Source organism: Quercus robur, chromosome 6, assembly GCF_932294415.1.
Source record: "Quercus robur chromosome 6, dhQueRobu3.1, whole genome shotgun sequence".
Classification (NCBI taxonomy): Eukaryota; Viridiplantae; Streptophyta; class Magnoliopsida; order Fagales; family Fagaceae; genus Quercus; species Quercus robur.
In genome coordinates this window covers 34,345,710-34,489,888 of record NC_065539.1, presented here as the reverse complement: position 1 = coordinate 34,489,888, position 144,179 = coordinate 34,345,710, and the positions used below count along the sequence as shown (strand labels likewise).

General features: G+C 35.5%; 9 protein-coding genes and 1 pseudogene across 25 annotated transcripts; 4 read left to right on the top strand and 6 right to left on the bottom strand.

The window, feature by feature from the left end:
• The first annotated feature begins 1,671 nt into the window (after positions 1 to 1,671).
• On the top strand, positions 1,672 to 5,371 carry LOC126688548 (28 kDa ribonucleoprotein, chloroplastic). The gene is made up of 4 exons (XM_050383277.1): positions 1,672 to 2,329; positions 4,179 to 4,280; positions 4,454 to 4,726; positions 4,845 to 5,371. The coding sequence occupies exons 1-4, from the start codon at positions 1,856 to 1,858 to the stop codon at positions 4,896 to 4,898; spliced, it is 903 nt and encodes a 300-aa protein (XP_050239234.1). The 5' UTR covers positions 1,672 to 1,855; the 3' UTR covers positions 4,899 to 5,371.
• Positions 5,372 to 11,746: 6,375 nt separating this feature from the next.
• On the top strand, positions 11,747 to 22,587 carry LOC126688547 (nuclear transport factor 2-like). 2 transcript variants are annotated; one of them, XM_050383275.1, is made up of 10 exons: positions 11,747 to 11,924; positions 12,128 to 12,293; positions 12,399 to 12,533; positions 14,809 to 15,115; positions 16,958 to 17,229; positions 17,317 to 17,506; positions 17,723 to 17,844; positions 17,929 to 17,994; positions 18,349 to 18,430; positions 22,135 to 22,587. In XM_050383275.1, the coding sequence occupies exons 2-10, from the start codon at positions 12,255 to 12,257 to the stop codon at positions 22,350 to 22,352; spliced, it is 1,431 nt and encodes a 476-aa protein (XP_050239232.1). In that variant the 5' UTR covers positions 11,747 to 11,924; positions 12,128 to 12,254; the 3' UTR covers positions 22,353 to 22,587. The 2 variants fall into 2 exon arrangements, with proteins under 2 accessions (XP_050239232.1, XP_050239233.1); XM_050383276.1 differs by having other exon boundaries at positions 11,749 to 11,924; positions 16,967 to 17,229.
• A 6,130-nt stretch (positions 22,588 to 28,717) lies between these two features.
• On the bottom strand, positions 28,718 to 29,949 carry LOC126690129 (uncharacterized). Its single transcript, XM_050385262.1, has 2 exons — positions 29,866 to 29,949; positions 28,718 to 29,590 (listed from the first exon to the last, which is right to left on the bottom strand). Exons 1-2 carry the CDS (start codon positions 29,947 to 29,949, stop codon positions 28,718 to 28,720), a joined length of 957 nt encoding a protein of 318 aa, XP_050241219.1.
• Positions 29,950 to 32,177: 2,228 nt separating this feature from the next.
• Positions 32,178 to 35,553, top strand: LOC126689703 (metalloendoproteinase 2-MMP-like; annotated as a pseudogene).
• Positions 35,554 to 36,270: 717 nt separating this feature from the next.
• Positions 36,271 to 74,230, bottom strand: LOC126688545 (uncharacterized). The gene is made up of 6 exons (XM_050383272.1): positions 73,597 to 74,230; positions 72,260 to 72,432; positions 71,956 to 72,040; positions 71,640 to 71,870; positions 69,602 to 69,774; positions 36,271 to 36,424 (listed from the first exon to the last, which is right to left on the bottom strand). The coding sequence occupies exons 1-6, from the start codon at positions 74,056 to 74,058 to the stop codon at positions 36,298 to 36,300; spliced, it is 1,251 nt and encodes a 416-aa protein (XP_050239229.1). The 5' UTR covers positions 74,059 to 74,230; the 3' UTR covers positions 36,271 to 36,297.
• Positions 50,849 to 53,955, bottom strand: LOC126688546 (transcription factor MYB46-like). The gene is made up of 2 exons (XM_050383274.1): positions 53,573 to 53,955; positions 50,849 to 52,100 (listed from the first exon to the last, which is right to left on the bottom strand). Exons 1-2 carry the CDS (start codon positions 53,857 to 53,859, stop codon positions 51,446 to 51,448), a joined length of 942 nt encoding a protein of 313 aa, XP_050239231.1. The 5' UTR covers positions 53,860 to 53,955; the 3' UTR covers positions 50,849 to 51,445.
• LOC126688543 (nucleolar GTP-binding protein 1-like) lies at positions 60,338 to 65,200 on the bottom strand. Of its 16 annotated transcripts, none has more exons than XR_007644291.1 (6): positions 65,042 to 65,200; positions 62,536 to 64,585; positions 61,655 to 61,873; positions 61,483 to 61,534; positions 61,333 to 61,393; positions 60,338 to 60,656 (listed from the first exon to the last, which is right to left on the bottom strand). XR_007644291.1 is itself a non-coding variant. In XM_050383271.1 (3 exons), exon 2 carries the CDS (start codon positions 64,559 to 64,561, stop codon positions 62,546 to 62,548), a length of 2,016 nt encoding a protein of 671 aa, XP_050239228.1. In that variant the 5' UTR covers positions 64,562 to 64,585; positions 65,042 to 65,200; the 3' UTR covers positions 60,338 to 60,656; positions 62,536 to 62,545. The 16 variants fall into 16 exon arrangements, 1 of the variants encoding a protein (XP_050239228.1); XR_007644292.1 differs by having other exon boundaries at positions 61,483 to 61,525; XR_007644284.1 differs by having other exon boundaries at positions 61,333 to 61,534.
• A 29,914-nt stretch (positions 74,231 to 104,144) lies between the features above and the next one.
• LOC126690128 (uncharacterized) lies at positions 104,145 to 105,992 on the top strand. Its single transcript, XM_050385261.1, has one exon. The coding sequence runs from the start codon at positions 104,145 to 104,147 to the stop codon at positions 105,990 to 105,992; it is 1,848 nt and encodes a 615-aa protein (XP_050241218.1).
• Positions 105,993 to 126,184: 20,192 nt separating this feature from the next.
• On the bottom strand, positions 126,185 to 126,718 carry LOC126690127 (uncharacterized). The gene has a single exon (XM_050385259.1). It carries the CDS (start codon positions 126,716 to 126,718, stop codon positions 126,185 to 126,187), a length of 534 nt encoding a protein of 177 aa, XP_050241216.1.
• A 132-nt stretch (positions 126,719 to 126,850) lies between these two features.
• On the bottom strand, positions 126,851 to 127,318 carry LOC126690126 (uncharacterized). Its single transcript, XM_050385258.1, has one exon. It carries the CDS (start codon positions 127,316 to 127,318, stop codon positions 126,851 to 126,853), a length of 468 nt encoding a protein of 155 aa, XP_050241215.1.
• Between the last annotated feature and the right edge of the window lie 16,861 nt (positions 127,319 to 144,179).

Here is a 144,179-nt window from a genome sequence, read left to right as displayed (position 1 = left end):
TGATCAAGATCCGAAGAAAGTGAACGGCAATAAGGGCTTGACATCATCAAAATCCACCTGTCCTACCATGATGTTGGACAGCAGGATTTTGAGGGGCTAATGTGGGGTCCAATAATTTATGGGTCCGGCCCACACGCTTATGGGAAGCCCACCGGTCTTAAACTGAAGGAGGCCAGGGCCCAAGCTCGAAACTAGGAAACATAAAAATAGCCCGAAGACATAGCCGAGGACGGTTTTGTCCTCGGCAGGTCCAAAACCTCATGGATAGAAATGGAATACGAGTAAGTTGGAAAGATCAGAAAATATCCTGGGGAAGTTGTCTTTAATACCCTTCCCTGACATGACACTGCCCCTAACAGAGCCGGGATCTTAGGCTTTATGGATCATCTCCAGCAATTTTTGGGATTAGACTGATGGGACAGATATCTGTCCTAGAAAGATCGACCCTACACGTGGACGAAGGACAACAAACGTAGGCTAGTATAAAAGAGAATGTTATGTGACCAAAGGGGGGGGGGGCTCCCATCTAGCTTCTGGAGAAAGACTTGATGAAAGAGAATGCCTGGATAATATATGCCGGACACCACATAAAAACCCTCCGACGGGTAACCGGGGACAGCACCATCGTTCCTCGGACATGATCCGAGGAGCCAAATCCTCCTAGATACAAGATTGAAGGGCCTGAATATCCAGCCCAAAGCTCTTTCTCATATTGGTTCATCTATAGTCCGGCCCGAAATGTCACCCTGTGATCCAACGCTGGCCTTTCAAGCCCACTCTCTACAAATATTATTGTGAGGGACTTTCCGTGTGCGAGCCCAACATCGATGTTGGGCCGTTAAAGATTTTGTGTCCTTACAAAAACCATATACAAGACAATTGTAAACTTTATGTCTTTACGTGTTTTTTAATTGTTGTTGTTGTCAATGTACAAATTTTTCTTTTTATTAGATCATGTAATTTATTTTTGTTGAGGAACACCCTGAAAAAAATTTCTGGAGCTGCCACTGGTTATATGTTAGAAGTATGTGGTTAAATGATTAAATTTACCATATTTCAATAGTTTAAACTTTTGGAACAATCAGTAATTCAATATGGTATCTGAGTATGAGATCCCGAATTCGATCATTGTCTCCTCCACTTTACCTCCCATTTAAATTCCCATATGTTGGGTTTCAACTTTCATCTATTAAAATGTAGTTTCGGCCTACACATGAGGAGGAATGTTAGAAGTATGTGGTTAAATGATTAAATTTACCATGTCCTAATAGTTGTATTTATTATGTACATTTTTTCACAATTTCACAATTATAATTGAAATTGAAAACACAACTTAGGATTAGTTTGGGATGAGCTTATTTCCTTCCGCTTATTTAGTTTTTAGCTTTTTTTTATACTATTCATAGGTTTCGTTACACTTTTTGATACTATTCATGAGACTTATTATATTATTTAGCTAATTTTGACCTTTTTTTTTTTTTTTTTATTCTACACTTTCAAAAAAAAATATTTTAATTTCAGCTAGATGAGTGGTTCCAAACGGAAGCTTAGTGCTATGTAGCAATAACTGATTATTAAGACCAAGGTACAGACCTACCAATGAGCAAGGTGTCTGATCTACTTTGGACTTACCTTATCCCCCAAATATCTCTTCCAACAATTCTCACTGGACACAATCTGCCCACATCAGCTTAGATAGCATACGTAGCTGACACACCCCCATCCCTCACTATTTCCTCACATCAAAAAAAACTTTATTCTACCCCTCAACTTCATAACAGAAAAAACCACCACCACCACCACCATCGCCACCACAACCACCACCACCACCATTAGAAGAACTAACTTCCAAACCATGGCGGCCACTGCAGCTGCGGCTGTAGGCTCATCTTTCTCTTCGTCCATCCACACCCTCAAGTGTAATATCCGCCCTAATAAGCAATGCCTGTCTGACCCTTTTCTTAGACTTTCCTCCTCAACTCGCATGTTAGCATCAATATCTCATTCTTACAGGATTGAACAGCTTTCACTCAATGCCACCTCAAGCAAGTGGAGGCTACTCAGGATATCAGCTGCAGTTGCTCAAGAAGAGGTAGCAGTAACAGCTGAAGAAGTTGCTCAAGAAGATCAGGTGATAGTAACAGCTGATCAAGTAGACACAGGGTTGGTTGAGGAGGAAGATAATAAGAGAGGAGAGGAAGTGTTGGATGTTGAAGAAGGTGAGGATCTTGTGAGCACTAAGCTTTACTTTGGAAATTTGCCTTACAGTGTTGACAGTGCCCAGCTTGCTGGCATCATTCAGGATTTTGGAAGTCCAGAGCTGATTGAGGTATCTACCATCTAAATTTAATGCAATATTTTCCTCCTAGCTAAGATTCTATTTTTCTATGTCTTTTGTGTTAGTTTTAATGATGGGTACGTAAGTTGATGAGGAGTCTGTATTGGACTACATGGTGAGATCAGGAAGCATATTTTCATGCTATGTCTTATTGGTAGTTGGGTTTTTTTACTGACTTGCAATAAGTTAGTGTTTTTTCTTTTTTAATTATAAAAACCTCCATTGATTAGAACCATGAAAAATATTAGATGAAGTCCAGTGACACTACAAAATATTACAGCATTCTTGTTTTTAGTTGGGGTGGATCTCCATATAATATTTTATTTTATTTTATTTTAATCTATAATGGGATTTCACCTCAATTTTTGTAAAAATGTTGTAGTAGTAGAACAACTCAAAATCTTATCCAAAACCCAAGCATGTTCTAAATGCTCTAGAATCAATTGAAAGTTCTATTTTGACCTCATACTAACTTAACTTGCAGAGTTTTTTTTGAATGGTAAGTTAAAGACTTACCTAGTAGGTCTTTAATCTATGACCTCACTCTTGATCTCATTATTATAGGAGGAAGTGTCAGTTGAGCTATAACTCGTCCGTAACAATTTATGATTTATTTCAATGGATAGCCTAAACAAGTATTAATTTCATCCCCAGTTATAAACACTAAAACAATGAAGATGTAAAATAGAAAAAAGACACAAATTTGATGACGAATTGGAAAACTAGTCCAGATTCTTTTCAAGGGAAAAATCATTTCGGGGATTTTATCTTATAAAAAAAATTTACTTGAATAAAAAGTTACAACATCCTACTTACAAAACTTTTGCACAACTAAACTCTCTATTGTAATTTGTAACATTAGCAAATGCCTTGCTTGCCTTCCAACTACTATGACCTCAAAAAACTTTCAATCATTTTACGAGAACATCTCCTAAATTGCTTATGATGTTCTCTTTATTCACTTGACAATTAATAAAGTATTCAGCCCACTTTCTTTTTTAGCAAGCAAAAGAAAAATGACAAGTACATTTTTTCCCCTTTTTTGCAAGTAAAAATATTTATTCTTGGAAGTGACTTGCCAATTAATGGTGGAAGTGAGTAGTTTGTGATTGCTAGGGATTCCCTCTTACATTAGTATTGTAGAAGTGAGAAATTCTGAAGTTTTGGTCACTGCTGGGGAAAAGGGTCCCCTCCCATTGCTGGACATCGCTAATTGACAATTTTATTAAGAGTTGTGAACAAACTCAAGGTGATTATTACTGACCAGTAACTCTTGGAAAGGACCATTTTAACTAATTGACTTGGATGCATAGCTGGAACAGCTTGATACTCATCTCACTTAGGGGCCCTTCTTTTTTGGGGTTCATTTCTTAAGGGTGGAGTGGGGCTAATTGTTTAGCTCCTTTGTGGTTCTCCTTTTTTATATTCTATTAATTCCTTCATCTCATTGCTTGGTGATGTCCTCCTGACTGTGTTATATAGAACAGGATTCACTAGGAGCTTTACTTTGTAATGGGTTTGTATTTTATAATTTCAAAATAGAATATAATCAATTAAACTTGATAACGTAAAAATTATTTAAATAAAGAGTGATGATTTTGTGTTATGTTTATTCAAGTGTTCTTCCCTAAGCCCCAACATTTACAATTTTGAGGTTGCAAAGTGGAACAAGTGGAATTTTCTTGAATATGCGATCAGGATTGGAGAAATATAGCCAGCAATTTACCAATTCATTGATTGCATATTACTTACTTTAGCATAAAATTTATAATGATAACATCATCATTGCGATTTTTATTTGCATCACTATGTCCATACTGATTGATGCAAATGGTTATAGGTTCTCTATGATAGGGTTTCTGGGAGAAGTAGAGGATTTGCATTTGTGACAATGAGTAGTCTTGAAGATTGCAAGGCAGTTATTGAAAATCTGGGTGGAAAAGTAAGAGACTCACTCTCTTTCACTCTCTATAAGTGTTTGTGGGTTATGCAAGTGTTGTGTATCTGTATTATTGACTCTAAGATGACTGAATAATAGACAGAAAATTTGATTATCTGGGTTCTTTCTTTCTTTCTTTCCCTTTCCTCAATACTAGAATAATTTGGATATTTCAGGAATATTTGGGCAGAACCTTGAGGGTGAATTTCTCGGACAAACCTAAACCGAAAGAACCTCTATATCCAGAAACCGAGTACAAGCTTTTTGTTGGGAATTTATCCTGGTCAGTCACGTCTGAGAGTTTGACACAAGCATTTCAAGAGTATGGAAATGTGGTTGGAGCAAGGGTTCTGTATGATGGGGAGACAGGAAGATCACGTGGTTATGGTTTTGTATGCTTCTCCACAAAATCAGAGATGGACACTGCCCTTGAATCTCTTAATGGAGTGGTATTAGTCTCCCCCCCACCCTCCTTTTTCTTTTTCTTTTTTCCTTTTTGTTTGAATCTCTTAGACATATTTATAGTTTGAGATACTAACTGGTAGTTGTTGTTTATTTGCCTTTTAGGAACTAGAAGGACGAGGAATGCGTGTAAGCCTGGCTCAAGGAAAACGATCGTAAGAGATGAATAGTCAGGGTCCGGTTAGGAATCAAACTTCCAATTCAATGGCTCTTAAGGAAACGAAAAGGATATGCTATTTGGCTATCACTAAGCAAGGACTTCAGTCACTGAAAAATCCTTTTCTATGTTTTTGTCCATAATTCGTTGTCCACCTTTTTATCTTCTAAGTGAATCTGTCATTGTGAAAATTGTATGATTGTCTTTGCTATATGTAATAGCAAGCGATGTTATTTTGCTTGGCTAAAAAGTATGAAAGAAATCTCATTAACATTGAGTCGTGTATGAGGCTGTGTAGAAAGTAGTAACATCTGCTATAAGCATTCAAGGCCTAAAGCAGGGGTAAGTTCCTCATCCTAGCAAAACAAATATAGTCTATGTCTGTGTATTAAATAGGTACCTATTTTCACTTAATACTATTACGCTGGCTGTAACCATGAAGTATTGCTAAAAATATCTGCCCAATTTTACTTGAGTGGCAAATGTTTTATGCCAATGTACTACTTTTGGTCACAGCAAGCACCAACTTGTTACAATCTTGAGTTCTGAACACAGGCGAAGATTCACTTACACATGATATTTGGCATCGAGTTCCTAGCAACTGAAACTTCTAAGACAAAATTATTAGAAAGAACTCAACATGTGAGAGAACATGGTTTTCATTCATAAGGGAAATCAAAGATTTGTATATGAGCCAATGCTGGCTTAAACAGAAGCAAAGAAGAGCTCTTTCCCTAAACAAATAGAGCTGCTGCCTAACATTGCCTTTTCTCATGACTATAGTGATTTTCCTTCTTGTGTCCACTTCTTAATGGGCTCTTTCCATAAACAAATAGAGCTGCTGCCTAACATTGCCTTTTCTCATGACTAAAGTGATTTTCCTTCTTGTGTCCACTTCTTAATGTTGTTGACTTCTTGTGAAACATGCTTGGAAAGTTGTACCATCACTAACTAAGATTTAGATCCTTGGAGATTATGTTTGCATTACAGTAGCAGGATTGCATTGCAGGAATATGTACATTTTGATTCTCTCGACTCCTAACACCATACATCATATAGGTTCAATGAACCAAGCCAAGCTGTTGCACCAGTAAACCTTCAGTTCTTGTTTCTAACAGGCAATAATACTATTTTGTAGTCAAAGTATGCAATGTTGGGTTGGGAGACTGGGGTCAGCTTTTTTTGTTAGTAAATAAATTTAGCTCTCTCTTCAAAGTAGTTATCCAAGGAGGGAAGAATACTATTTATGAGTGATTATTGTGGATGTTTAATGCTGTTATGCATGAAGCAGACACAAAAAATGTTACATGATCACGCAAGTTTGTAAATGTCGTGTAAAGTCATATACTAATCTAAAATGATATGATGCAGAATTTTTCGAAAACATCCTGGCTCAAAATCTTCCAGAAAACAATGATAATGATTTTCATTCTATTATATTTAAGATATCATCTGTAATATAAAATAGAGGTTGGGTCTTGGTGCGATAGCAAGTGCCTTCCGCCAAAAAGTGACAAAAAATGCTAGGATTACAACAAAGTTCACAACTCATCACGTGGTGAGTTGTGGAGGTGTGAACTCACTACTTTTTTTTCCACCACTCACAACTCTTTACCTGTAGAGTTGCTACAAAAGTTGTGAACTTTGTTGTGGTCCTAACATTGTTCAAAAGTGGTAAGTTTGGAATCAACTTCTCTAATAAATTAGAGGTAAAAGTAAGACTGCTTACTATGATTGACCTATCTTAGATCATGCAAAAGTGAGAGTTTTGTGTATTAGGTAGGTGGATATGACTTTTTTTTTTTTTTTAATGCATTATACAAGACCTCAAATAATTGTTATTTATCTTGGCGAATACCTAACCATGTATTATGACTCTATACAATATAGTCTTAATCATAGCGTCAGCACCATCAACTACTTAATGCTCTTAACCAATGAATTGCCGGGTGTAGCTAATGAAATAATCATTTACTTTTAAATGTCATAATTCACCAGTCATAGTCTGGCCCCTTTGTTTTGTATTTATGTATGAGTCATATTATATAGACTACTAAAGTGGTCTAATGTTAATAGGTTTTAATTAGCTCAATTGATAAAGTATTTGATAGTTGAATAAGAACTACTAGATTTTTGTTAAATAATAAATCTCAGCTCAAGGAATAGAATATTTGAGATTGTCAATTTATCAATAATTTTAAAACCACCTAGTTTGTAAAACACTAGCTACTGAATTAAGTAGGTCAATTTTGGGTTAGGCCACTATTAGACTATTTGTGCTTTTAAATACTAATTATGGCTAATGTGAGCCTCTCTTTAAGTTAACAAGGAATTAAAATAGAGAAAAAAACAAATTATTAGTGACGTGTGTTAATGTCTAATATTGCTATGGGTAAAGCAGACACGTTAGAAACATAATTGTAGATGATGTTTAATGTTTACAAATGTCGTGCAAAGGTATAATAGACTAATATTATATGACATCAGTGCACCATTGCTGGAAAACATTGGAGCGCAACTGCTTATAAATCTAAAATCTTCAACACAAACAATGATTGAGCTTTTTAAATTTTAGTATTATTGAGAAATAGCTCACATCATTCAAACCCAATAGGCTGCTCTATATAAATATATAATAATATAATATATAAACTGCCTTATGAACCTCAATATATTATACAAAATTAATTAGCTAATCATAATATAGGGACCCTTTTTTCCCCCTTTTTATTGGGTAAGTTCATAATGTTATGACTTATTACCATCTAATAAAGTATACAATAAGTTTTGCCCATAGATCTCAATTGGAGGAATGAAATATCTGAGATTGTCACTAATTCTACAGAAAAATTAGAAGGAAATTTGCCAAAAGACCACCTAATTTGTAAAACACTAACTACAATTAAAGAAAACTTCATATGTTGGTTTATTTGGATGAATTATTTAAATACAAAGATTTGGTGAAGTACAATCCCCCCTTAATTACCTTCCTTCTCCCGCACTCCTTCATATATTATATTATATTATTGTATTATTTTCTCTCTCAAATACTCACTAAAACTCAAATTTTTCTCAGTGAGTTTTCTTTAGTTGAAATCGTTTTGGATGGTGATGTTTCGTTTCTTGGGCATAGAGTGGACCTTCATGTTGTTGTTCATTTTTGGTGGTGTTGTTGAGTTTGATTTTCTAAGGATTTGGTGGTTGTGGAGGTGGGCTCATCTAATTACTATTTGCTTCCTAAGAAAATCGAAGGAAAATATATATGAAGTTCCATTCTTTTTGTCCATGGTAGTGTGGCTTAAATTTTTTTTTTCTTTGATTTGAGTATCATTGATTGGGTTTTTTTTTTTTTTTTTGGAATTTCTTTTTGCTAAATGGATTAGATGAGGATTTGGTTAGCAAATTTTTGTTTCCTTAAATTAGGGTATGTTCTTCTTCTTCTTCTTTTTATTTTTTATATATATATTTTTTACCTATTTGAAAGTTTTAATTTAATAACATTTTTTCCTTTTTTGTTTTCAAAAGATTGTGTTATGAAGGGGTTAATGAACAATTTAATGTGATGAAGGCATGGAACCCAAAAAATTAATACCCCCTTTAAGAAAGTTTAAATTTAACCATCCTTTTCAGTGGTACTATTTGCTTATTTCTTACAGTTCAAGGAGACATTAGTTAATTTTATAGTTTAGGGATGATTGCACTTAATCTAATAATTAATGGGAAAAAAGTGTAATTAACCCATTTTTATATTAACTTATTTGAATTTCATATAAACTTTTTCATATTGAATTCACGATGAATTCAGGTTTGATTAATATGCATGTACAACAAGTCAATAACCCGTGCAACGCATAATAAGTAATTTTTTTTTTTTTTTTTAATTCAATAGGGGAATCTGAAGTTTTGAATCATGGATGTCTCAATTATAATTTATCTTCTTTTTTTGTCTAAATATGAAATTTGATCATTATAGCCATTATTAATAAGTATTTATTATTTTTGTATTTGTGTATGGAACTATATATTTTATCATTAGATATTATGATTGTGTTTGTATATGGAACTATATATTCTATTTGGTGGTTCAAATATGGGAAAATAACACTGATCTCCCCTAATGTTGTCCATTGTTACTCTCACATCCCCTTTAATTTAGAATAAGACATTGACCTCCTCTAAAATACAAACTATTTACATTGATCTCACTTGGATGATTGAAAAAAAAATTAAAAATCTTGAATTTTATGTTTTACCCTTTACTAAATCTGTCATCCAAATCCCCTCAAATAGGAAATTTTTTATTAAAAGCTTTTTGTTTGGGGATTTTTAATTTTTCTTTTCAAGGGAATTTATAATTTAAATAGTTTTGCATTTTAGGGGAGGTGGACATATTATTCTGAACTAAGGGGAAGTGAGTGTAATAACATAAAACCTTAAAGGATGTTAGTGTAATTTTTCCATTTAAATATGGAATGAAATTTAAATTCAATTAAGATATATATTAAAATGACGTCATGTAAAATTTTGAAGACTCAAAAACTTATATGGAGTCAACTAAAAGTCAAATATTTTCGATTTTATATATAAAACTAGTTAATGATCTGTGCGATACATGGAAATTTTTAATCAAATATGATTTAAATGATTTTATCTCTCTTTAATTCTTTAAATAATTAGAGCTTGTTTGGTACTCTAAATAAAAATTACAAATGGAATTGTCATCTTTATTACTATAAATAAAATGAGTTTTAATGGAATAATTAAACATATTTATACATTCGGTCATAACTTTAAAATAAAACTCAAAATTTGTATTTATGAAATACCTTATTTATACAATTATATTTTCTAAAAAATAATATTTTTTAAATTTAATAGAGAAATTATTTTTGATGATTTATTTATTTTTTTATAATTGTTATGTGCATAATTGTGTGTGTGTGTGTTTTTTTTTATTATATTAATTTTAGAACCTATTACACTTGCTAAGGAATATGCATTACAATCATTGTTAGAAATGAATAGTTATTTTCCAATTTAAAGAATAACTGGGGGGTAGCAATATTTAACACGATTTGCGAACATGACACAAAGTTAGTAGGGTAGGGTTTAAGCTCAATGAGCTTGTGTTAAATTTGGGTGATACAAATTGACTTGTTTATTAAACAAGTCAATTTGAGTTTAATACACAAAGCCTATTTGAACCCATCTAACTCGTTTAATTGATGACTATTTTTAACAATACCCTTTAAATTTATTGTTGTAAAATATATGTTATTTGTTGGCAGATCTTTTGGAATCTTGTTGTACACTTATACATTTTATAAAATATGAGAATTGTTGTCAGGTTATTAATATTGAGTAAATGTATTAACTTGTGTACATGACCAATTTACCAAATGGGTTGTGTCAAGTTGTATCAACCTTAATACAACTCATTTACTAAATGGTTTATGCAAGTTGTACCATGTCAACTTGCTTAATAAATTGGTCATGGTAAGATTGAGGAATTCTAACACAATTAATAAATGTATTAAGTTCATGTCAACTAGATTAATAAATAGGTCATGTTAGAATCGAGGGATACTAGCATGGTTAGTGAATGTGTCGTGTTCATGTTGAACTCTATAATTGAATGATCATGAGTTGACACGGCACAGACACAACACTTAAACAAGAATTGCCACCCTTATGGCCTTATCTATCCATAGGGAATGATTATTACTTGTAATAATGATGCAATCAAATAATTGAATAGCGATTCCACATGAATGACTATTTCATTATATGATTTATTATAGCATACCAAACATGCCCTTGATATGGAATATTTAAATATGAAAACTGATAATAATGGTAGTTATTAATAGGTATTTACTTTGATTGTGTTTATATATGAAACTATCATATATATATATATATATATAATTATGGTAATAATTAATAGGTATTTACTATGATTTTGTTTATATATGGAATTATCTATTCTATCATCTAAAGGAATATATAATGTTGCCATATTCTAAAGTTGTGAATAGAATTTAAATTCAATTAAAAAATATATATTACAAAAGACTCATGTCAAAATATTATGAAGTCAACTAGTCAAATGCATTTGATTATATATATATATATATATATATAATATAAAATACTTATATTAGTATAAAATCCTCAAATTCAAACTTAACATAATGTTGTTTAGATTTATGTTAACAATGGTTTATTAACACTTTGTTTGGAAGTTCATAAAGAAATGTAATAAAATGAGATGAGTAAATCATAAAGGAATGAAAATGAATAAACTAAATTTAGCAATGGAAAAGAATAAAAAAGAAAAAATGGAATAAAATTAAATAAAAGGCTATGTGTTTAAGAGTATTTTGAGAATTTTAGTGAAATTTTCATTAAATTTAATATCATTCCATCCGATACAAGAGAATGAAAAATTGAAATTTTGAGAGAAAATAAAAGAATATCCGATATGAGGAAATGAAAAAAAAAAGAATAAGCATTTCCTCTTGTCTATTCTATCCCTTCTACTGCTTAAACTCCTAAAAAAGAAAATAAAAAGAATATTCTAAAGTAATTCTTTTTATTTTCTTCCATAAACCAATATTAGAAAATTATACCGAAAGGTAATAAAGGAATCTCATGAAAAAGTTGTTATCAGCAGCAGCAACAATGAAATTTGAAAAGTGAAAAAAACCCCCTTGTAGCCGTACATTTGTGGTGACGGCTTAAAGAAAAAAAAAAAAAAAATCCCCCAAAAAAAAGAAAAAAAGAAAACCCAAAAACAAAAAGGGAGAAAAAAGAGAAAAAGCGAAATAGAGAGAAAAAAAAGGAAAAGAGATTTTAGAAAAACAGAAACAACAAAATCAAACCCAGTGCCAGCCAGAGGAACACAACACCCTCAACCTGTGGTGTGGTGTGGTGTGTTGTGGTGTGTGTGGGGGTGTTGTGTTGTGTTGTGTTTTTAGTGGAGAATCCTAAATCTCTTTCTCTCTCTACAACCCCCCAAAAAAAAGGTCATCCCTTCTCTCTCTCTCTCTCTCTCTCTCTCTAAAACCCCAACAACACTTTCTATCTTCTTTCTTCTTCTCATAACTTTTTATTATCGTTTCTCAGATCTCTCTCTCTATGTTTATTTCTCAATATTCCATATGGGTTTTTGTTATTTCATAATGATGTATTTATGATAGTAATACTGTGTGTTATTGTGTTATTTCAGATCTTAAGAGAGAGAGAGAGAGAGAGGGAGAGAGTTAGATAGAGAGGCATTGTGGATCTTTCTTCTTCTCCTCCTTCTTTTCTAAGGGTTTTGTGATTTTTAGGGTTTTAGGGTGTTTCAGACAACAATGGCCACGCCCTTTCCTATTCCTGTCACTGCTGCTCAGGTCTTTTTCTTAATCTATTTAGCTAAAAAGCTTTTACTTAAGCTAAGGTACTGATTAATTATAATCTGTATTTGTTTGTTTAATGTTTAATGTAAAATGGGTCAGGTGGGGACGTACTTTGTGGGACAGTACTACCAGGTTTTACAGAATCAACCGGACTTCGTGCACCAGTTCTACTCCGAAGCCAGTACCATGATTCGTATCGATGGCAACAACCGCGACACTGCCTCTGCTATGCTTGTATACTTCTCTTTCTCTCTCTGTCTATCTTTTTATTCTTCTATTAACAATGTTGGATTTGGATTTTGTATTCATGAATTGGGTTATAACCAAAATATGATATAAAGGAACAATTAAGTGTGTTGCTGCTTTACTGGGTTTTTATTTTATTTTATTTAAATTTTGGTCAATTTTTGTTTGTATGCCTGGATTTATTACTGCATTGTGATACATTTTAGTAGCAGTGGCAGCTTTAGATGGTATTTTTGGTTTGTTAAAATTTTGAGGTGGAAGGGTATGAACCATTGGGTCTATGAAGGAAACAAAGGAAGTGAATTGATGAGGTACAGATTAGTGCCATAGGGTGAATTATTTGTTTGGAAATATCACATGTTTTTGGTCATTCAGTAATTGGTCCATTATTAGTGTACAAGACATGACTACATGCTTAGTAGAGCATGCCAAAGTGCTGGAAGTGAGATAGTTTTTGAGCTGGTGAGGGTGGGGGTGGGTTTGAGGGGTTGTAACTTATTGGGGAGCACAATGATAATATGATTAAGGCACGTGCTTGATGCTTTTCGACTAATTTCATGCACTCTTTTGCCTGTGCACTCATTGGTATAATGAATTGGTGGCTTTGTAAGATAAAAATAATAGTGTAATATGGTGGAAGCCACTGATAACTACAAATTCCATGCAAATTTTCAATGTATAAGAATGTGAAGTTTAATATTATGGTAGCCTTTCCATTGTTATGTGCAATTAGTGTTTGTTTTTTTGTTGTTGTTGCTTAAATGAAGTGGTGGGAAAGATTCAAACCCAGGTTCTCCTTCATGGGAGAACTGAGCAATGCAACTAAGCTACAAGGCTCTTGATTATATGGAATTAGGTAATAACGTGAAGAGGTGTATACACTACTAACATGGTAGAAGAATGTTGTGCTTCCTATTCCACTATTTTTTATTTGACAAAAATCAATAATATAAAGTTAACATTATTATCATTTTGTGAAACATGGTTCTGTAGTTGAGTGTACAACTTATTGTTTGTTATAAAAACAGTTATATAATCTGTGTGCTTATTTATTCGTGGATAAATTTGAAAAATAGAATATCCAAACCATTCATCTTAGGATCCTACTTAGGTGAGACCGGAACCCAGTAATGATCCTATAAGGCACCTCCCTCCACCCCCCTTTTTCTCTTTCATGTTTAGTTATGAACATACTTAGGTGCTAATGATTGTTCCAACTCAGTTATGTTTTATTTTTGATAAGTAATAGAATTTTTATTGAAAATGAGTAGGGCTACTCTATGCTCACGTTGATGTGCATAAAGCACCTTTAAAAAAATACAAGCAAATCAATCAGAAGATCTAAGAGAAATTTGGAAATAAAAAATTGAAGTACAAAATCTATAAGGTGGAGGAAGTGTCATTTGAGCCAAAACCAATTAGCCAATCAGCTACAAAATTATGTTAAACATACAACAGAAGCTTAGATCAGAAAATTATGCTCCTACTCAGTTATGTGCTGCTTTTATTTTAAACAATCCTCATTTAGTCTTTTTAAGCATCTGGATTTGGCAGAATAGAGATGAATGAAAATTTTAAAAACTTGACTAAAGTCTATAAGATTTATATTACTTAAAGTGCATGTATTGATTATATTCTACTTATCAAAAAAAAAAAAAAATTGTATTGATTAATGATTATATGCTAACAAGAAAATTATGTAGTTAAGGCAGCAGTAAGCATTTATGCAATGAAAAATGGAATAGTATGCAAGTACACCTGTTTTCATTAGGTCCAGGCATCCAGCTAACATCTGTCTGTCTTCACCCATAGTGTTCACAATCATGTTGGCACATTTGTTGCTGATGTCATGGTTCCATTATTATGATTAATTAGTATTGACGTATTCTGGAACTTGGTGTATTAAATGATACCAGTTATCTTGTAAATGATTTTGCTTTGAACCAGGTTTTATATATCAGAATGTAGCTATACTGATCTAAGTTTTCGTTGTATGTTTAACATAATTTGTAGCTGATTGGCTAATTGGCTTTGGCTCAAATAACACTTCCTCCGCCTTTGAGAATGGGTTGGAGGGTAAGTTATTAGTTTAAAAAACTCACACCAGGTGCATGTGTAACTTACCAATAAAAAATATATACAGTTGTGCTCATTTCATAGTGGTTCCATCCTAAGGAGCTATTCTTTGTTCTGATTTGATAATATGTGAGCAGTAAATAGACCTTCTTATACACTTTGTCCAATTTTATTTTTCTTTGGCCAGCAAATCCATGCACTTGTTATGTCACTCAGCTATACGGGAATTGAAATCAAGACAGCGCATTCCCTGGAATCTTGGAATGGAGGTGTTCTTGTGATGGTTTCAGGCTCAGTGCAAGTTAAGGATTTCAGTGGAAAGAGGAAATTTGTGGAGACATTTTTTCTTGCGCCTCAGGAGAAAGGTTATTTTGTGCTTAATGATATTTTTCACTTCATTGACGATGAACCGGTTCTCCACCATCCTGCAGTCATATTAGCCCAGAGCAATCTTGAGTCCAAATTAAATGCACCTACTACTATTCCAGATCCAGGTATTGGTCATTCAACCTAAAGTGTGGGGATGAATAGTTCTCATTAATGCAGGGGCAATAATCACAATTTTTTTTTATCCACTGATATAAGAAGCTTTTGATTTTTTTAGTAAAATAATCTTGGAATCTGTGTAATTATATTTATTGCTCATTTACAATAATTTTAATCATTAAACAGAATTAATTCTGTAATTACTGATATGGTCAGATGATGTTGGATCTTTAGAAATTCAGCCCTAAATTAGGAATCCTGATGAGATCTTGAAGGGTTCTTGAATAGAGTTTGATGTTTAAGGGTTTAATAATAAAAAGATTGATTGAGGAAAAAGAAGTAATTAAAAGATTAGATATTGAATGAATTTGCTGGCGATTTGGTGTCAAAACAGTGAATAGAACCAGAAACAAAGAAAGATAAACTCTAGTTAATCACACCTAAGTTTCCTAAGCAATAGTACTCTGGAAGGAGAAGACAGCCACACCCTCAAAGCTTAAAGTAAGCTGCTGGAATTTTATTAAATTCAATCTATCTCTATCTCGATCTCTATTATTGATTACATAAAAGCCTTTATACAGGCTATTCCCAAACCCTTTCCAAGGAATTATTAGGGCTCTTAAATAACATTTTCCAAGAAAGAATAGTGCTTTTAATAACAACGAATAGTAATTAAGAACTTCTAAACCAAATTAAAAAATGATTCAAAACAATAAATAAGACTCATGGTAAAATTTAATTACAATTCCAGAATATCTGAAAAATTACCAGATTACCCTTATTCTAGTAATACTTAATTAAAACAGATCTGGGAAATTTTTATTTTATTTTTTATACAATATAGAAATTTTACTTTATTCTAATCTAAGTGTATATGTGTTCTAAGTTCCCCTCTTGGAGACTTGAACCCCGGCCCTTACCCTCATACCCACAAGCACTTATACTTGTAGAGTGACCATCGCGCCAAGGGTGCGCGGTGGTAGATCTGGTAAATTTTTAACCTAAATAAACTTAATATTAAGACTCAATATTGACTAAAGTAACTTATTAAGGATGCCAAGAAGGCTCTGCATTAAAACTAGACCACAATTCTAGAATATATTTGAATTGGGTAAAACTTAGATACAATACCTTAGGTACAGTACATTAGGTTCTCCAATTAAATTTAAATATTTGGTTGCATTGACCAATAAAATAAAACAATGTTATTTATTTAGGATAGCTAAATTTTATCCACCCAAGTGTTTGAATTTAACTGGGGAACCTAAAACCCCTTTGAATTTGATTTAGTCTTTTCTTGACTCTTTGCTGGCTGCATCATTAGATCTTTTATTACCAATGAGAAGTATACTGTTGGATGTAGCCAATGAACTCTAGCTCAAATGACATCTCCTTGAAATAGGTGCATGTGCACATCACCAATAAAAAAAGTATACTGTTGGGTTTGGTTATTACTTTTTGGTCAGAAAATTTAAAATTGTGGCTGGAGTTCAATATAAAATTATGTTTATGCATACTCGTTAGGTTGCAGTCTAGTGGTTGGAGGCTTGGGATGAACTGAAGACCCAGACATCTTGGGTTCAATCCCAAGTAGGAGTTCCCTTGGATTACGTGATACATGGTTTTTGTGGGTGGGGTTGCATCCGTGGTTTACTCCCCAGGGCCATGCCTTGGTGATGTTCCACGTCATAAAAACAAAAAAGTTTCAAAGCATGAGTTAAATCTGAAACACCTTCCATAAAATTTTTTTCTCAAAAAAATCTATGTGACAGTGACAGATTTTGTAACTGTCCCTATGACAGATACTGGAAAATTTTCCTGTACCCAATAATTTATTAATGAAATGACAGCTTTTGCAGTATCCAATTATTTGCTTGGTGGAGAAGTCCAGTCAAGAGAATTCATGTCTCCTACTGAGGTAAATGAAAATGGCCCTGTTGACAATTATAGTTACTCTGAGCAACGGTTGCAGCATGTCCCCGAGTCTGAACACATTCTGGAGAACGATGCTGCAGAGTCAAATGGTTTACTTCAGAATGCAGTGAGTGCTGTACAAGACCACCTGCCTCCCAATGCTGAGGAACCTATTGGAGAGCCTCAAAAGCACACTTATGCTTCAATTGTATGTACTAAATATAGCAATTAGCCATATTTATGAGGAATCCTTTAAAACATGAGGCTGATTTTGTCTGTTCGATTATTTTGGAAGTTACGGGTAGCTAAAGGACAACCCACACAAGCAGTAGCTTCACAGCCTTCTGCTAACAAAAACATGCCTCTTACCTCAGAGTGGGATCATGCTTCACAGCCCACTACTCAGCAATCAAATTTTTCATCAAATACATATGAAAGGTCTGTGGCAGAGATGGCAGAGGAGGTTCCCATAATGGAAGATGAAGGTATTCTTTCTAGGTCTCCTAATATTTGTTTCCACTATGGTATTAAGACAATAGATTTTCTTAAGATTGCATAGGATTTTTTTTTTTTTTTTGGGGGGGGGAGGGGGGAACTTATATGTTTTTTCTCTTAGGGAAGATTTCATTAATTCACAATTACTTTTAAAAGTGTCGTTTATGTTTCAGCATGTGTTTGATTTTATGTATGGATACCCGTAGGTGAAATTAGGTCTGTTTATGTGAGAAATTTGCCACCTACTGTGTCTGCTTCTGAAATTGAGGAGGAATTCAAGAATTTTGGTACACTCAGTGATGAGGGCGTCGTCGTTAGAAGTCGCAAGGTTCATACCCTTGATATCTCTATTAACTATATTAATGCATTTTAGCTTCAAATTTTATGAAGCAAAATATTTCTTATTGTGCAGGATGTTGGTGTTTGCTATGCATTTGTTGAATTTGAAGATATGACTGGGGTTCAGAATGCAATCAAGGTGAATATGCTTTGTGAATCCTTGATATAAAAGATCTATTAGTTGCCTTAATCAACCCAAGTATTTTATTCAAGATGGAAAAAAAAGGCTCTTAACGTATTTTCTGACATAAGCCTTCTCGCTAATACTTTCTCAACTCGGTTGACCTCATTCCAAATTTCAAGTTTATGTGTCCCTTTTCTGGTGGCATTAAGCTATTTTTCAGCTTTCTTAAATTTTATAAATTTGATATGGTTAACCTTAGATTAAAATTTCTATTTGGGGGAAATTTCTGTGATTTTTTAATGCATCCTATTACTTATTGAGAGGAAAAGGGTTTTTATATTAAAAATTTCTTTGATTATATTTCTGTAGGCGGGTTCTCTTCAGATTGCTGGACGACAAGTATACATTGAAGAGCGGAGACCAAACAGCAACATTCCATCTCGGGGAGCAAGTATGTATTTTTTCTCTTTCAATTTTATTGAATTTCATGAAATGCCATAAAATTCCTTACATTTGAAGAATTAGTGCATCGATCTATATTACATTCTTCTTCAATGGTGAACTATATTTATAATAGGACCTGAGGTGGCCTATTAGTGTCATTGGAAGGGGCTCTAAGAATCCCATATATATATATTGCCGTGTTCATTTCCCCTTTTGACTAGTTGATTATTTGAACTTTAAATTGTAATTTTTTTGAGCAATTCTGTGTGCCGCTGCTTGTGTGTATAGATTTCTTTTTATTTTTATAAATTTGTCACTACTTAGAAAAAAGATGTAAATAAACTGTTTCAGCTTATGTACTGATGGTCTTTGTGTGTGACATATAGCCACTAGACAAGGATTTTTGGTTTGGCTTTTCCCACTCCATTATGCAATTGTGTTATCCATAGCTTGAATTTCTTGATGATGATATTTTGTTATTAAGCTTGTGATATGGTGAGAACTTAGGTAACTTAGGTCTAGGGTAGAAGAAGGGTTTAAGAAGAAATAAGCTTGTGATGCAGTGAGAACTCAGATCTAGTGTAGAAGAAGGGTCTAAAAGAAATTCTAATGACAGACAATATTAATGCTAGGAAAAAGATAATAGGATTGAAGTTGGAACAATCAAATATCAATTTCTAGATTTAAAGAGTTCAAGAAATATTCAAATATGAGATTTCATGATGTAGATAAGAAAAAGATGTCTACGACTCAAAAGAGCCTTTTTATAATATCCTTTAGTAATTTTAGAATCCTAGCCCTTCATGTTACAGTAAAAATTAAATCATAACCCACCAACTTCTTTAAATGTCATGAACTAGTCACATGACCTTTTAAAATATTAGAGACGTAATGATAAATTAAACATAACAGAGAGAAATAAAACATATTGGAAATATGGGTTTCTTTCTGGGTTGGTGAAAATCATTCTTGAGTCTGGCTTCAAATTTCCATTATCTATTGGAGTTTTCGAATAATGTTTTTCATCCTTTCTTTCTTTGTCATCTTAAGTACGTCAAGAAATAGCCTTAATGTGCCAATAAAAATTTATGCATGACAAGTTGAAGAACCTTTCTTCAATTGTAACATGAACAAGTCATGTGGAATAAATTACCATCATCGAGCGCGATGTGACTTTTTTCTAAAACTCAGCTCAACCTCATCTTTGCATTTCTTGAATCTTGTCGAATTAAGTCTTGCTTCATAAAATCTTCCCAAACACAATCAAATCCGGTATCTTTATCTTCCTAAATTGCTTAGCCTGTTAGGGGTGAAAAGCCCCCGGATTACCCGGTAACTGATTCTGGCGGGTGGGTCAGTTGCCCGTAGGGGTTTGATTAATAGTGAGGATTGTTGTACAGTATGCTTTGCGACGTGCAACTAATCTGAGTGAAGTTCTCCTATGTCATCAAAAAAAAAAAAAAACTCATAATTCAATATTGTGTTGATAGAAGAATTATTAAAAAGGGCAAAACTTAGGTACAGTATCTTAGGTTCTCTATTTCAAATTTTGACACCTTTCCAATTTAACAAACCAAGTAAACGGCATTAAAACAAAAATATCTTTTTTTTTTCTTCCTTCCTTCTTTTTCCTGTACCTGCAAACGTCTTCTCTTCCAAACCCAAAACCTTTCTCTTCCAAACCACCCATGACCCTTCTCTTCCAAACCCAAAACCCAAAAAAGAAAAAAAAAAAAAAAAACTCATCTCTCTCTCTTGGTGTGTGTATGTATGTGTATCTGTTTCCTTTCTTTTTTTCTGATCTATGATTCTTTCTTTTGTGATCTATGACTCTTTCTTCTTTTCTGATCTATGATTCTTTCTTTCTCTCTCTCGGTGTGTGTGTATGTATGTGTATCTGTTTCCTTTCTTCTTTTCTGATCTATGATTCTTTCTTTTCTGATCTATGATTTTTTCTTCTTTTCTGATCTATGATACTGTGGAATCTGAACGGATCGGATTGGATCTGATTGTAGCTTCAAGTTCAGGTGCCGTTTTTTGGTTTGAAACCCAGTAGATCTGGCTTTTATTTTTTGATCATTCCTGTTTGGTTACTGGGAAAATGAGGAAGAAGGGTCCTTTTTTTGGTTTGAAACCCAGTAGAAAATGAGCCAACTGGAGATTTGAAGCTGTGGGTTCTTGCAGTACAGGAAAAAAAGGAAGAAGGAAAAAAGAAAAAATTTTAAGCCATGGGTTAACGCCGTTTGTTTGGGATGTCAAATTGTACAGATGTCAAAATTTTAAATAGGGAACCTAAGGTACTGTACCTAAGTTTTGTCCTATCAAAAATTACATATTTCTAAGGAAAAAAATCCCATCTTCACAAAGATTTTTCTTTTTGGAATTTCATTGAACACTAGTTCATCATTCAAATCAGCATGTGTATGTATGCAAACTTTATGTGTCCAAAAGAACACTCGTAGGACTTGCATTGAACACTTGATGTGCATCACTCCCTTGAATAGTTTCTTTAATATGTATTGAAGTACCCACATTAAAATCACCCCCCATCAAGGTAGACTTTATAGATCGGTGGAAAATCCGTGTATGGCACACGTGCCTTTTGAATTTTTATCCTTCAATTCAACTACGCACACCAACTGATCCTCCAATCTGCCTCGTCCTACAATATGAAAGGAGTTTTCTTCTTCTATAGCATCGTTCCCATCTTGGATCACCTTCCAGTATGTCCATGGGGTTGTGCTTGGCGTTTGAAATATCCAAACAGGCTTCTGTTGGTCCCCATCATTGAAGAGCTTTTATAGCTTGCGACAAAATTTCAATCATATGCCTCATCTTAGCCATCTCTATCTACTGGCATTGATTTCCTCTACTCCCACAATCTCTACCTTAACCAGCAATAGTTTAAAGTCGCATATTCAACTCAAATATGAATTTTGTGACCTAGATATAGATATTTTGCTTTGATATCACATGATGCAGTGAGGATTTAGCTCTTTTCTTTTGATAAGTTACCCATGCCCCTAGTTGGTCTTGAACCCTCGATCTCACCCTCTAACCAATTATTATGGGAGATGAAGTGTCAGTTGAGCTATAGTTCATTGGCAAGAACTTTGGTCTAATTTAGAAGAAGGATTTTAGAAGGAATTCCAGTTACAACTTACAAACAGGATTAAAGAAAAAAAAGAAAGAGAAAAGATAATAGTATTAAAGTAGGAACAATCAAATATCAATTTCTAGACTCAGAGAGTTAAAGAAATATTCAAGTATGAAATTTTATAAAATAGATAAGAAAAGGCTGCCTACAATGACTCAAGAAAGGGCTATTTATAATTGACTCTAGTAATTCTACATAATACATATAACAATTAAATCCTAGCATTCAACTTCTTTAAAAGTCACATGCTAGTTATGTGACCTTTTAAATATTAAAGACTTAATAATAAATTAAACAGAAAAAGAAATAAAAGACAATAAGGACTAGTGGCTTTCTTTATGGTTCCTTTCTTTTGGGCATAGATTCTTCTGCATCAGCTTGCTAAGCAGAATGATTGATAGTTGATGCCTGCAAAGAGGGGACATCAGAAATAATTTAGTTCTGTTTTGGTAAATCTATCATAGCATGGGAAACAACCAACTTTCTGCATGTTGCTCTCCGCACATCACTATTTTAAATGATGTGTTCAATTAATTGTAAACTGTTATGGACAGGAAGGGGCAGAGGCAGGGGCATCTACCAATCAGATGCACCAAGGGGGCGTTTTGGCTCTCGGAGTTATGGCAGGGGAAGTGGCTATGATGTGGGTGATCGAGATTACAACAGACCGAGGGGAAATGGTTTCTATCGGCCAGGTCCCCGGCCAGACAGAGGATTCTCAGGTCACCAAGTATCAAGAAGTGGACACAATCCATCAGAGCCTTTTAATTAGTATTTTTTAACGATGGGAAGTGACGTTTTGAGCCAAAGCCATGCAGCTCAGCACATTCACGTTTGTTACTTCGAAGACTATAATATGGATATTTTCAGAAGTAAGCTTTATTTAGACGTTTTGGAATATGAATCACATATCATGTCTTTTTTTTTTAATTACCTGAAAGGGTTCCTTGATACTTATTTTTTTTCCTAGAAGGAAATTATTAAATATAAAAGCAATGTGTTTGCAATTTTGAGTTCTTAACCTGGTGAAATATGCATTGTCTTTTCTATTGATAAAGCTTTTTGAATTCTATTTTATTTATTTGTAATGTCTTAAAACATTTTGATTTTGTTATCCCTGAGTCTTTGCTCAGTTCTTTTTTGCTAAGGTTACAAATCAGCAAATGGTCCTGTAAAGGTGGCATCTAATATGTTTTTCCTTAAATGATGTGCTCCTAGAGTCCTAGTTAGTAGAATTGAAAAGAAATGGAAAGCGTTGCTTTTCTTAATCCTTGTTTTGGAATTAGAATGGCTCCTAAACCTGCATGTTGGGATTGATGGTCTGTTCTTTCAGTTATTGCTTAATTATACTCAATAATTTAGCTCACCTTAAACCGTTCATCTTCTACTTACAAATTCCATGGCGCTTGCTCTTTGCATCATTTTGTCTTGGAGAGTTTAATTTCATTCCAATTCACTGAACATTTAAAAGTAATTCCATAAGGGCAATTCCATTCTTTCGTGTATTACAAATCATATACCACAAATAATAGTCTTTATAAAAACCGTGTTGGTTTGTACACTGACCTATCATAATAAGCCACCCCCAAGTCCAAACAGTAGTAATGGGCAAATTCTTATTTGTTGGACAAGGGAGATCTTCAGATCAGTGAATGCTTCCATCAGTCTTGCACCCTTTTGTGTGTTTACGAGTACCTTGTTAGTCTGGTCTAATGCTGTAGGTATGGGGCATCACTGTTGTTTTGTTGTCACGGTCTGTGTACGGACCCAACCATTCCCAAACACAATTTTATAACCTGTGCAATTGAGTGGATAACGTAAAGTAATGAGCCGTCCAAAGCAGAAAATATCTATCATTCATAATTTTATAAGTCAATAAATTGTGAAATTGGATGTGATTGGTTGTCTCTAGAATTCTTTGTCTCAGAAGCGGCTTTGGATACTTTTATTTTAAAATTAAACGGCAATCCTTGAGCCATCTCAGTGTAATAATGCGTTTGGCCAGATAAGAAAGTAGCCATCTTTTATATTATATGCTCGAAATCATGACTTTCTATGTTGTTTTGCGTATCGATTCCCATGTTTGAAATGAATCAATGATGACTTCTTTACGTTTGCGTATCAGTTCCAATGGATTTTTTTACATCACAACAACGTGTGCATGACTTCAGCTTTTCACTTTCTAAGTTTTTCCAATCGAATCTTCCCAAACACATTCAGATACAATGGCAACGCAACTTTAAAGACTTCCCTCCATCACAGGCTCAAAACTAACAGATTATATATCATCATAAAACACACAAGAATGTTTAACTTCCTCACTACGCTTATCACATCATATATTCAATCAGATTTAAACTGAAATAAAAGTCTCAAACGTCACTGCTTGTCTTATTGCATATGTTCCATGTCTTATTCAACATATCTGAAACACCTTTCATTTACTTATAAAAAAACGAAAAGAAAAAGAAACAGCTTTCATTTATCTTGTGGGCCAACTATTGACGATGGATGTGAAAGTTTGGGAAAAATATAACTCAGCATTGGGACAGTTCAGAAGATTTTTATTTTTTATTTTATAAATTTTCTTATTTATGCAACAGAGAGGATAATGTCAAAAAAAAAAAAAAAAACAAAAAATTTTAACTTCAAGTCTCAGTTTTAGTTGATTTTTTAATGTGTATAAGTGTGTAATAGCTTTTATCCTTAGACCGTTACTGAAAACCATGGAATGTATGGGACCAAGGTCAGTCCAAGAGGATTTTGCATTCCACTTTTGCATTCCAGTTGAAAGGTATACGTTAAGGGATTCAGATCACTCGATGCAATTGTAATCCGTGGCTAAGATTGAAAGTTGAAAAAACAACTTTCAATCTCAACCATTAAATAAAATATATTAAAGGAAAGTTAAAAAGTTAAAAATGTAAAAAAATTTCTGAGAAAAAGTGGGTGAATTGCATCAGATGCAATACCCACTTGATCTCAATCCTACATTAAGACCCAGTAGTAGAGAACTGGTCTCCTTCTAGTATTCTAAGGCTAATTAACTTGGATTCAGGTCCTCTAGATTTCCTAGGGTATTTCACCAATAGATTTTTTTTTTAAATCCTAACCACTCTTTTATGATTTAAGGGTCTAGATTCTGCCATGTTAACATTCTTCTAACAATACTTTTAAAATAATAAAATAGTGTTGCAAACAAAACAATTAAGAGTATTGTTAGTGGAATGTTAACATGGCAGAATCTAGATCCTTAAATCATAAAAGAGTGATTAGGATTTAAAGAAATCTACTGGTGGAGTACCTTAGGAAATCTAGAGGATTTGAATCCCATTAACTTATACTAGCGTGAAGAATGGGTCTATAAGTTAATGTTGATTTGGAATTGGTCTATGGTCTTACTTCTAGTAAGTCTTTCAATCTTAAATGTTCATAGAGAAAAAGTCATGTACCTTATTTACCAAAAAAGAAAAATTCATGTACATACGACCATGGTTGTCAAAATCCCGATCTGAATCTTACAATCCTACAATTTTACGATCCCACCTACCCAAAACGATCTGGATCTTTCAAGGATTTTTGCGATCATTCAGGATCGTATGATTTTGATGATCACAAACGATCTTTGTTTCTTGTAATCTTCTTTAACTTGATGGAAGGCTGTTGGACCTAAATGAAAAATAACGTCTTAATAGACCAAGTTTTACTATTCTAAGGTAGAGAGATAGAATGTCAGTTGAACCTAAATGAAAAATAACATCCAGAGAGTGTCACGTTTTGAGATTTTTGGTCTCTTTAAATGATGCTTACAAATAGATGTAATAATGTATGGTAATTACATCAAATGGGTGCACATTTTTTGTTTCTTATGAATGTTTAATTTATGTGATTATTTAACATACCAATTTTTTTCCTCTTAAATAATGTAGGATCTTACGATTCACGATTCGATCCTATGATTCACGATCCCACCTACCTCCCACGATCTTACGATCTTATGTAGGATCCCGATTTTGACAACCTTACATACGACCGACTTGGCAAAAGAATTTTCATTCTGCTTTTACTTGATCATATGCTACATTATAGGCTCCACCCCATAATCTATAAATAGTGACCAAACTATAATGCTTATGCAGCATTATTAAGTTCTAGAGTATAACTTCAAACTTTCTCTCCCTTGAAAGCTCCGAGTCCGGATGGCATGCCTCTTATTTTCTATCAACATTATTGGGACTCCATTGGTGATGATGTGTCTTGTGTAGTGCTCTCATGTTTGAATTCAGGTACTATCCCCGCCAGTTTAAACCAACTTTTATCACCCTTATTCCAAAATTAAAAAGCCCGGAAAGGGTTTTTGAATTTAGACCCATTGCCCAGTGTAACATTCTTTATAAGTTAATATCTAAAGTGTTAGCTAATCGTATGCAAATTATTTTGCTTATGTTGTATCATAATCCCAGAGTGCTTTTCAATTTGACAAAGTTATCTCGGATAACATTTTGGTCGCTTTCGAAACACTTCACCACATGAAGACAAAAAAAAGGGGCAATGAGGGGTATATGGCAATGAAATTGGATATGAGAAAGACTTACAATAGAGTGGAATGAATTTTTCTTAAGAACTTAATGTTGAAGATGGGCTTTCATGTCAGATGGGCAGGGTTGGTGATGGAAACGGTCAAATCAGTCTCATACGCCATACTAATCAATGGGGTACCCCGAGGATGTATCAAACCTACGAGGGGGATTCGTCCTCTGTCTCCCTATCTATTTTTGCTGTGCTCGGAAGGTTTAAATGGTTTGATTAAAAAAGCTGTTGTAGTAGGTGATCTTAGGGGTTTCTCTTTATGTAGGAGGGTTCACGAATTTCTCATCTTTTTTTCGCCGATGATAGTTTGATATTTTGCCGAGCAAAGATGGGCGATGTGCAAGCAACCCAATTCGCATTATCTCAATATGAAAAAGCTTCCGGAAAAAAAAAAAAATAATGGTTCTAAGACTAATCTTTTCTTTGGGAAATCGGTCCTTGAAAGCACCAAAATTGAATTGAAAAACTTTCTAGGTGTTCTAGAAATTAAGGAGTACGAGAAATATCTAGGGCTTCCAGCGGTGGTGGGGAGAAAGAAGAAGGAGAGTTTAATTTAAATTAAAGAAAGGATTTGGGGTAAGCTCCAAGGTTGGAAGGAGAAACTATTGTCACAAGCCAGAAGAGAGGTTCTATTGAAAGCTATTGTTTAAGCCATTCCCACTTTCACTATGAGTTGTTTCAAACTTCTCATGAGTCTATGCCATGAGATTGAGGTTATGATAAAAAATTTCTTTTGGGGTCAACGTGGTGAAAGGAGGAAGATTCATTGGAAAAAGTGGGAGACTTTGTGTTTACCAAAGAATGAAGGGGGTATGGGTTTTAAAGAGCTAAGATAATTCAATGATGCCATGTTAGCAAAACAAGTATGGAGGTTGATCCATGACAAGGAATCTCTATTCTATTGGGTTTTCAAGGCAAAGTTCTTCCCGTTAGGTGATATTTTCTTGGCATAAGTCAAATCGTGGTCCTATGCCTGGCGGAGTATCCTCAGTGCTCGGAAATTAATTGCTGAAGGTGCTAGGTACAAAATTGGCAATGACCTGGCAACCCATATCTACCATGATTGCTGGTTGCTAGGTGAAGGTTCAGGCAATGTCATTTCACCTATCTCTGTGTTACCTACTGATGTAGAGGTGGCACATCTCATAGATGTTAACTCGGAGTGGTGGAATGTGTATTTATTGGAAAGGTGCTTTTTGCCTTTTGAAGCACAAAAAATAAAGTCTATCCCACTCTGTCTTACACCCCAAGAAGACACCTTAATATGGCCAAAGTCTAGGGATGGTCAGTACTCCGTTAAGGCAGGTTACCATCTCCTGTGTGATATGGAAACTAGTGGGTTAGCTTCGGTGTCAGATAATGAGGAGATCGAAAAATTCTAGGCAGGCCTATGGAGATTGAACGTGCCAAATAAAATAAAGACTTTTGTGTGGCGGGCTTGTACTGATTTGCTCCCTACATTGGAAAATTTGGCGAAGCGAAAGGTGGTGCTTTTAGACAACTGCTCAAGCTATAACAGGGAGCCCGAGACAGTTGTTCATGCCTTATGGGTAGGGACGGACTCAGGATTTTAAGTTGGGGGGGTGGGGTCGGAGATAAGCGAAAAAAAAAAATTTCAAATATGCATCCATATAGTATTAATAAACTATCAACCAAGACAAATACCCAAAAATCATTGTTTCTTAATATATTAATATACAATCATCTACTAACAAAAACAAAAGACACGAAACACTATTGTTTCTTTATACAATCATCTATGAAAAGGGATCTCGATGCTCTTTCAAATTTTCAAAATCATCTACAATTGAATCTAAACTAAATGTCAAAGTTATATCCTTTTCAATGTATAACATCAAAGAGTCCATCAAAAAATCATTTTCCATTTTGTTTCGAAGGTTAGTTTTGACAACTTTCATAGCTGAAAATGTTCGCTCTATAGTAGCAGTAAAAACTAGAAGAGTAAGCACAAGTCTCACTATTCTATAAACAAGTTTGTAGTGTTCTGAATTTCCAGTTCTCACTAACCATTGAGACAACTCAAATAAACTTTTCAATTTTTTGAACTTTGGATCCTAGACTACATTATGCTCAAAATGATAAAGCTCCTTCTCCAACACTTGTTTGTCATAATCTATGAAATCTTGTGGATAGAAATTCTTTACCAACAAACAAAGATCACTACTTCTGAAAGATTTTAATGCCTCTTGAGGTTCTAAAGCTGAGCTAAGCCTAAGTAACTCCATTGCATCTTCATTAAACCGATAATTTAGTTCTTGTAGTTGAGAATTTATTGTAGCATAAAAAAATATTTACTCGATAATGATGCTAAATTGTAACGTTATTTTGCTGATAACAAGCTCGACCTCGCCTTGCAACATAACAAGCATTCATATCTAGGACATCAATGCAATGCTTCTCACAAAATGATATCACAGTGGTGAGTAAGCCATCCCACCCATCATCTCTAAATTTTTGGATAAGTGTTTTAGTAGATGAAACTAAATGCATGGCATTTAAAATGTCTTGAGATTGGCTTTGCAAAGCTTAACAAAGTTTATCAGTGATCTCCATAGTTTCCTTCTCAAGATGCAAGATGAAGACAAATTCAAATGAAGTTAAACCCTCATAAGCTGATTCTACTTTTGCCCGATGTTCTCCATCAATTGCATCATCAATTATATTTTGTAAAACTTCAACAGTTGAAGTAAACATCCTTAATAAGCTAGAAACTAATCTAAAATGTGAACTCCAACGTGTTTCTACAGTTCGTTGTAAAGTGCCAATTTGATTAAGTCCACTTCTAGTCTTAAGCTCTTTAAGATCAATCAAACGTGCTATTTCATTAGCATTGGCAAATTTCAATTGCTCATTGCGCTTGCATGAAGCATTAACAATTTTGATCAGAAAAAGCAACATAAGAAAAAAATGACTAATGGGAACAACTTGTTTTGATGCTTTTACTAATGCCAATTGTAAACGATGTGCAAAACAATGGATGTAGTAAGCATATGGGCAATCATTCAAAATCAAAGCTTGTAATACATTCCACATACCTCGCATGTTGCTTGCTCCATCATATCCTTGCCCTTGAATATTTTGTATATCTAAGCAATATTGAGATAACAAAGAATATATCCCCTTCTTTAGAGTCAAAGCCGTAGTGTCAACAACATGAATAAGCCCAAAAAAACGTTCTTTCACAAAGCCTTCTGCATCAACATATCTAAAAACCACAGCCATTTGCTCTTTTATGGACTCATCACGAGCTTCATTAACCATTATGCAAAACTTTGCATCACCAATTTCTTCCTGAATAGCCTTTTTCACTTTGACTGAGAAAACATGTAGAATTTCCTTTTGAATTCTAGGTGATGTGTAGGTTGCATTTTTGGGAGCTTTTTCTATTATTTCAGCAACCTTCTCATTCCAAAAAGTCACAATACCCAATGATTCAAAAAAATTCCCACGATTTAATGAACTAAAACTTTCATCTCGACCTCTAAAAGCTATAGCTTGAAAGGCAAGATATCGGACAATAAAAACTATGGCCTTCAGTTGCAATCGATTATTTGCAATTTGTTCAGTAGTGAAATGATCAACTACCCTTTGTAAATGCTACCATTGGTTCATCAAATCCTTACACATTTGCTTGACAACTCTATGAGCTGAGTTAGGATCTTTTCTTATATGACCTTGAAAATAACAATCTTTGCCCCCAACCTTTCTCCAATTTCTAAATCCACCAACAATGAATGTATTTTGTCCCACAACCCCATTTGAATTATGAAAGATAAAGCATGATAGACAATAAGTTGCATCTTTCGTAAGAGAATATTCAAGCCATGTTGAATTATTTCCAAACCAAGAAACTTGAAAGCTACGATTGTGCTTTCCACTTTTTTTGAATGTCTTTAGAGGAGGTTGGTGCGGACCTTTTATAATGTAAGCCCGTCGAATTTCATCACGTTGATTAACATGATATTCCAATATTTGTTTGCGTGTTCCGGGATTATAATCCAAAGAATCAAGGTCAATTCTTTGAAATTGTGTTTGAGAGATTGGAACATTGAAATTTCCAGAATTGGAACATCCACATTTTCTAGAATTGGAATAGCAACATTAGTTATTGGCAATTCCACGTTGACTTCGGAAGAATTTGAAGTTGAACCTTTTCTTTTGAAAAAATCAAGCATTGTAGTTGATTTTTTCATGATCTACAAATAAAATAAAAATCATATAAGAATCACCGTTATTTTCTTAAATTTGTGTGACAATTTTCTATATTATATGATTTGTTTTTTTCTTTTTGTTTGGCCTGCCTTTATTTATGTCTTTGTGTCTTTGTGTTGTCTCCATCTTTCTAATTTTGACCCACTAACCCAATGAATCCCACTACCGACACTACTAACAAAAACTTTTCTTAACTTTACCTTTTTTTTTTTTTTTTTTTTTTTTTTTTTTTTTTTTGTCACTTGTCCGTTGCCTAACTCCACTTGTCCCTATTATGCCCAACTACCAGTCAACAAAGAAAAAACTATCTCTACAAACTCTACTCTCTCTCTCTCTCTCTATCTCTCTTATCTATATAATGCAAGAGAGAGAGTCACAAACACAGAGTGACAGAGTCACAAAGCCAAAAAGCCCAAAAAAAGAAAAAAAAAAAACACCACAGGCAGCACAGATTCAATTCACAATCACCAACATTAGTTCAGTTCATCACTCATCAGTAAAAACACAAACATGAAACACCACAAGTCCACAAGGCACAAGCACAGTTTTTGTGAATCTCAGATTCTCTAATCACAAACGTTTTATTAGGTTTTGAAGGAAAAGATAAGAGTAAATACCTGTGATGGGTCTCTGTGGGCAGTAGCGGCGGCAAGTGGGTCTTGCGTGGGTCTCGCTAGCGTAGGTACTGGACTGGGTAGCAAGATCAAGATGGGTCTCCGGTCTCGCAAGTGTCACGGCATCATGGCGACACGACTCTCTATCTCTTTGTCTCTCTTCGTCACGGCGACACCGACACGAGTCTCTGATCAAGATGGGTCTCTAAGTACTTTCTATCTCTCTGTCTCGCCTCTCACTTTCCCTTTTTTTTTTTTTTTTTTTTTTTGTTCTAGAAAATTTTACTTGCTAATTTTTTTTTTTTTGGGCCCAGGAGGGGCCCGGGCCCCCTTAGCCCTTTACCTGGGTCCGTCCCTGCTTATGGCATTGTGATAATTTGAAGGCTGCCTAGGATACTAACTTTGATGAGTTGCGTAATGTGACAAATCATTTTTTCTCTTTTAGTGATGCAGAATCCTCGAGGAGCTGAAGGGTTTATCATGATTTGTTGGTTTATATGGAATCGATGCAACAAAATTAGAATAAAGGAGATAGTGGCACCCTTGGAGAAGACCTCGGACCTAGCCCAATAGTACCTTATGGAGTTCCATCAGCTACGCAACAAACTTGTCAGCAAGAAGCTGCCAAAAAAAGTCATTTGGAAGTCACCAGATGCAGGCCTGTTAAAAACCAATTTTGATGGTGTTGGTATTTGAAGATTTGGGAGTAGCAGGTATTGGTGTCGTGGTTCGAAATTCATCCGGTAAAGTTTTGGCGACTCTATCCGAGATCATTCCTCTGCCCTCATCTATAGTTGCTTTGGAAACTATCGTAGCTCGAACGACAGCCCTTTTTCTTCATGAACTTGGTAAGGAGATTCAGAAGCATCAATTATTGCAATTAAAAATCTGTGCTTTCATCATCCTTTGGTGGGTCATTTAATTAAAGACATCATGTCTTCAGTTAGCTCTTTTTAGTATTTCTCTTTCTCTCATACACGTCGGCAAGGCAATGCTCTAGCCCGGAGAGCGATTTTTTTTTTTTTTTTTTTAGTTTGGATGGAGTTTGTTCCTTTCGATATTCATAAAGTTTATGTTTCAGATTCTTCAGCAATAAAATAATTCGGTTTGTTTTCAAGTCTGTTTCTTAAAAAAAAAAAAAAAAAAAAACTTTCTCAGTTATGGCTTATAAAGCTTTTTCACTATTTTCATTCAATCTTCTTCTTCTCCTCCTCCTTCCTCTCTATTCTCACGCAACTTCACAAAACCCCCATGACAAGAAATTGTCATCCGTTGTGTATCTCAAACATCTTAAAGGATCTCACAAGGGTGACAAAGTCAAAGGCATCCATAACCTCAAAGCCTACCTTGAAAATTTTGGTTATTTGAGCTATAACCATTCCAAAAATCAAACTCATACCTATGATGATGATTTTGATGAACTCTTGGAATTTGCCATTAAAACTTACCAACTAAATCACCATCTCAACACCATTGGGACTATGGATGCAAGTACAGTATCAACAATGATGATGCCTCGTTGTGGGGTGGCAGATATTACCAATGGTACGAATTGGATGAGCTCACGCAAGAAGAAACATCACCACCGCCATGGATCTTTTCATACCCACTACTTTTTCAGCAATGGTAATCTCAAGTGGACTACGAACCACCTCAGCTATGGATTTCTCCCAGGAACCTAATGCCACATTGTGATTGTTGAGGGCCATTTGTGAGAAAGAAAGCCCAATAACAAGGGCAACAAAGAATTAACAAAGTAGACAGCAAAACCATTAGGCCCAAGCGGCAGGAATAATGGATCACATGCCCAAGAAATAAACAAATGGGTCTTGAAGAGGCAAGTGGGCTCAAAGAAACCCGGAAAGAAAGAAATAGCATCCCATGAACAGTGTATGAGGTAGAAAAGCAAGAAAGGGCCACCGCAGGCTTAAGGTAATGCAAACTAAGAAAGTAAGGGGTTTATGGCAGGTCCATAAACCCCAAGGATGAGAATAAAGTTATTGGACCAGGGAAGCCCAATGAAGTTAGTAAAAAGCCCATGGGAGTGTGGAATTAGCAAAAGGGCCGAGGAAGCCCAAAGAAAGCAAATGGGCCAAGGATGCCCAAAGGAAAGCCCAAAGGGACATAGGAGCCCATAAGTAAAAGCAAAACGGTGGCCATGCCAAGCCACTGAGAGAAGGAATAAACGGCTGGCCCAAAAGAGGCCCAGCTGGATTAAATTATTACAGTAGGAATAACAGAATGACACCGCAAGAAATAAGGGAAACCAAGGAATGGGCTAGAAGAAGCGTAAGGCCCATCATCAGATAAAGCCCAGCTCTTGAATGGAGCGGGAAAACAAAGAACAGTCCACATAAGAGGTCAAAAAACACGGATGGCGAGCCTCTAGACCACAGCAGACGAATGGGCAGCAGGCAAGTTTTGGACACATATGGAATGAAGGCACGCGCAAGGCCCAAGCACCACCAGCCTGTACCCAACCAATACAGAGCATGATGAGGTCGGGGGTTCAGAGGAGCAGAAGGCATGGTTTGGTGGTGGGGAGAGGGGAAAAATCTATTTTTATGGTTTCGACTCAAGCTCTTTCGGGGAGGTGTCTTGCTGGGATGGCTTACTACCCAAAAGAGGCAAGCTGAGTTGGAACCATTAGATGCATGCCATGAGGGATAAGGAGAGAGAAATAACCCAAACCGTGGCAGGAAGGGTGCCACGGCAGACTAGCAAACAAAATACTCTTCCTTGTTTGGCGATGGGAGGGCGACACACAGACGGAACATTGATGGTCGGCTAGTACACCCAGACCAGACAAAGGGAATTAAGGGTTAAAATAGTAAAATCGGGTCACGGCAAGCACTATAAAAAGAGGATCTTGCCGTGAACAGAAGGGGAGAGGAACAACGGAACCTAGAGAAGGAAATAGAAAACTTAAAAGAAATAGCAAAGAAAGCAAAGTGAGAAGAAAGAAAAAGAACCAGTGAGAATTAGAAAGGTGGGCATGCACCAGTAGATTAATCCCTTCTCTCTCTCTCATGAAATCCGGCCCTCTGTAAGAAAAAACTCGAAAACACCTACGCAGAAAACCACTCAGGCCCGTTTCCCTCAGGGTTGTTAACCTCTACAGTAGGACTCTTTCTTGAGAGATTGACGGCTTTGAGGAGGGACGTTCTTCCCTTTGTAGCTCTGCTCCCGCGGATTGAATTTCCGGCCGATTTCCTCTAGTATTCCGATCAACCCATGATTAAAAACATTTGATGTTCTCTGTTATTCTTTCTTTCTCTTCTGTAAAAAAGAAAACAAATAGTATTGTTATTATAATTGATGTTAAGGGCTATTTGGTCAATTTCCCATTTAAGTGGCTAGATATTTTCTGTTTATTCTATTATTATTATGTCTGCCTGCCACAATTTGTCTGAAACAGTTCTGCCTGTCGTGAACACGTTCCTGGCAGACTTGGCCTAGTTTGCGCACAAGCCGGACCACCTTAAGTTGAAGCTGGACCGGTCCCGACTCTCTTATCCAGAAAACTTGGGTTTAGTGTAGCAGGAGGCAGCCCAATACCACTAGCACAACCCACCCCTTTACAGTGATCTAGTACCATATTGATTAATATAATATATAGGGACACCACTTAATCCAAAAAATTAAGCATGTGAGTTTTGGATTAACTATGTTATTATTTATTAACTACTCACTCTTCTTGTTATATTAATCCATATTCCTTCTCAAAAAAAAAAAAAAAATCCATATTGATTAATATAATATATAGGGACACCATTTAATTCAAAAAATTAAGCATGTGAGTTTTGGATTAACTATGTTATTATTTATTATCTACTCACTCTTCTTGTTACTATTTAATGTGAGACTTTACTCACATGTGTATACCAACAATCGCCCCTTACACGTGAGTCATTGTCTCTCCATAGGTTACAAACAAGTCTTACTAACTCTCATTTGCCTATGAGTTTTATCTATAGGAACCTAATGCCACACTGTGATCTAGTACCATTAACAATACTCATTTATTGGGCCTTTTTCCAAGGCTTTATGGGTTGCCTTGTGCAAGGATTAATACATAATCAGCTATGGATTTCTCAGTGTGGCACCCCAGCTGAAGCCATGAACCCTATTGCAAATGCATTCCAAACATGGGCTAGCAACACACACTTCACTTTCTTGCAGGCACAGGACTACACAAACGCGAATTTCAAAGTTAGTGTCGAAAGGGGGGATCATGGAGATGGGAATCCTTTCGATGGACCTACTAATCCAGGTGTTGCTAATACTGTCGCCCATTCTTTATATCTAACGGATGGGAGATTCCACTAAGATGCAGATAATCGATGGAGTGTTGGAGCAGTTCCAGGTGCAATGGACAATGAGACAGTTGCCTTACATGAAATCGGGCACCTTCTTGGGCTAGGGCATAGCTCAGTTCAAGGGGCCATCATGTGGCCTTCAATAAATTCAGGAGTGACTGCTCATAGTTTGCATCAGGATGATATCGATGGCATTAAAGCCTTATATAATTCTTAAGCGTCCAAGGATTTGTAACTTGAAATTATTGAGGAGATAAAGCATCTGTCATGTACTATTAAATTAAGTGCAAATGCATGTCAATTATTTTGAAAATAAAACATTTGTCATGTATTATTAAATTAAGTGCAAATGCATGTCGCTAGGAGTTCTAGAGCATTTCCTAATTAATAAAAAGGGAGAAAGATTAGTGCAAGAAACATTAAAGCTTTTATTAACTCAGGAGAAAGTGAGACTCGATTTTATCCGCAACACTTATCACATCATATGTTCAATCAAATTTAAACTAAAATGAAGCCTCAAACTTCATTGCTTGTCTTATTGCATATGTTCCATGCTTTATTCAGCATATCTGAAACACCTTCCTTTCGTGTACTTATCAAAAAGGAAAACAAGAAAAAAAAGAAAGAAAAATAGAAACACCTTTCATTTCTTTATTTATTACCTTTTTTTGGGGTACATAATGCAACATACATATTACAATTTTGGTTGAAAATTATGTTTTATTTTACCTAAGTAAGCTTGGACCCCAACATTTTGGGGCTAGGGCTTTTGCTGTTATTGTATGCGTGGAGTGGACCCCAAGTTTCCAATATAGCCCTTTGACTACTATTGAACCATGGCTAAGTAAAACCCAACATTATTGGATAATTTTGTACCCTTCAGACAGACAGGGCCGCTGCTTTCAAGCTTTTGAACCTATTAAGCCTTAATTCTGACAACTGGTCTATATCTGCAAAACAGTTAAGCAATTGCAGCATTCATAACTTGTTCATGGAGAAGAGGTATCTGCATGCAGTCTTGCATTGAGTTACCTTCTTCCTCATCTTCCGTCTCCCACAGGAAACTAGCATATGCTGCAAGAACATGACTGAAAAAAAAGACCAAAACACGTAATGTCATATATATACCTTATATTTTTAATATTTTATTTGATACAACAAGTAGGGAAGGGGAGATTCAAACCTTGGTTCTCCTTTGAAGGAGAGCAAATAATACAATTGAGTTAAAATGCTCATGGCATATGTACCTTGTTGAGAACTTCCTTTTGCTTTTGGAGTTAAAATAAGAACTTATAAATTTCGTACTCTATGCTGACTTTTATCATGAAATGGAAGCCTATCCATGAAAATAGGATTAGCGCAAGGGAAGTGAGTTTGCCACAACTATTGGTAACCGTCCAAATTTTATTTTGATGTTATAATATGGGCTTTATACATACCTGCCACAACCAATTCTCAAGGTGTCATAGTAACTTGGATGGATATCTTGTAACGAAAATAGCAGCTCCTGCCATCAATCCTCTAGGTCGCAAATTACTTGATTCTCTCTTGAGTTACTTGTGTTAGTGCAGGACTTTGATCTAAAATTTGAGATGATAAGTGCAATCTGAAATAGGATTTGTAAGGTGGTTGTTAATGGAGCTTTTAAATATTTTTGAACCCTGCTTTACCTAACGTTTCATTTTCTTCTCAGTATTTGTCTTGTGGACTAAACATTGGTGAAGGATCGATGTGAAATCCTGTGAAAAGTATAATCCAAAAACCTCAGGAGCAAACTTGTCTGGATTTATTCTATACATGTTACATTTCATTCTGCTGGAGTTACATGTAAGTCACAAACACACACACACACACACAAAAATCCCATATCGTATCACTCTAAATGAATTTTCCAGTTTACCAATGATATCAACTAATGATATCAACTAACATATTTGAACCAATTAAATGAATTTAACTACACGTTGAAGAAAAATTTTCAGCCATGGGCATAATAGATACTCATTTTGCTCTAAAATGAGTAGAATCAGATATGTTCTTTATGCCAATATGTATTTACAAACATTACAAATCTGTCTATTCGCATAGTGTTTTAGAATTATGCATAGCTTATGGGAGGGGTGTAAGCCAGGGTCCTGTGTAGGCAAATTCGCTAAAACCTAAAAGGCTCATTATTAGACCCCATCCACGCCCGAAAAGGAAAAAGGAAACATACACAAGCATGCATACACACACATAGTGACATAGAGACAGTGATAAGGCAATTGTGTCCGTCTGTTACGACACAGAATATATTTTAATCTGCAGTACGAGCTAAAGAACTTTTAATTGACATTAATGTTTTTAACCATAAGAACATAATGAAGAGGCTATTGGAGCAATGGTTTTACAGTTTAGTACGTGGGGTGCAATCAGATTATTCTGAAATCTAAGCAAACTCCAGAGAAAAAGCACATGCTTATCGACTCTATCGTATTACTAAAAGCCTGTGAAGAGGAGAGGGAAGAAACTGTTCACGCAATTTGTGGCTGTCAATGGGTTAAGGAAATCTGGCGGGAAGAATATGGCTTCTGCGGACCACACATCAGTGATCGTTTTGCAAGCTTTAAAGACCTATTTTTCTATATATGGTTTAAGCGTAATGCAGTCAGTTTGAAGCAAGCCTCGCTCCCTTTCTCCCAGATTTACTCTGATTCGTTAGCAAGACGGCATGAATTTCATTTGGCTGCTGAGTTCATGGTTCAACCAGCTGTTATCTCTCGCCCCAGCCACCTTTTTATAAAGTGAACTTTGATGGTGCCCTGTTCTAGGATTGTTCCAAGGCAGGGATTGGGGTTGTCATTAGAGATTCACAAGGCTTGGTTATTGGTGCTTTGTCCGAGAAAATTCCTCTACCTCCCTCAGTGGATGATGTTGAAGCTCTTGCTTGTCGGAGAGCTATTACGTTTGCCATTGAACTAGAACTGTAGGAGGTAGTCGTTGAAGGTGATTCTGAGGTCTTGATCAAGACAAGAAGCTTAATTCGGATGGCATCTGTTTTTCACACTTTGGCCATCTGGTGGATGACTCCCGCGCTGCTTCCTCGAAGTTTCGAAATTGTCGAGACTGTAATAGAGTTGCTGTTAAGTTAGCTAAAAACTCTAAATTTTTGTTCGCTCCTCTGGTTTGTATTGAGGACATCCCTGAGAATGTCTCTCCTTTTGCTACTCATGACAGACTTCATCTGTTGAGTTAATATATATATATATATATACATATATTTTTTTTTGTTGAGAAAAATTAATATATTTGGTTTGATCGGTTTTCTAAAAAAAAAAAAGAAAAAAAAAAGTATTACCAAAAGCATGAAATCAGTGCTTACTCTTAATTTAGCATTAATTTGGCAAAAACATTATTTTGGTCATTACATTTAAGGGTCGCAATCAATTTAATCCTTATATTTTGACAGCAGTTAATTTAGTTCATGTTATTTCTAAGTTGCAATCAATTTGGTTCCTACATTTAACTCACTAACAAAAAATACTTATGTGACTAACGGTATGCATTATTGGCACATTAGAAACTTATGTGTCATATAGAATGGTTTTTAAAAATGCCATCTCAGCAATTTAATAAAAAAAAAATTCACGTCAAAAAGAAAAAAACAATAAAATCAAAATTTAAGCTAAACTAAACTAAATCCAAAGCGTAAAATAGCAGTGGAAAGTACAAACAACTCGCCACTGTAAAATTTGACTTTCACTTTTAAAATCAAAATTAGCTACGCAATCCAATAATCCGGTTATCTTGTGGACTAACTATTGATAATGAATGTGAAATTTTGTGAAAAATATAATCCAGCATTGGGACAGTCCAAAGGATTTTGTGGTTTTCTCTTTTAGGCAATGGATAGGATAATGCCAAAATAACTACAAATATAAAGAGGCATATGAATTTTCTTTTGTAGCCTCATGATTTCTTTACTTAAGCAAATTTGTCCTCGCTTAATTACTGAAAGAGTAGAATTTATTACTCACATTTACACACACATGAAAAGGTAATTAAAACTGTGAATTAAAGTCACAATTTTTTCAAGTTAAAATTTCAATTGCCTTTTTATTTGTGTGTAGCGGCATGTGATTGATGTGAATAATGGACTTGGGTTAGGTTTAGTGCATCCAGTGTACTGGACTCGTTGAGATTGTGACATGTATCAACTTTTCACTCGTTAAGTTTATTATGCCTTCATCTTCCTTTGGGCCAAGCTTGGAATGTCCTGTGTTAGAATCAGCCAATTAAGTGCTTCTTTGTTCTTCTTGGATCTTGCTTTAGTAATAGGCCTAACTAGAACATGCAATAGATCCTTGAATGCTTGTTGATTCTCATCAATGATCATATAAATTTCTTTTATATAAATAAATAATCAATACTCTTTTTGTTATATAATAAATAATTAAATACAATGGCGAAGCCAGTAATTTTTTTTAGGGGGGACAAGGTAAATATAATAGAGTTCCTAAGTGAAAAAAAAATAATTCATAAATTAACTTTGACTCAAAAGTTGTGTCCTGCGCTCCTTCATGGCATTAAAATCATTTATAATTGATTCTAAACTTAATTGCTTAGCAATTGCTTTACAGGAACAATATTTATTTATTTAGGTTCAAATCTTTAAGCTATTCAAGGTGTTTTGGCACTTAAAGTTTCAACATTTTATACAAAGGATTGGGTATTAACCTCTAAGTTTGTAACACTTTTTATTTTAAAGATTGAAAATTTGAACATTGAATTTTATAATCTTCAATTTCTTGAATTGATAGAATAAACAAGTTTATAAAAATAATTTAATTTAATTGGTCAAGCCACTAATATCAATTAACCAAGCAATTGACAAAAATCACCATTATCAAATTATAATAAATTGCTATAATATTGACTAGAGAGTCTACTAATAGTTGCTTAGTTGGAAAGCACAAACTCGACAAAACAATAAAATAAATAAAACCTAGTCTAGTTTTATTTAGTGATAACTTTAATTTCACACAATTTATCAACTGCACTTGTACTCTACTTCAGTGAAACGTCAACACTACCTACTCTTCTATCCCAAAAACTGGAAAGTGTCTCAAACTTAAAAGTTGTAGAAGCTTAAAAAAAAAAAAAAAAAACAACAACAACAACAACTTAAAGTTGCAGAGCATAGAGAAAGAGAGAGAGATAGAGGCGTATGGCTCATCAGTCACCACACAAACTCAACTGGTTAGGAGACTTAGGACTTAAATGGTGTCAAAGACTCAAAGGGATCACTTATCAGAATTAGGGATGGCAATGGTGCGGGACGGGGCCGAAGGATGGGGTCTTCGTCTCCGCCCCACATGGTTTTGTCTTGCCCCATTCCCGCCCCGCCCCGCATGACGGGGAAAACTTTCTCACCCCATCCCCGCCCCTTGGGGCTTCGCGAAGGCTCGCCCGATCCCGTAAAACTCTACTTTTTGTTAATTTGCCCTATAACTAGAACAATTTTGTTAATGAAACCTATTTTATTAATAAAAATATACTTGAAATTATAACTAAATTTATCTCATCAAATCAAATCAATTTTTAGAAAAAATTGAATAATATATCTAAGTGTTTAACAAGACAACCTTAAAAAATAAAAAATCTCATAGTATAACACATAATAAAATATAGGTAGAGAACCACATCGGGTAAAATAAAATAAGCTAATATTGATATGTTTGTTTAAATAGTAGAGTATTAGATTATGAAAAATTTACAATTATAACCCTTATCAACATGGGGCAGGGTGGGGACGAGGAGGGGCGGGGCGGGACGGGTCTAAAAATTTTAAACCCATCCCTGCCCCGCCCCGTGGTGCGGGGCTAAAATCTTGCCTTATCCCTGCCCCAACACCTTTGCGGGGCGGGGAAAACCCGTGCGGGGCGGGGAAAAATTGTCATCCCTAATCAGAATCCCTCTTGAACCGTTGCATACGCAACGTATGGAATTTATTTATTTATTTATATATAATAAATTCATATTTTATTTTGGGAGGAAATGGTTGTGAATTGTGAATTTGATGTTGTGATTTGTGTGTCTTTATTTAGATTTTTGAATCATAATTTAATTTAGATGGGTATCCTAATTAAGAAGGGATTTGTTTTTTTTTTTTTTTTTTTTTTTTTTGTTATTGTAAATTTGTTAATGGGCCAAAGAATGGGTTGTGTTTTCTAGGATTGGAATGGGCATATATTTATTTTTGTCAAAGATCTTAGGGGTGCCGGTGATTAAATTATTTTCAATTTTTAAGATAATTTTTTCTTGAAGTACTAGTATTAAGGGATACAAAAATTTAATAAGGTAACAATGCCATGTGTCATATCCGAGGTCAAGAAGGCCAATGTAGTTTCGAGGAGCCCACACCCTCAGACAACGAGGCCAGGGAGGTGAGCCTTGGCCACGTTGATGGCACATTACTAGAGGAGGTCACACTGTAGAGGAAGAGCTTCAGAGAAGGGGTTAGTCCTGACGTCTCTGAAGGGATGGTAGTTGCCATCACATTTAATGCACCCCACCAAACCCCCTGGCCGCATTTATGTGGAGAAAACCCCTGAACAGTGCTGTCTTGGTTACCGCAACTTATAAAATATTTAGGAAGGCGTTTGATGGGACAAACACTCTAGTAGTGGCCTACATGATCAACAAATAGAAGGCCAAGATCAGTTGAAAGAGACTATATAATGAGAGAGATCAACCTGAAAGGGGGAGGGAGAATCCCAGAGAGAGAAATACTGTAGCAAATCGTTCTTGAGATCAATCTAATACGAGTATCTATCCTCGGATCTTGGCCGAGGACGAGTATTCTTCATTGTTCCTTGTCTTTTCCTTCTTCTTCAATTGTGCTAGGTTATTTGTTTCAAGTTCCCACCTTTACAAATTTATTATATTACGTCAACTCATTCTTGGCACTTACAATTGGCGTCGTTTGTGGGAAATTTCATTAAATCTACACACCCTCAAAGAGAATGCCAAAAGATGTCCAGTAAGGAAGGATTTGTGAGTTCCCATCTTGAGCGGCAGGACCAGTTTGTAAACCTAGAAAACCGCTAGGACTGTGAGGTAGCTAGGTTTGAGTCCAGGAGCTCGAGACTAACCCGTCCCAATCAACACAGCCACAGTCATTTGAGATTGCGAAGCCATCTCTCAAGTGAGACTGTTGGTCTAAGACGGGAGGTGGACCATCTATGCAGGAAAATAAGGCAGAACCAGAGGAACCGAGGGAGTAGGAGTCTCACTGTGAGCTCGGCCTCTAGTTCAGAGCTAGAATGGAGGCGGTGTAGGAGAAGTGGGACGCCTCCCAGCAAAACAGAAATTGATTCTTTCGAAGGTTTGCATAGAGAAAGGCAGCACTGTAGGCGACACAGACCTATCCCTCGGAGAAATAGGGATAGGGAAGCCATGAGCAAAGCTCTTTCCCAGATATCCAAGTCACCCTTCACGAGGCAGATCAAGAGGACCAAACTGCCCAAATGCTTTGCGTAACCCACCTTCATAGTTTACAACGGGAGGACCGACCCCATAGAACACGTTAGCCACTTCAATTAGAAGATGACCATATACACCAGAAACAAGGCTTTGGTGTACAAGGTGTTTCCCTCCAGCCTCGGCCCAGTGGCAATAAGATGGTTTGATGGACTACGTGAAAAGTCCATTAATTCCTACGAGGAGCTCACCAGAGCTTTTGGCGCCAGGTTCGTTATGTGCAATAGGGTGTCGAGGACATTGGACTTCCTGCTAGCACTGTCGATGAGAGGGGGAGAAACCTTGAAGACCTACTCGGATAGGTATTGGGAATTATACAACGAATTGGACGGGGACTTTGAGGACGTTGCGGTATGCACCTTCAAGAGTGGGCTACCCACCGAGTCCGACCTATGGAAGTCCCTCACCATGAAACCTGTTCGGACCATGAAACAGTTAATGGACCGGATAAACGAGCATAAGAGGGTAGAAGATGACCGAGCATAAATTAAGGGAAAGGCAAAGGGCTTCCATGATCGGAAGGATAACTGCTTTAATAAGACAGAGGGAAATTGGCCCAAGGCAAACTTACACAATCAAGGATAGCTGAGTGAGGTCCAACCGGTTAACTTGATGTTCAGGGTCCCAATCCACCAAATACTGCAGAAGATCCAAAACGAGCCCTACTTCACCTGGCCACACAAGATGGGTGGAGACCCGACCCAAAGAAATCAGTTAGTGTATTGCCAATATCATCAGGATAAGGGACATACCACTAAGGGGTGCAAAACCCTATGGTCGTACCTGAACTGTCTGCTTAGGGAAGGAAAGTTGGAAGAGCTCACGAATGAGACCACAGCATAAAGAAGAGCCTCACACCAGGAATACCAAGGAAGGTAAGCACCACGGCCCCCTTTGGGGACTATTCATATTATCCTTGCCAAACCTGAATGGATGCCGGCCATGTCAATAGGGGTGATGTCCGTGTCTCCCCCTATTACCAACTTCAGCTGAGAAGACATCTGCAAAAGGGCTAGGATGGAACCCAGTCTGGTCATGGGTTTTTCTGACAAAGACCTGGTCAGCACTGCCCAACTCCATGTTGACGCTCTGGTTGTTACAGTGTGTATTAGAGGCTTCGACGTGCATAAGGTAGTGGTCGACAGGGGAAGTGGGGCTGAAATCATGTACCTCGATCTATTTAGAGGACTGGGCCTAAAGGAGAAAGACTTGGAGAGTTACGGAGCCCCACTCATGGGATTTGATGGGAAAATGGTTATCCCGAAGGGAAGAATCAAGCTACCGATCCAAGTAGAGAAAGAGAAGGTGTTGGTGGACTTCATTGTGGTGGATGTGTATTCACTATACACAACTATTCTAATTCGGCCGTGGCTACACGCTCTCAGAGCCATATCATCCACTCTGCAGCAAAATGTGAATTTCTTGACTGAAGGTCGAATGGAGAGATATGAGGATGCCAAGCCTCGGTGAGACAATGCCTTATCGCAATAATCAACCACCGAACCCCTCCAAAAGGAATGAACGAGGCGCCACCGATGTTATAGTAGTTAATGCTTATCGCGGCCGAGGCCTAGGACAATAGGGTTGGAGCGGCAGAGGCCTGTGAGATCCTTACCAAGGTGGCTATTAAGAGCAATCCTGACAAATACTTTTAGGTAGGAACACATCTATCACTAGCAGAAAATGACGAGTTGGTGGCTTTCCTTAAGCAGCATATCGATGTGCTCGCCTGGGACCCATACGAGGCACCAAGGATTGATCCGGACTTCATATGCCATTAGCTGAATGTTCAGCCAAAGAAACAGCCACCTCGAAGATCCTCCGATGAGCATTCCAATGTAGTAAAAGAAGAAGTCAACAAATTGGGGCAATAAAGAAATTTTTTTATCGGGATCGGCTAGCTAACACTATGGTAGTTAAAAAGAAGAATGGGAAGTGGAGAGGTTGTGTGGACTTCACTGATCTCAATAAGGCTTGTCCTAAAGACCCCTTCCCTGTCTCGAGGATAGACCAGTTGGTAGATGCCACCTTCAGACACCCTCGGATGAGTTTTCTTGATGCTTTCTAGGGATACCATCAGATCCCTCTGGTGCTCGCCGACCAGGAAAAAAAAGCTTTCAGGACTCCCCTTGGTAACTATCATTACTGGGTGATGCCCTTTAGTTTGAAAAACGCAGGATCCATCTACTAGAAAATAGTGACAAGAATGTTCGAGGTCTAGTTGGGTAGGAATATAGAAGCCTATGTAGACGACATGGTGATAAAAAGTAAAATTGCGTCCGAGCACATACAAGACTTGGAGGAAGCTTTCGCTGTGCTTAGGAAACACCAACTGCGACTTAATGCTTCAAAGTGTTCATTTGGGGTGAGCTTAGGGAAGTTCCTAGGCTTCATGATAACATACCGTGGCATTGAGGTTAACCCAGATCAGATTAAGGCCATAAATGACCTACATCCACCTCAGAACCCTAAAGAGGTGCAGCGGTTGACCGGCATGATAGCGGCCTTGAACAAGTTCATATTGCGGTCGGCTAACTGATGCAGACCATTCTTCCAACTTCTGCACAAGTGGAAGGATTTCTCCTAGACTGAGGAATGTGATCAGGCCTTTTAAGAAATGAAGGAGTATTTGTCAAATCCGCCGGTGTTGTCTTGTTTTGAGAAGGAGGAGGTCTTCTATGCCTACCTAATTGTCACAAACCACGCGGTCAGCCTCGTCTTGATTTGGGTCGATTCCGGGGTTCAAAGACCAGTGTACTACGTCAGTAAATTTTTGCAAGATGTCGAGACGAGATACTCTCACGAAGAAAAAGCCATCTTAGTCCTCATCCATGTTATTAAGAAGTTGCCTCACTACTTCCAGGCATATACGGTGGTGGTCCTAACTTAGCTTCCCTTGCAAGTGGTATTTCAGAAATCAGACTACTCTGGAAGGTTGGTGTAGTGGGGAATTATGCTAGGGGCTTTTGACATCAAGTACTAATCAAGGACATCGATTAAAGGCCAAGTCCTGGCTAACCTTGTCATCGAGTTCTCGGAAGATCAAACCAAGGAGGGTGTACAAAGCCAGGAAGCTGTTGGAGTTTTTGCTGCTGAAATTTCCCCTCCATGGACTGTGTACATTGATGGGGCTGCCAACCAGAGGGGCTCGGGAGTTGGAGTTGGAGTTGTCTCTCTGGACGAGATAGTTCTGGAGAAATCCCTGAGGCTGTCCTTCTCAGCCACTAACAACGAGGCCGAGTATGAGGCATTATGGTCAGGATTGGAGGCAGTAAAGGGCTTGGGAGGAAGCAGCATAGAGGTCTTTACTGATTGTTAGGGTACTTTTTTTTTTTTTTTTTTTTTTTTTACACCTAATTTTATTTGAGTACCACCTATTTATTTTCAAACATCACTAATAAGTTATTGGATTTTCCCAAATATTTTTTGCTCTATTATTATGTTAATCACAAATGTTTCATATCTCATTATCTAAAATTAGGTTATGATATAAAACATCACAAAAAAGCCCAATTCTCATTGGCAATATCAAAGTTCAGTTCTCGCTGGCAATATTTAAAAGCCCAAGGTTATTAATACTTGGCAAAATACTATATCATAATTATTTCACTTAAAAGTCCAATGATCAACAATGTTTTAAGTTCTTAAACCTATTACTACAATATTACAAGCCTATGAAATCTATCTTATAAAACCCTGGGAAAATAAAAGAAGCATGTGGAGCCAATCACCCAGGGTCAAACCTTATTTTTCTACTTGGACAAGAAGGAAAAACTTGAGTTTTGAGGGGCTATTGTGGGATACAGAAATTTAATAAGGTAATAGTGCCACGTGTCATATCCAAGGCCGAGAAGGCCGATGCAGTTCCGAGGAGACCATACCCTCGTACAACAAGGCTAGGGAGGCGAGCCTTGGCCACGTCGATGAGACATTACCAAAGGAGCTCACACTGTAGAGGAAGAGCTTCAGAGAGAGGGTTAGTCCTGACGTGTCTGAAGGGATGGTAGCTGCCACCACATTTAATGCAACCCACCAAACCCCCTTACTGCATTTATGTGGAGAAAACCCCTGAACAGTGCTGTCTTAGTTGCCGCAACTCACAGAAAATTTGGGAAGGCGTTTGATGGGACAAGTACTCTAGTAATGACCTACATGATCAACAAATGGAAGACCAAGATCAGCTGAACGAGGCTATATAATGAGAGAGATCCTCTTGAAAGAGGGAGGGAGAATCCCAGAGAGAGAAATACTGTAGCAAATCGTTCTTGAGATCAATCTAATACAAGTATTTGTCCTCGGATCTTGGCTGAGGATGAGTATTCTTCATTTTTCCTTGTCTTTTTTGTCTTCTTTGACTGTGCTAGGTTATTTGATTCAAGTTCATTGTATTATGTCAACTCATTCTTGGTACTTACAAAATCTATCTTAGAATTATATTAAATGAGTAAGATTCTAATCTAATTAGATTATATTTCAAATATTAATGGCTATGTTGTTTTTGAAAAAATAATGAGTAATGTTACAAATATAAACTATTTTATAATATTTTTACAAATTCCTGATGTAGCTTTAGTATTTTCCAAATAGTTACTGCAAGTAAAATTATGATGTTAGTGATGGACCCATATTAGAACTAGTAAGAATTTGCCACATCAGCAGTTTATACAAATGTTGTAAAATAGTTTGAATCTGTAGTATTACTCAAAAATAATTTCATTAAGTGATTCAAAACATCAGTTTCATGGTAGCATCTGTCGATACTTTCAAGTTTCAAAGTTAAAGGTAAAGACAATTTTGGTTCTGGTTAGTGGTTATCCAATTACAATAGTGGCTCTATATAGGCCTTCGTTTTTGCGTATCCCTGACATTGTAAATCATGGTTAAATATTGGTTTGTTTAATCATTAATCATTAGGGACTCTCAAGCCTTTATTTAAAAATTTCATGATTCAAAAAAAAAAAAAAAATTCCCGTGATTCCTTTTCAATATCTAAACATAATGATAATAAATTTTTTAGAAAAAAACACATACACAAGAGAAGGAAAGGGGTTCTAACATAAAGGCACACCACCACTTCACTCAAAAACTATGATAACCTGTTTAAATCAGTTGACTCTCACACCCAAATACTTAAATTATTTATGATAAGTTCCAAAATAAAAACATTTACCCCATTAACACATGACAAATAAATAGTAATACATTGCTATAAATGCAAAGTTTTGATGACATGAAAGAATACTTGATAAAGAGAATTTATTTCCTTATAAAAGAATGCGCACACACACACACATACATATATAAAGCAATGTTACACCACTTTCAATTTTTTTTATTGGATATAAATTTTAACGAATTTTTCATTATTCATTAGATTGATTACATTTTTTTCTTATACCATCCATACTTAAAAATTTGAAGATGATCAAAGATGAATAACTATCTCATCTATAAAATATTTAAATTTCAAGTTTTATATTTTAAAATTTATATTCGTAGTTAATAATAGTTTATTTTCATGAAATTTGGCATGTATGTTAAGAACATAGTGAACATGTAATCTAAGGGTGAATTTATCAAAATTTGCATCCAATTAAAAAAAAAAGACTTAAATTGTGTAATGATACTTAAAGTTATCCCATGAATAACTTTTTTTTGAGAATGCATCACATGTCACTAACTTTAACTGTTAGAGGTTCCTGTTGATGTTAGTTTTACCTTTCAGGATTTTTTTTTTTTTTTTCATTTTGTTTTATTGAATGATTAAATTCATTGCATGAAAGGCACTAAAACAGGGCACCCAAAATACAACCACACTGAAGGCAAAATATACACTAGGAAACATCAGGGTTGCAAGCATTGACAAAAGTCAGGAAAATATGATGGAGGTAGGATCTCCAAAAAGTGAGGGTGGCAATTCATGTTGTGGGTCAGGTTTGTGTTGTGTGGAGCCATGAATATTCGACTCTATAGATTGACCCGAACTTGACCTATTTAGTAAATGTACCAAGAATCCTCAACCCTAATATGACATGTTTATTAAATAGGTTGACCTGACACGACATGTTTAACTCGTTTAATTAACAAATCATGTAAATGTCAATACAAATTACATGTTTAATAACTTGTTTGATTAATAGGCAATACATGATCAAAATAACCTATTATCAAATCCCATATATCTAAAATTAAAATACAATTACAACCATAAATATAGTAATAAACATATAATTACAACAAAAAATTAAGCAATGATAACAAAATAATAATAACAAAAGCTAATACCCTTAAAAGTTAAACAGGTCAAACAGGTCAGATGAGTTCACATGTTGAATATAGATATGACTCATTTATTAAACGGGTTAGCCGTGTTGACTCGAATATGGCTTGAACTCATTTAGCCTCAACCCATGATCTGTTTATAAATAGGTTAATCGTGTTAAGTTTGCGGGTCATGTCAGATTTTGCCACTTCTGACAAAAGGTGACTATGATTATGATTTGCCCCACTTGGCCAAGCAGTGAGCTGCCTTGTTAGTAGATCTAAGAACCCAATTGAAGAAGCAACAAAGATCACTATTGCTACTTGCCAGGCATGCTTTGAGCATTGTTGTTTTTGGGCTAGAACTTAAGCCTTTAGTTTGGCATGCTTTCCTAAGGGACCAAGACTAGTGCAGCAAGCTCAAGTTTTGATTCTAAGGATGTGTTTAAATGCTGCTTATTTAGCTGAAATTGAAAAATTATTGTTAAAAGTACTGTAGATAAATGTGAAAATTAGTTGAAATAGTACAGTGAGACACATGAATAGTGCAAAAAAGTGTAGTAGAGCTTATGAATAGTAACAAAAATAAGCTAAATAATGAAATAATTTTAATTTTTCATTTCAATCTAAATGTATCCTAAGACCTTTTCAAATAGAGTTGGGTTGGCTTTAGGCTTATTGCATTGGCCCTAGAAGATGTCCAAATAGAGCATTAGGCCCAAAACTACTTAAAGGTACCTAAAAAACAAAGAGACAAATGAAAAACAACGAATCAAAAATGTTGGATCATTTTTTTTATTATTATTTATAATTGGATAGCTACAATAATGGGTAAGAAGAATTTAAACTCAAGATATTTTTGTTGAAAATATCAAAAAAATTTAATTGAGTTACACCAATAATAACTAAAAAAATTAATCATGAACCATAAAATTACATGCTTTGGTCCAACCAAGTCCAGTAAAGCTTGAAAAAACAAGCAATTGAAATGTCCAATCCAATACAGTTAAAGAATTGTCAATGCCATTCACATGAAAGATCCAAATATTTAATTAATGATCAGCCAGTACATCGTTTTCGAAGAAAACAACCTTCCAATTTCCAAAATTAAAATAATTGATGCTTACATATGTTAGTTATGGTCCTCGTGGAATCAAATTCTAAAGGGAAATGATTTGAATGACCACTTTCTTCATCCGTCATTCAAAGTGAAAATGGCCACCATGTCCTCTTGCATAACTATATTATTCGAGGTCATTTTCCAAGATTGCTTTCTATTCACTTCTTGAATAAGTGGTTCATTGACATGACAAATTTCTCTTTGCACTGATTATCTTCATATAAATAATGACAGGTAACCCTATATATTTTGCTTTCTTTGGGCATAGCAATGAAGATGAAAGAGTTATGATTAGTCCCAAAACCCACCCAATTGGGCTAACTAACCAATAAAATAACGGGGGATAAGTTTTACAATGAGAGCAAGCTGACTATGTACTCTTTATTGTGGACTTGATTTCCAAGTGGACATCCCAACTAAGTGATTAAACCCCATCAGAAGAAAAATGATCCACTTAGGAGAAAAAGGATTCATTCAGATTGGAGTATAGCCGAAGTTGTGTGCATGTCCTTGTGTGTCTGTTTGATAACAGTTTTTAATCTCAAATTTTCTAACTACAATTATATTTAACCCATTTCAATAAATAAACTTTCAACAAAAAGTACGTGGGAGAGAGAGAGAGAGAGAGAAAATTTTCATAAATTCATCAATACACATATGTAGTACAATCTACTTTTTGTCCCACTAACAACATTAACTTTCATCCTTACATCATTCTGTACATCTCATACAATACTACAACTTATATTTACCAACCTTGGCCCAAAAAGGGAGAAAGAAAAAAAGAACTTACATATATATATACCAACTAAAACTAGATGTCCCTCTCTACTTTTATGTGGCCTTTAACATGCATGAAGATAGCAATACCTACCCGGATGCTCAAACAATTGACCAACTTGCTCTCTCTCTAGCTGCACAATAAGGTAAATGTACATTCAAGAATATCATAATGTCACCAATATATACCACCTTCAAATGTGACCTTTATTTCAGTCTCTTCCCATACAGTAAAGCACAAGAAACTCAGTCTTGAGGCTAACCAAAAGCCAGAGGGTAGTTTGTTATAAACAATGAATTTTTACTTTTTATGAAGCCTATTATGACTAGGATATTGGTAGCTCTATGGAAAAAAAATTCTAAGAAAAGTATATTGAAAGAGAAAAAAAAAAAAGAAAAAGGAAAATATTATAAGGTCACAGATCAATTACTCAGCTTGAAAATCAAGTAAAGGAAAAGAGGGAACATCCTTCATCAACTCCTCCAAGTCCCATTCTTCTCCTTCCCAATAATTTCCAACTCGAGCTAAGTTTTCTGCTCTATTATTGTAGTTACTGCAGTTGCTGATGTTGTTCAGGTTATTTGAGGTGTTATTATTCATTGTCCTATTATTATACATATTTTCAGTTTTAACATTTTCTTCAATGCTAATACTCTCTAAAGGAGGAACACCATCTAAGCCCATATCAGCACCCCCAAAGACTCCATTTCCACCATAAAAACTATCTCCATTGACACCAATTTGAGTCATGTATTGTGGTGCTGCATTGAAGTATCCACTTGCACTATTGGACATGTTTAGGCCATGATGGATCATAGGCAATGGATCAATCATGTGGTTTAAGGTCATAGCCTGCATGGAATTTGTTGTTGACGATGATGAATCCAAGTACAAGGGCATGATGCCTTGTTCTTGCATGGAAATTAGCCCTCCCATGACATCTTTAGGTGATGATGAATCGCTTGTATTTGGTGAGGGTGTAGATGAAAAGTTCTTAAGCCTTTTCTTTATTGTTGAATTCCAAAAATTCTTGATTTCATTGTCAGTTCGTCCAGGCAAGCGTGCTGCAATTTGAGACCACCTTGAAATGAGAAACATAACAAAAATGTCAGTTTCAACTAAAGTGTATTATGTATTATTTATTTTCTGAATGCATGATTTGCATGCTAAAACTAGAACTCAAAAAAAGGTAAGGAGTGTCTTTAACTTAAAGTGCAGACATCGACACCACGTTACCTGTTTTCTTTTGGGTCAACTTTGTCTTTCAAAAGAAGTATTTGAAAACCAAAATTATATGTTAGACTCTAAATTATGTAATATTTTATGCTTTTTAAGTGTGTTTTTTTTCCCCATGAAAGCTTAATTCATTAAACAAAAATAGGGTATGGAGTGTCTTCAACTCAAAGAGCAGTTGTCCACATCAGAAGATCAATGTCCCTTTCAGCTCTAATCCTCCAAAAAGAGTGTTTCAAATATATAATATAACCAACCCTCGTGTCCATAAGTCCAGATATATAATATACTACACAAATGAATAAATACAAACGCATAATTGTTTATTATGTTTGTGTAAATCTATATTATATGTATAAATTTTAAGGTTCATCAGAAGAATGTAAAAATTACAGGTCATATTTAATGGCTTACAGGTCATATTATATTGGTTAGGAGATTTGGATGAGATACGTAAAACATGGGCTGATTATGTGCTTGTTTGACTCTTTGCACGCACTTAGTGCTTTTCTTTTTCCTCTCTCTCTCTCTCTCTCTATATTGATTTTTTATTATTATTTATTTACATTTTGGGTTCCAGGAGTTTCCACTGTAAGTAAATTAGAAAACATAATTACTACTATTTATACCATGTATCCTTTTTAAATTTATTTACTTATGTACAAAATTTTTAATTTTTTTAAGATACAATTTATTAACTTTCAACGAAATTCTTATGCTCCTTTAGATGCACCTTCTTGTTGAAATTTATTTGTTAAAATTTGATTACAATATAATTGTACCTGAAAAGGTGAATTTTAAAAAATTGTATATAAAATAAAAAAACCTAAATTACTGAAAGAAAAAACCGTTAGCAATAGTTCATAATGCCATAATCACATTATGAATTTCTATCCTCTTCTTTTTACGTCATTCACATAAAAGAAAATGCTTATAAAATTGATTTAAATTTTAAATAAACAAAGTATAGAAAAAAAAAATATATATATATATATATATATATAAATATATATATATATATATATCTTTTTTTTTTTTTTTTTCCCTTAAGGAAAATATTTTATCAAACACAAGAAAAATTAAACCGAAATAAAGTTGGGTACATCAAAGGAAGGCATTAACAAACTCAAGGAAACACTAAACTATTTATTTCCATACAAAAACCCCAATTACAGTACCTAAAAAAACAAAATCCAGTTAGTGCGCACACACATATATATATATCAGAAGTTCTAAATAAAAACATCAAAATACATTATGACAGTACAGAAAACAGTTAAGCATGATGCAAATGATTATGACAGATATGAATGGATGAACCTGTTGCCAAGAAGGGAGTGCAAATGGATGATGAGAGCTTCTTCTTGAGGCGAGAAGGCACCGCGCTTAAGGTCAGGCCTCAAGTAATTAATCCAACGAAGGCGACAGCTCTTTCCACACCTCTGCAAGCCAGCATTTCTTGCTACATCACTCCAGCAGCCTTGTCCATTGTTCATCATATAGTTCATGAGCTTGTCATCCTCTTCTGGTGACCACAAACCCTTTCTAAGCTTATTGTTGTTAACTTGGTTGTTTTTCCCAACTGATGAGAGCTCAGGCTTCCTCATTATTTTTGAGAGACTAGCTAGCTTTAGATCCAATATTTGCTAGCTAGCTTATTGATATATGAGTATTTTGATTTCTCTCCCAAATGAGTTGATGTAGATTGGTGAACACTTTATAGATAAAGAGCTAGCTTGAGAGAGAGAAAGAGAGAGAGAGAGAGAGAGAGTGAGTGAGAGAGGAGGCTTCATGAGGTGGGAAAAATGATCATGATTATACTGATGGTTGTGGGGTTTGCTTAGAATATAGGGAATAGAGAGAGAAAGAGAGAGAAGTGTTGGTTGATGGGTCTGAGTAGAAAACGGTTTGGAGGGGGACCTGAAGAGAGAGAGAGAGAGAGAGAGAGAGAGAGAGAGAGGGAGGTCGTCTTGTCTTTGACTCCATGACTCCATAACCTTTGTCTTTTTCTATTACATATTTCTCTTCACTCACAAGGTAATCATCAAATATAAATCATAAAGAGCATGAAGAAAAATATATCAAAGTTTGTTTTATAACCAAGCCAATGTATTTGCTTCCACTTCACATAATCTCTCTCTCTCTCTCTCTCTCTCTCTCTCTCTCTCTGTCTTTCTCTCCTCCACACGTGTATCTGAAGGTAAAAAATAAAATAGTAAAAATTAAACGATGATGATGATGCACGTGGGGCATGATCAGTCCGTCCAAATCAAACGGTTTAGAATTTAGTCGAGACTAAATATTAGTAATACAACTCTTTTTCAACACATTTTTTACAATTCTGCTAAATAATTTCATGTTAACTGAAGAAATTACTTTATGTCAAATTTGTTTACTTTATATTATATTTTTGACCAATTTTATAGGTTATGGAGTTAATGGAACTAACTTTTTAAATTCCACTTATCATTTTAGTATTTATGCTAATTTTTTATTAATTGGACTCCACAATAATTTATCCTTAAATGATACCATATGGTGCATGTTAACATTTCTCTAATATAATTGAATTTTTTTTACTTTAATCTAAACCCATCACTTACCACTTTTATTTATGATCAATCACAATAAACTATATGTCAATAATGGTAAAAAAAAAAAAATTGTTCTACTCATTGTTTGGCTAAGATGCTCCCTTTAAAGTTACATAGAGAAATTGAGGAAAAGTATTTAGTGGTTACTCTCCATAATATTGAAAAATGCCTATAAAAAATTTTCACTTGAGAGGTAGGAAAAGAAGAGATTTGGAACTTTCTCAGACACCTTGTTATTTGCAAACACAGTTTTCAGTGAAAGTTGCACACCACCATCATGTTCTTCTGTTGACTACACAAAAACTTTACACCTAGGTGATTTATAACTATGCAAAAATTTCTGTGCATTTTTCATTTTTTTCCCATCGACATGCTCTCTCTCTCTCTCTCCAATATATTACTGAAATATGAAAATCCAAAAACAGTGGGGACATAATTAATCTTCTAGAATGTAAAAATACCTAATCCATGACTGCGAATTGCTTTCCATGTGCCAAACAGACCTTGTAGCAGGTTCAAGTGGTAATATGAGAGTCTAAAAGCTTCTCAAAAGTAATTACTGGCAAAAGAACAAACAAGAGCCACCACACCCGGGGGTCCATAATTGGTTGTCATTACATGGGAATCTTCTAAACTGAGAAACATACACAACTAACAAATCACATACAATCTTTTCCAGAGAAATAGACCCTAAAACAAGTGAAGATTGGCCACACCAAACAGAAATATATATTGCCATGACACATTACATATACATATGCTTCTACATTATATTCTTCCTATGTTTCTGTCTCACTGCAATTTCTTTAGCAGCTACTCTATTGATGCCAAAAAGAAAACAAAAAAGTTGAAAGGAAGTCTAGAAGTTTGAGGGCATGAGTATAAAAGTAAACGAGTAATTGATGTGATAAACATGTAAGAGTCCCCATTGGGGGACCAAAAAATGTAAACAACTCATCTCAAGTGGGTAAAAGAGGGAGGACCAAAGAGAGTCAATAATAAAATATTGTACTTATTGAATCATTATATGTGGCAACGTAAGATTTGTTTGGGATTAAATGGAGAAAAAAATATCAGCGTTCACAATTATGTCGTTAGTAGCACGTCATTGTGCCGACTACAAATTAGTCTTATGATTAATCACAGTGAAAGCAAGCTATGCTAAAGAAAACAAAGATACAATGAGTAGTGAACAATGTCGGCAATTAAACAGAATACTTGAGCAGACTTAAAAATACATCATCATATATTATCAAAGTAGACAAGACCAAACTTGCTTAAACTTGCCTCCAAATGCCTTTTTATTCACAAAAGAATCAGAATCCCAAAAATACATATGAAGTTGATAAATAATAAAAATACTAATGGAGAGTAACAAGTACAGGAAAACATTATAAGCATTCAAAAGCTTCCAATTTTTTCCATGCTTTCTCTTTACAATTGTCAAGACAAATTAAGAAGCTTTGTTCTTGTTCCTTTACATATTGATTGCCTTGGTGATAGGCAAACATGGCTTTAGGTTGATAATACTGGACTAATTAAAAAGAATGACCTTCCATTTCAGACATAGTCAAGGAATGAGCAATTACATCATCAAGCCAGTCTATTTTCTAATGCAGGGGAGGGCCATACGTACTAGAAAGATACCATTAGAATACATCACTCAATTAAAAGCAGCCGCAATAGAAACATTGTTGAAAAGGCAGGGATTTTAGCTATGAAGGGATATTATTTCCCCCCATAAATTTTTATTTTGAGGTACAGAGTATCACCTTTTCAATGTGAAAAGAACATACGTGCATAAGAAGCGGCAGATAAATATGTTTTTGCAGCATCAACAACAGTTATGAAAGAAGTAGCATGAAAAGAAAGGGACCTATTGATTGGTTCAGCTTCTCTTTTGTAGGACCTAAGCATTTATGAGTCCCCAAGAAAACTCTGTCTCTCTCTCTCTCTCTTCCAATCCTATCTTTCATTTCATGTATAATTGGCTTGCCTCTCCAAACAGGAATATGCAGAAAACTTAGATCTTACCCCCAAAGCAGCTTGATCATAACCAAAATTTCTTTTTACATTATCAAAATTTTCAGTTTTGATTGTATTCTATTTATTGCCTCTACTTTGATTAAAAATATAGGATTCTTTTTGGACTTGACAATGTTTAGAAGATCTATTTTACGGTATAAACGCTTATGACCTCCCCCTCTATGCCCTGCGGTAATGATTCCTCTGGCATTACAACCTTTACTACAATGATGCTGTCCATAGATCAAATTATTTCGTGGATTGGATTTCACTTGACTGTCTATGGCTCCATTGCGTGTGCTCGGGGTAGAAGTTTTGTATAAATGTATCGCCATGCTATTAAGTATTTTGATTTAAGTTCTTTTCTTTCTAAGAGGTGGAATAGAATAACCCGGTTGAAGCGTAATGATCATACATTACAGTCCCATAATAGGTCCCATTCTTCTACCCTTTCCTGGGAGTTGATGATTGCATTCAAAACTATTTGATATATTTGCTTTTGCTGTAAATAGACGGATAGATGAATAAAGATAGAGGTACCTCAAATACCATGGAATTATCTGTAGTCAGGACCAACATGCATGATAGCACACATAAAGTTTGATCAATGAACATTTGACAGATTGGGAAGGATTTGGTTTTAGTAAATTAATGTTGAAAGACAGGTCAAGGTAAGGAAAATCTCTAAAACTAGCTAAGTTCCAGTGTCCAAATTTAAATCACTTGGAAAGAAGTTGAAAAAGGAACTCCTTCTGAAGTGGCACATAAGTGTTTTAACTTTTAATCTGTGAAAACTGAATACACATGGACCATAAGATAACAAAGGAATTGACATATGAATGTTCTACGTGGCATTAAAATGGTCACGAAATGCTAGTTGTACAGAAGTAAATTGCAGCTCAAAACATTTCAATTGACTTTTGAGGTCAGTAAAATATTAGAAAGCAAAAGCTTAAATTTTAAAAAAAAAAAAAAAAAAAAATTGTTATCTTACAAAAGCTAAACTCAATGTTTAAGTTTTTTGAGAGTCTAATTGAATCGCTTAACCCGGAAGCCTAAATCCGAACACTTCACAGAATTTATGGCATACACTATGTTAGAAAACACATACAAAAATTGTTGACTAGATGAAGCCCACGAAATAGAAAATACACGCTGCACTGTGGGGAACCAAGCATCACTATCTTTTAGCTCACCTAACAAACATCTTCACAATGCAAAAACTTTAAGATCTACAAAGGTCAGAAGATTGAAGACACCTCTCCTTAATCTTCTGCATTCAAAAACTTGAGACCAAGCACATTCAGCTTTCATTTATTGCCCTCACAAATCACAAACAAGATAATTGACTGAAGTTTCTACACCATTTATGCAACATCCAAATATAATACTCCAAGATAGAATTATGACCGATGAATCAACACAAACAAAATGGGTGATAGGAAGGACACAAATGCAGTGTGAACTACTGATCCTCCGATGCTTAAAGTCAGTGATGACAGCTAATCTATTGTCATTAAAGCTTTATAATCTGACACTCTTTAAGAACCAAATATTGACAGCAACTTCTCCAATAAAAAGGTATATGCCAGTATTGACTGACAACCCACCCTCACAAAGAGACTACCTGTTAGTACGTTTGCATTAAAAACTTACTCTTGGTACTAGACTACTCAGACATACCATCAGTACTGAAGTTAATCAGTTCTTCGAGACAGAAGCTCCATGAGCATGAAGCATAGTTCCACAGTTCAAAATATCACAAACCCATGTGCCATATGGGACCAAATAACCATTAGTGGGCTAAATGATTGGTAAAGATGCTGATAATGTTGGCCCCCCACGTCACACCAAAATTGTTCTTGTTAGATGCAAGGTGACTCAGGTGCAAGTGTCTCTTCAGATGAGCAGCGCATGTATATAGATTATTAGCGCAAAGTCACATAACCTTTCATATGTCTACTAAACATAGAATTCAAGTAGCTAAGATTATTTCTGAAAGATGTAAAAGATGTGCATCTAGTTCACTTTAATTTTCACTTTCACATGCTAATACTAAAGGTTAAGTTAGATTTAGAACTGCAAGGATACAGTGACAACTGTCAGACCATAGTGTGTATACACATTGAATATTCTGTTTGTTTATAAATTAGCCTATAAACCGAGAATGTTGTGTTTGTTTATCTAAAATGGACATCCCTCAAGGTCAAATAGTGGTATTGGGTTAAAGTTGATTCTATTAACTTTTTGCTTATATGTTTACTTGCAAAAATTGGCAAAAATATAATTGTAACTATAAAAAAAAAAAATAAATAAAAAAAAATAAAATAAAATTATAAAAAAAAAGAAAAAAAAAAAGGTTGAGTGTAATACATAAACAAACATACTAAACCAAGCGCACTATCAACATTCAAAGGCATTTATAGACTAGATAAGATGGCATTTGGGAGGGCAAAACAAAACTATATTATCTAGTGCCAGATGTTTTGCTAAAAGCATTAATTGGATATGGCCAAACCAAGGCAATTAGGGTCTCCATTCAGCATTCTCAAGACACAAAAGCACCTATCATGCAACGAGAGCATTGTCAATGTTAGGCGTTTTCCTTGTGAGAAATGCGACATCCAATAATTTGAGCATTTTTTTTAATTTTGTTTGAGCTATACGTCCTAAATATCAATTTCCAACATATTCATACCAATTCTGAATTTCCCTGGCTTTGTCCCACTAGTCATCATCAAATTTCAAGTACCATGAACTAATTCAGCAACAACTGAATGGTCACTTTTGGCCATTCACGTTATTTTCTTGCTAGGCGTCACATACTCGTCTCCTTACAAAACCAAAGAAGCATTACGTACATATACATACACACACGCAAATAACACACTACCCCCTTATATGAGCCCCATGTAATGTTAGATTGATACCAATTAAGGCACAAACATGCATGCCAGTATTGACCCCTAAACAATTAAAAATTTAGAATAATCATGTGAAAAATGCAACTTTTAAAAGAGAGTATGCGATAACATTACAAAAGGTTAAAAAATACTGAAAAAGTTCATAATTTTATATTCTTATATAGACAGGCATAGTGTAGTATCTGAATGATAGCATAATAGTTGTCATATATCTTGCTCATTTATAGTGGACCATTTCATTGTTGATTTTATGTATTACCTTACTCTGGACCCTCTTCTTTCTCAAAGAAATCCAAGATATGGCTTATTTAACCTGATAAAATCTTTGTACAATCTTCCATTCATTGCAAGGTAGGACACTTCAGGTGCTACCGTAACTGAATCAGAAAACTGTTACAAAATAGTAATAAATGAAAAAATAATTTGATTTGGGTCTCGGAGTATCAGACAAACAGCAATTAAGCCAAATTCATCTGCAAACTCATACGTATTTACAAGATTAAGAGAAACAACCAAGCAAAGAATTTGACTGAATCAGAGAATTGTTTCAAAACGGTAATAGATGAAAACATAATTTGAATTGGCTCTTGGAGTATCTAACAAACAGCAATTAAGCCAAATTCATCTGTGAACTCATACACATTATGCTAGGAAAAATTATAATTTAAAGCGTTTCTCAAACTCAAAATTGCCTCAACATTATGCTAAAAGAAAGAAGATAACAAAAATCTGCTGATATGCTGCCATGGTCAAGAAGTGTGCAACCTACAGCCAAACCAAAGTATTGATGGAACAAAATTCTTTCTTGACTGCAAGTAAAACCAAGGAATGCTGTCTCCACGAACCATGAACCAACATGCCCTGTACAAAAAAGCATCTTGATTATTACTCTAAAGAAATCAAACCTCCTGAAGATTTTGAAAATTCCTATCTCTAATATCATAATATGATGTCAATTATAAAGCCTAGAATGGGAAAAGTAGTCAATAAACCTGACCTCTAAGCTCTTCCAATTGCCTTTCTTAAGGGTTAAACAGCCCATGCAAGAATGTAAGCAGCATGAGATTATTCCACATGGCTAAAAAATATTCCAATGCAAGAACAATTTCTTATATTTAGCCATATCCAATAAAGGATATAAGCTGGTTTGCATGTGAGAAAAATAAAAGGGGATGCTCTTGATTCCAAAAGAATTTTGGGGGAAAGTAAGAAAAAAAGTGCACCTTACACCTATTGATATGATATTAGCATTTAAGAAACTAAAGGTAATCAACATACCAAACTTTTCCATACAATGGATGCACGGCAAAGAGCTTAATAAAAATTTACAGGCACTGCACTTGATTCTCAAAAAAATAATAATCAAGCATCAAGGGAACTTTCATATATATATATATATATATATATATATATTCTTTACCAAGGAATCTCGGATAAAATAGGTTACATTGTCTGATGTTTTAGCAATTTTATGCATAAAATGATTTGATGACTAAAATGACTCAAAGTAGAACCAAGTTACAAGAAAGGTGAGTACCATCATCAACACATGTTCAATCAAGAACCCAATAATTGCTGCTGACAGCTTTGGCATCCTCCTATTTACCAGCATCAGTCTAATCTGAAAATCTTAAAACAGATACATCCGTTCCAAAAGCATGCAGGGGAGAAGGAAAAAAAAAAGCACCTGAAGCCTCAGAGCACAGGCACGCAGCGAAACCATGAACATTCTGTTGTTCCTAAGAACAATAATTAATGAATAAATTGAATTTCATAACATTCAACATAACATATAAATGATTAAAATTCACATAAATTAGAATAAACGATAAAATTAGAGAACAATTGAGAGATATTACCTTGATGATGCTTTAAATTAATCTCATAGCATCAGAAGCAAATTACCGTCAATTCATAAATGTTTTTAGATGGCAGGGTTGAGGTGTGGACCATGTCATTGTCTTGAGACGATGCACACGTCTACAGGATTACCGGTGTAGTAGACTAATATTGTGCATGCCGCCCCCAGGATACAACAACCCAGCCACCTTGCTAATTATCTTTACAAGCCTACACAGCTTGTAGGATAGGAAGCTCTCAACAATATTTTTCTTCTACCCAGAAATATAGTATATACATAGATATATTATTTTCATGAAACTAGAATTTTTAACTCAGCAAAAATGTAGGGAGTTTTCTTTTTACATGAAAATGGTGCACGTAAGAAAATTGATTTTCTCATCCCAAAACTGGACATGGCTGCATCTTCATGTTGGCTAAAGAAACATTGAATTATATAAACGTAAATATCATAACTTGCTTTTAGTGGTCAAAACGTTTTAAAGCAATAACTTCAGCCAATAAGGAAACAATTGATAGCTTTAAAGACTCCAACGTATGGAATTATCTTTAAACAATTAGCATGAATTTGCCAACTCATGAAATGTATCTGATCCATCTATGAGATATTATTATATTGATTGAATTATAAATATATAAAACCGATTTCATCATTCAATGAATGACCATTTAATCAAAATTATGATTTAAAAAAAAAATATTCCAACACATTCAACATACAGTGTAAATACTAGTTATTAAACAATGTAAAGATCTCTTAAATATCAATAAAAAAATGCAATCTTAATATATATAGATAAGCAATGAGAAAAATCATGAGTGCGTTAAAAGAAAAGGACAAGCTCAAGTGAAAATGAAAAGGCAATGCACATGGATTTACCTCTAGTAAATCAACGTCTATCAGTTTTTCCGGTAGACCGCTTCCCAGAGAACAAATGCTTTGGTTTCAAAGTAGGTATTACCCTATCTGCCTCACCACGACGTGCATCCTTGTTCCTCTTCTTGGAAGATTTCTTTGCAAGCTTTTGTGCCTTAACCTTTTGAGCAGAGTCCTTGAAGCCCTCTCCAGGGACAACTTCACCTGGTGGCCGTGAGACTGACCTTGATCGGGATCTAGACCTCATTCGCAGCTTCTTGTTAGGTGTGTCCACGTCAATATCCATAGCATCACCACATTCATTATCAGGTGACCTCTCCCTCTTCCGACCCCTCGACCTACTACGGGCTCGGTCAATGGCCTTAGATGGATCCAGCCCCAAAGCAGATAGCTGCCTTCCCATTCTCCTGGTTGTGAACTGCTTGTCCTTGTCAAATTTTCTTGGTACAATAGGCCGGCTCTCTGCAGTGCTTTTCTTAATCCTGTGCTGTTGAATGAGTAAGCTTTTCTTTTTCCTAATCTCAGCCAATGCTTGTTGCTCTTCTGGAGTCAATTCCTTGCCATCCATCTCAAAATCATCATCAACTTCCTCTGCCTGCCTTAGCCCTTCTTCTTGTTCCAACTCCTCAAGCCTTTGTAAAATATCAGGATCAATGAAGTCATACACATTGTGCCCATCAAGAATTTCTGGCAATACATCTTCTTTCCATTCATCATTAGCTAAGATATAATTCTTCTTCAAACTAGCAGAGTATACACCTGCACCACCATTCTCATTCTCCAAATCCTTTTCAGTTTTCCTCTTTTCCTTCTCTGCTGCTTGCTTCGCTTTAGCTTCCAAAACTGCCTGAGGTATACAAGGTGGCCTTTCCTTCTGGTCCCGTGGCTTTGGTATCGCAACATGAAAACGATTTAAGCAATCATTTATCTTTTTGGATTTCATCTTTATTTCAACCCTCTGATCCAATAACCTCTCACAAGCTGCATTTTTCACAGCAATTAACCCATCCTCAGTCAAAGTACTCATGGTCAGCAGCACCCCTTGGTCATCAGTAGGCTCACCTCCTTGACCAATCACTGTTTTCATAGCTTCAGCTTTCATCTCCATGACCAACTTCTTATCTTCCTCTGATATCCCTTCAAGTGGTTGCAAATCAGTCTTGTTGCATACAATAGTCAAAGGTTTGTTCATAAACAGAGACTTAATGCTGTGAAAAAGTGCAGCCTGTTGTGCAATGGTATATCCACAAGACCCCGAGATGTCTAAGAAGAACAACACTGCAGCTCGAAGATGTGCCAAAGCTGTGATACTGCACATCTCAATAATATTGCGATCCTCAAAAGGCCGGTCCAAAATACCAGGTGTATCGATGACTTGATACCTTAGGTATTTATAGTCTGTATGACCGACAAAGAGCGACTTTGTGGTGAAAGCATAGGGCTGGACATCCACATCAGCTCTAGTGATCTTGTTAATGAAGGAACTCTTGCCCACATTGGGATACCCGCAAATCAAGATCGTCCGAGTATTTGGGTCAATTGAAGGTAGCCTAGCCATGTGCTGTCTGATCTGTTCTAAGTAAGCCAAACTAGGAGCAACCCTTTTTATGACAGTGCACATGCGACCAAGAGCAGCAACCTTCAGACACTTGCATCGGTACAATGAATCACCATACTTCAACAGCCTGACATAATCTTTAGCAATCTTACTAATCAGATTCCTTGCAGTATTGATTTGACCAAGGGCAAGCTTGTAGTGATCTTTGTTGTAGAGCACATGAAGAAGATCTCCATAAAAAGGATGGATATCATCAAGCCGAGGAAACTCGTCGATGATGGTAGAGAGCTTGTCATAATAGTTTGTCTGGGTATACTTCACTTTACGCATATAAAATTGGCGGAGGCGAGAGATGGCATAGCCTTTGTGGACAACTGTCGGTGTTTGCCGTTGGGTACGGGACAGAATTATGTCGATGAAGTCCTTCCCATTTGGAACCACAGTAATGTTCTTAAAATTATACTGCACCATCTTGAAGGTTCAGCAGCAATCACCCTACAACAACAACAACAACAAAGAAGTGAAAGTAAAATTAAATTTCATTCATAACTACACAGAAACAAAATCCACAACCCCATCTAATTTAATATAATAAAAAACAACAGAGACAATTTAGCATCCATCCAATTTTCTTTACTAAAACAAAATTATTCAAAAACTCAAAAGGGTATCAATACAATAACTTTATTACATCAATGGGTATAACATCAACAAGCTATTTCTATCATAAAATTACTATAATGCGTGAAGTAAACCCAATCTCTCTCTAGCTTCAACCAGAAAAAAAAAAAAAATAAATAAATAAATCAAATCAAATCAGAAACCATTAAGACAATAATTCCAAAAATAAGCAAATTCAAATTCCAAAAATCAAACACTAAGCATATTCTTACACGTAAACAAAAGGAATCGTTTCTTAGAAGTGAAAGAAAATATCGAAAATTAATATACCTGAAATTCGATTATCAAAGAGAGAAAAACAGAGAGGGAGGCTTTGTTAGGGTTTTAGAGAGAGAGAGAGAGAGAGAGTAAATGAGGAATTCGGGTCTTTTCGGAAGAGACCCGACTTCGATACTAGTAGTTTTATTGGGCCTTTAATTGAGCTTAAAAAAAAAATTTGGGTCTGTCTTTCGGGATACAATCAGGCCCAAATAAAAAATAATATATAAAAACAAAAATTCCTCTTGAATTAAGAGCTGAGAACTGGGCTATGGGTAAGCTGTAAAAGTGTGGGACGGTGGCTCAAAGCTTTCACCGCGTGTGTGTGTGTTTATTAGTTTATGCTGGTCTAGTGTTTTCTGTTTTGATAAGCTCTCTTTTACCGTGTGACTGCGTAGTCTACTTGTGTAGTTAACTGGTTACTTAAAAAGTGTTTTGGTAAGAAGCTTTTTGAGTTTTGAGTTTTTATTTTTTTCACTTTTGATCTGTGACCGTCAGTTTCTATGCGTGTGTTTACTGTTTGATTGTTTAAAGTGTTTTGATATAAAGTTTTTGTGTGGATCAGACGGTGGAATCGAGCATTAACACTAAAAAAAACAATGAAATTATGAAACAATTAAACAATTTAGTCACTTACTCAGTGGGGCCGTGGGACATAATATAACAAATTAAATTAAGGAATTGTAAAAAATATACTCAAAAATGTCTTGTGAATTCAATAAAAGAATTGCAAAGAGTAAAAGATATAAATTGATAAATTAAAGTATTATAAGCAATAATAATTAATATGGTTTATTTATTTAGAAACACTAAATGATTTCAAGATTTAATTTTAGTAACAATAATTAGTGTGTTCATTGTATTAGAAAAAAAAATGTCAAATGAATTTTATGGTTTATTTTTTATTTTTTTGTTAGTACTATTAACAAAATTTGTAATAATGAATGAGAGATCAGTAGATAAATGATTGTTTGACTGTGTAAATTGAAAAAAATGTAACTAATAGGATTGATAATATAATTATCATGCAACAATTTCAAAATATAAAGAAAAAAAAATTTTAAATATGAAAGGCAATTGTAAAACTTCCTGTATTTGAATTCATTTTTTTTGTGATATTGTTATATTCAACTTCTCTTTTGTTTTAGATTTTATATAGTTTATATTTCTTATTGATCCAATGACTCCCCCTAGAAAGAAAAAATAAAAATAAATAAAAAAATAAATAAAATCCTAGAACCTTCGTTGCCACTGACAATGAGTCCCCAGTGTGCTCCTGGTTGTGTTTGCTTAATTCCTCGAGACATTTGTTATAGTTTTTTTGGACTTCATCATTTTTTTAGTTTGTTAAACTGGGTTAGATGGGCCTTGTGGTCGCCGTTGAAGTATCTGCCCAGTTTTTATCTTTTTTTTTTTCTTTCTTCATTATCAAAATATACTTCTATCTTCACAGTTATTATTAAAAAAAAAAACTAACTCCTTAATTGAAATAAAATTTATCCCTGTTTTGAGAAAAAATAAATAGATATGAAGTGTGTAATAGTAAATTTATATTTAATTCATTTTCCACTATTTGTTTTATATACTTCCAAACACTCTAAATAAAATACACTAAATTGCTTTCTATTCCATTCTTTTTTTTTTTTTTTTTTTTTTTTTTGGCGCTTATTCCATTTCAATCTCTTATAAATTTGCAATTAAAGAGAGCGATGAGGGCAGTTTTGAATAAAATAACAATTATGTATCTCTTTCAAATTGGGAATAGTATAAAAAGAACTCATAAAATTTATAATGACAACATGCAAAATAAAAGTGATATGCATTGTCTTAAAAATAAAACTTTAGAAATATTTAATATAATTTTTTTATAAAATCCAAGATTAATTATAGATAACTATCATAAAGTATGGAGGCATTTGCATTTTACATCCTAAACTTTGAAAACATGTAATCAACACTTTGATTGATCCATAATTTAGTAAATGGTATTCTACTATTCAAATTAAAGTTAAAATTAATAGTCAAGTAACTAGTAATTGGGGTCAAGACTTTTTTAGCTCAGTTGACATCTCTTGGCATGTTACAATGAAAACGTCTAAAGTTCAAATCCTCCCTTCTTCATTGTAACTAATGATTTTTTTTATTTATTTTAAAAAACCTTGTACTTGGCTTTCAAAAATTAAATTTATGCAAATACCATCATAGTTTGCTAAATGATGAAATTACCCTCGTAGCTAACTTATATTAAATATTGCCGCCTCAAATCCTCCCTTTGGTATGAGACAACTGTACCTCAAGTATTGAAGTATGAAATAATATGAATTCAAGAACTTAATACTTGCTCCTATTTTGGAATCACATTTGATAGCACAAAGTGGCAGAGAAAAAGTTATGAGTTCATATGAAATTGATAAACTATGTCAAAATTGTGGCAAAAGTTATGGCACAAATATTCTTAATATAGATTTCTTGGAATCTAAAAGGTTTGTTTTGGGGGCTCATCAATTGCACATACATCAAAATAATCCCCCAGATAAGAAGATGGTATTTGGTGTTTCGAATTCATACTGCATCACACTCAAAACATAGGTTATTATTATTGATTTTTGTACAATGGAAATAATGCAGCATGGTCACTTATAAAATAATAATAATAATAATAATAATAATAATAATTATGCAACATGGTTATGTGAGAGTGATGTGGCTATGTATACAACAAAACCAAAATGGAGCTTCGACTAACAATGATATATTTGAGAAAATCTATGAACACAACTTCTGCTCCATGCTTGACGTCACTTAATATGAGTGATGAAGAGAAAATTGTGAATTCATGTGAGTAATCGGTAGTCACTTACAATTTGCCACAACAGAGCAATGACAAAAATAATCGCCAAAAACATTCCTAATTTCTATATGTATTTTAGTTTCCTTATGGGAGATCATGGAGATGAGAGTCCTTTTGATGGATCTGCTAATACAGTTGTTGCTAATACCATCGCCCATGCTTTTCCGTCAATTATGATGCAAATGAGCAATGGAGTACTGTTGGTGTTGTTCAAGGTGCATTTGACTACGAGACAGTTACCTCACATGAAATTCAAGAGTGACTCAAAGTTTGTACAAGGGCGATATTGACGACATTACAAAGCCTTACAATTTTTAAGTGTTCAAGAATTTGCAATATACAATTATTAGCAGGTAAATAATAAAAAGCATTTGTCATGTAGTATTAAATTAAATTATGTGCAAATGCATGGCGCTAGCCTAGAAGTTCTAGGGCATTTGCTTAGAAAAAGGGAGAAAGATTAGTGCAAGAAACAAATAAAAGCTTTTATTGACTCACAGGAGAAAGTGAGGCTCGATTTTATCCACAACGCTTATCACATCATATGTTCAATCAGATTTAAATCAAAATGAAGCCTCAAACGTCATTGCTTGTCTTATTGCATTTGTTCCATGCTTTATTCAGCATATCTGAAACACCTTCCATTCATGTACTTATCAAACAGGAAAACGTGAAAAAAGAAGAAAAAAAGAAACACCTTTCATTTCTTTATTTTCTTTTTTTCTTTTTTGGGTGCATAATCCAACATCATATTACAAATTGGTTGAAAATTTTGTTTTATTTTACCTAAGCCAGGATCCCAAAATTTGGGGACTAAGGCTTTTGTTGATATTGTATGCGCAGAGTGGACTCCAAGTTTCAATTATAGCCCTATGACTACTATTGAACCATGGCTAAGTAAACAACCACAACATTATTGGATAATTTTGTGTCCTTGAGACATACAGGGCTTCTGCTTTTATGCTTTTGCTCCTATTAAGCCTTAATTCTGACAACTGGTCTAAATCTGCAAAACAGTTAAGCATTTGCAGCATTCCTAGCTTGTTCATGGAGACGAGGTATCTGTATGCAGTCTTGCATTGGGTCACCTTCTTCCTCATCTTCTGTCTCCCACAGGAAACTAGCATATGCTGCAAGAACATGACTGAAAAACAAAAGAGCAAAACACGTAATGTCATATATAGCTTATTCTTTTAATATTTTATTTGTAACAAGAAGTGGGGAGGGGAGATTTGAACCCTGGTTCTCCTTCTAAGGAGAGCAAATAATACCATTGAGTTACAACTTACAATGCTCTTAGCATAAGTACTGAGAACTTCCTTTTGCTTTTGGAGTTAAAATATGAACTTATAAATTGCCTACTCTATGTAGACTTTTATCATGTAATGGAAGCCTATCCACCAATGTCTGGAGAATAGGATTTGCACAAGAGAAGTGAGTTAGCGACAACTATTGGTAACTGTCCAAACTTTAAGTATTCTAGATCCCTATTTTTCAATTTCTTTACAAGCCTTTGAAGTGGCACCCAGGATTATCCAATCATAAATAACCTTTTAGATGGGGCTAATTGAGAGTTATCTCCTGCATGATCATGACACAAGTGCGGAATGCAAAGTGTGTGCATTAAGTGTGAAGGAGCATGAGCATCTAACATGATGAGAATATGGGAAAGCTTCTAAAGTTTGAATAGAGAAGCAAGGAATACTGCAGGAAAATTGTACCTATCTCCAGGAGTAGCCTCAACTGCTCTCTCAAAGTAGCACAATGCTTTATTTCTATCATGATGAAGTTCCCACACCAATTTAGCATACTGAGAAATGATTTCACCATCCCTAGGATCAGCTAGTATAGCACGCATGTAAAATTCCTCTGCTGCTGGGAGGTCTTCCTTGGACTGCAGGTTAAACGTAATAATTACATAATTGATATTGGATCAACTTAATGCAGAGACACTGATTTAATATACCACAAATAGGTCAATCATAGAACAAGCTAGCGAAATTAAGGGGAGCCATGCATCATCTTCTCTACACCTGTTTTTCTTATCCCAATCAAGGTTCATGTGCTTTATGGTAAGTGATATATGTTTTTAGAAAATGTTAAGATAGGTATTTCTGTGCTGCCTTTAATTTGTACTCTTAGGTCAAAAATTTATCTTGATTTCATAAAATGGGCTACAGACCTGCAACAACTAATACATACACATATATATATATTTATACTCAAACATGTCGTTTGGGCAAAGGTACCCATAGTAACTTGGATGGATATATTGTAACCGAAAAAATGCAGCTCCTATCATCAACCCTGTGGGGCACAATTCTCTCTCGAGTTATTTGTGTTCATGGATTACTTTGATCTAAAACTTGAAGCAATGGATTCATTCTGAAAAATGATTCATAAGTGGTTATTAAAAGGAGCATTTAAATATTCTTTTGAGTCCATTAACCTAAGTTTTCATCTTCTTCTCAGTATTTTTCAGCAAAATCCAGCTAACTTCATGTGTAGTCATCTTGTTGACTTTTTTGAGGTAGGTAGATAGCGGGGGAGGGGGAGGTGGGGTTTGAACTACAGACACAGGGCAACACAAAGGATGCAATTACCACCGGACTATCACTTGAAGGAACCTTGGTTATCTTGTGGACTAACTATTGATGATGGATATGAAATTTTGTGAAAATTATAATCCAGCTTTGGGACAGTTCAGTGGCTTTTAGTGTCCTCTCTTTGGGGCAACAAAGAGGGCCTATAATTTTTGAAAGCTTAAAATGCCAAAATAGCTACAAATATAAAGAGGCATATGAAGTTTCTGATGTAGTCTCATGATTTCTTGACTTGGGCGAATTTGTCTTGGCTTAATCACTGAAAACCATGGAATGGTTGCCATCTATCCAGACTACTTAATCATAACATCAGGAGCAAAATTGGTAGGATTTATTATATAGACATTACCTTTCAGTAGGAGTTAGTCACAGACATTCATATAACATGTTTGAATATATTTTAATGAATTTAACTACATGTTGAAATCAAATTTTCAGCCATTGGCATTAGGTGCTCATTTTGCTGAAAAATTAGTAGCAAGAGATATGTTTCTTTATGCCAAGATGTATTTACAACATTACAATACCCCCAACCTCCCCCACCCCCCCCCCCCCCCCTCCCCAAACCGCCCTAGAAGGAAAAAGGAAACACACAACGCACACACACACAAGCAGTTGTATCCATCTGTTACAACTCACAGTATATTTTAATCCGTAGTAAGAGCGAAAGGACCCTTAGCTGACATTAATCATAAGAACTTAATGAAAAGGCTAACTGAGAAATGGTATCTCAGTCTAGTAGGTGGGGAAAAATCAGATTATTCAGAAACTTTAGTAAAATCCAGAGCAAAAGCATATGCTTTTCGTATTACTAAAAGCGTTAGATCAGTGTTAGTCTTCCACATAGCTGGATAATGAGTAGGCCACCTATGGGATATGCTATAGAACTGGGTTCCATACAGATGGTGATCTTAAAATCTGTTACCTGTATTGGAATCAATGAGCTCTAGCTCAAATGACACTTGCTCTTCCCACTAGAATGAGTGGAGGGAGGTTGTGGGTTCAAAACTCACTAGTTGTGTGCCCAACTTACCAGTAATAATTAAAAAAATATGTTATCTGTATTGGCCTCACATTCTTGTCAATAGTTGCTTAGTTTAATGAGATGACTATGAAGAGTTGAAACAAAATGGGGAACAGAATGTTCTTATCTTACCTGACACAGGAATTGAGCATAATTTCTTAGAAACAAGGGGTTGTTAGGGCTCTCATCAATCATCTTTTTATAATACTCCTCAACATTGCCAACTTTGCTGGATTCATCTGCAGTAGAATCAGCAACATCAATCCCAAGTGCTGCTGCAAGGTGTAGGGATGGACTAACTAGTCCAATTTCTTCTTTGGATGTTGAGATTTCAATTTCTTTCTTACGTTCTTCCTCTTCAATCTGCACATAATATGCAAGGCATTAGATCAATCCAACTATGTGAAACATTTTCCAGAGTCATCAATTCCTCTGACGAAAGTAACACCTGAATGTGATCTTGACGTGCTTCATCCTCTTCCCCGTCACCCCCTATTTCCCAGAGGAAACTAGCATATGCTGCGAGAACATGGCTGGAAATGAGACTAAAAGGTTAGTTTTAAGACATGATAAACAATCAGGTTGCCAAGTTCAAACTAGGTCATCTGGTTTCTGCAGGTCAGTGACAGGTTTTGCAAACAACTGAGGCTAGAATTTAATCCAGATCAATTTAGTAGAATCTCCAGCTGTTTGAAGTACAAACTTAGGGTTGTATTTCTTTTAGAAGCCAGATGGAGAAAGGAAGTACTCACCTATCTTGAGGAGCAGCTTGAGCAGCACGTTCAAAGTAGCTCAAGGCTCGATCTTGGTCATTAAGGTTTTCCCACACAAATTTAGCATACTGAACCAAAATTTCACCATCTTCAGGATCTGCTAGTGTAGCACGAGAATAGTATTCCACCGCTCCTTGAAGATCTCCCTTAGACTATCATATAAAAAAGAATAAGAAAAAAGAAGTCCACTTCATGCATAAGGTGAGAAATCAACATCTAATTGCAAATGCACTGCATCCCTTCATTGAACATGATTTGGGCATTACTGGTTATTTTTCAATATTTTTGTTATTCCTATTAATTTCCTGTTCATCCATAATTGACATAAATATAATGCTTCTGCAATTGAGTAGTAGATCTTTTTAATCAACAAAGTTAAACTAAGTTTCAACATACACTAATTTCAGCTTTACCAATAAACTATTGGTTGGCAAGAGAAGATTTGTGAGAGACTATATAATTAGGAAGGAAGCATATAATGTCTCAAATGATGGTTTAATTGGTTAGTGGGGCATACATGTGTTAGCAATGGAAACACATCATAGACCTGCAATTTTGGTCTGCTCATCAATCTGATATTTCAGTCAATGTTCACATCTTAACTAAAAATCCTGCTTTGGATTGAGATTTGGTCCTCCAAAATGAAGGTAATTCATTGAAAGTTTCAGTTGCACCACAGATCTGGACTCTTCACCCAAACCCAGACGAGTAATATGTCTACGCTCATGCATAAATTATGCTGTTTGAGACCTCCTCCTCATGACATGAACACACAATTGGCCTTAAAACCTAAGGGCATCAGAGCAGCCCCCCCTCATGTCAAGGTTTCTTCCCCTTGAGGCACTTTTGCTCAGGTATAGTGGTGATACATTTTGGAAAAGGGTCATTGGACGCACATAGTTTATGGTTAGGCCTAGCAATAGGACTATAGAAAAAGTAGCAACTGCAGCAGTAACAGCACTGCCACTGCCGCCATCAACAACAATACTAGTACAGAAGCAAACTGCATAAAAGTACCCTCTCAAGTAAGGTCTATTTAGTGTGTAGCATAGCCTTTGATTTTCGCCACACTTGGATAATTAGAACAAGATTTTTAAAAAGCTTGGACCTTCTGCTCATAATCCCTATTATCAAGCAGATCTGATAAAACAGGGCAACAACAGGAGTTGAAAATAGGTATTTGATCAATCTATGGGTGCACAATCAAGGGTAGAATTCACATGTGTTAGCAGTTCATAGTTCCTCCTAATTTTGTGAAGCTCTAATAAGTTTATATATTGAGAAAGCAGAGAAAAGATGAGAAAAAGAAGACTAACCTGCAAAACCTGAGCATAGTTTCTCAGAAACAAAGGGTGGCAAGGATACTGATCAACCATCTTCCTATAATACTCTTCAACATCACTGCTATCATCAAAGTTCGCAGGAGATAAAAAGTCCCCATCAAGCTCACCACCACCAATACTAAAACTGTCAATACCAAGCCCAGCAGCAAGATACATGGGAGGACTAACAGGTTCATTTCCTACTTCAACACTCAGATTCTGAATCCCGTTTAAAACTTCTTCCTCCTCATCCTCCTTCCCCTCCTCAATCAACCCTATACTCTTCTTATTACCAAAACTGAATTCACCACTACCCATAGCTTCTATGCTCTCTCCTATTGTAACAGTTCTCTCCTGTTCTTCTTTGATAGGATCTTGCAGCCTATTATTATGCTCTCCATCTTGAAACTCATCAGTTGAAGTAAATATCGAGAAAGATGGTGATGTCTGTAACATGGTGGTCCCAGTTAATTTGCTATGTTTATGAAAAAACTCTCTTGGTTTACTTGAATTGCCGAAGTCTTCTATGTCACAATAAGAAACACTATAACTTAAGCCTTCCAAGTTACCATCAGACCAAGCTCGTCGAAAGCCAGAAGATTCAGAGAAGTGGGAAGCACTGTTAGAGACTGGAGATGAGCTGCATGAAACTTGGGAGAAAGAAAGCTTTTTGGAATGGTGATCAAACAGTAGTGGTGGGTGTTTGTTGCATTTTTTATTTGTAGTGTCTAAGTCTCCGGTGGGACTGTCTGAGAAAGGTAACCGATGGGTTCCTGTATGTGGGGTTGAAGAGCGCTTCTTATTAGTAGCATTTTATTGAAGCTTTTAGTAATTTGCTTGCTTAAGATTGCATAAGCATTGCAAGATACAATTGCTTTTTGAGCTGTGGATAGGAAGAGCTTAAAATATCAATTTAAAATGTATAAAATAGAAGAGAACACACAAAATTCAAACTCTTATCCACTATAATTTGAGTGATTAATGATTAATAATACTACTTGATTGTAGTTAATTAGTACATGTTAGGTTGACTCATTTAATTACAATAAAATAAACGGGTTATTTTGAAATGGTTTGGGATTCTAATAAAGTGTGGGATGAGATTTCTAAAGTTTAATTACTCTTGAGTTTAATACTAGAGACATAAAAAGTCTCACAATTTTTGTCACAATTTGTCACGTGACGAGTTGTAAATAGTGAAAGATAAATAGTGGATCCACACCTCCATCACTCATAATTCACCATATAATAAATTATGAGATTTTATGTGTCCCCAGCATTAATCTAGAAGAAATATGTACATAGTTTGTGTCTACACTTTATTGGGTTGTATTTTGTATAGAAAAGAAAAGTTGTGGAAGTCCTAGCAAGATACTTGTGATTCCATTTTAAGAAATGTGAAAGACTGATCACATGAAACTTGATTTACTTTTTTAGTGCTTTCTAAAGATGCAGCCGTGAAACAAGTGACCTGTTAGCACTTAGCAGTTAGCACAACTAAAGATCTCACAACTTATTTTAAATGGGGTGACTTATCAGCAACACTTTAAAAATGTCCCATCTATCTCGGAAGTTTCAGTGAGCCATGTGCCAATCACGAGATCGGATCTCAAAAAAAAAAAAAAGTAGTATATTTTTTTAGAGAGAAAAAAAAAAAAAGAAGTTCTAAGCGGGATTTAAACTCAGTGGGATTATTCAATAACGAATAAGAAGATTAGAAATTTTATTGATGAGTCAAACTCATCCTCTTGTAGCCACATTTCTTTGCTACAGCCTAACTTGTAAATTGTAATGTTTCAAGAAAATGATATGAGCTAAAAGTTTTGTAACTTAGTAGTATAATCTGCTCTCATTTATAAGGAGAAGCAAGGTTGAAATTGTCTATTTTATTGCTGTTACTATTGAATTACATATATGCTAAAAACACCAATGCATTGATGGTTCTTCCCCCTAGGCAAGAATTAATTTTGAGAGGCTTACCAAGAAATAAATAGAAAAAGAAAGCAGTGAAGAGCCTTTTTTTTTTTTTTTTTTTTTAATAAGACATAATAGCATTTTAACTTATAACATCTGTTTCATGATGATTATTATTTATTAACAAGTCAAGACAACAATTGATCTTTTAAGATAGGCGGAGTTTGAACTTTAAATTTCTTGTTCGACATCAAGAGACAATCACGAAGCCAGAATTTGAGTTTAGAGGGGGGAGGAATTTATAAGTGATGCACACATAAAAACATGTGCAAGCAAGTTCTTGAGACTATTTAAATAATAAAAATCCATTCATGTGAAGTCTAAGCGATATTTTTAATACAAAATAACAAATTTGTTATATTGTGCTTACCTATAAGGTGTTTGTTTACACACCAATAATCCATTTTGTGGTTTTATTTTTCAACTCAAAATATCACCTCTGCAAAGATTTTTAGTAACTAGACAAACCTCATGCACTATTCATGTGAATTATGATATTTTGGTTAACAAACTCATAATGTGTATTTTATTTTATTACTTATACACAAATATTCACAGAGAAGAATAAATTATAATAGTAAGAATTCGAGCTTCTTTTATAATTTTGTACAAAACTTAGGTTCAATTCTTTGCGCATGTTTCCCAATTTAAATTCAAACACTTGGTTGCATACTTGCATTAACCAATGAAACTGCAAATAATGTTCTTTTCCAATAACAATTAAGACTAATGCAACTATGTGTTTGAATTTAATTAAAGAATTGAATGCACTGCACCTAAAAAATTATGCCTAAAAGCATTCACATCAGTCTAGCCAAATTAGTTTGAGGTTTTTTTTATTTTTTATTTTTTTTTATAGAGAATATCAACCTATGGCGTTCGCTCCTGATGATGACTCTTTATCATCAGACGTAGACACCAATATGTTTTGGTGTAGGTGTGGATTGAACCCCAAATCTCTTATACAAGCATTAGAGACTTTACTAGTTGAACTAACTGGAACCCACAAATTAGTATGAGGTTAAAAATATAACTAAAGACTCTGAAAACTCTCACATATCAGCCTCCTCAATCTAACCTGATGATGCCAAAATCGCCAGTTGGGTCACTCGTTCAATTCAGATCATTAGACGATCTTGTAGGACCTGCAAGATAAAAGAGAGATAGATTATAGAGACCACCGGGTTGTGCCTGGTGGGGGAGCCTCCGATGCTTAAGTTAGTATCAGTCCATATATTTTGTATATAGATAGTGTTTTGTAGTATTTTGTAGTAGTTTTTGACATACCTTAACTAGTGAGACCAATTATCCCTTTTATAGGTGACTTAGGTAGTTGTTGTACATAAATTAGGGTGATTATTACCTTGATTGTAACGTTTTTTTTTTTCTTGATGAGAGTTTAAGACCTTTGATGGTCGTTATTGAATGTGTTGAGCAGTTATCTTTGATGGTCTACTAATGATGCAAGGTCGTCCATATTAATGGACGACCTTAATGATTTTTCTGGACTTATAAGTTGCCCCCCATTCCTAAGTCTGATTTTGCTTTATGCTGGTCGGGCTTAGGGAATATTCTTGACTTGTTTAGATTCAGGCTTCTTTATCTTCAACTACTTTCTTCTTCAAGAATGGTAGTATTTTTGCGATGACTTCTTAGTATATGCCTTTTGAAGGTCTTTTTGGACGTTCGAGGGATCATAGCTTGATCTTGAAAGTGAGCTAATTTCTTTGGACGATCATTTTTTATTACTACTGAAGAGCAAGCTAATTTCTTTGGACGACCATTTTTGATCACTTCGATGCTTCTTCTTTCATTCATTTTCTAGTTGTCACGTTTGTGTGAGAATCCTTGTCTACTTACACTCGTCTAAGGGAATTTTAGTCACTTAACCACTTTTAGGTGACTTACATCCAGTTACAGAGTTTCGCCATTTAGACTTCGTTAGTGATTTGCATTGGTCTAGCGGAATCTTGTCCATTTTTTTCTTTTTGGGTGACTTACATCTATTTAAGGAATCTTGTCACTTAGGCTTTGTTAGTGATTTACATCTGTCTTGGCGGAATCTTATCACTTAGCCATTTTTTGGTGACTTACATCCGTTTAAGGAATCTTGTCACTTAGGCTTCGTCACTGATTTACATCCTTCTTGGCGGAATGTTATCACTTAGCAATTTTTTGGTGACTTACATCCATTTAAGGCTTCGTCAATGATTTACATCCATCTTGACGGAATCTTATCACTTAGCCATTTTTTGATGACTTACATCCATTTAAGGAATCTTGTCACTTAGGCTTCGTCAGTGATTTACATCCGTCTTGGCAAAATCTTATCACTTAGCCATTTTTTGATGACTTACATCCATTTAAGGAATTTTGTCACTTAGGCTTCGTCAGTGATTTACATCCGTCTTGGCGGAATCTTATCACTTAACCATTTTTTGGTGACTTACATCCATTTAAGGAATCTTGTCACTTAGGCTTCGTCAGTAATTTACATCCGTCTTGACGGAATCCTATCACTTAGCCATTTTTTGGTGACTTACATCCATTTAAGGAATCTTGTCACTTAGGCTTTGCCAGTGACTTACATCCGTCTTGGCGAAATCTTATCACTTAGCCATTTTTTGATGACTTACATCCATTTAAGGAATCTTGTCACTTATTGCTGGAAAGATTCCTTGACGCTATGTCGTTTTGGACCTTCTTGAGGCCATGTTGATATCTGCATTAAGTAGCACATGCACTTGCCAAGACTTGGTTAAACAAGAATTTTAGAACAATTCATATATAAATAATAAGTTTCCAATAGCCTAGATGAGCCTTTTTCTTATTTCCTTGTCATCCTAGAGTTTTACCTCTTTCGTGATCTGTCTAGTAATGCATATATTTTTGCATGAAACCTTACTAGGTGTAAATTTTTATAGACGAATATAAAAGATATAGAGATAAATGTGTTATCTTAAATGACGATATTATTTTATCACATACCCCGATCATTTTATTGTTGGGATCTTCCTGACTAGCTCTTCCTTTTTTAAGATGACGAACTCTTCTCTTTTCAAGGTTTTTTAAGCTCAACATGGTACTTCATGTCTAAGGCCTAGATCTCTTTTGCTTCAATTTTTTTTTTTTTTGGGTGCTTTGACGACTATGGCCATTGCTATCTGTAATAGCAATTTCCTCTTCCTTTTTCTTTAATTGTACGGTTAAGTCACTTCAAAAGTGCTAGCTACATTTTGTTAGGAATGATGATGTACGAATATACAATTGCATGCTATACAATTATGGATGTCATTTGACAAAGTGAATTCTATATGAATCATAGAGAAGTATTCTATGATATAAAAAGAATTTAAGCTATTTGACTACATGCTTCTTTAAGCTGGTCTTTGTTAATTGCTTGCACCATATATAATTTTCAAAGCAATTTAAAAAGATTTTGGTGAGTTGACAGAGATAGAGGAAATTTATCGAGACTTAAAATCATGACCATATTGTGAACACGATCATCTAGCATTTTAAGTTTAGGAGACCTAATAGAACCTCTCAGACTCATGACGATGAAACATTTGCTACTAAGAATATATACAGCCATATTAATTGTGATATTTGTAATAATTTTGTAGCAATATTTTCGACACGTTCTATATATACATATTTGTAGATAATCATGCAAGTTTGATTTGCACTTAGTTATAATAAGTTAATATATGGCATGGATAATTAAAAAGAAAGAAATGAATGAGTTACCTCGGCAAGAGACCTTAAATCACGATACTATTGTGTATATACCTCGATCTTTTCATTGTTGTAGTCTTCTTGATGAGTTATTTTGACACATACATCGTTCTTTTTACCATTGGAGTCTCCTTGCCGAGTTCTCCTCCTTTGAGAATTTTTTTTTTTTTTTTTGTTAAGCTTAACATGATATTTCATGTTGAGGGCCTAGATCTCTCTTGCTTCATTCATTTGAAGAGATGAGAACTAGGCCACATTGTGGTAATTCTTCAAGGTCATTCCAAGGCTATATTTCATTTATCAAAGGACGCAGGTCATCCTATGTTCTTTTATCGTTGTTGTCCATAGTATCTGAAGACGACCAAAGGGTTTGTCCTCGTTCAAACATGAAGGGTGCAGTCCTTTGTTTGATGATAACCAAATGAAAAATCTGTCATGGTTTGAACCCGTATATTTCTTTCTTGGGGCTTAATCTTAGCTTTAATTGTGTACTCAAAATGAGTCACCTCAATAATACTTGCTGCATTTTGTTACAAATGACAATATCCAAATAGGCAAATTGCATGTTGAACTATAATAGATATCTTTTGACGAAGTGAACTAAATGTGAATCATAGAGAAGTATACTATGATATATGAAGACTAAAGCTACTAACTATATGCTTCTTTAAAGTGTCAAAGTTAAAGCTGATATGTCCATTATTTTGGATACTCAAGTGTCCAAAGTATATCAAAAATGATTTTAAGATAAAAAGAAGTGTTTGATGTTGTGATAGCATGTGCAATAAGTTGGTAAGATATGAACTAGAGAAACGGTCATGATTTTTTTTTTTAAATGGTGTAGCGAATATTTTATTCTAGACCTCAAGTTTCTCTATTTTGACCTTACTAAATCATATAAGTAATTAACTATCAAAATAACAAACTGTTGTAGATATTTAAAGGATAGAAAGGGTTGAATCTTTAAATAATGCAATTCATCACGTCCTACAATACTATTATGGTAAAACCATAATAATATTTGGTTCCACTTTTTAGTGTCTCAACATGGCATATTTTAAAAAGAATTTGACTTCACCTTTCTTACAGTCTCAGTAATTATAGAGCTAGACTAAAGGAAAGTATAGGATTTCCTTGGATTTTTTTTTTTTTTTTGACTGTCTGCCTTAGTTTCATTTCGCATTTAGTTGGTAACTTATGCAATTCCTTAAATTTAAGATATATACATTACACACATCAAAATCAAGTTCTGAAGATTAAGTTAACAAGAGAGAGAATGAGTAAGGTTTAATTACCTGTTTGCCTTGGGACTTTTTCTAGAAATTGAATATCTGAGCTCACCTTTGCAAGGATCTTAGAACAGGCATACTTGGCTTGGAACCACTTTGTTCACATGGCAAGTGATTTAGATGTGTGTGTGCAGTACTTTGGGTACCCTTCTAAGCTGATTTCTTTTCAACGAGCTCTTCTTTGGTGGGTTGACATTGGCTTCAAAGCTATTGGGGCTTGACTCCCCATTTGTGATGTCAAAGGAATTTTCATAACCTTTGGTTGTATTACCCTTTTCCACTTAAGGGTTTTTGATATTTTTCTTGGCAGGTTCTTCTTGACAATTTCTTAAGAATATAGGTACAATCAAGCTAGCCTAATTACACTAGTGAATAGTTTAGTACTTTTACTATGCCAAGTGTTAGACTTGGAGCAACCTTGTCAAGTATAAAATTCACAAATGCTATTAACTACAAGTACATAAAATTTGTTGTGGCTTATAGGCGGTTGATACATCCATAACATAGTCTTTAGCATAGTATACCTTAGCACGTTTGCATAACATAAAGAAAATGTAATTTAATTCATTCCGAGCACTAAAATAATGGCTTAATTTGTGAAAGTATGATGCTCAAATATATAGAGACCACAAAAGTTTCCATGAAACCATGTGGTGGATTTGTGGACGCATCATATGGCCACTTTGATTGAATCATACATGTGGAAAGTGTGACACTATTGAGAGTCCCACATTTTTTTCCCTTTGAACGTTGCTAGAAGGCATGGTCATGTATAGATGGAAGGAACCATTTAGGTTCTCCATTCTCAAAATCAAAGCAACATGTATTTGTACATGGAAAAGTTTGAACAGTAAATTTGGTATGTTCTATTATGGAACATTTCAACATATAAAATCTCATAATATTTTTTAAAATGATTTTTGCTTAACAATTGCCGTATTTCTATAAGAACTGAAGTTTGTAATTCTTTGGGTCTTTCAATCCTAGTCCCACCTTGCATTCACTTTGAAAACTATTTTGTGTGTAGGGCCGAATAGGCCATTTTTGCATTTTACTCCTAATGCTCTTTTTATTATAAATCTTTTCAGATTGTTCTTTGAAAAAGAATGTGTCATTGGTCAATTGACAAACTAATAACTTGTGCATAACGTATACTTTTCTATTTCTATATTTATCTTTTACTGTTGTCATCAATAAATACAAATATAAATTTGGGGGATGACCCTATTATACAGCTTTGCTACCCGTGAATATCAACCAAGATATTATCAGCGTGCTGTGTACCATTTATTTTCCTTCTTTAGTGTACCATTAATTTGACACCATTAAAAGGACACAAACGGTTTGTTTTAGTTATAGTAGGAAATAAAGCTTTCTATAGGCCACAATAATGATATCAAGGTCATAATGTTTGACTTATATTTGGGCTTTAATGGTGGGGTATATTAAAGAGAAAACGGTAAGATTCTTTGGTGTCTGACCTCTTTACATTCTCTTTTCCCTTGCCATATAATATATATATACATATATATATATATATATATATTTATATATATACACGTTGTATTCTTTGAACGTGCATAGGCTGTAGCTATAAATCCTCACAATTGTACAGCTGTTCAAATCAGACTTTAACACCCAAAATTGGAATCTTAAATTCATCAATCAAGGCTATTTTAAAGCTAGTATATTTTTTCTTGAAATATTTCTAGGTTTTATATTTTTATTTTTCCTCAAATTGATTAATTCTAATTCACGCTATTCTATTGACTACCGTAGATTTTTTTATCAACACTTAACGTAGAGCAAATTCTTTAAGGAAAGAAAAGTGTAGCATGACATAAACTTAACGCTATTCTATTGTCTAGCCTTAACGTGGAGCTAATTTTTTATTAACATTTAATGCTATTCTATTGTCTAGCCTTTTCCTTTCAAGGAAAGAAAAGTGTCTAGTAATTTCTTTCGTTAATTCTTTAACTCCTTGACGCATAGGTGTCTTTTGAGGGTAGTGTAGCATGAAATAAACTTAAATTATGTTTGCAAATAATGAGATGAAAATAACTCATCTGACCTAAAGACCCAAGAATTGGGTCACGTTGTTGTGATTCGTCCAGGTTGCTTCTAGAAATTTGGAGATGAAAGTTCTATATTTCCTTCTAAAGGTCATTCAGTGCTCCTTTTGACAGCGCACTTGCTACCTGACAATGACCAAGGAGATGGCCTATAGTCACTCGATCTTGAGATGCTTTCGGGTGATCTCATTGTCATCAATTAGTTTCACCAAATATTGCAACTATGGTCATGCTTTGGGTTTAACTTGCATCGAAGACATTATTGGTCACCACTTTTCTCTAACTTCAGCCATTGCCGCTTGGAATGGTAGTTTTCCTAGACCTTTCTAGGATCCTTCGTAGTTTGTATTTCTTGATTTCTTCCCACATAAGGGAAGAATGACAATCCCTTGAAAGAGACAATGATGAAAGGGGTTTCATGGAGGAGATCTTGCAAATTTTCGACTAAGCGACCCTTTTGTTGCAAGAAGAGCTAGATGACTAATCTCCCCAAAGACAGCGCCAAACTGATGATGCCAAAATCGTCAATTGGGTCACTCGTTCAATTCAGATCATTAGACGATCTTGTAGGACCTGCAAGATAAAAGAGAGATAGATTGAAGAGACCACCGAGTTGTGCCCGGTGGGGGAGCCTCTGATGCTTAAGTTAGTATCAGTTCATATATTTTGTATATAGATAATGTTTTGTAGTATTTTGTAGTAGTTTTTGACATACCTTAGCTAGTGAGACCGATTATCCATTTTATAGGTGATTTAGGTAGTTGTTGTACATAAATTAGGGTGATTATTACCTTGATTGTAACGTTTTTTGTCTTGATGAGAGTTTAAGACCTTTGATGGTCGTTATTGAATGTGTTGAGCAATTATCTTTGATGGTCTACTAATGATGCAAGGTCGTCCATATTAATGGACAGCCTTAATGATTTTTCTGGACTTATCATAACCTAAAATTTTAGAAATGAGAAGTTGTATGCCATATCCAGCGAGCACCATTCCTCGCCACAACTAAATATAAAATTTTTTAATCTCTCTCTCTCTGGTAGACCCATCTCTCTCTCTCCCCTCTCACATGTTCTCTCTCTTTCTCTCTCCCCTTTTCTCTTCCTACTATTTTCAGGCCTACACCCTTAGATGTGGGTTATAGTAGTTGCGAAAGTTGCCGATCTGAGATGGGTTTGCATTTTTGGTGAGGTTGAAGAGGCTAAGGTGGGTTTTTGTTCTTTGTGGGTTATTATTATTTTTTGTGGTTGAGGCATCTAGGTTTGTGTTGTAGTTGAGACATAAGGGTTTTTTGTAGATGGGATTGTGTTTGTAAAGGAGAAGGTGGGTTTGTGTTTATGGATGGTATTGGTGGTGCGTTTGCGAAGGAGAAGAAGCCAAGAAGGTGGGATTTGGATCCTCTCCATTTCTATTTGAAATGGAGAGTGTCTAGTTAAGGGACTGGATCTTTTTAAAAAAGATCTATGGTCAACAATGTGACAGCTCATAACTTAACCCAATATCAATCTTAACTGTAGTTAAACACTTAAACTAAACCACTCTTTAACTCAACCGGACAAAGTCTATTGAAAAAAGAAAAAATAAAACATAAAAAGAAAGAAGAGAAAGAGTCATAGCTGTTTTTGGAGGGAAAAGTGAAAACCAAAGAGAACACATCTTAGAGAACACATTCATAGATTCAGATTTTTGATTATTTTGGAGGGAATACATCTCAGAGGCTGTTTTGAAGTCTTACATTTCCAATTGAATGTCAAGGTTACAAATTGTAACACTTTGATTCCATACATCTGTTTCAGAAAAATTGAAAAATCAGGTACAATCACACAAATAAATGTGAAAGCCATTATAACTTGTAATAAAAGTCATTAGAAAAATACAAAGTAAGAAATACAAAAAGTCATTAAATTTCCCTCTTTTTTTCCATCAGCCTTGACATTTTGATCCACCAAAAAAGAAGCGCCCAATGAATCTAAGAAACCTATGTGCAAAATAAGTAATTCAACATTTATAATCCAAATTCATATCCAAATAATCAAACCATGCCTAAATCCAAAATCATTCCATATCTGGGACGAAAATCAAACAAACTCAACTATAATATCACCTACCTAAATAAAAAATCAAAGCAAATCTGGGGAAAGATCCACAAGTTCATCTTCCAAACCAGATCCCATCAAGTCACCGCCAATGACCATTGCTAACACCACTAGCCCCAATGAGCACAGCACTACCAGACCTGACCTTATCGACTTGGAGTGAGCCACTGTTCTCCCATGTCTACCTTGCAACCCCATCAAATCTGGTTTGTGTTCTTAGCGTCCATCTCTGTTGTGCATTTTTCTTTTTCAATAGAGTTTACGCAAAGTAAAACAATAAGTGAAGAGTTTAACCCCGGTTGAACTTGAAGAGTTAAGACTGTTAACCTCGGTTGAACTTGAAGAGTTAAGTGATTTGAATTTTAATTGATGTGGCATAGTTTAGGCCTTCGATTTATTTCAAGCGAATCCTGTCCCTTAACTGGACCAAGAAGGTGGCACTTTTTGGGGAAAAGGATTAATAAAAAATTATTTATTTATTTTGGGAGAGAGGAAAAAATATTTAAATAAAGTAGAGAAATAAATTTTGAGATTCACGTATGTATGCGTTTATTACAGTAGCAAAAGTGCAGTTGTTTGGATTAGTTTAGTAAGAGCATCTACAGTAATGGAACTAAAAATTTAGCTATTTGGTATTACAAAAAATTATTTTATCTATTTTACCTACTCACTTTACAAAACATCGATCTATTTTAACTTTCAATACAATAAAATAATATAATCACAATAAAATAATATATTTACTAAAATATGATTGTCGCAAAGGATACTTTTTCCATCAAGTGGTGCTACAAGGACTACTATGTTTTTGGACGTTCTTTATTTTGACGAAATTTATTTATTTTTATTTAAAAAAAATACATGGATATATAATTAGTCAATGAATATGAATTTTATTTGATTTATAGATGGTGGAAAACCAACTACAATATTTGAATTTTTTAAACAAAAAGTAATAGGCAAAAACATATTTTTAGTTCCTATATTTTGGGCTAGTTTCCATTTTGGTCCTCACATTTTTATTTAGTTCCTATTTTAGTCCTTAAAATTTTGAAATTGTTTTCAATATCGAACTTACCATCATCTCACTAATAGAAATAGTTTACATAATACACAGAGTGCACAATTGGGAGACTGAATGCCAGCATGGTAATTAAAATAATACTAAATTTAATAATAAATGCCATGTCAACATTCACATCATGTGACTTTTAAAATTTAATTTATCGATTTTAACAAAATAAAAAATACATAAATTCAAATATGGGTTCATCTTGAACAAGAACACAAACCTAGAAAATTCAAACACAAAATAAAAACCCAAAAAATCAAAAACAAGAAAACAAACCCATAAATTTTTTATTAAAAAAAAATGGTATTTTCCTTTATTTGGCATTTCCTTTTTTTTTTTCTCTTAGAAAATAAACACACACAAACCTAGAAAATCAAACCCACACAACACCAAAACAACACTCCCTCTTTGTCTCTCATCTCAAACTCTCTCTCTCTCTCTCTCATCAACCGTGATTAGACAAGCCAAGCATTAAAGATAACACCACCTCTCTCTCTTTGTCTCACAATGTTGAATCTGTTGGAGTTGTGGGATCTATGATAGCTTATTTGAGTTTAGATCTATTATGGATTGGTTGGGCTTGCTGTTGTTGTGAGCCGAATTGGATGGGTTTTTCTGGGTTTATGTGTTTGTTTGATTCAATGAGCTGAGTTGGCCATGTTGGTTGAATTTGTTGTTGATTGTTTGAAATAAACTGGGTTTTGTTTGAGTTTTTGGGTTTTTGAGTGTTTGAGATTTCTGGGTTTTCTTTGATTTTATGATTTTGGCTATGAATCTTTGGGGAAGAAAGAGAAAAACTTATGGCTTTTCAGCATGGGTCTTTGTTCCAACATTCATCTGATCACCGTTCGATCATTCCATCCAATCATTTCCACTATGATTCTCTCTAATTTTCTTCAAATTTCAATGAGTAATCTCTTAAAGCTTCTGAAGCTGGTTTGAGTTTCAATAGGTTTTTTTTTTTAATAAAATCTCAGCTGGTTTCAGTTTCAATGGGTTTGAAGGAAGTTGATTTGAGTGTAAATCTAAAGTTTCAAGTCCTTTAGTTGATTCAATGGGTATATGTTGATTTTTTTCCCATTTTGGATTGTGATTTTTTTGTGTTTTGGATTTTTTTTTCTTTTATTAGTAACAGGTTTGAATTTAGTTTGAATGAATTTTGATTTGGTCATTGTTCTCTTCTCAAATTTTATTGCATTATTGATTTGATTTTAAGTGGGAAAGGAAGTTGATTCAATGGGTTTAATTTTGAATTTGTGTTCTTGGGTTTGATTTTCTGGATTTGTGTTCTTGTGTTTGAATTTTCTAGATTTGTGTTCTTATGAGTTCTTGTTCAAGATGAACCAAAATATGAATTCATGTGTTTTTGGTTTTTAATTCTTTATATATTTTTTTAATTTTGGTAAAATTGATAATTTAAAAAAAAAAAAAAAATCAAACGCTGATGTGAATGTTAATCTGATTTTTTTTTTTTTTTTAATAGTCATGTAGGCTATTTCCACTCCTAAGATGATGATAAGTACGACATTGAAAAGAATTTCAGAAATTCAGGTACTAAAATAGAAATGAAAAAAAAAAATGTGGGAGCAAAATGGAAACGAGCCCAAAATATAAGGACAAAAAAATATTTTTACCAAATAAAAATTATTCAAAAGCCAATATTGGTGATGCCGTATTGTTTAATATTGATATCCCAATTTTTGAAAATCCTTATACAAAAGATTGAAAAAATTGAAATCAATGAAATTGGCATTAATTTGTTAGAGTGTGATCCTAGAGTAAATAAGAAAATATGAGATTATCATGTTAATTAGAGATGAAAATTTCTGCCTGACCCGCGGGTACCCGGCCCGATAAAAAATAGGGTCGGATTTGGGTTAAAAAAAAAAAAAAACCTGAAACAGGTCCGGGTATGAAAAAACCCAGCCTGAACCCGGCCCATTGCCCTTCCTAATGTTAATCAACATGATAAAATATATATATAAATTATTTTGTGTCTTTTTATTATTTTATATTTTTTTAATACTAAAACAATGTTAGCTTTAATGTTCATTTATTAATTTGATTTTGAATCTTAATTTACATTAATCATGAATGTCGAAATTTTCCCTATTACTAGCAATACGAATGTCTTGATGCACTAGTTAGCAAAAAATCATATGTAAATAAAATAAATAATTTTAATAATAAAAATTGAAGTTAAACAATAAAAAAAAATTGTAAAAAAAAAGAGAATAAAAACTACTTTAAATTATGTGGTGAAAGCATATTGTGTAAAACTAGGTTTTTATCAAATCTAATTATAATAGATTAAATATTTGAAATATTTGATAATTAAGTTTTAATGTTGGTAAAAGCTAGTCAATACTGATCATGGTTAGTCAAAATATTAAAGTAAATTTTTTATCAATGAACCTATAAAATTAATCAATTTTATGTTTAATTGGGGTTGATTAATCCTTGATGAAATCCTACCAGACTTGGCCAATAAACTCAAAAAGTATATTTTTTAAAGGGAAAAAAAAAAAAAAAAGCCCTCGCCCTTTTATTACCCATAAGCATCTCACATAAAGTAAAAGGAATAAAAATAATTTGTCTTACTTTATACTCCACCAACTATAGTATCATGTATTTATATGACATATTCTTTTTCATATTTTAAACTTTAATTTCTTACAAATAAAAAAAGAGATATGTGACTAGTTGTAATTAGTGGAATATAACATGAAACATTCAAGGTGGGAAAAAGGATTTTTTTTTTAAATAGGGGGACAAAGGATTTTTATTCCACTAAAATGTGTTGATGTTAAAAACTTAGGCAAGATTAAAACTTGATATCAATACATTTTTGTTACCAAATTGTAAGTTTACAACCTTAGTATGAAAACAAAATTGTAATTTTACGACACTGTGTGTGTGCGCATGCGCGCGTGAGAGAGAGAGAGAGAGAGAGAGAGAGAGAGAGAGAGAGAGAGAGAGAGAGAGAGAATTTACTTAGTTCTACAATTCCTTAATTCTTGTTGTAGACATCAAAATTTTATGATGTATTCACAACCATCCGATTATTCATGATAAAATGTTTGTGATCAAATTAATTTACAATTGATGACGTGGATGATCAGCGAATGAAATCAAGCCACGTGGCAACATCAAATGAAGAAAGCCATATGGCAACGTCAGAAGAAAAGACCTAGATGGAAAGTTCTTATTAAATGAAATACCAAATTAAATTCATAATTTAACTCTCAACAAATGCTAAGAGAAAATTCCAAATTAAATACTATCGAGTTGCCTATAAATAGAGGCTTCACATATGAGGAAAAGGGAAGAAACTTAGAGAGAAAAACTCTATTGGCACTACCAAAATAGAGAGTTATCTCTAAGTCCAAAAGAGCACCATTGCTCCCTCAAAATCAAGGCTCATTTCTACTTCTTCAAATCAAAGTAGAGATTTTCCTTCAATTAAGTTCGAGATCAAGCCAACGGCCCTCAACTTCAAATCAAAACTCAAGTACATCCAATCACACATCCAACTTGGAGACATCAAAGTACGATTCAAGATCAAGCTTCATAGCCCTTCGGATCGTAAAGTTACTTGGAGATCGAATCAGAGGAGTTTTATTGTATTATTTCATTGTAAAGAGTCATACAGAGGATTGTACTCACATATGTAAAAATCAATACAAATTGATAATTTGTTACACTATTTCGTGATCATGTGATTTATCTTTTACGAAAATTGTGTGTACACTTGTATGTTATATTTTACAATTAAATTCAAATACAATTACTGTATGGACCTGATTTGTGATCCTAGCCCAAGCTATGAATGAACTTAGGCCCAAAGAGTCTAAAACAATGAATTTGTAGAGAAGTGGATTGGAAAACTGGGCTCTAATGAATTAGACTAACTAGAAAATAGGTTTAAAGGAGAAGAAGTTGTGAATGAGCAGGTTTATAATAAAGAAAATCGTTCTCGACAAAGTCTGAGGAGATTTGTTCTTGTGTATTTCTTTCAAGTTTGATTACAAAGTCAGTTCTAGATGTTACAGTAATTTTCCCTCTCTTTTTCGATCACCCTGTCTCACTCCCTCCTCCTTCTTCTATATTGTCTTTCCTTTTCATATCCACCTTCCACGTGCATGCCAAACGGTTGATGTGGATACTTGTCTCATCAGCACTCCCCATAAGTCCTTATGTAATAGCTGTAAGGCTGAAATCCAATGTTCAGGCATGGCCTCCACATTAATGCGGCCAAAGAGTTAGCTACAATGCATTTAATGTGGAGGCAGCAACTTTCTCCTAAGATATTTTTAGGACTTCTCCTGATCTGATCTCTCTGTAATACATATCTGTACCAACAGAGTTTCCAAGATCGTTACCCTTGTTGACAGACCATCTCTTAGGACCTCAGCTTTGTCTAGCCGAGGACACATTCATCCTCGGCCCACTCTCTTGAGCTATTATGACTAAAACTAACCTTTTTATTCATCAACACAGTCTCTTCTAACGAAGACTTCTCCTCCTAGGACAGATCATTGTCCTCAGCTTGGACCACAAGCCCAACATACAGGTAGATAATGAACTCCTAGGCCCAAAAGCCCTACAATAGCCCCTCGAGATTCTTCTTTCTGGCTCCTTGGGAAGAAAGGAGGATTTCGATGTCTCTATATTACCTCCGTGCTCATTTCGCCCTTCCTCTGCTTATGAAGACGCATTTTTAACTACCCAAGACATGCTCCTGGTGTTGCGGCATTCGAGACGCACCTTCATTAAATTCTTACGGCTTTCTGTTCCCCATGTTCTACGGCGTGATGCAAATCCAACGGTTGAGGGTTTTGTTGGGAATCGAGCTAAAATTTTCCTGCTCTGTGCTCTCTCCTTGGTATAAATACCTCTCAAATCAATCATTCACCCCATCTTAGCTTCCATTTCGTTCTCGCACACATACACTGAACCTGTCAACTCTCTTAACTCTCTCGTGCCTTCACAAATACAAAAGGCCAGTCCGAGGATATCCTTCCTCTTTCTATAAGTCTCCACAAACTTTTACCTTTTATTTTTCCATATATTTTTCTTTTCTCTATAATTTCCTTATCCTTGGCTCCACTCTCTTTTCTCAATTTTTTTTTTCTCCTGAATCTCTTTAGAAATGGGTAGATTCAAAAGCCAAGTAGACTCTAAGGAGGGGATAGAGAACTTTAGAGCTTTGTATAGGATCTCTCCAGGGGTAGGTATTAGATATTGTAAGGAGGGATAGTGGCATGAAGATAGCCAAGATGGAGAGGTAGTGATCTCGATGATTACCTTCATAGAGGGAGGAATGAAAATCTCTATGGGTGGAGTTACTAGAGACTACCTTAGAGCTCATAGGTTGGCTCCTACTCAGTGTGCCTATAATATGTTTAGGATCCTAGGCTCCGTAGATGCCTTTAACGAAAAGATGGGTTTAGGTTTGACCCACCACGATGTCAACTGGGTCTATAACCTTCACCATTTAAAGGGGCAGGGGTACTATCCAAAATCAAGGTATCCTGAGGTTAGGCTTATCCAATGCCACCCTGAATCCAACAAGGGGCTGAACAAAGATTTTTTGATCGTGTCAGGGGAGTGGCATGATGGCCTCCCCTGCCCGACGAGAGTAGGACAACCAGGTGGGGTCTTAGGCTTAGGAAGATTATTTTAATTAACTCGTTCTCTTTTACCCGTTCAGTTCCTAATTCTAACAGTTCTTTGTTTCTTTGATGGTTTTGCAGATAGACACAATGTCGAGCCGAACTTAAATCTGGTCAACAAGGATAGCCTATACAAAATCCTTAGGGTTGAGGTGTTTGTGAACACAGATGGTCAATTATGAGCAGTGGTGTGTTGTCGTAGGCAACCAAAAATAAAACCTATACTCCTAAAAATATATGTAGTAGTGCAAGTAAGGATCGTTCCCACAGAGAGTATCTAGCCTAGTTTTATGCTACGTGAACAAGAAGGGGGGGGGGGTTTGAGTATAATGTAAACAATTTTAAGAAAAACAATTAAGGAACAATTCAAATTAAAATATCGAAATCAATCAAGAGAACAAACCTTGGTCCAAGTCAGCATCCACCATCGGAATTTTACAACTAATCATCAATGCAAGTATATATCAATTCACACTTTGAATATTCATCGTTGAAACTATTTTCCTATCTCTCCTTAGTCGTAGTTAATTAGAAAACAAGCGATCTAATAAACCTTAACTACTAAACAACCCAAGACAAGTGCTAAAGGTTTAATCTAGTAGTAGCCTTAAGAATTTGAGAGATCGATGAAACTAAATAACACAAACACAAGCGGTTGCATTTAATTTAGTCGAGCATTCTTCCTAAGATCTAATAATTTCTAACGCAGCAAATCATTAAATCTTGGTTGCTTCACAAGTTAGAGAGATCAAACAATTACGGAGTTGATATCTAACCTAGCAGTAGATTGCAGCGAATAATAAACTAGTAGGCCTCCTAGTAATTAAACGAGACAATCATGAAAATAAGCACAGAAGAACATCCGATATTCAAAGCATAAATCGAACAATAAAAAAAAAAATGGATCTCACAGTTTTATTGATTCCGAGGCTTCAGTTTCCTTCGACCAAGTATAAAAGTTTAGCCAAGTAGGGCCATGATGAAAACTCAAAGGAAAAAAATCAGAGAAGAGGGGTGCGAGAGGCGTGTGTGTGTCTAATTCTGATTTCTCCTCCCCCTTTTACACGTTAATTCCCCCTTTCCCAAGCCTACAAAATCTCCTAAAAATATTCTCAATAATAATATCCAAATCTAACTAATTAAGGAAAAATATTAAAAATAAAAAAAAGTCCTAATACAACTAGGAAAGTGGTGTTTTTCAGCTGGAAATTTCGTGCACCAGATCTGGAGGCTTCCAAAAATAAACCACATCAGATACGCGTATTAGAATTTCAGGCAAAGGAATATTCCAAAACGTCAGCAGTGCAGGTGCAGCAACTTCAAGCCCGATTTAGACCTTGATGCAGTCCGTATCTCTCAAAACTCAAAACATGAAAGTTGTAGAGCTTTGTCTTGGTGTTCCATAGCATCTTGAATCATCTCAATCGGAGCTTGGATGAGAGAGTTATGCCCAGATTACAAAGCAATATCAAAGCTGTCCAGAATCACCCAATTAGCTACGTTTTGCACTTAATGCCTCCATTTGCATCCTAAATCAAAATATAAGAAGAATGAGTACATTTAGGCACCAAATAAATATAAAAGACTAAATATTAAGGGAGAAAAATATGACATTTTGCATTCTTATCAAGCAGTTCATCTGATCCTAGGATACAAGCCAATCTTGTCTAGCTTTCAGACGCCTAAGTGCGTCATAAAGTCCAACAACCCCCGCCTCCATCGAATAAGTGTAGCCATCCCCGGCTTTGTCCTCCCCGAAGGTGTTCCTGCTTTAGGAGGTACGCTCATCACAAAGCCCATATATGTAGACACGCTTGCTACAAAGACCATTTTTTAGGGTATACCAAAGGTATCCTTGCCACCACAACAGCCAACCGAAGTAGGCACCTCTTCTCGCCCCACTAACACAGAAGAAGAAGAAGTGGTTGAAGTACCTAATTTCGAGGACGAGTTTGAAGTTTTCAACCAAGCTTTGTCCCTGGAAACTTCAATTCCTGATCTTGGCCCACCATCCTCATCAGCACTTGACAAGATGGGGATTCAACGCAAACCAAATTCTAGTTTGTTGGACTTAATTGAGTCCTAACCGGGAAGGAACGCACTTGGGAAGGCAGCCCAGACTAAGTCTCCCACTCCCCTTCCTGCTTTACCCCTCCAGCTTGGACCTGCCGACCTAAAGAGGAAGAGGGAGAGCAAAGACAAAGAGGTAATGGACACTAGCAAATCCCACCCCCCTCAAGAGGATGAGGCTCAGAGGGCGGCTAAGTAGGCCAAGGTGGGGCAGAGGGGTGCTGAGAGGAGAGGCAACATTTAGGCTGAGCCTTCAGCCTAGCTTCTTGCGTCGATGCTGGATGGGGCCCTTTTGCTAGCCGATGCCTCCATTAGGGACTTTCAAGGAGGAAAAGCCAGCTATGTGGCCAATGCGGTGGAGCAGGCTCTACTGCTCCCCGGGGACATGGTCGAGCTGCGATCCATGAGGAGGCATGAGATTTTCCTTAGCCTTAAGAGATATCTAGCCATGGTATGACTTTGCCCTTTTTTCTTCTCTCTTTTATTCTTTCTCTAATCACTTCCCTCATTTTCTCTTTCTAATCTTTCTTTCTTTCCTTGGCAGGCTGTTTAAGCCTCCTTCCGGGTAGAGGAGATGACCAACTATTGTCATTGGCAGATGAAGGAGGAGGAAGAGAGGAGTAATGCTGCCGTTGAGACCTTTAACGTGGCCGAGAGGAGCATCCAAGAGCTCAAGAAGAGGTTGCAGGAGGAGGAGAAAGAGAGAAAATATGCAGCAGCTGTTCTTGAGAATATTGAGAAGCAAGCTGAGAGCCAGAGGCTACTACTCCGTAATGCTGAGGATCAGCTGGCTGCCTTTAAAACTCAAATTGCTGCACTGAAGAAGAAATTTGAGGAGGTTGAGAAGGCCAAAGTTCTAGCAGAGAAGGTCAAAGAGGAGGCAGAGAAGGCCAGGGATGAAGTAAAGCAGCATGGATACGATGTTAGGGTAGCGGAGACCTAAGACGCCCTTAGGGCCGAGGTCCCTGCTGTATGTAGGACTTACTATGTGATGGTATGGGATGAAGCCCTCAACCAAGCCAGGGTTGAGGTTTCTTCCGTGCTTAGGAAAGCAGGAAGTGTTTACTACCCTCTAGCCATACACCCTTTAAACTCTTCGGACTCAAAGGCCAATCCAGTGTCCTCAGAGGCAGGTGAAATCCAAGGCAGCCCATCCAAAGCCCCTCCTGCAGCCAACACTTCTTCAAAGGGGGTAGAGCAGGTCGAGGACACTTCAAAGACAGGGGATGTCAATAAAGAAGTATTCCAAGGTTCTGACCTACCTCCAACTGCCCCAAAGGATCCCTCTAAGGAGAAAATAACTTCTCAAAGCATGGAGCTAGTGTTGGCCACACTCGCCATACCCCTAAAAGAGGATCCTTAAAATAAGGCCAAAGTGTCCACCAGGGTAGCAAATACACAAACTCCCAAGGATCCAAAAGAAAAACTTGTAATAAAAATGAGCAATAGGTTGCTTCTTTTTTTTTTTTTTTTTTTTTTTTACAACTTGTACTCAGCTTGCCTCTTTGTATTTGACCTACCTTATTTTAAGGCTTTTATTAATGAAAGTTATGGGCATTTTCTTTCATCCTATGATTCACATATTAAAGTTGATATGATTTCTATTTTATCTTAACACTTAATGAATGTAATAAAGAGGTAAAACTTCTCTCACTAATATCCATATAATCAGCAGCAAAAACGGGTAGAACTTACTAAGTCCACCATCTTGGCAGGGTGTAATTTCAACCTCAAGAACATACACAATAATATAACCTGCATACAAGTTTAAATTTGCCCTGCACCTTGCTTATTGGTAAGCTTAAAGGAGCACAGGGATAATAAGCTCTTGAACAAGTACAAGTAAGCCTGTAAATGCTTTAAGTGAAGCACATGAGTATCCACCTGAGTTTGTTACTACCATGAAGATCTTTGTTGTTTAGAGAAATTGATCACATTTGACATTCTGGCAATTAATAAGAGATACTCGTTTTACCTTAAGTATGTGGGATGAACTGAGGCTTTGTCTGGACATTTGTCAAAAATGATCGGAAGTATTGCTGATTAAAAGACAATGATTTATGCAAAGCATGTGGTCCAAGGAGCCAGACATAGCTGAGGTTCTGTTTAATACCTAAAACAGTGAATAAAAGATATCAATTTACTCAAGGTATGTGGTCCGAGGAGCCAAGCATGACTAAGGTTTTGTTTGATACTTAAATAGATGTCAAGGAGTATTAATTTTCCCAAAGCATGTAGTCCAAGGAGCCAGACATAGCTAAGGTTCTGTTTAATACTTAGAATAGTGATTAAAAGATATCAATTTACCCAAGATATGTGATCCGAGGAGTCAGGCATGGCCAATGTTCTGTTTGATACTTAGATAGATGTCAAGTAGTATTAATTTTTCTAAAGCATGTGGTTCGAGGAGCCAGGCATAGCTAAGGTTCTGTTTAATACTTAGAACAATGATTAAAAGATATCAATTTACCCAAGGTATATGGTCCGAGGAGCCAGGCATGGCCAAAGTTCTGTTTGATACTTAGATAAATGTCAAGGAGTATTAATTTTCCCAAAGCATGTGGTCCAAGGAGCCAGACATAGCTAAGGTTTTGTTTAATACTTAGAATAGTAATTAAAAGATATCAATTTACCCAAGGTATGTGGTCCGAGGAGCCAAGCATGACTAAGGTTCTGTTTGATACTTAGATAGATGTCAAAAAGTATTAATTTTCCCAAAGCATGTGGTCCGAGGAGCTAGACATAGCTAAGCTTCTGTTTAATACTTAGAACAGTGATTAAAAGATATCAATTTACCCAAGGTATGTGGTCTGAGGAGCCAATCATGGCCAATGTTCTATTTGATACTTAGATAGATGTCAAGGAGTATTAATTTTCCCAAAGCATGTGGTCCGAGGAGCCAAGCATAGCTAATGTTCTGTTTAATACTTAGAACAATGATTAAAAGATATCAATTTACTCAAGGAATGTGGTCCGAGGATCCAGGCATGGCTAAGATTCTGTTTGATACTTAGATAGATGTTAGTGAGTATAAATTTTCCCAAAGCATGTGGTTCGAGGAGCTAGGCATTGCTAAGGTTCTATTTAATACTTAGAATAGTAAATAAAATATATCAATTTACCTAAGGTATGTGGTCCGAGGAGCCAGGCATGACCAATGTTCTGTTTGATACTTAAATAGATGTCAAGGAGTATTAATTTTCCCAAAGCATGTGGTCCGAAGAGCCAGGCATAACTAAGGTTCTGTTTAATAATTAGAACAGTGATTAAAAGATATCAATTTACCCAAGGTATGTGGTCCGAGGAGTTAGGCATGACCAAGGTTCTATTCGATACTTAGATAGATAGCAAAAAGGCATGACATGTAACACAATAAACCCAAATAGGGTGAAGAAAACCTTCATTAATAATAATATATTCTAAGATTATGTACATTCCAGGGACATGGTACAACCTTTTCCTCTAGATCCTCAAGATAATACACACCTATTCTGGCCATCGAGGTGATATGATATGTACCTTCCCAGTTGGGACCCAATTTTCCCCATGCTGGGTTCTTTGTAGTTCCTATAACCTTTCTTAAAACCATGTCTCCAATTGTTAGTGGCCTTAGCTTCACGTTGGCATCATACCCCTGCTTGAGCTTGTGTTGGTAGGAAGCTAGTTGGACCATGGCATTTTCTCTATGCTCTTCAATTAAGTCCAAGCTTTTCTCCAATAGCTCATCGTTGTTGCTCGGGGTGAAAGAACTTGTTCTCAGCATAGGAAATCCAGTTTCCAAAGGAATAACAACCTCAGTCCCATAAGTCATTGAAAAAGACGTCTCCCCAGTGGACCTGCGAGGAGTAAACCGATATGTCCAAAGAACGTGTGGCAACTCTTCCACCCACTTTCCCTTTCCATCATCCAATCTCTTTTTAAGTCCACCTACTATGACCTTATTGATAGCTTTGGCTTATCCATTCCCTTGTGGATAGGTCGGAGTGGAATACCTGTTTTTTATTCCCAGATCACAACAGTATCTTCTGAAAGCTTTACTATCAAATTGAAGTCCATTGTTTGAGATGAAAGTGTGGGGGATTCCAAATCGTGTGACAATGTTTTTCCAAACATACCTTTTGGCATCCATGTCCCTGATATTTGCTAGTGGTTCAACTTTAACCCACTTGGTGAAGCAGTCTGTGTTGACCAACAAATACCTTTTATTCCCTACTGCCTTTGGGAAAGGGCCTACAATATCCAACCCCATTTGAGTAAAAGGCCAAGGGCTAGATAGAGGATTGAGGACTCCTCTTGGTTGATGGATATTTGGTACAAATATTTGGCATTGGTCGTACTTCTTCACATATAACTGTGCTTCTTTTTGCATATTCGGCCATCAATAACCTTTTGTGAGGGTTTTGTGAGACAAAGATCTGCTCCTTGTGTGGCTTTCCTAAATCCCTTCATGTAATTCTTCCAGGAGCAGCTCAACTATTTCAGGATGTATGCATAACAGGTACGGGCCAGAGAAGGATCTTTTATACAACTTTTGGTCCACAGACAGCCAAAACTGAGGAGCTTTTCTTCATATCTTGTTGGTCTCAGACTTACTTTCAGGCAGGACATCTTTCTTAAGGAATAGCACAATAGGGTCCATCCAACTAGGCCCCACCCTTATTCGGTGAACATGAACCACATTCCTTCCCACTTCAGAGGGTTTACACAAGTCCTCCACAAGGATTACCTGAGGTAAGCTCTGTGCCGAGGAGGTTGCCAATGTGGCGAGAGAGTCCAAATGTGCATTTCTACTTCTAGGAACTTGTGATAAAAGAAAAGACTCAAATTCAGATTGTAAGTGTCTAACCTGACTCAAATATTCCTACATTCTAGGATCTCTTGCTTCCAGCTCACCTTGGACTTGGCCTACAACCAGTCTTGAGTCAGAGAATATCTCCACTGCTTTTCCACCCATTTTTGAACCATGGTCATCCTTACCTACAAAGTTTCATACTCGGCCTCATTGTTTGTAGCCGAGAATCTCAATCTTAAGGATTTCTCAATTATACTTTTCTCTGGGGATACCAGAACTAGCTCCACTCCAAATCCTTTGTGATTAGAAGCACCATCAACGTAGACCTTCCAAGACAAGGGCTCTTGCAAGAAGATTACACCAACCGATTTTCCATCCATGTTTTGCTGTCCTAACTTATCTTCTTATAGGGTCTTGGCAAACTCAGCCACCAGGTCGGCGAGGATTTGACCATTGACAAAGGTGTGAGGCATATATTTGATATCAAAAGCCTTTAGGATCTTACCCCATTTTGCATTTCTCTCAGTGTAGTCAGCGCTCCGAAGTAGAGATCTGAGCGGAAGCTGGGTCAAAACAACGATCGTGTGTGATTGGAAAAATGGGGGAGCTTACGTGTACCATGCACCACTACCAGAATGACTTTCTCAAGTGGTAAGTATTAGACCTCGGCTTCATGTAGTGACTTACTCACATAATAAACTGGCCTCTGTACACCACTATCAACTCGTATTAGCACCAAACTTATCGCGTGGGAGGCCACCGCGATATAGGCAAACAAAACCTCATCCACCTCGGGTCTGGACATGATGGGTGGCCAAGACAGATACTCTTTCAACTGCTGGAAAGCCAAGACACACTCCTCGGCCAACTCAAACCCCTTCCACTTGTTCAACAATTGAAAGAAAGGTCTACACCTGTCTGTTGACCGAGAGATGAATCTGTTTAGAGCAGCAGTCATACCTATAAGCTTCTGGACCTCTTTGGGATTCCGAGATGGTTGAAGATTGTTGATCGCCTTAATATAGTTGTGGTTGACCTCTATCCCACGGTGTGTGACCATGTAGCCCAAGAACTTCCCAGATCTGACACCAAAAGAACACTTGGAAGTATTACGCCGTAGCTTATGTTTCCTCAAGATAGCAAAGATATTTCCGAGGTCATTAACATGCTCGAACTTTGCCTTGCTCTTTACCACCATATCATCGATATAAATTTCAATGTTTTTTCCTAACTATGGCTCAAACATCCTGATCATCATCATCTAGTAGGTAGCCCTTGCATTTTTCAAATCAAAGGGCATCACTTTGTAATGTTAATTTCCAATAGGAGTGACAAAAGTCGCCCTCTCTTGGTCGTCCAAAGCTAAAGGTATCTTATGGTACCTTTGAAAGGCATCCAAAAAATTCATCTGAGGATGACCCATCGTTGCGTCCACCAGCTGGTCAATCCGAGGCATGGGAAAAGGGTCATTTGGGTAGGCTTTGTTCAAGTCTGTAAAATCTACACATACGCGCCACTTCCTAGTTTTCTTCTTTACCACTACGGTGTTAGCCAGCCATTCAGGGTAAAAAAAAAAAACCTCTTTAATAACCTCAGCCTACTTAAGTTTCATCACCTCATCGTTGACAGCATCAGAGTGTTCCTTGGATGAACACCGAGGTGGTTGCTTCTTGGGGGTGATAGATGGACTGACATTCAGATGATGGCAGATGAAGCTCAGATCCACCCCTGGAGCTTCGTAAGCATTCCAAGCGAATACATCAACGTTCCTCTTGAATAGTATCACCAACTCCTCTTTCTCCTGAGGTAGCTGAGCTCCAACTTGAAAAAACTTTTATGGATCATCTCCTACGGCAAATTTCTCTAAATCCTCACATTTGGCCTCATTGGTTGGCCCCTTTGCAGGTAATTCTGGAGACTTTAATTGCTATAAGCCTTCCTTAACCGAGGCCGAGGACTTAGTTGCTGGCTGATGCAAAATCACAGACACGAGACACTGCCTAACCATGGTTTGGTTCCCTACCAGCTCCTTAATCCAGTCTCCTGACGAATATTTCACCTTCTGATGCAGGGTTGAAGAAACAGCACCCGAGGTATGAAGCCAGGGTCTAGCCACAATGGCCGTGTAGGGGGAATATGCATCCACCACTATGAAGTCCACTTCCACTACCTCTAAACCGGCCTGTACGGGCAACCTAATCTGGCCCTTTGGGGTAACAAGTTTCCCATCAAAACTAACCAGAGGTGAATCGTAGGCTGTCAAGTCTTCGAGTTTTAGGTTTAGTCCTCTAAAAGTCAGGGTACATAATCTCTGCACAACTGCTCTGGTCCACCATTACTCTCTTCACATCATATTCCCCTATTCTGAGGGTGACCACTAAAGCGTCATCATGTGGTTAGATGGTTCCGATCTTGTCTTCATCCGAGAAACTCAACAAAGGTCAGATTTCCAATCTAGCTCTCTTCGGCTCGGAGTTGGAGTCCTCGGCTTGTGATCTAGCTATGGACATCACCCTAGAAGGGTGAGAACCAATTCTCCCAGGTGCAGCAAAAATGACATTGATTGTACCTAACGGGGGCGTTGGAGGAGCATTCCCCTGAGCCCCTGTCCTTGACTGGTCTCCTTGTCCATTAGGTTGATACAGAAATTGTTGCAACCTCCCCTCTTTGACCAATTGCTCCAGATGGTTCCACAACATTCGGTAGTCCTCGGTGGTATGTCCCCGCTCTTGGTGGTACAAGCAATGAAGGTTCTGGTTGCACCTCAAAGGTTCTCCACTCATCTTGTTCGTCCATCTGAAGTATAGCTCATTCTTGATCTTGTCCAAAACTTAATGCACCAGTTCTCTGAACACAGTGTTCACCACTTGAGGAGTTGCTAGCTTAGACTACCTAGCAAAATCCCTTCGAGTTCTGTTATTATGGTAGTGATCTGACCTGAAATCACTCCCCTCTTGAGGAATAACCTTGCCCTTTCCCTTACCTTACTGCTGGTCCTCTTCAACCCTCTTGTACTTGTCAATCCGATCCATGGGCTGGCGTACATTAGTAACAGGTTTCTCAGTCAAAGATTTCCTGAAGCCATGCTCGACAGGTAGGCCGAGCTTGAATGGGCTGATGGCTACATCGTCAAAATCACCATCTATCTCGTTGAACATCTCCCAATATTTGTTCGAATATGTTTTCAGGGTTTCTCATTCTCTCATGGGCAAAGATAACAAAGAAGCTAAGAGCCGAGGAACCCTGCTGCACGTAATAAAGTGAGATCCAAATGCCTGAGTGAGTTCCTTGAAGGAATCAATGGAACCTGCCCTCAGACCATCAAACCACCTCATCACTACAGGCCCCAAACTAGATGGGAATACTTTGCACATCAAGGTCTCATTCTTAGAGTGCACAGTCATTCTTTGATTGAAGTGGCTGACATGCTCCACAGGGTCTGTTTTACCATTGTACATAGTGAATGTGGGTTGAGTGAACTGCTGAGGAAGTCTCCCTCCCTCAATCCAACACGTGAAAGGTGACCTGGAAATTTGGTTAAGTGCTTTACTCATAGCCACATTTCCTAGATCTACCAAGGACTAATTTATGTTTCTGCGTTCATGATGATAGTCCTCATCATAAGAGTAAGACTCTTTAGGGGGAGTCCTTGATTTGCACCTATAGCTACAATCCTCTTCACCATTAGAAGAGAAGTCAGAATGAGATGGAGCTCGCTTTCGCCGTTCATAGCACAAGCTCCTCTTTAGATGATCAATCTCCTTCTGCATGTTTCTGGCATTCTCCTTATGAGAAACATGGCTTTTACCCTGAGATTGACTCTTATTGGTGTGAGTAGTGTGTACACTTCCCTCTCGGTCTCTCCTTCGCTCAAGTTCACGAAAATGATCTTGACGTTGAGACCCCATGGATTTTGCTTGGTTTGAACCTGAACTTACCATAGTTGAACGTCAAACTCACTATCACACCGATAATTCCCATAGACGACACCAATTGTATAGACCCGATTTGTGATCCTAGCCCAAGCTATGAATGGACTTAGGACCAAAAAACCCAAAACAATGAATTTGTAAAGAAATGGGTTGGAAAACTGGGCTCTAATGAATTAGACTAACTAGAAAATAGGTTTAAAGGAGAAGAAGATGTGAATGAGTAGGTTTATAATGAAGAAAATTGTCCTCGACAAAGTCCGAGGAAATCTGTTATGTATTTCTTTCAAGTTTGATTACAAAGTCAGTTCTAGATGCTACAATAATTTTCCCTCTCTTTTTTGATCACCGTGTCTCACTCCCTCCTCCTTCTTTTATACTATCTTTCCTTTTCATATCCACCTTCCACATGTATGCCAGGCAGTCGGTGTGGATACTTGTCCCATCAGCACTCCCCATAAGTCCTTATGTAATAGCTGTAAGGCTGAAATCCACTTTTCAAGCATCACCTCCACATTAATGCGGCCAGAGAGTTAGCTGCAGTGCATTTAATGCGGAGGCAACAGCTTTCTCCTAAGATATTTTTAGGACTTCTCCCAGTCTGATCTCTCTGTAATACATATCTATATCTACAGAATTTCCAAGATCGTTACCCTTGTTGACAGACCATCTCTTAGGATCTCGACTTTGTCCAGCCGAGGACGCATTCATCCTTGACCCACTCTCTTGAGCTATTATGACCAAAACTAACCTTTTTATTCATCAACACAGTCTCTTCTGACGAAGACTTCTCCTCCTTGGACAGATCCTTGTCCTCAACTTGGGCCACAGGCAGATAATGAACTCCTAGACCCAAGAGCCCTACAGTTACATTGACTAATGACTTACAAAATTTGTCATATTTGCTAAAAGTGATACTAAGGATATTACGAATTTGCAGCATAACATTTATAAATTGATATATTATCAATCAAAAAAAAATTCTAAAATTCATTTAATATGTTTTTTAAATCCACAAATCATATTCATGATAATGTGAGTTTGTAAATGTTATAATAGTATAATTTGTAGAAACTTCTACATTTTCCATTTTCTAACAACAATTAAAGTCAATTTGCTTGTATTCCTAAAAACAATTAAAGTTAATTCGGTTATGTCATTGAATTTATTTGGGAACTCAATATAGTGCACCTAATGAATATCCTTTCACATGGATGTGGATTTGAGAATTTTGTCACACATTCTGACACAGTTTGCATATTTGTCAATGTATTTTTTTACTTATACATTAGACCATCACTAGTACTTGTAAAAATATGCGTACTAATTATGTCAAAGCCTAACTTCTTTTTAAAGTTAATTAATAATGAAATTAAAAAGAGAGAACAAAAAAATCCTTAAAATCCTCAAAATAATCATATCACAGTTGGCCTTAGGTCAACCTACCTGGCTAAACAACCATCACAACCTGAAAATAATTACAGCCTCCCAAATTAGGAGTTTGACTAGTTAAAAAATAGTAAATAACAAACTTCCATCTCTTTCGGAGTTTTGACACTCTCATTTCCCCTAAGACGCAAATTACAACCTTTCTCTGTCTGACCTTTTTCTTCGCTGCTTTTTCTTTCACATTCAGGCGCTATCCCTCTGTCGTCAGCCTCCTCTTTTGGTCGGCGACGAGAGGGATCAAATTTCACACAAACCCCATTTGACCAACTCTGCCCCATAACCCATTCATTCTTTCATTCTTTCTTTCTTTCTTTCTTTTAGCATATTATCATTACCATATCTAAATAGCTATTTCTTCTTCATTCGTATTATTTTGCTTTTGTGTAATGTCAAACATTTTAGCCCCGTTCCAGCTCTTGGAACTGAATATAATATCAGCACAAGATCTGGCAAATGTGTCTCGTTCCATGCGGACCTATGCGGTTGCATGGGTTCACCCAGATCGTAAACTTTCAACACGAGTGGACACTCATGGCGACAACAATCCAACATGGAATGACAAGTTTGTGTTCCGTGTGGACGAGGAGTTTCTACACTCAGACACGTCAGCCGTGATGATTGAGATCTATGGACTACATTGGTTCCGAGACGTACACGTGGGCACGGTCCGTGTCCTTGTTGGGAATCTAATCCCAACCCCACCAAGGCCCCACCAACCCAACCATCATCCCAAGATCGGAATGAGGTTCGTGGCACTTCAGGTACGTAGGCCATCAGGTCGGCCACAAGGAATCCTCAACATTGGGGTTGCGGTCCTTGACAGTTCCATGAGGAGCATGCCATTGTATACACAACTCAATCTCTCTGGAGCCGTTGGATATCGGCATTTGATGGGTGAAGATGAGTCATTTTTGCAAGGGAGTCATACAACGCTTACAAGCAGGCCTGAATTTCGTCGTACGAAGAGTGATACAAGTTCCATGATTGGTTCAGAGCTTCGAACTGCTCAATTCCGTGGGAAAACAACACGTAAAGGAAAATCTAGTTCCATGGTGAACGAGTCTTCCTCCGAAATCGATCACAAGAAGAGAGGTCAATCCAGAGGCAGCTCTTTGCTTAGTGGCTCCATCATGTTAAGAAGAGTGAAAAGCAAAAAGGGCAAAAAGTCTCGCTCGGTTGTTAGTGCCTCGGATGCAGAGAGTGACCCTCGTAATAAGAAGGGTAAAAACGGAAAAGCAAGTTCGTTGGTGAGCGGGTCGGAAGTATCCGTGGATCCTCCAAGGAAGAGTAAAATTGGAAGAGCAAGTTCGGTGTTGAGCACATCTGAGGTTAGTACGGACGTGGAGGCTCAGCCACCCATTAAGGTTATTAATGGAAAAAAGAATGGTAAGCCAAGTTCGTTGGTTAACGGTAACGGCTCAGATGTTGGGGACCCACCACCAAAAAAGGTTGTGTTAAATGAGAATCCTGTCATTGAAGAATCCGACGTTAATTGGTCAGAATCTGAGGTTGAAAGGATACCAAGTCTACCACCACCAAAATCAAAGGGAACAAAATTAGAAAAAACCACAAGTTTCCAAATTGATCCTGTGATTCAAAACCCACCTCCTAGAAAATCTACGGGAACGACCCCGTTGCACCCACGTGCCACCAATGTCAATTCCAGTTCCACACCCAAGCATGCACGTGCCAATCCCACACCCATCCATCCTCGTACTAGTGCCACACCCATGCATTCTAAATCTTTTGGTAAATTCACCGGCTTGACTGAGTACGGAACCCCAAGAAAGTTCTCCGAGCATGGCACTCCGAAAAAGTTCATACCCCCGGCTGTAATGACGGAGTCAGAGCTGGGTCCATCAGCGTCGGAGGTGGCGGCGGAGGTGGCGAGAGCGCCGAGAGTGGAAGAGGAGGGAAGCTCTATTGTTGGTGGGTGGAGCTTGGCTGAAGAGAGCGTGGAAGGCCTACAATCAAAGCTCGAACGTTGGAGGACGGAGCTTCCGCCCGTCTATGACCGTGGCGAGTTTTCGAGCATAAGGGGATCAACCGAGCCCCGCGGCCATGCGCGACGCCACACTGATGGTGGCAATGGGTTGTTTTCTTGCTTCAGCAATATTTGTGGGTGTCAATGCCATATTGTTTGTGGTGGTGACTCTGCCCGTGTGGACAAGAAAGGTGGTACAAGTGTTCGGATCCCCCGGAGCTCATCCGCTAATAATGTGGGCTATACTTGAATTGCCTGACTGACTTAGTTGTCATCATTCGTGGTCGTTTTTTTTACAATTGATGATGCAGTCCGGTGTGGAATGAGGGAGCTAACTCATCACTTTGGATTTCATTTCTTTTTAGTTTTTTTTTTTTTTTTTCTTTTTAATATATATATTTTTCATTTTTGAAGGACTTAAAATTGTGTGGTATTGGAAGTTTAGGCCATGCATCATGCCAAGGATGAATGTTAGGGAATCCATATGTCGATGGGTTAGAACACCCTAACTTCTTCTTCTTCCTTTATAATATTTTTTTTTTCTTTCTCACAAAATTCTGTCTCTTTCATTCTTTGGGCGCCCTAGAAAACAAATGTACAAGAAAGGGGAAAAAGGAAATTTATTATATTTCTGCCTGTAGATTATTAATCTTCATGAACAATACATTTTCGTTATTCAAATGCTCAATAATATATATGTGGTGCCGTAGTGTTTATTTCAAATGTTCAATAATGATATCTGGTCTTTGATGGCCGTGAACAGTATATAAGTTTATGCAATACTTTTAAATTTGAGCACAAAATAATCTGGAATGTTCTTAATTCTATTCTCATAGCTTGAAGTTCTGGGTATTCGTCACTGTTCCTGTTATGGTACCCAAACATTGCTCCCACTGATCCTTTTCCATTTTCCTTTACAAACTAAACGAAATTTAGTATTTGCAGTTCTATTCCAGTGATGCCAATCACTGATATGCTAGCTCTCTTCAATAGTCGCCCAAAATATCTAACAATTTACAGATTGTACTCCTTTTTGTTCAAATTTTCTGGATGCCTTTGTAGGTTTATTCGAGAATGTGACATGTAGGTGTCTTTGTTCTATTTAAAAAATCAAATACATGACATACCATACCATGATTGTTGAAATATAAAATGAGACAAAAAAAAAAAAAAAAGTGGGACAAATGATTATCTGTCTTCAAGTAATTAATTCCCTTCCCTAAATACGAATTCTTCTAAATGTGTGTCTCTCTTCTATTTGGTTGGAACATATCCTCTCAATTTCATCTTTGCATAGTTGATATTTAATTTTTGGATATTTTTTTGAGAGAGAGTTTAATTTATAGCGTTCACTCCTGATGATAACTTTTTATTATCAGACAAAGATACCAATGGTTTTTAGTGTAAGCGAAAATTAAATTCTAGATCTTTTATTCGACAATAATATAAGGAATTTTTTAAAGATGGGCCATTTGAACTTACCTTTAGCCAATAAAATCTATGAATAATTTACCCCACCCACCATAACTAGTTGTCGAATAAATCTGATGGTATTCACCACTAACGAGTTAAGCATGTGTGATTTCCATACATATATATATATATATAGTATGACTTGGGGTTGGTCAATTATAAGAGGAGTAAAAAATGGAGAGAGAGAGAGAGATGCTTAGCAAACATTAATGGAGCATTGTATTAAAGAACCAAAACAACATTCATTGAGAATCAAAAATACGCCATCTCAAACTAAGTCTACAAAAATTAGGTCTACAAATTGCACAATATAGACTTAATCCACATACAAGTCTAGAAAATTTAGGTTTACAAATTGCACAATTCAAACCAAAACCCTATCATTTGCCCAGAATTTCCCAAGCAAATGAAAAACAAACCTTCTCAGTAACAAATTTTCAATTTCACGCTAACGAATCTGAAATAACTAACCTCCCTTCTCTTACGCGTTCGAGTCCGAAGGTCTGACCTGCGCGGCGGCGGAAGAGGCAACTCTGCCAGGGAAGGAAAGAAATCTGGAATTCGCTGGATCTTGATCGTCAAGAAAGAGATCCTCTTGAACTCTAAACGCATCGTGAGCGCACAAGATTGCGAAGCTGAGCATCAATGCCAAGATGAGGAACGATACGACGGTGGTGAGGAAAACGACAGCGACAGTTAAGAGCGAGAGACCAATCTCACAATCGGAGAACGAGCGGCCAAGAATGACGAGAGGCTGATCGGAAAGTCTAGGCAGTGAGGAGAGAGAGAAGAACGAAGAGAGAGATACTGTAGGTTACCAGTGTCATTAGGCTCTTCATCCTCTTGGTAACCAGTGTTATTATCCCCAAAAGATTCTGGGAAATAGTTTTCCGAGGCTTCCTGTGAGATAAGCAGAAGAATTCCAGATAAAGCTATCCTCAAACCGGTTCGAAAACGCTTCTCAGCAGTGTCTAGCTGCTTTATCTGTCTACGCAAAGCATACAATTCATTCACAATCTGTGGTAAAAATCCCATCAGGAAAAGTATAAGCATGGACACTCCAAATATAGTCGCTTGCTTGGGTGACAATTCCTTGTCCAAGAGAACCAAAAAGAGAGCAAATAAACATACTTCACTGGAAACTGAGAAGATCTCAACCAACTGAACTCTTTTCTTAATAAATGGCTTCTCAAGAACAAGGAAGAAGAGTTGCAAAGAAGTGATGCATAACAAGATTATAACGGGAATCTTAGAAGACCAGGTATTCTTATAGGCACCACCCATAGCCCCTAGCAAAACGCGTCTCACAGACTCAAGCAACGTTAGTATACTCTGAGTTTCATAAACAGATTTTGGGTAGAAGGTGCTTCTGCATGTGTATGAACACTGCCCCTAGAAACCTCTACTGAGGTTGTGACTGAGAAAACTGTAGTGGGTTCTCCAAAGAAATCCTGGCAGCATGAAGTTGAAGAGTGCTTTAATGGAGCATTGTATTAAAGAACCAGAGGAAGCAAACATTGAAATAAACGAGAGGCTTGCTTGGGTCTCTCTCCTGTTTAATCTTTTAGATTCATCACACGTGCTTTGCACGTGCAATAATACTTTTTTTTTTTCCAATTTAGAGTTATAATGTTTAAAAGTGATATATTGTATTTTTTTTTTTTTTTAAGAAAAGTAAGGTAACATAGAATAATGTTTAAAAATGAAATATAGATAGTGTCCTAAGTTTTAGGCAAAATGAAGAAGATAAAGGAAAAAGTCTAAAACACAATTGAAATATTTGAACTTAAATAGATAACAAATACAGATAGGAATCAAACATTTGAATACGAGATAAGAATGGATAATTTTTATGTGAGGTAGTGGGTTTGTTTTGGAAGAAGTAATTTTGTGTATATATAAATATATATATATATATATATATATATAAATGTATTTGAATTCAAATAAATAACAAATATAGATAGGTATCAAACGTTTGAATACAAATGAGAATAATGGTTTTTTTTCCCCTTTTGTACATGAGGTAGTATTACTCTTTTAACCTTTTTTGTTTTTTGTAGGAAAAAAAATTAAACTAAAGGGTATGTTATTTTAGAATTTGTATGAGAATATTTTGGTACATCAAAAATTGAATACGAAACGGGGGAATCCTCTTATTAGTAGTATGGATCAAAAATCTCTTTTTCTCTCTCAGATGAAGGAGTATTCATTTCCTATAAGGTAATTCTCTTAATGCTGTTTCTTTTTTTATTGGTTAATTTGCCCATATGATTTTGATTATTGTATATGATTTTGGTTTATTTTTTTCTCTATGTCTACACCTATATCTATAGATTCTATACTACTATTTATTAGGTTGTTTAACATAGTTTCAAATTGTTTTTCCTCTCTCTCTCTCTCTCTCTCTCTCTCTCTCTTAAAGATAACCCCTTATCCATATCCCTAAAAATTAGTCACTTCTACTTCTCCTTATTCCTTTTGAATGACAAATCATTTGCCAAAATCAAACATAAATTAATGTCTCTCTTCTTCCTGTTTAATCTTTTTTTTTAATCTCTCTTTTTCTCTCTCAGAGGTAGGAGTAGCCATTTCCTATATATAAGGTAATTCTCTTAGTGTTGTTTCTTTTTTATTGTGTTATTTGCCCATATGATTTTGATTGTTGTATAACATTTTGATTTATTTGGAAATTGTAAGAAAAAAAATGAAATAATAAACATTATATAATAACTATTTTTAGGGTTATTGGAGCAATTGCAGTTAAAGAATTCAATACCATACTGGTACCAGCTGTACTAGGAAAATATATTGTATTGGCCATTAAACCGGTACCGATACTCTTCCAAAATATAGTAGAAAAAATATCAAGTTATACCAGCCTGTATCTGCCCATACTGGTTGGTATTGGCGCTTCAACCGGTACAATAAAAACAATTGAAAAACATTATTAAAAAAACATTTTATTTAATCTACTATATTAGTTAATGTACTTAAGTTAATACCTAGACTTATAAATTATGAGGATTTTAAATTTTATTTTGATAAACATAAAAATTAATAAATTCATATTTACAAAAATAATACAAATATATATTAGATAGTAATCTCGAAACAATACACCGGTATCAACCGGTGCTGAAATATTTTGTTCTCCTAGCCAAACCGAAACAGCCTCCGGTACAAAATTGGCTCACTTAATTGCAGTTGTTGTATATCTGCTTTTATAGGGGCAAAAGTAAGGAATTAAGGACTAAATGAAATCAAAGTCAGAAAATGAAAAATGTTCAAGAGATAGCCTTGCTTTCTTACCCTATTTGTTTTGTTTTATTTTATTTTCCCATTTTTTCCCTTTCAATTCTTCTTAGAAGTTATTATTTGTTGTATACGAGTGAGTTAAATGTGTGAAAAGATTCTCTTTTTCTTTTTCTTTTTCTTTTTTGCATTTTTTTTGGTAATTTGTAATTTTGAACTATAGAGTTGCAGGTAAAGAAGTGTAATTATTTACATTATTTTTATTGCAATTGGTTTGTCCATAATGATGGGCCCCATAATGGAAGGACATGGAAATAGGAGAGATAAAGTAGGATAAAATTCATGTAAAAATTAGATTGGGTTGGATCGATGATTTTTTTTTTTTTTTTTTTTTTTTTTTTTTTGGGTTGGTGGGTTGAATCCGCACCTCTACTTTTAAGTGTCAAACCATGCTAAGAAAAGTGGCATTATATTAGTTGATTAGGGATGAGCATGGACCTAGTCAACCCGACCCACATGCTCGACCGAACCAGACAAGAAGGGTCTCGGGCAGGTTGATGGATGCTCGGGTGGGACTCAAGACAAATAATTTAGTCAAATTTGGGTCTTGAGTTGGTATTAGGTCCAATCTGACTTGCCTGATTATTTATTTTTTAACGAAAAAAACAAAACAAAAAACACAACCATAGTACGAATCAAAGAAACAAGGAACTTTGATTGAAACTAAATCTTTGTCTTCTTGTTTCAATGGAAAACGTTGTGTGAATGTAGTTTTTTATTTTTCACTAAAAGTTTTTGGAAAACAATTCTATTTCATAGCAAGCTAAATAAGGGAAGTTAAGAAATTGTTTTTCAACTTATTTAAGATTGCTACAAAACATAGGAAAATGAGATAGTTTTAGGAAAAATGACAAAGTTTAGTTACAAAATTAGTTGTAGCCTAAAGTTACACAACCTTACTCAATAAAGTAAATATTACTACATATTTTGAAAATTTAACCGTTGAATTGCATATTCTTTATGTTTTTAGTACACATGTCAAATTTTGTATCAATCGGATATTATCTACTATATGATCTATAAGTTTATATTTTATGCATAATTTTAAACTACAAAAACTTACAATTTAAACAATTTATTGATGACATAGCTATTAATCTTTAATTTTTTAGAAATTTTGCAAGCACGGAGGATATAAGAATAAGATATAATCCAATTGTGAATTTGTCAAAATTCACCTCCAATAAAAAGATATTGAATAAGGTTGTAGCCTAAGGTTACAACTAATTTTGTAGCTAAACTTTGTCATTTAAAAAATACTTTTTAAAAAATAACTCATTTTCTAGAAAACATTATCGCCGAAACAAATAAAGTGTAAATATAAAATGTATACTTGAGGTATATTTGAGATAATTCCTTATTAGGTCTACCATTATTCTTGCAATTAAAATAAAATGAATTTGTTAAAATTGAAAGAAATTAAAGTATTTAAGGATATATGATATTTGTTTTAATGTTAAAGCATTGTAATCGGTCAAAGAATGGTAAAAATGAGAGGAGCAAGTTAAGGAGTAATATTGCTCATTTATAAACATATGGACATATGATTAGTAAATAATATATAACGAATATAGTGTTCTAAACAAAAATATTCTTAATATAGATTTCATTTTCATCAATCATTTGCCAGCTATAACCATTTCTTGGAATTTCCTAAAACAAAATTTTTGAAAATTAAAATTTCTTTTTAAGTCATGTATCCCTCCATTAAACCTTGATTCCAAATTAGAATTCTATTTTAAATTTGGTAAAATTTAGCTAAACTAGTTTATTCCCAAAATTATAAAAAGAAAAGGGATAAATAAATGAAAAAAAAAAAAAAACGTTTAAACTTATGAGTGAATGCCCTCCTAATTTGGTTTTAACCAAAAATAAATAAAACTAATAAGATTATCAACATAGAAATTTTACTGCTTATGGCCGAGACTTTTAACCCTCAAGAGGAGTGATATTTTCCAATATTGAACATTGACTAGGTTCTAAGAAGCTAGGGCGTAAAAGACAATTTCTTAAAATAGGGTGTTAGTAAATGACTTAATTAGTGGTATAATATATAGGTTGACTTCTATAAAAGTAACGTAACTATATTTATTTAGTACTATGATTACTATTATTATCTTTTTGTGCATTTTTTTACTCCTTATATATAGTCAAACAACATAACCTTAAGACATTAACACTAAAACTTACACCACCGCGCACCTTTGGAGAAGTGGTTACTCCTCAAGTATAAGTACTTGTGAGGTGTAGGAAATAAGGACCAGAGTTCAAATATAAGTACTTGTGGGTGACTTTCAGTGCAAGTTGGCACAATTTAGAAGAAAATTAAACACCAAAAATAGACTTTTATCTTGAAACTTAATTTCCTTATTTAATTTTTATATAAAAAAAAAAAAAAAGATAATTTTATAGTTGTTCAATTGGTCAAACATTCCCAAGAAATAATTATTAAAAGAAGTCAAATATGTATGCTTGTAATTCTATATTTAGTGTTTGAATAAAATTTATTTCATTAAAGGAAGAACAAAAAATCCAAAACCCAAACATTATGCCTTTTGCTGAATGTGGTATAAAGTTTTTAACTGTTTTTTTAGTAATGGATTCCCATATAAGTTGGAAGGATTTTTTTTATTATTTAGAGAAGTCAATATATACATCTTATTTCTCCTTTTCCTGAATGTGATTATAAAGTATTTATATTTTACTTATCTATATATAAAATAATAGGTGAAGCAGAGAGAGTGTGAAATTGAATTCTAAATTAGAACTCTAATTTTGTGCCATGTGTCTAAAATCTGAAATTAAAGTTGAATTTTGCATCATGTGGCTAAATGTATGTGGGCTCATTCTCATTAAAACCACTTCTATGTATCGGGTCAAGTGAGTTACTGTGCTAATTAAGTTTTTTTCTTGATTTTGTAGTCAAACGTGAAAACCAAAGAGATTAATATCGGTGATAAGAACTTGGTTTGGGTACATTGCATAATTTCCAAATAGATAGCAAAGCCAAAGTTTGCATCTTTGTTATAAATTGCTTACAAAGTTTGCATCTTTACATTTGCACTGAGTTTCGGATTAAAATGCTTTCTTCTTAGTTCTGACGATGAGTTTTGTTTACTATTCACTTACAAAGTTTGCATCTTTACATTTGTTACAAATTGCTAATATGTGATTGGATGCACATTATGCCTAAAATTCACTATCCTTATATTTGGCTTTTTGTTCAGGTTGGGCACCTATAACAATGAAGAAAGCACTGTTGTGGACCGATAGATGATACTTTTTGTAGGCTGCAAAGGAACTTAGTGATCAATGAAATCTCATGTGAATTGGAGATGACCCGACTGTAGATGTCTGGATGGCAGATGTAAGTCACTATGTTTTTAAAATGTTCAGTGAAGGTAAATGTTATGAACAATGTAAATTTTCTGGAGAGAGATTTATTATTCTATATTTACGCAAGTTTGGTCGCCTTCTTGGAGTGGATCACTCCACCCTGTCTTTCTACTGGAATTTTTTATTCAGATTGTTACAATTTAATTCGAAATTTTATTTGAGTTTTCCTATTGTTGTTACTATCATATATTATCATTCCAATTGTTCATTCCAATTTTACTATACACGTGTACAATCTAATTATTTTTAATTTTGCTATCATGTGCAAAAGCCAATGAGATGAAATTAATAACACATTAAACACTCATGTTTTGGGAATCGGTAGTACCAATCTAAATCCATTGGACCTGCTTCGTGATAATACAACTATGAAGGATGTATAAAAACACGCACAAACCCATCTCTCTATAAAAAGAGATTGGAGAGAATTTTTTTTATCAACCATGGAACTTCATAAGTTTTTTCTTCACACAAATGTCCATCATGTTACAAAATGATCCATCGTAAAACTACAAAATGAGTACAACTCTGAGGGTTTTTTTTTTTTTTTTAATTTTAAATTTTTTAAGCTGCGAAAATTTCAATCACCAATAGAGATTGAAGATTCAAAAGCGTGAATGGATCTTTTGGATAAACATTGTCACCAAGGTTCATCTTTCAAACCCATCTCTCTATAAAAAGAGATTAGAGAGAATTTCTTTTATCAACCATGGAACTTCAGAAGTTTTTTCTTCACACAAATGTCCATCATGTTACAAAATGATCCATCGTAAAACTACAAAATGAGTACAACTCTGAGGGTTTTTTTTTTTTTTTTAATTTTAAATTTTTTAAGCTGCGAAATTTCAATCACCAATAGAGATTGAAGATTCAAAAGCGTGAATGGATCTTTTGGATAAACATTGTCACCAAGGTTCATCTTTCTGTGTAAAATATATATACTGCTAAGTTTTGTTAATGAAATTTTCTGGTTAATAATATGAATTTAGACTTAACTGAGCATTTTAAATATAAATAAACTCATGATTAATAATATATTCATTCACGTGCGGTAGTACGGGACTACATACTAGTTTATCATTATTGCAGGTTGTATATTATTGGTAGTACATTACATAAATAGAGTTGTCAACATTTGGCATTGGCGTCACATGATCAATATTAGATTTAGCTATAATTGTTTTTTGAGAAAGAGATTTAGCTATAATTAGTTTAGACTTTTTTAATATTATTGTAGAATGTATATTAGTAGTACATTACATAGATAGAAATATCACATTTGGAGATTGAGTTTTCTATCGTATGAATACAATAGTAGAATATTAGTTGTCAAGCAACAATCATGATCAACCTTCTTTTTTATTTGTGGTTTGTTCAGCTAAGAAAATTAAAGTAGAATGATTTGGATTTCAATCTTAATTTAATTGATTTGAATAGAGATTCAATCAGATAATTTTTTTGTGTAATGCTACAGCACAAACTATTTTACAACATTTTTATAAATTATTGATGTGGCCAGGTTCTTAGTAGTTTTCAACTACGCTCACCATTAACATTAATTATTCATTTATCAATAACTACTCACCACATTTGTAAATTTTTTTTATAAAAAAATTTTTATTTCTAGCATTATTCAATTTTTTTATTGATTAAAATATCAAAAATGGAAGAGGTCTAAATTTATTTGGAAAAATATCATTTTTCAAACCACTCATTAAAACCCTAAATTTTCCAAATTGGTTTTTAAGATTCAAATTTTCAAAATGAATGTGTAAGGAAAGAAACATGCTATGTCAACTATTGGAGCATTTTAATATTAATCAATTAAAATGAATACATATTACAACATAAATGTAAAGATGTGGGAGTGAATATGGAAGATGAGGAGTTAGTGAAAATGTTTAATCCTACATTGAAAAGGAGAAAGACTATTTTGTTCTTTTTAATTGTAGTGATTAATGGGCAAATATGAATTGACTTAGATATTAGGCTAGATACGTATGCAAGGGGGAGGTGAAGGTAGAGGTATCAAAAATGGAAATGAAGCAGTCTTTTACATTAATTACAATTAATCTTGTAACACCCACTACATTAGAATAATGAACCTAATTAATCAGATTAATTTAGGTAGTAATTTCGTGAGGCTATAAATAGACTCATTTAAATCCAATCCAAGTTACTACAATATACACTAAAAAATTAGAAAGGTTCTTGACAAAGAAGAGTGTTCTTTGGCAAAGAAGAGTGTTCTTTCTAGTGGAGTTTTGAGCTTGAACACTTTGTGCAGATGCTGTTTTAATTATACGACACTTGTTGGGCTGTTGTATCCTGAGGGAAAGAAGTCAGAGAAGGTTTGCACCAGTTACGAAGTTTAGCCAACCAATGGCTTGAATCTCCTTAAAGAGAGCAAGTGTCGCGCTTCAATCCAAATAGTGTTGTGTAATTTTCTCTTTAAATTAATAATATTCAGAAGTATTATTCAGTTTCTCGTTATGTCATTTCCATTATTATTGTATTTGCACCAACATCAACTATATTCAAGCAAAAAATAAAACATAAAGATTCATTTGAGTTCATAGGACCAGATTTTCATTATATATATATAAAGAAAAAGACCCGACCCGAGACCTTATTTACTAGCCCAAAACCCTACTCGACCCAAATGTGCCGGGCCAATTCGATCTAGTTGGGTTGCGGGTCAGGTTTGAACCCGACCCATGCTCAATCTTATAAGATTTAGATTATACACCACTTCCTAAACAAAAAATTTTGGAAATTCTAGATTTATCTTTATATATCTCTTATTCCTCAAAGCAGTATTGTAAAGACGCAATTTGGGTCCCTAACCCAAAGGATAAATGAACTTAGGCCCAAAAATCCCAATACAATGAATTTTTAGAAAGTGGGTTGGAAAACTGGGTTTTAATGAATTAGACAACAAGTAAAGTGAATTCAGATGGCAAGAAAATGAAGATGGACTAGTTTATTCTAAATAAAATCGTTCTCGGCATAGTCCGAGGATATCAGTTCTTATATATTTCTCTCAAGTTTGATTACAAGTTCAATTCTTGATTGCTACAGTATTTTTCTCTTAATTTCTCGATCCCCCTCTCTCATTGCCTTCTTCCTATTTTATACTATCTTTTTGCCTTCATCTCTACCCTCCACGTGTAGGTTAGATTGTTGGTGTTAATCCATATCACATCAGCACCTTCCTAAAGTCTCTGGAAAGTAGCTGTAAGGTTGAAAACTATTGTTCAGGCATCACTTCCTCATTAATGCGGTTAGAGAGTTAGTTGTAGAGCATTCATTGCGGTAACAACAACTTTTCCTTAGATATTTCCTAGCTCCCACCCCTTTTATACATTCATTATGCATGTCCTTATCAATAGAACCTCTTGGAACGTCACCTTGGATGATAGGACACACATTTTGATCTTCATTTTGCCTAGCTGAGGGGATATTCCTCCTCGACCCACCTCTCCCAGTCTTTACAGTCATAACTTGCTCGTGAAGTTCAAAGTTTTACATCTTCCTTACTATTGATCTATTCTCGGACCACAGAGCCTCCTCGGACAAGGCCCAAGGCCTAATATATATTTAGGCCTACGCCCCCACAATAGCCCCTCAAAATTCCGGTTTTCCCTTCCTAATCGAGGAGAAAAATGGGGTTTTGATGTTTGAATAATAAATCTCACATGTTCCTTTGATTTTAATGTTGTTTCACGTGTCCCATAACTGTTCTTGACACTTCAAAGCCCGCGATGTCTCATTAAATGCTCCAGGAGGCGCTATGTTCCCCGAATCCTATGGTAAGATGTAGATCCTACGGCTGACATTTCTCCTTGAATTTTGAGCGGGATAACTCCCACTCAATTTCGCCTCCTATATAAGGCGCCTGGGGGGAGTTATTTCTCCTCATTTTACAAATTTTTAAGCTCTCCAGAAGTTCCTAACTCCCAAACCTTCAAGGCTTTCCAAGTTTCTAAATCTTCCAAGTCCTTTTCTTAAAGAATTTTTAAATCTTTAAAAGGTTCAGGAATCAACATACGTATTTATTCTCGTAAGTTTCTTCTTCTTTAGGTTTTTTTCTCTTCAGCCAATCTCCTCGGCCTTCTATTCTTTGTTTCCTCGCTTTGAAAACTTCTTCCGCATCCTTTTAGCTCGCCTAGATGGGTAGATTTAAGCACCTTGTGGTCTCTCCTGCCGGTATGGAGGGCTTTAGGGCTAAGTACCACATTTCGCAGGGAGTAGCCCTGCGATATTGTGCTCCAAATCGGATAATTACAGATAGAAATAAAGGGGAGGTTGTTATTCCTATGATTGATTTCATAGAAGGAGGAATAACGCTTCCTATGAGTAGGATAACCCGAGACTACCTAATCAACCATAGGCTGTGCCCTCACTAGTGTGCACCCAACCTTTTTAGGGTCTTGGGTCTTGTCAATGCTCTCAACAAGTAGATGGGTTTGAGACTAACCTGGCATGACGTCGTCCATATGTACGAGTGCCACTCACTTGCTGACTCGGGGTATTACCTCAAGTCCAGGTCCAACATTGTTAGGCTCGTATCGTGTCTTCCCAAGTCCAACAAGGGCATGAAAGACGACTACCTAATCGCCTCTGGAGAATGGCATGACAGTCTTCACTGCCCAACTCAGGAGGGAGAGCTAGGTGGGATAGGTCCCTTAACACAGGATTTAGTTCTTTTAGCTTTGCCATTCTTCCCTTTAATATTTCTTTTTTCCTTTGATGATGGGTTTTGTTGGTCTGACCATGATTTGCTCCTCAGCTGTTTTTGTAGATAAAAGGCACGTAACGCCCCGCCTTAGCTTGGTCAACGTTGCGGACCTCAACAAAGTCTTTAGATCCAAGGTGTTTGTGAGTAAGGATAGGCAGCTGAGAGCTGTCCACCTCATTTTGGACTTTAAACCAATCTTAGACAACTTCCAGGAAGTGGGCCATGCGATCAAGGCAGGCGACCCTCGATTACACAGAATAGACATCTCTATTCCTAGGTTCCTAGCCCGCAAGGACGTTGTGCCAGTTGAGCTGCCATCTCAACGTGCCTTCCCTGAAGCAGCGATTCCAAGGGAAGAGACTGTCCTTACGCTTATCACTCAAGAAGGAAATAGATCAATTCTGACTCGAGGAAGAAGAAGATGTGCAAGCAGATCCCGTGGAGATCTTAGATTCAGAGGGTGAGTTTGACAGATCCTCAGCAGCTCGCTCCCCCCAATTGCTAATCGCCAAGGTAGATAGCAGTTCCAAGGAGGAAGACTTAATGGCTCTGAATCCGAGGAAGGGCTTGAAAGACCTTATGGTTGGGTAGAATAAAGGGTCATCATCCAAGGAAGCCCTTAAGTCATAGCTTCCCCTTACTCTCCCCCCTCCCCCTCCTTCTCCTCCTACAACCACAGTTGGCTTGCTCCCCAACCCCAACTTGAAGAAGAAAATGAAGGAGCAAGAAGTAAAGGAGGGTGAGGTAGCCCCTCAAAAGGAGGCCAAACAATAGAAAACGGCTAAGGACAAGCGGGCCTCCTCTGTGAATAGTAGGGATGACCCAAATATGGCCGAGGTGCGCCAACAACAAAGGACTTGGGCTCCTCGGCCGGAGCTGGATGGGGCTGCCATCCTATAGAACACCTCCATTGGGGAGTTCTAGAGAGGGCACTCCTCTTATGTTGCTGAAACTTTAGAGCAACCTCTCTTCCTACAGAAAGACATGGAAACTCTAAGGCTCATGAGGCAACCAGACTTGTTCATGTCCCTGAAAAGGGATCTTGCCATGGTAAGTTTACCATCATATCTTTTAGCTAAATGCTAAGGTGCCCTTTCCATTCCATTTTTTTTTTTTTTACATGGGATTCCCTTGTCATTCTTGTGCATGCTATCCAGAAGGTTTACATAGCTAAGGAATGGGTCAAGGACGCCCAGAACGAGGCCAGGGCTGAGGCTAACCTTCGTGCCGAGACCAACAAGGCCTTGGGAGTCATGAAGCATGAGAACCAAGAACTATTCGCCAAGTTAATTGCCGAGGAGAGGGCGTAAAGGAGCGCCGAGGCTGGCCTAAAGAATGTCCAGGACCAAGCAGAAGATTAGTGTAAAAAGCTCTATCTTACTTAGATAGAGCTAGCCACACAGAAGCAGCTGGTCCTAGACCTTAGAGCTAAATTGGAGAAAGCCAAAGCCGCCACTCGGACGATTGAGGAAGCTGTTGAGGCCTCGAGGTAGAAGAAACCGAGATCCAGCTAGCTGAGGAACTGGCCGAGATTTGCAAGGATTACTGCAAGGAGAACTAGATGGAGGCCCTTAACCTTGCAGGGGTCCCTGCTGCCTCGAAGTAGAAATAGGTTGGGAGTGTTTACTACCCTCCCGACATCCGCGAGGTCCCAGCTACCCTTCTATCTCCCTCTACCCTTGCCCCAGAATCCTCTGAGCAGCCCCTAACTGCTCAGGCCGTTCTTCCCCCTTTCCAAGGCTTCCAAAGGATCCAGCTAAGCTAGTGATCAAGGCCAAGGATGCTACCAAGGCCAAGGATGCCGCTGAGGCCAAGGATACTACAGTCAAAGCAAAGGAGGCTGAGGCCAAATCCAAAGAGGCTAACCCCAAGGCCAAAGGTGCTCCTGCCTCTCAGCTGAGCAAGAAAAATGACCCTCCTCCTCCAGCCAAGGCCTAACTCTTAGGATTTTATTTCCTTTCTGTCATTTTTTTCTTTTTGTAGTTTTCCATTGTATCTTTTCTTTTGTAGTGGCAGTTTGCCATTGTATATAATGTATCTTTCCTTTATTTAATAGGAAGGGCTGCACTTTTTACTTTATGAATCTTTTCTTTCTCTGTAATATTTATTTTATAGCTGGGGTAGTTATCATTTTTCCATCTGATGGGACTTAAAATTGATGATGTTGTTGACAATAGTGAATTACTACCACCCTGACTTTACCAAAGCTAACAGTAGTGCATTGCTGCTAACTCAGACAAATTAAACATGTATAAATAATAAGGAAAATGACCATGTACTTAGGCAAATAACTAAGAACATTAACTTACCCAAGGCAAGTGATCCGAGGAGTTGGGTATAACTTGGGATCTGTTTAACACTTAGAAAGATGTCATTAAGTATTAATTTACCCAAAGCATGTGGTTCGAGAGACCAGACATAACTAAAGTTCTGTTTAACACTTAGTAAAATGGACTGAAGTATTAATTTACCCAAAGCATGTGGTCTAAGAAACCAGGCATAACTAAGGTTCTATTTAACATTTAGTAAAATGAACTGAAATATTAATTTACCCAAAGCATGTGGTCCGAGAGACTAGGCATAACTAGAGTTCTGTTTAACACTTAGTGAAATGAACTGCAGTATTAATTTACCCAAAGTATGTGGTCCGAGAGATCAGACATAACTAAGGTTCTGTTTAACACTTAGTGAAATGAACTGAAGTATTAATTTACCTAAAGCATGTGGTTTGAGAGACCAGGCATAACTAAGGTTTTATTTAACATTTAGTGAATCTTTCCTTTATTTAATAAGAAGGGCTGCACTTTTTACTTTATGAATCTTTCCTTTCTTTGTAATATTTATTTTATAGTTGGTGTAGTTATCATTTTTCCCTCTAATGGGACTTAAAACTGATGATGTTGTTGACAATAGTGAATTACTGCCACCCTGACTTTACCAAAGCTAACAATAGTGCATTACTGCTAACTCAAACAAATTAAACATGTATAGATAATAAGGAAAATGACCATGTACTTAGGCAAATAACTAAGAATATTAATTTACCCAAGGCAAGTGATCCAAGGAGCTAGGTATAACCTGGAATCTGTTTAACACTTAGAAAGATGTCATTAAATATTAATTTACCCAAAAGCATGTGGTCCAAGAGACCAAACATAACTAAGGTTCTGTTTAACACTTAGTAAAATGGACTGAAGTATTAATTTACCCAAAACATGTAGTCTGAGAGACCAGGCATAACTAAGGTTCCGTTTAACATTTAGTAAAATGAACTGAAATATTAATTTACCCAAAGCATGTGGTCCGAGAGACCAGGCATAACTAAAGTTCTGTTTAACACTTAATGAAATGAACTGAAGTATTAACTTACCCAAAGCTTGTGGTTCGAAAGACTAAGCATAACTAAGGTTCTGTTTAACACTTAGTGAAATGAACTGAAATATTAATTTACCCAAAACATATGGTCCGAGAGACCAGGCATAACTAAGGTTCTGTTTAGCACTTAGTGAAATGAGCTGAAGTATTAATTTACCCAAAGCATGTGGTCCGAGAGACCATGCATAACTAAAGTTCTGTTTAACACTTAGTGAAATGAACTGAAGTATTAATTTACCAAAAGCATGTGATCTGAAAGACCAGGTATAACTAAGGTTCTGTTTAACACTTAGTGAAATGATTAAAAGATATCAATTTACCCAAGGTATGTGGTTCAAGGAGTTAGGCATGACCAAGGTTCTGTTTGATATTCGAACAAGTAGTAGAATGTATAACACTTAATATAATAAACCGAAATACGGTAAAGAATGCTTTCATTAATAATAATACATTTTCAGGTTGCTTACATTCCAAGGGCGTGGTACAACGTTTTCATCAGATCTTCAAGATAATATGCACATATTCCAGCCACTGAAGTGATGCGATATGGTCCTTCCCAATTAGACCCTAACTTTCCCCAAGCTGGATTCTTGGTAGTACCCAAAACTTTTCTTAATACCAAGTCTTCAGGTGCCAATGGCCTTAGCTTCACATTCACATCATACACTTGCTTGAGCTTGTGTTGATAATAGGCCAATTGGACCATGGCATTTTCTCTTTGTTCTTCAATTAAGTCTAAGCTCTTCCCTAACAGCCTATCATTGTTGTTCGGAGTGAAAGAACTCGTTTTCAGCATTGGGAATCCAGTCTCCAGAGGAATAACAGCCTCAGCACCATAAGTCATTGAAAAGGGTGTCTCCCCTGTTGACCTACGAGGCGGGGTCTGATATGCTCAAAGGACGTGTGACAACTCTTCCACCCATTTTCTCTTTGCATCGTCCAATCTCTTCTTGAGTTCGTTCACTATGGCCTTGTTAACAGCCTCAGCCTATCCATTCCCTTATGGTTAAGCCAGGGTGGAATACCTATTCGTAATTCCCAGGTCGCAACAATACCTCCTAAAGGCTTTACTATCAAAGTGAAGACCATTATCAGAGATAAGGGTGTGAGGGATCCCAAACCGAATAACAATATTTTTCCAAACAAATCTCTTGGCGTCCATGTCCCTGATATTTACCAATGGTTCAGCCTCAACCCACTTGGTGAAATAATCTGCGCCGACTAGCAATCACCTCTTATTCCCTACTACCTTAAGGAAAGGCCCAACAATCCAAGCCTCATTAAGCAAAGGGTCAAGGGTTGGACAGAGGATTAAGGACTCCTCCTGGTTTATGAATGTTTGGAGCAAATCTTTGACACTGGTCACACTTCTTCACATATTCTTGCGCTTCCCTTTGCATGTTCAGCCACCAATATCCCTGTGTAAGAGCTCTATGAGACAAGGATCTGCCTCATGTGTGACTTCCACAAATCCCTTCATGTAACTCCTCTAGAAGTAGCTTTGATGCCTCCAAGTGTATGCATAGCAAGTACGGCCCAGGAAAAGAGCGCTTATACAACTTTTGGTCCTCGGACACCCAAAACCGAGGAGCCTTTCTTCGCACCTTGTCAGCCTCTAACTTTTTTTCGAGTAAGATATCCTCCTTAAGGTACAATACTATGAAGTCCATCCAGCTAGGTCAAATCCTAATTTGATGGATATTGACCACCTCATTCTTCATCTCGGTAGGCTTACACAAATCTTCAACAAGGATAACCCGAGGCAGGCTTTATGCCGAGGAGGTTGCAAGCGTGGTCAGAGAATCAGCATGGGTGTTTCCACTTTTAGGAATGTACTGTAAATTGAAAGACTCAAACCCTAACTGACCTAACCTGACTTAAGCATTCTTTCATTCTCACGTCCTTGGCCTCTAACTTTCCCTGAACTTGGCCTATAACCAGTCTTGAATCTGAAAGTATCTCCACTGCATTTCCACTTATTTTCTGAACCATGGTCATTCCTACTAATAGAGCTTCATACTCAGCTTCATTGTTTGTGGTCGAGAAGTCTAATCTCAAGGATTTCTCAATTATGATCCTCTCAGGAGATATCAGAACTAGCCCCACCCTAGATCCTCTATGATTCGCTGCACCATCAACGTATACCCTCCAGGACAAAGGTTCTTGTAAGGAGATTAACCCGACCGATTTTCCATCCATGTCCTACTTCTGCATTCTCTCTTCTAATGGGGATTCAGCAAACCCGACCACCAAATCAACAAGGATTTGACCCTTGACAAAGGTGCGAGGCACGTACTTGATATCAAAATCTCTTAGAATCGTACCCCACTTGGCAATCCTCCCTGTATAATCAGCACTTCGAAGTAAAGATTTGAGTGGAAATTGGGTTAGGACAACAACTGTGTGTGATTGAAAGTAGTGGGGGAGCTTACGTGTAGCATGCACCATTGCCAAAATGGTCTTCTCCAGTGGTAGTTAACGGACCTCGGCCTCATGTAATGACTTACTCACATAGTAAACTAGTCTCTACACATCACTATCAACCCGCACCTGGACCAAGCTCACCGCATGGGAGGCCACTACAATATAAGCAAACAAAACCTCATCCACCTCGGGTCTGGACATAATAAGTGGCCGAGAAAGGTATTCCTTCAACTGCTGGAAGGCCAAGACACATTTTTTGGTCCATTCAAATCCCTCCACTTATTTAACAACTAAGAGAAAGGCCTACACCTGTCTGCTAATCAAGAGATGAATCAGTTTAAAGCAGCAGTCATTCCTGTTAACTTCTGGACCTCTTTGGGGTTTCGAGGTAGCTGTAAATTGTTAATTGCTCTAATTTGGTTAGGATTGACTTCAATTCCATGGTGAGTAACCATGTATCCCAAGAACTTCCCTAATCCGACACCAAAAAAGCATTTAGAAGCATTAATTTGCAACTTGTACCTCCTCAAGATCTCAAAGATATTCTCAAGGTCGTTAACATGCTCGGATTCTGACTTACTCTTGACCACCATGTCGTCTATATAAATCTCGATGTTTTTTCCTAGTTGTGGCTTGAACATCCTGGTCATCATCCTTTGGTAGATAGCCCCTGCATTTTTTAAACCAAAAGACATCACTTTGCAGTGGTAATTTCCAATGGGCTAACAAAATTTGTCTTCGTTTAACCACTCAAGTCCAGTGGTATTTGGTGATACCCCTGGAAGGCATCCAAAAAGCTAATCCGAGGATGGCCTACAGTTGCGTCCACTAGCCGATCAATCCGAGGCATAGGGAAGGGGTCCTTTGGACAGGCCTTATTCAAGTTTGTGAAATCCACACATACTTGCCACTTTCCACTTTTCTTATTTACTACTACTGTATTGGCCAACCATTCAGAGTAGAACACTTCCTTAATAGCCCCAGCCTGCTTAAGCTTGTTTAACTGCCCCTTGACATCATCAGAATGTTCTTTAGATGAGCGCCGAGGTGGTTGCTTCTTAGGGAGGACAGCTGGGTTGACATTCAAATGATGGCAAATGAAGCCTAGATCCATCCTAGGAGTTTCATAAGCATTCCATGCAAACACATCAACGTTCTCTCTAAGAAACGCTATCAACTTTTCCTTCTCCCGAAGAGGAAGCTGAGTTTCGACCTGAAAGAACTTCTCTGGATCATCATTTATAATAATTTCTTCTAGCTTCTCACACTTTTCCCCTTCCGACACTGCTTCCATAGATAGGATCGGAATTCTTGATTGCTATGAGCTCCCCTCAGCAGAGGCCAAAGACTCAACTTCAGGCTGGTGCATAATTACAGCCATCAAGCACTGCCTAGCTATGGATTGACTCCCAACAAACTCTTCAACCTAGTCCCCAGATGGATATCTTACCCCTCAAATGCAAGGTGGAAGAAACAACCCCCAAGGCATGGAGCCAAGGTCTTGCCACAATGGCCGTGTAGGGAAAATAAGCATCCACCACAATGAAATCCACCTCCACTACCTCTGAACCTATTTATACGGGTAGTCTAATCTGACCATTTGGAACGACAACTTTTCCATCAAAACTTACCAAAGGTGAATCATAGGCTGTCAAATTCTCAGGCTTCAGGTTCAGCCCTTTGTACAGAGTAAGGTACATAATCTCTGTACCACTGCCCTAGTCTACCAACACTCTCTTCACATCATACCCTCTTATCCTAAGCGTGACCATTAAAGCATCATCGTGTGGCTGTATGGTTCCAGCCTTGTCCTCATCCGAAAAGCTCAATGCCGATCGGACCTCCACTCTAGCCCTCTTCAACTCAGGATTAGAGTCCTCGGTGGGTGGCCGAGTTACAGACATCATCCTGGAGGATTGCGAGCTAGTTCTCCTAGGAGCAATAAAGATGACATTAATTGTACCCAAAGAGGGCCTTGAAGAAGCGTTCCCTTGGACCCTTGACCCTACTTTGTCTTCGTGCCCATTGGGCTGATACAAAAACTGTTGTAACCTTCCATCTCTGACCAGTTGCTCCAGATGGTTCCACAGAGTTCTACAGTCCTCGGTGGTATGCCCTCGTTGCTGGTGGTATTGGCAATGAAGACTTTGGTTGTGCCTCATGAGGTCTCCTCCCATCTTGTTTGGCCATTTGAAATATAGCTCGTTCTTGATCTTCTCCAAAACTTGATACACTAGCTCTCGAAACACCATGTTAACCACATTAGGAGCCGTAGACCCAGATTGCCCAACAAAATCCCTTCGGGGCCTACTATTATTGTATCCATCCGACCTAAAATCCCTTTTGTCTTGAGGGATAACTTTAGCCTTTCCCTTCCCTTGCTGCTAGTCTTTCTTGACCAGCTTGTATTCGTCAATACGATCCATAAGCCGATGCACACTCCTTACCAGCTTCTTGGTCAAGGACTTTCTCAAATCATGCTTGGTAGGCAAGCTGACCTTAAAAGTCCTTATAGCCACATCGTCAAAGTCCCCATCGATCTCATTAAACATCTCCCAGTATTTGTCTGAGTACGTTTTCAGTGTCTTCCCTTCTCGCATGGACATGGACAACAAGGAATCAAAGGGCCAAGGAACCCTACTGCATGTGATAAAACAAGATCCAAATGCCCAGGTGAGCTCCTTAAAGGAATCAATGAAATCTGCCCCTAGGCCATCAAACCACCTCATCGCCACAGGTTCCAAACTAGATGGGAATACTTTACACATTAAAGTCTCATTTTTGGAGTGCACAGCTATTCTCTGATTGAAGTAGCTTACATGCTCCACAAGGTCTGTTTGATCGTTATACATGGTGAACGTGGGCTGAGTGAACCGCCGAGGAAGTCTCCCTCCCTAAATTCTGCACGTGAAAGGTGATCTAGAAATTTGGTTGAGCGCTCTGCTCATTGCATCATTTCCCAAGCCCTTGGAAGATGAATTTCTATTTCTGTGCTCATGATGGTAGTCTTCATCATACGAAAAAGACTCACTAGGAAGAATCCTTTATCTACGTCTATAACTACCAGCCTTCGCCGCTTGTGGCACAACTTCCTCTTTAAATGATCAATCTCCCGTTGCATGTTCTTGGCATTTTCTTCATGAGAGAGGTGGCTCCCGCTTCGAGACTGGCTCCTACTAGTATGGGTGGTATACACACTAACCTCCCGGTCCCTTCTGCATTCAAGATTAACAAAATGATCTTGACGTTGGGACCCAATAGATTCCACCAGATTCAAACCTAAACCTACCATAGTTGGACGTTAAACTCACTACAACACCAGAATTTTTCACAAACGACGCCAATTGTAAGGATGCAATTTGGGTCCCTAGCCCAAAGAATAAATGAACTTAGACCCAAAAAGCCCAATACAATGAATTTATAGAAAGTGGGTTAGAAAACTAGGCTTTAATGAATCAGACAACAAGTAAAGTGGATTCAGATGGCAAGAAAATGAAGATAGACTAGTTTATTCTAAATAAAATCGTCCTCGGCACAATCCGAGGAGACCAGTTCTTATATATTTCTCTCAAATTTGATTACAAGTTCAATTTTTGATTGTTACAGTGTTTTTCTCTTAATTTCTTGATCCCCCTCTCTCATTGCCTTCTTCCTATTTTATACTATCTTTTTTCCTTCATCTCTGCCCTCCACGTGTAGGTTAGATTGTTGGTGTTGATCCCTGTCACATCAACACCTTCATGAAGTCTCTGGAGAGTAGCTGTAAGGCTGAAAACTATTGTTTAGGCATCACTTCCTCATTAATGCGGTCAGAGAGTTAGCTGCAGAGTATTCAATGCGGTGGTTGCAGCTTTCCCTTAAATATTTCCTAGCTCCCACCCCTTCTGTACGTTCATAATCCATGTCCTTATAAATAGAACCTCCTGGAACATCACCCTGGATGATAGGACACACATTTTGATCTTTGTTTCGCCTAACTGAGGAGATATTCCTCCTCGGCCCACCTCTCCCAGCCTTTACAGTCATAACTTGCTCATGAAGTTCAAAGTCTTACGTCTTCCTTACTATTGATCTATTCTCAGACCACTGAGCCTCCTCAGACAAGGCCCAAGACTTAATATATATTTGGGCCTGCACCCCACAAGTACCATTAATCGTTTTTTTGTTTTTTTCCTCATCACATGCCACAATGAATTTTCCATATCTAGACAGAGGATAATTGAAAACTTATTTTTCCTATAATTAAGTACATAAAGGAGAATAATTTAAAGTTGAGATTATCTGATATGCAACCGCACTTGTGAGTTGTGACCGAAGGGGAATCTTATCTCCCTATTCTTTAAGGAAAAATATCTAGCTTCCAATAATTTCTTTTTCCTGGCCCAAGAACCTGTAATGCGTGAGTGAAGCTTTCTTTTTATCACATCTCTTAATTGTTTAACCAAATGACTTATTAGTTGTGGATTAACTCTCTCCTCGACTTCATTTGCTTTTGATTAATACTAGTTATATACACGAGTATAATTAAAAATAATCATAATTATACGGTTCAAATTATACATGTATTAACTTACACATTTTTAAAACCATACATTTCTAAAATATGTAATAGTTTTTCATTATATATATATATATATATTATTTATAATTTAATTAGATTTAGACTTTTCAGTTTTTGCATCTAATAATTCACCCGCCATAGAATTTAAAAAATTAGATAGATATATGGTGCAAAATTGAACTCCAATTAAAATTCAATTTAGAATCTAATTGAATTTGGACTCTTCAATTTTTACTCTCAATAATTTACTTAGCACAAAAATTAAAAATTATATGGAATACGTGACGCAAAATTGAGAATTTAATTGAAATCTAATTGGATTTTCTCTTAAATCTAAAAATTACACATTATTATTTCTTCCCTCTAACCAGCTATGTTGGATATGTATAATGAAAAATATTATATTCACAACATTTTCACAACAAATTTTAGCCGATAGGTTGTTGCTGTTACTAGTGGGCAAAAAAATAATTTTAGTGGAAGATTCAAATTAAAACTAGTAACAATTTACAACTTAAGATTTGTTGTGAAAATGTTGTGAAAGTATAAACTTTTTTTTTATTTTTTGAAGGTTTGCTGATCTTTTACAAAGCATTATTTTCTACTTTCACACAAGCTCTATATTTTGCTTTAAAAAATTCCATTAGATACTCTTTTTTTTTTTTTTTTTAGAACTACTATACATCCAATAGTTTTTTTTTTTTTTTTTTTAAGAGGAATATCCAATAGTTAACTTTATTATACTTTTACATACCCTTTTTATTGTAATTTTTTTCCCTTTTTAATCACATTAAATAGTAGTAACAAAGACATACAATATCACGAGTAATAAGTCATCTTTTTTTTTTTTTTTTTTTGGATGTTAGTCCGTGACAGAGTCTTATAATGTTTGTATTAAACAGGACGGTGAAGTCCACCGTGTCGTCTTCTAATCACTATTTTTTTTCTTTTTTCAATTTGAATTTTGTTGTAACTTTCGGAAAACAGTAATAAGGTCACAAATGATGTTAACTTTGTCAATGGTAACACGTCTCATTGAGCGACTTTTACAGTTTTGTGTGTATGTATATATTATTTTATGTATGGGATAGGATATTAACCTATTTCTTTTTTACTTTTTTTAATTTCAAAATTTTATGTTCACTTTAGACAGATAGTAACAATGTCACTGTCGACACATTATTTTATACTGACCATTATTAAGAGTTCCCTATATATCCAAGCAACAACCCTAGTCAGTAGTCAGTAGTCACCATCAATAAAAGATGGCTACACCTTTCGTTAAAAACTCAAGGGTCTCTACTTGAAGTGACTTACGCCCCTCCATGCAAACATACCTATATGCTGCTGTATCTAAACATCTATATATAGAGCACTTAATAGCTAGGCAAACTTTTGGCACATGATATAGGGGGTGTTTATACTTGAGCAGGTTATCAGGGAACCAAAAGCCTCTTGGGAAATAAACATTGTTTGGTGCTAGTCTACATCACACAAAGGCTATGGCATTACTTTCTGGTATATATATGCTCAATTCTTTTATTCTTGTAATCTAAAATAACCCTATTAAGTTCTTGCAGATGAAGATGGCGATAATACTAGATAGGAGGAATGCCTCTTAGTAGTAAGTGAGTTAGATATCTCAATTAAGTACTACGTGAGTTAGACATCTCAATTAAGTATCCTCATCATGCCATTAAGAGCCTAGCTAAGCACTCTTTCCCTCAAGAGAATATGAGTATGTCAATGAAGATCTGGTACCGGATTGATGAATGCCAAGATATAAGAAATTTAAATTATACAAAAATTAATAAAAAGAAAACTTAGATATATTAACATCACAAGGAAAAAAAATGCAAATACATGAAATTTTACAATTTCTATTTACTAAAAAATGAAAAGGCAAAACAAGAATGATAAGAGACAAAATGAAAACTTAGAATATTAAGATAAAAGTGATAAAGTGAAAGAAAGTCTAAAATGATGAAAGAAAAGAGAAAAGTGGAGTGAGAGAGAGAGATGATACCTACCGCGATTTTGAGTAGAATGCCACAATATCTCTTGGTTTTGTTTAGGAAAAATGAAATTAAAGATATTTTATGGAATGAGTTGAATGAATTGGGAATTTAAATGGATAGATTTTTTTTTTAATGGACTTTTTTGTTGAATAATTTTTTTCATTTGCTGTCGTTTGGACTATTTCTTGTTGTTATTTGAGCTATTTTTTATTGTTGTTGTTTGGACTTTTATTTATATTTATATTTTTGTTTAGGGGGTTAAGAATTACATTTGAGGACCAAGATTTTTTTGAGTAATGTTACGTTATTTTAATTACAATTTCACAATAAATCATAAGTAACAAGCTGTTATATATTAGTAGGTAAAAAATGTAATGTTAATAATGATATTAGTTTACAATCAATAATAACTTACTACCTATAATTTGTTGTGAAAATATTATGAATGTAGCATTTTTTTTTTTTTTGTGAACCCGAATTTTTATGATTCTCAAGTCAGCCTATTTATTATTTTTTTTTTTGGGGTAGACAAAACATGTTAGCTTAGTGTATATATAAATATATATATAAATAAATAAATAAATTGCAAGTAAAATTTTGTTTTTTCTAAGTCAGTCTGAGTATAATGTGGAACCACCATTGAAGGTATCGTGATATGTAAAGAAGGGACTTGAGTTCTGATTTTTAATAGCTCATCATCGCAACCCGAAGGTGGCACTTGTAGGGAATTAACCCGAATCCCCAACTTGTGAGAAACAAAAAAAAAAATAGAGAAAACACACGCTAAAGAAAAAACAATCACATGCATAAGACAATATTTACGTGGTTCAACAATTTGCCTACGTCCACGGAGTTGCAGGGATTTCACTATTATCAGGGAAAAGTACAAAATGCAGCAACAATTTTTCTCCACACTCAAAAACACGACAACCCCACAATAAAACCCTAATAAAAAAATTGCGCTTTTCTACACAAAACGGGCCAAAAAATCTCCAGCTTGGGCCCATGGACTAACCCTCAGAAAATCTCTCATTAAAAACCACACAACATTATTAAAGTCAAGTTGAGTCGTCAAACCAGATCAAACAAAACTAGACTCCTCAAAGCCCAACAACATTGCCGTCTTTTTAATAAGTTGGAAAGGGAAGAAGATTTCTACCGCTTTCAAGCTCATCTTTTCGTGCACAAATGATAAGGTAGAATATGAAACTTTAACCCTTGGATTACTGCTCAGTCTCAGCCTTGGAATCTCTATTCTCTAAGGTACAGGTTAGGGGTGACTTAGAAAAATAGAAGAAACTTTGATATCAATTTTTTGCAAGTACAGTTTATTATTAGCAAGTTTATGTGAAAAGTAGAATAAACATTCACATATGGAATACTAAGATTATGTTTGGTAACAGTTTTTGTTTTCTATTTTCAAAAACTTGTTTTGGGGAATATAAAAAAAAATAAAAAAAACAATTTTCTTATATTTTTGAAATAAAAAAATATGTTTGGATAGTTGAAATTAAAAAAAAAAAATTGAAGAAAAAAATAGAAAATACTAAAATATGTTATTACTAGGATTTGAACTTTAATGCTAACTCATTAAATGAGACAGATTCATTAAATTAAATGCATATTTTCATTGACTTTTGAAAATTAGAAACTGAAGACAGTCTTTTGCATGTTTCCAGTTTTCTTTACAAATTGAGTTTTGAGAACAGTTTTTATTTTCTATCAATTTTGAGTTGCCAAACAAGTTTTTTAGTTTCAAAAATAAAAAATTGTTTTTGAAAAAAAAAAAAGAAGGGGAAAACAGTTACCAAACATACCCTAAGATTATGTGGTTTGACCTTAAACCTAAGTTTATGAACGGCATTAAAGAGAAAGTTTCGCAATAAGAAAAATAGAAGAATTCAAGCATGGAAAAAAGACAATATCTCACAAAACCCAACCCCAAATATCTAAAAGAGCTCTCTCTCACCACGAGTAGCAAGTTGTGTGTTTAAAAACTAAAGCTTTAAAGAGTATATATATGTGTACAAAGTGAGTTAGGCGAGGTCCATGCTGTACACGAAAAGAGAGATACTCATCAAAGTCTGGCAACACAAATTTGGCTTCAATGGGACAGGAATTCCTTGTCCACCAACTTAATTCAAGTCAACAATCAACAATCAGAAATATGCAAAATTTGCTTAACAAATCTTTCTTTAAATTCATTCATCAAAGTCTAAAGATTTGTCTATAAGTAGTCGCCTAAAATGACTTCCTTTTGATTCTCTTTTATCCAAAAATTTGCTGCATCTACAAAAGTGTGCTTTAATAGATTATATTCCTGCAATAGAGACTTTGTTGACTTTTTGGTTACACAAATGTGAAAATAAAGCACAACCTTAGATACATAATTCACCACAATAGCCATGATATAGAAGAATCCTTTGGGTGATAATGCTTTTAATTTGGTTTTCTTTCCACATAGATTTTTCAACTTAGAAGTTCTTGCTTTTGTTTTGGCTAATTGAGAATATATAAAAAGATGTGGTCTTGATATTGATAGACATTCCCTTGTCTGTCAGTGGCTCTTCGCAATTTTGTTATGTTGTGGTCTTTGTGATCATCATAGATAAGTGTCATATATCATACTTAATGTGTGGAATCAACAAATACTTTTCAAGAAATTGATGAAGAATTCGAAGGAAAAGAAGATTGAGTTGGTTGAGGAAAATAGTAAATATACATATAATAACATAAATTTTGTTGGAAATACTATTAAAGATATGCTCGAAGTTAAATATGATTAGCCCAAAATCATTAAGTCACATAATTCCATTGACAATGCATGCATTGATGGATTAATTTTTCTAAGTGTAGGTTTATGGTACGGGGTCCCCAAGCCCTTTGGGCCTTGGGCCCCGGCCCTATGGTACGGCCCATAACCTCAACCTCATGTACGGGGCTGGGCCCCTGGCCCGCTAGGCCATGGGCCCTAGCCTTGTGCCGCAACACCTAATCCAATGCCCGTTGGACTTGTAATTTTGACCCGGACACACTTTGAGGCCTAATCCAAGCCTCCCCCAATCAAATGCATCTTGGACGAGAATGTGGTTACTCAGGGTACCATATCTCAGCTACCCAGAATTGCCTTAGGGAATATCGCTGCCGAACAGCTTTTTGGAGGTGGGAACGAGTTCCATTGCCATTACTGCCTCTACCAATGGAACACCCACTTAAAAATGATGGAATTGGACCCCCATTCCCACTTATAATCAAAAATAATCATGACACATCCACTTATCTTAGGCTATAAATAAGAGAATAGAATGAGAAAGAAAGGGTTGGAAAACTCTGGGGAGAATACACAAAGAGAAGAGTGACAATTTCAAGAGAAGGGGGAGTGACTTTGTGGGAGAGAGAGGGGCTTGCAAAAACAAGAGCGAGTAACTGAGTCTCTGGGCAAAGGACTACCCATAGTAGGAAACCTAAAGCCCACAATACAAATAGATTGTGAGCCCAATTATAGGTAGAGCCCGTTAACCCTATATTGGGTACACACAATAGGGAATTTTAATTTTGTCTACAATCCTATATTGATTGATGCAATATAATAAGAAGAAATGTTACATAAACCCATCTTAAGGCACCAAGATTGGGATCAACTAGATGACTTGTAGGCTGCTTAATTACCACGTCCACGACCAGCCATATCCACAGAAATTACACTTAATCTCACTAGCTTTGATACCAAATTAATGATGTAGTCCATGGTAACCAATGGTTGTTGGAACTAATTTAGAAAAAAGAAAAACAAGAGAATAAAAAGAGTAGATGAAGAAAAAACCCAAAATAGGGTTGTAGAGAATGATTCTCTAAAATGGATATACTAATTGGTAAAAGATATCTTACATTAGCCCATACTTGACATAAAAATAGCACAATATTCTCTAGTGACAACTTACATAATAATTATTTTCCCTCGTTCCAAGATCTTGCCATCAAAAGGTCATAAAAGACTATTGATTCAAATTAAGACTTATGTGATTGACTTAAATTCTACACAAAGTACAACATAAAAGACTAAATAATAAACTTACCAGACTTCAAGAAATATTAAAGAGATTTCTGAAAAATCATAACTAGCTAGTTGCATCAAGTTAGGGTTTTATTTCATTGAGTTTAGATTTTTTAAGGCTTTCATAGTTTAATTAGAGTTCTATTATATGGTTTAGTATCAATTAGGATTTGTTCAAGAATATTTATCCTTTAAAAAAGATAAGTTTCTTTGAGCATTTAAGTAGACTTGTAATCTATAAAATAGAAGTCTATATTAATAAAATTTTAGTAGTTTTCTTTTCATCTCCAAAATTCTTTTTTGTAGATTTAGGGAACCACTTATAAATATAAGGGTTTTTTTTTTTTTTTTTTTTTGATACCAGATAAACATGCATTGATTAAAAAATGAGATAGTACAAAAACAAACCACCTGCCTTATACAAAATTCGGATTTAGCCTGCAGTGGTGAACAGGGAAGCAAGTAGTAATAAAAGCTAAATCTATTACACGTGAGATAACTTCCTTGAGCACAAAAAGATAGTGTGTAGCCAACCCCTGTTGCATAAATTGATTTAAGTCTGAAAGAAGGGTCCGCTCTAGCAGCCAGGATGGATTTCTTTCTCGATTGCACACCTGCACAAGACCCTTGCTATTACTGAGAATCAGTATTCTGCTGTAGCCCAACTCCATAGTCTTGAAAATTGCTTCACCCATAGCATCCTGGATTGCAAGGTGACGAGGTTTCCTTCCACTGCTAGCTCCTCCTGTGAATAGAACATCTCCTTCCAGTACTTAGTTAGAATGATATCTAACCTAATACACTTTCCGTTCTCCATTAATTGAAATCTAATTAAGAAGTGATATTGTGATATACTACGAACTGAAGCCCACTGGAAATCAAGTTGATTCATTAATTAACTTTTTAGAAAGCTTCTTCTCTTCTCTTTGCTTTGTGGATTCATGATTTTCTCTAATATTCAAGTGCATTTTTTGAGATGGACGTGTTCTACTTCTTGTTACTATTCTACCACATCACGATATCCACCTTGATAAACAAAAATTAAGTACAGAAAATGTAAAACTACAACAATAACAATTTTTCTACTAATATTTTATTAGTCTCTTGAATTGTGTTAATCTTTTCCCCCCCTTCTCTCTAGCTAAAATTGAACTGTGTTAATCATGAATTTCAAACCAAGCTAACCTTGTTACCACATATAGCTCATGCCAAAGGATTCTCTTCATCATGTGTTTCACTTAATTTAATTGGTAAAGTCTCTTATCTCACAAACAAAAGTTCTAATGTTCAAACTATTCTACACCGCAAAAACTAATTAATATCTTGGCATATAATAAAAAGCAATCATCATGAAACAAATGCTATAGATTAAAATTTTATCATTATACCTTCGAATCAAAATTGCTATTTGCTGTTAAATATAAAGTTAGTTATGTACTCTTGATTAAAAGACTAAAGTATTTTATGACTATTTTTCCACTGTCTGTTTTTGGTTTTCGGTTTTCGGTTTTGGTTTTTTGGGGGGGGGGGGGGGTGATGGGTATTAAAGGAGATTAACAAAGTACAACAAGTCCAAATTATAAATAAATAAAAAAATATATTATGTATTTATTTTGTAATTTAGCCTTTACGTTAGTGGGGACCACATGTTATGAGAGACCCGCTACATATAATGGACACAAGATATACCTTCTTGTCCAAATCAAGTAAGCAGTCTAGATCAACATCCAAACACAAAGAATGAAAACTTAACATGGGCAGTAGAAAAGAGTAAGCATCATAAAGAACATTTCATTCCTGCTGAGAAGGCGGTTTGCACAAAAACTAACTTCCCTCCAAAAATGCTTAATGCATTCCTTCCATGGCCGTTCCAATAGGGATCTGTAATCCAAAATCAGGTTAGTTAAAGTAAGCTAGGAATCTAGAATCTAGATTTTTTTAACTAAGCCAATTTACTGCTAGGAGAGAATTAGTTTGAAGAAAAATAGAGCAAAATCCTCTTTGCTATAATAGTTGGAGACCAGCTCCAATTTCCCAGAATTTTTATTGTATGCTAGTAGTAATTTAAAGATGACTTTGTGTTAGTTATATATTAGTCCAATATAATAGCCTCAAGCTCAATCCTTCTATTAGTGCAAGCCAAGCTTCCTAACTTGTATTAGAATTCTATTAATCATAATTAATGTATGGTTAGTCTCAAGTCTGGAGCTAGGATTAATTTGGAGTTAGGGGAGTGGTTCTGTTGCTGGCTACGTACTGTAACTCCAGCCTCCAGCTTTGCTACTTAGACATTGAGGGTTTTTTTTGGGTCTTTGATGTGTGTTTGCTGCTAGGTAAGGACAAAATTATTTTGCTAAAATAGTTTTTAAAGAGCCAGGTTTTTGGTTTTGAATAAAATTTATTGGTTAGGCTTAATTTTTTTTAGTTTTGCTATTTGTAATTTTTGTTGTTGCGCTAATTTTTTTGAGCTTATATATTTTGTTTTAGATTTTAGATTTATACATTTTTTTATGGCCTTTAAAAGGAGAAAAATGTTAAAGACAAACTTTTTTTTATAAATCAATCATGTGTGAGTGGTATTAGTAAGTAAAAAAAATTATATAAGTGATGGACCCAGATACAAATCAATAAAAATTTGTTATCTCAACACTTTGTACAAATATTGTAAAAAAAATTGTGACTATAGTATTACTCTTAAAAAAAATGATGATATTGTTAGGAGGCAAAGTGTAATTTTATAAAACAAAATTGCTAAAATTAATACCCATATATATATATATACTAATATTTTTTTTAAAAAAAATTAGGGGCCATTGCCCCCAAAGTCCAAGCTTAGCTCTATCCCTGGTTAGTCTAGAGTTTAGCCTACTATATATACTCATGTTATGATTCACTGTAATACAAGATTTGTACTACACTCTCATATATTAATATATGTAGCCTTTAAGAGTTTCTTCTGTGAACGTAGGCCATTAAGCTGAACTGCATGGTGTTCTTGTGCTCTATACTTTATACTTCTACTTCCACATCTATTCTAGCATATTCAATATGGTATATCAATGCTAATATTTAACAACTCAAAAATCCTAGTATCCATCTACCTAATACCTAATGCATATCCCCTAAAATATTTAAAGTAATAAATCAAGGGATAGTAACCCTTAGCACTTACATCATATACCATCTTTGGATGAACTTCCATCATATACCATTGGTGGATAGAGCAGGAATATGATCTAATTATTTGATTGGGTTTAGCTAAAGAAGTCCATATAAGGCTTGACCCATGCAACTACAATCTCTAATATAAGTAAAGTTTTAAAATTAACTACAGCATCTAATTAAGGCAGGAGGGGGTCCATGGGAAGATGAGCAAAATACTACCGACGAGTGTAATAGGATGCGGATTATGGACACATTTCCCCTTTGTCAATTATTAGTACAGCTTGCCCATGATCCATATCACGTACGTACTACATAATAATACATAACTAATCATGATATATGTCTGCACAAATATTAAGCATAAATTAATTCCATTTCCACAGATATTTTATGTTATCCAATCCAATTCTTTTTTACAAAGGACCATTATATCGATTCATATAAAAAATTCTCAAACTCCATACACATTATCCATGTTTTACACATAATGTATAGAGAGTGTGTACACGTTATTAGCTAGTGCGAACCAATAGTTTTCCTTTTACACAACATAAAAAATTTCCTTTACACAACTTTCATGCGAAGAACACCATTCATTGTAACAGGCAAATGAGCTGAGCTTAACTTGGTGAAAGGGTCGTATTGTGTGAGCTTGGATTAGGTTTTTTTTATTATAATTTTTTAGTTTATTTTGAACATTTAAGTTTAATTTTTTTTTTTTTTTTTTTTTTTGGAGGTAATAGGATTTAAAGCTTCTTCTCTCCCAAAAAAAAAAAGTTTTGAAACTTATTACATGACGTATTATAAGACTATCCACCTATATTATTTAAATAGGTCAAATAACTAAAATTATGCATAATTTTTTTATTTATTTGGAGAATTAAATACTTTTTAATTGTCATATATTATAAGAAACTTTTTTTCTTCCTACACTAAAAATTTATTAATAATAAAGAATTATTATAAAGAGCAACATTAAAACTCTCTTTCAAAAAAACTTATAACAAAAACTGAAAACATGATAATAAAATAATTTTTAAATATATAAATAGTATACTGAAATCCAATTTTAAACACGAGATTCACTATTTTTCAGTCAGACACAAAAACGCATGAAAGCCGTGCATTCCAAACACACGCTAGAAACCCTAAATCTAAACGCACGTATAAAAGAGCGGTGGGAAAAAAAGTAGAGAAGAGAAATAGCGAGGAAGGCGCCGCGCGGCAGCTAAAGAGAGAGGCGTGGGGAGACACAAAATCATAACAACCGTACGTAGCAAAAACAAATCGACCTTTTGTTCGAAAATGTAATCTAATTATAGTAGTCATAGAAGAATGTGAGTGAATATATTATATATATATAAATGAATGAATATCCTCCTCCCACCCCTACTCCCCTACCTTTTGTGGGCTCCATTAATTGCAGGCACTTCCGTACGTACCATCTCATTAGAATAGAGACAGTAGCTAGGCACTAGGCAGCCAGCAATGCATGATGGACCCCATATTTGCTACCAATAAGTCTTGTTTTACTTTCGGATCCCAATCCCCACAAACCAAGATCTCCCACCACCAAATCTTTTTCTGTGAATTGCAATTATATATTTATATATATATATATATATTGTAAATATTTATGTAGCTATATCTAAAACATACTTCTAAAAAGTTGTAACTTTTTATTAAACAGCAGAGATGGATAATTTTTTTTTTTTAATTGGGTTTAAATTGGACCACTAATTCGCATGAGACGAAATTTGGAGGTAAAGAGAGTATATATAAATCTAGATGTAATGAAATTCGTCAAGATGTAATAATAAGTATCAAACAAAAGGATATTTGGTTTCACTCTTGCTTTAATTAATTACTTCAAGCAAGACACATGCTTTTGTTTACCAAATATCACTTTCATTTCATGTTATTTTTCATTGCCTAAACAAGTTCTCTTATTGTGTTTAGTATACTGACAAAATCCCCAACTACTTGCTCACAAAAAATAGACCAGTTTTACGAAACTATAATCATATCAATTGATATCAATAGTAGTATAGCACACCTACACTACAAAACATATTTAGAAAATTAATTAACCCTATTACCCTACTTTTTTGGTTTTTTGTTTTGGGAGAAGGGGATTGATTGTCTTAAAACTACAAATCAGATGGTTTGTACTTTGGGGTATTTTTTTTATTTTAAAATTTCATTTTTCTTTCACTTTTAAGCCTTATTTTTTGGTCATATAACCGTACTTTTATAGAATTTTTTTTAAAAAAATAATGCAATGAAAATAAATTAGTCTTTGATGCCAATTCTTTGCATCTCTGTATGTATTTCAATTAGTTTTTTTTTTTTTTTTAGCCAAAAAATAGTTTAAAGTTTGAAAATTTGTATATAAACCATCTCTAACCATTTTTACCGACAAGAAAAATATTAATATTAGAGACACCAAATATTATACTTCTTTTCACAATATATTAATCTGAAAATTTGGGATTAATGCAAATATTATTTTCACATGGAATTGTCTCTCATATAATTTTGATTGTGCATCAATCACAAAACATTAAGAAGTTTGAATATTTAGTTGTTTATTTAGAATGATCAATACAATAAGTAGAAACACAAAAAGTTTCACATTATCGAGATGACAAGTTGTTATTAATAGGTAAAAACAGTGGCGGAGCTAGGAATTTATCTTTGGAGGAGCCATCTATAAAAAAATTTGTGTGTATAAAATCTAAAATAGTAATATACAATACGTCATAACTCAATATGTGTTATAAACAACAACTAAATACATGTTAATTTTTTTTGAAGTGCTAAATACATGTTAATATAGTAGTATATGCTGTATATTTTAATCAAACTAATCAAGTACATTTATAAATTATAATACTATACAATAAATAATATATTGATTATTATAATAACAAATAGTGTATTATAAAAAAGAAAGTAAATGAAAAGTGAAGTAAATAAATCAAAAGAAAGCAAATGAAAAGTAAAGTAACACGTACAGGAGCACTGTACATGGGTGAAGAGCCTATGAAAGCTTCAAACTTGTCTTTCACTCTTTCTTGTCTAGTTTAGTCACACAGAATTTTTACTTTTATATTGTAAACACAAAACTACCATAGGGGAAAAAGAAAGAACTGAAAAGAAAAAAAAAAGATTTTGGATTATATTCTATTTTATAATATTTTTACAAAATGTTGATATGAACAACTTTTTATTGATATTCATCTAGGCCCACTATTAATATCACATTTTCATTTACCAATAACCACTCATCACATCAACAGTTTGTAATATTTTTTGTAAAATAGTTTGTATATCTACCATTATTCTTCTATTTAAATGAAAGTCATGTTTATTTATTTATTTTCCCATAAAAAAAAAAGTCATGTTTATTTTTAGACTTTCTTAATTATATATGTATATTATCAGGTATGGGGGGCCAAAATGATAAGGTTACTTTAAAAATTTTCAAATTATTTAGGATAACTCCAAAAAAAAAAATCATTAATTTTTTTTTTAAATTTGGGGGGGGGGGGGGGGGGGAAGGCCCGCTTCAGTCCTTGTGATAGTCCGCTATTGGGTAAAAAGAAATTGAGTAATGCTACATTTTTACAATAAATCTAAAATAACAAATTTTTATTAGTGGGTAAAACTATAATGCTAATTGTCATGAAACTGTATTATGAATATAATATTATTCAGACAAATAATGTCAATAATAGAAGATATGAGATCTAATAAAAACTTGTTAAAAGTAACTGTTATGAAAAATTACAAAAACAACAATGCCAAGACTACAACAAATAAAATGACATATTTTTTGTTACAATTTGCTCATATAATAAGTTGTGAATAATAAAATTATAGACCTACGTTACCCCGTCTTTTTTTTTTTTTTTTTTTTCTCACTGAGAACTCGCCGACGGAAGGAAAATTTTGCATTATTATTGTGAAATAGGAGTAAAATGAGTAGATGGAAGAAAGAAGGACAGGAGGGGGCGTGGAGGAGAGAGAAAGAATAGGGTTGTGATGAAAAGTAGCGAGCTGTCTAGGACTAAAATCGCAGTGATAATCATCAAACAAAAACTAAACAAAAGATGGAAATGGTGGGAGCTAAAGGTTCCCCGGTCAGCCGCGTACCTTGTCGGGCTAGGTGTCGTTATATCAAAGGCTCAAGCCACGTGACTTACTTCCCTTCTTGTCGGTTTGTCCTTCGTAGCGACAAACTTTTCACCTTACCTTTGCTTTCGGATCCTACCTTTCAGATTTTTACTATTTTAATTCATCTCCTTTCACTTCTCGCGATATTTTGGAAAAGCCAATTACACTATTTTGGGAAAAATATATATATATTTCTCTTTTTTTGGCAAAATTTTACGACAACAGGTAGCATCTCTCATCAATGGCAGGTTTTTCCTTTTGGTTTCTTTTTAAACTATTCAATTATTTGAAACCAAAAAAAAAAAAAAAAATACATATATATCAAGTAAAGTTGTTTGATAAATTAAAATAGATGTTTAAAGAAACTTATAATATATTTCAATTAAGTTCTTTGTTAAAACTCCATTTATTATAAAAATAATTAAAACTTCATTTTATTCATCAATTTTTTAAATTAATAAAAAAATTTAAAACTTAATTACATTTTTACGTTGACTTTAATTTGTGAATCTATATTTTTAAAGAGTTGTACTCACCTTATGAAAAGAAATTTTTTTTCAAAAAAATAATTTAATTACAATCTAAGTGCAGTAGACTTAATATTAAAGCAAATAAAATTAGATCCTCATGTAAATAAAGTTCAAAATTTTAACTTATAAGTTAGCAATTAAAACTAAACCCAACCCATACGTGGAAGGGAAATTTCTCCAAACTAATAAGACTTATTACAATCTTCTTAAACTTAAAAAATAATAAAAAAGAAGAAAAAGAAAAGGGAAAACCTTTATGCCATTCTTTAGCACATGAGTGAGACTTAAAAAGATAAATTAAATAGATAGTCTAATTCCATTTTTACTCGAAGTTCTAGTCTTCACATTTTTTAATAATTAAAAAGAGAAAAAGAAAAAGAAAAAATATACTATAAATTAATGAAAGTCACAACTGCGAAAAGCAAGTAACTCTTTATGGCGTCTACTCACTTTTTGTTTTGTTTTATACTTTTATGACATGTTAATATATATTATGTGAATTAAAGATTAAATTTTAAGCCAATCAAGACTTCTTTTTTTTTGAGAAACAAGCCAACCAAGACTTGAAATCTCATTTTTGTTGTCTGTTTTACGACAAAATGTCAATGAGATCTTGTGCATTAAAGCTATATTAATGGTAAGATTTTATGATATCTTTTACCTTTAACCCCTTTTCAATGTTGGTATTCTTTTGTCCATGATTTAAGAGGCAAAGAATTGAAAAGAAATCAAACAAGAAAACTGGTTTGTAGATTTTTTTTCGTTTTTAAAATGGAAAAGGTTTGTAGATCTACTTGTTTTATGCTTTCTCAGTCGATATGCCCTCAAAAAGATGACAAATCTTATTATTTATATTGAAAAATTCCACTTGTTTTATACGCTAATAATTATAATATGTTGAAATAAATTCCTGCACAAAATTTTCTATAAGGGCAGCATTATCACATTGCGCGTATCTTGCAACAAAATTTCATGTACTGGCCTGAGTATAAAAGTGTTGCATCATGGAAAATATATTCGAGTTGTTTATACTTTTTTTTTTTTTTTTTTTTTTTGTGTGGAGAAAATGGTTTTTTAACTTTATAGCAATACAATTAACAAAATATAATTTCTCATCCGGTTGTTCGTATATTAATGTTGCTATTGTAATGCACAATTACTCTAAAAAAGAACATTGAACCTTATGTTAGTCCTTATTAATATTGT

What these genes read in the sequence shown, in the direction of transcription:
- LOC126688548 (XM_050383277.1), top strand. Translation starts at nt 1,856, where the DNA reads ATGGCGGCCACTGCAGCTGCGGCTGTAGGCTCATCTTTCTCTTCGTCC. An exon ending in GAAGTCCAGAGCTGATTGAG is followed by an intron (nt 2,330 to 4,178) that starts GTATCTACCATC and finishes AAATGGTTATAG; the next exon opens with GTTCTCTATGATAGGGTTTC. An exon ending in TTGAATCTCTTAATGGAGTG is followed by an intron (nt 4,727 to 4,844) that starts GTATTAGTCTCC and finishes TTTGCCTTTTAG; the next exon opens with GAACTAGAAGGACGAGGAAT.
- LOC126688547 (XM_050383275.1), top strand. Translation starts at nt 12,255, where the DNA reads ATGGCCACGCCCTTTCCTATTCCTGTCACTGCTGCTCAG. An exon ending in ACACTGCCTCTGCTATGCTT is followed by an intron (nt 12,534 to 14,808) that starts GTATACTTCTCT and finishes TTCTTTGGCCAG; the next exon opens with CAAATCCATGCACTTGTTAT. An exon ending in GGGTTCAGAATGCAATCAAG is followed by an intron (nt 17,995 to 18,348) that starts GTGAATATGCTT and finishes ATATTTCTGTAG; the next exon opens with GCGGGTTCTCTTCAGATTGC.
- LOC126690129 (XM_050385262.1), bottom strand. Translation starts at nt 29,949, where the DNA reads ATGGGGTTGTGGGACAAAATACATTCATTGTTGGTGGATTTAGAAATT. An exon ending in CAAAGATTGTTATTTTCAAG is followed by an intron (nt 29,591 to 29,865) that starts GTCATATAAGAA and finishes TGGAATGAGAAG; the next exon opens with GTTGCTGAAATAATAGAAAA.
- LOC126688546 (XM_050383274.1), bottom strand. Translation starts at nt 53,859, where the DNA reads ATGAGGAAGCCTGAGCTCTCATCAGTTGGGAAAAACAACCAAGTTAAC. An exon ending in CACTCCCTTCTTGGCAACAG is followed by an intron (nt 52,101 to 53,572) that starts GTTCATCCATTC and finishes TCTCATTTCAAG; the next exon opens with GTGGTCTCAAATTGCAGCAC.
- LOC126688543 (XM_050383271.1), bottom strand. Translation starts at nt 64,561, where the DNA reads ATGGTGCAGTATAATTTTAAGAACATTACTGTGGTTCCAAATGGGAAG.
- LOC126688545 (XM_050383272.1), bottom strand. Translation starts at nt 74,058, where the DNA reads ATGTTACAGACATCACCATCTTTCTCGATATTTACTTCAACTGATGAG. An exon ending in CACGTCAAGATCACATTCAG is followed by an intron (nt 71,871 to 71,955) that starts GTGTTACTTTCG and finishes TATTATGTGCAG; the next exon opens with ATTGAAGAGGAAGAACGTAA. An exon ending in ATGCTCAATTCCTGTGTCAG is followed by an intron (nt 69,775 to 71,639) that starts GTAAGATAAGAA and finishes TTTAACCTGCAG; the next exon opens with TCCAAGGAAGACCTCCCAGC.
- LOC126690128 (XM_050385261.1), top strand. Translation starts at nt 104,145, where the DNA reads ATGTCAAACATTTTAGCCCCGTTCCAGCTCTTGGAACTGAATATAATA.
- LOC126690127 (XM_050385259.1), bottom strand. Translation starts at nt 126,718, where the DNA reads ATGGTGTTTCGAGAGCTAGTGTATCAAGTTTTGGAGAAGATCAAGAAC.
- LOC126690126 (XM_050385258.1), bottom strand. Translation starts at nt 127,318, where the DNA reads ATGTATAACGATCAAACAGACCTTGTGGAGCATGTAAGCTACTTCAAT.